General features: G+C 39.6%; 1 protein-coding gene, 2 long non-coding RNA genes and 2 pseudogenes across 4 annotated transcripts; 2 read left to right on the plus strand and 3 right to left on the minus strand.

Moving 5' to 3' along the window:
* Positions 1-6,417: 6,417 nt before the first annotated feature.
* On the minus strand, positions 6,418-45,305 carry ACTR2 (actin related protein 2). The gene is made up of 9 exons (XM_025932400.2): positions 45,134-45,305; positions 36,809-36,919; positions 31,307-31,522; positions 27,206-27,278; positions 23,317-23,453; positions 21,130-21,279; positions 17,149-17,294; positions 13,372-13,504; positions 6,418-9,116 (listed from the first exon to the last, which is right to left on the minus strand). The coding sequence occupies exons 1-9, from the start codon at positions 45,179-45,181 to the stop codon at positions 8,946-8,948; spliced, it is 1,185 nt and encodes a 394-aa protein (XP_025788185.1). The 5' UTR covers positions 45,182-45,305; the 3' UTR covers positions 6,418-8,945.
* A 40-nt stretch (positions 45,306-45,345) lies between these two features.
* Positions 45,346-46,732, plus strand: LOC147582472 (uncharacterized). The gene is made up of 2 exons (XR_015249162.1): positions 45,346-45,613; positions 46,463-46,732. It is a non-coding gene; the product is annotated as an uncharacterized LOC147582472 (long non-coding RNA).
* A 1,689-nt stretch (positions 46,733-48,421) lies between these two features.
* Positions 48,422-50,832, plus strand: LOC112869661 (store-operated calcium entry regulator STIMATE pseudogene; annotated as a pseudogene).
* A 4,640-nt stretch (positions 50,833-55,472) lies between these two features.
* LOC112869037 (uncharacterized) lies at positions 55,473-108,613 on the minus strand. Of its 2 annotated transcripts, none has more exons than XR_015249160.1 (5): positions 108,432-108,613; positions 107,863-108,011; positions 72,350-72,419; positions 61,423-61,759; positions 55,473-55,501 (listed from the first exon to the last, which is right to left on the minus strand). It is a non-coding gene; the product is annotated as an uncharacterized LOC112869037 (long non-coding RNA). The 2 variants fall into 2 exon arrangements; XR_015249161.1 differs by lacking the exon at positions 55,473-55,501 and adding an exon at positions 58,821-59,361 and having other exon boundaries at positions 61,474-61,759.
* On the minus strand, positions 96,321-96,478 carry LOC147582473 (thymosin beta-4-like; annotated as a pseudogene).
* Positions 108,614-140,874: the final 32,261 nt, after the last annotated feature.

Consider the following 140,874-nt stretch of genomic DNA (forward strand, 5'->3'; position numbering starts at 1 on the left):
GCCTCTACAATTTCCTAGCTCTGAGTCCTTGTGCTGGTTATTCTTCTTTTGGGGTAGGTTTTCTCATCTATGAAGTGCAGATAGCAATCCCTCCCTGAATGGCATGAGAGTACTTGACAAGCGCTGAGGGTACGGCCCCTGGTACTCAGGGAGTCCTGGGCAGTGAGCGTTACATCTCTCTGGTGGGTCATAATTGTTATGGCTTCTAGGTGACTCCTTTAATTCATGTTGGGCCTGATGACCCTTGTTGGCTCAGCTCACAGAAAGTCAAGGAAATGTAAAAGTTCAATCGACACTGGCTCAAGATGCATTCTTGTTCTCTGAAAGGCAGTAAACCCAGGCAGAAAAATGCTCTCCTTTTCCAAAAGGGGTTCGAAACAAAGGCCCTTTGAAACAGAGGAGACTGGCAACACTTTTGAGAGTAATAAAGGAAGCCGACTTTCTCAAGGCACACAACAGGAATGAGAGAGGAAGAGAAAGAGACGAACCAGGAGTCCAAGGGCCCCTGGTAGCTAAGTTCTAGACAGAAAGCATTGGTCTTCACTCTCTTAGAAAACAGTTAAGCAAAACCTTTGGGAAAACAGAACCAGGTTTTTAGCATTTAGGCTGCAACTGAATCCTGTACAAAACACCGTGGTTTCTGATTTATGTTTTTCCAGGTGCAAAGGAGCCCTTCTAAAACCATCACCTCCATTCCTGCAAGTGGGGCCCGGGACCTATTGTGCAATAGGTGCCCCAGCGTGGAGAGCCGCTGGCCTGGGTGCTGCCAGAAACACTAGAAGGGGAGGGTCCAAGGTGGGGGCGGGAACACCTGGGACACTCGGAATTGTCTCGTCCTAAATGAAAATAGTTTACGCCGACATTGTCACAGATCCAAGATATCTGGGGCAAATGGTTTCCTCGTTTCTCCTCCATAAATCAGGGTGGATATTCCTGGCAAGCTCTGTTCCCAGGGTGGGCAGCTGTGAGTCCAGAGAGGGGCGGATCTCCTCCTCCTCTCCTAACCTCGTCCCGCCTTTCGCCCCCATCTGCCTCACGGCTAATGACTTTAGCAGACGAGCTCCGAGCCTGAAGAAAACAGGACCTATTCTTTAAAGTAGTAAACTGTACTGACATTTAGTGGGAAGAGTCCCTCCTTCAGCCCCAGCTTCTGAATGAAATCAGCTAGTGGAGAGAGCTACCATTTGGTTTAGTTTGCTCAAAAGTCTTCCAGTCTCAGTGACTCAACGGTGGGGCTGGGGGCACCATAAATCCAAACCTCTTTAGACTCTTAAACATGGGAATTTCATTCCATAAATCTTTCCCCTCACGTATCTGTTCAAAAGACCCACAAATGCAACAAGACAAAGAAAACTTTCATTTAGAGTGTTCAAGGAAGTCTTTTGTGGTTTCAAAAGCACCTGAGAGATGATTTCTTGGGCTCACATCACAAATCTTAGTTTCTTAATTTTTTTTTTTTAAATTTTTTTTTTCAACGTTTATTTATTTTTGGGACAGAGAGAGACAGAGCATGAACGGGGGAGGGGCAGAGAGAGAGGGAGACACAGAATCGGAAACAGGCTCCAGGCTCCGAGCCATCCATCAGCCCAGAGCCCGACGCGGGGCTCGAACTCACGGACCGCGAGATCGTGACCTGGCTGAAGTCGGACGCTTAACCGACTGCGCCACCCTGGCGCCCCAAAATCTTAGTTTCTTTTGAATGGTATGAGGAGAAAAAAGGTTTAAGGCATAAATGGTGCTACATATATGAGATGGAAAAGAGAAAGATAATTTTCAGCCAACTCTTTTCTGAGATTGGCAGAATGAACCAAAACCAAACGTAACTTTGTCACACAATTAAAAAAAAATTTTTTTTTAATGTTTATTTATTTTTGAGAGAGTGTGATCAGGGGAGGGGCAGAGAGAGAGGACACAGAATCTGAAGCAGGTTCCAGGCTCCGAGCTGTCAGCGTAGCGCCCGACGCGGGACTCAAACTCACAAACTGTGAGAACATGACCTGAGCCAAAGTTGGACGCTTAGCCGACTGAGCCACCCAGGCGCCCCGTCACACAATTTTTAAAAGAACAGTAGTTTAAAGTCTCAGAAGATAGTTTTCCTAGCATCGCTTCCACCCGTTTAAGAAAAGCCAAGTAGTAAACACCGATACCTCCAAACATACCACATGAACAGCATTCTGCTTTAGAGGACCTTGTGATTTTTCAGCTTTTACGTGGGAAGAAATGTATTTATAGCAGTTATTAAAGGACCATTGATCATTACGAACAGTTAAGCACTTCCACTTTGGGACAAAAATTTCAGGTCAACATTTGGAACAAACGAGGCTTATAAACACTCTATATGCATTTTTAGCTAACTGTACGGTCAGAGGTGGTGCTCGAAAGGCTGGAGGCGATTTGTTGTGTGCTCTGGATTGAAACAGAAAACTTAAGAGAAGCTCTCATGGTGAAAACACTAAGAGATATGTAGGCTGGCAAAGAGCAAGAAAACGAACCCAGCATCAACTGCACACTCTCCAGCTGGAGAAAGCTCTGAAGCTTTCTTGTATGAGCTGTAGAAGAACTAGGTTCAGAAGAGAAAAGTAACTTTCTACTCACCCAGAGGATCTGTCAAACTCCTTCTGAGAGAGGGTTCCTACACGGAAAACTAACCACCTCCTTACCTGCAGCCGCTTATTTAATTTTCCTCGTGCATGCACTCACCTGCAGCTACTGAATTTTAATGTATAGGAGAGGCACGCCCCCCTCCCTCCTCCTCATTTAAATCTCTGGCTAAAATGATCCTTGCCCCGGGGAAATCATTCCTCTCCCGTAGTCTTCCAAAGAAGCCAGCCTGCCATCACCCTGACCTGAACACAGTGAAAATGATTCTGGACCTTGACCTCTAGAACTGTCAGACAATACATTTATGGTATTCTTTTAAACACGAAAACAATTTAAAAATAAATAAATAAAATTATCCTTGCCTAAAAGAGCAAACGCAGAGGTAAGCTTTTATTTCTCTCTCTAGCAGCTATCATTCTACGATAACAGAATGCCACAAACTTCCAAATTTTGGAACTGGGTTTCTACTTTCAAAAAAATCAAAACTTAACTCTGTGTATATAGGTGGGTCTCCAAGCTGCATCCAAAAGTTCGTTTGTACGTCAGTTGCAAGGAAGTTGCAACAGGTATTTTCTCCGCAGAAGTAAAGCTACATCGGGTAGGTGGGTTGCTTGGCCAGTCTACAAATCGTTTTCATCCGTCAAATGGCTGACTTGCAGCACTAGCCGTAGGAGCTTAAGTTCGGGGAGCTGGGAAGTGTGCAAGTCAGGGTGAGGGGAAAACCTCTCTCAAAGCAATGCTGAAGTAAGCAGTGTAGTCTGGTTATTTCACCGCCCCTAAAAGGTAATCAACCAGTTAACTTCACATTTCCTTGGAGTCGGCCTGTTTTCTCCAAGGCACTCCTGGGGCCAAACTTACAGACCTAACTTGCCTTAAATCACAAACAGATGGTAATCTTCACTAGGTGTCAATCTGAGTCACTGGACTTCCTTTTAATTCACACAAATGTGTGAATGGCTAATGGTGCTTTAGCCTTCCCAGAAGAATTTGCATTTTGAGGAAAGGCTCCTATCACCCACCAGGATGGAGGGGTGAGGTTTGTCTGGGGGAGGGGGAGGGGGAGGGGGAGGGGGAGGAAACCAGCACACTGGATTCCAGGGCCTGTTCCCATCTCACTTCTGAACCCATCTGCTGCTGGCTGTGCGAGGTGTCATGAGGAGAGCGAGGCAAGGGCGCGCAGGTGTGCGTCGGGGGCAAGGCCCATTCTCCGGGGCTGCCTGTACCGCAGGGGAGTGAGAGCTTTGATGGGGAGCAGAACCATCGGCGCAGCTGGAAAGCAGGCAGACCCTCTGCCCCAAATTCGGTAGGTCCAGAGTGAGGCCAGGAACCTTCGCATTTAAACACTTCATGAGATTGACTTCATATCAAGGAAGGCATATCAAGGGGGGCAAGTAATTCAATCATTTTTGAAATTCAGGTAATTATACTCTACCTACAGCACTTCCTATAGGATACTTAGTATGTTAAATTCCGCCTAAAGCTCTAAGTAAAAACAAAACAAGCAAAATGGCCCTTTAATTGATCGTCGAGGTCTTTTGAATTGTATCTAGTCATCAGAGTTTTAGGTTCCGAACCCACATTCCTTTCAACAGTTCTTAAAATTTAATGCCAGAAGCTTTAGATCTAAGGGAAAAAACAAACAAACCCCACACACATGGAGGTCACAATGAAGGTTTCAAATCAAGGGGTCAAATGTATGTCACCAACCTATTTTTGACATTTGAGCCTCAGTTAAGGCCCAAATTTCTTACTCTTCAAATACTAAGTTGCCACGAGATAGGAAAATCTAAGAGCAGTTAAGAGAAGTCTTCCTCGCTCAGGAAATCCTTAGATTTGGTTTCCTAAAGTAACACAGGCCTTGCAATTTCTTTGTGCGTATTTTAGGATATGCCTGAAAAAACCAAAAACCAAAAACCAAAAAAACCCTAACCCCTGCACACAACATCAAGGCAGTCAATGAACAAAAAGATCAAATTAATATTGTGGCAGGTCTTAACGTCAGTTTCCTTGCTTAAAATGTCAACCTTCATTTGATGTCAATACCTTTGTATTCAAATATTTATAATTACTTTCTTGGTGCACAGAACTCTGAATTCTTGAGAGTTAGGGCCCTCTTTTCCAAACCCACATTCAAGGAAGAGCAAAGAGGCTTGGGAGAGTATCCTTTCCACTAATCTTTAAAACAAAGCATCCACCAGGCAAAAGCTCAACTTGATGTCAATGGCCAGAGGCAGTGTTCTTGGGAGTCAACCTGGGGCTTAAAAACCACACTTTACTAACCTTGTGACTGCTTTTTCTGCATGTCCCAAATCCAAACCTTTTGGCTGATACATGTAAGCATAGTTACAGTACTAATGCTTCTACTTCAAGGAAAATTATTTGCAGTCCTTCCCAGTCTTTTTCCTCTAGTGGCTGGGGAGGAACTGAGGGTAGATATGAGACAGGACAGGAACTGTTCTCCTAAAGAATCATTTGGATTCCCCCTACCCAGTTAGAGATTTTACATCTAACACAACATGAGATGCTTATGACAGGCGCAAATAACACAAAAGAACACATTTTACACAACACAAAGTAAAATACTTCTAATAGGCCCAAAGCATTTTTTTTGTCACTGCCATGGTGCAGATGATTTAAACAAAAGTAACTATGGTTTAATAGCTTCTTTCTCCCTAACTTCAGATGTTATTTAAACAATGAAGAGCAAGATGCTTTAGGAGGTTTTTAAAATACTTAGTACAAAAATCGGTGGCATTTATACAACAGCTGCCTTATTTACAACCCCAACACGAGTTTTTCTATTCTATAGCTAAGGTTACTTACAATATAGTGGTTAAAGTCAGCAATTTGGCCTTTACAAGGTATTCAAGCTTTTAATAGGTCAACTTGAGCTGGAGGAAAAAAGTAAGCCTACAAATACTCCGGGTATTGTGGGCAGTTGGTCAATTAGTCCAAGATTAGATTACGTGTTAAATATTGAGCTAAAATAATTCCTTGAGCTTCTGGTTCACTGTCGTTGGGTGCCCTTACTAATGGTTCTAAAGTTAGTGCAGTTCCACACGTAATTATACAGTGGTCAAAGTTTATGGGCGAAGAAAAACAAACGAAGAGCATTAAAACACTCATTCTATCACCAAGGAGACCAAGGAGCAGTGCCCAGTAACTTCTTCCTCTGTAACACACGGGGACGGCTGTCACATTATTCTGGCAACTAAGAGCTTGGTAAGACACCAGAGGCAGACCTCAGGAAGTCCTGGGGGAACGTGGCCATGAAGGGAGCAGTGAAATCCACGCGTACAAGTTCATGAAGAAGGATAAACAAAAATTCTATCAGCTACTCCTCAGCCCCTATCCTCAAAGGCAAGTATGGAAGTAAAGGAAGGTGAGTTTTTAAAAAGTTCACCCTTTAGTTGTGTTAAAAATAATATGCCAAAAGTCTGCAAATGAGCTAAAAGGTCTTTGAAAAGGGTCAAGTGACATATATATCTGTCTAGCTTTCCTAATACTGTAAAAGCCACCTTAAGTCTTTCAGGAAACAAAACAGTTTGCTTGCGGAGGGAGGGGGGACCCTCTAATACAGCTGTACCTGTAATTTGCTCTTACTGCTAGTTTTTTCCTTTCCTTATTTAAAATCACACCAAAGATAAAGACGTTTTTTGGCCAAATAAAAACACAACATTGAACGGAACTTGGCCTAACAACTAGCATGGAATTGTCAATCCACCTTGCATTAGCAAAAATGAAAACATGAATAAAAATACGAAAATGAAACTAAAGAGAAAAATGTTAACAGGCAAAACCAAGATAAAATTCAAATTTACTTTCAAAAATCTGATTTTATTTTCTGAATCAAAAAGACGTGTATTCACGTTAAATGTAGAATGTTTAACTCTCCATTGATCTCGCAAAACACTTTCCAGATATTGTTAACGGTGCTCAGAACTGTGTAAAAGTCAACATCCAATACCATGTTTTAAAGAAAGAAGTTTAAATGTAGGACTTATTTCTAAGAAACCCTTCTCAAAGGTCAAGGCATTGGCAATTCTAATTTAAAAAGAAATTTTAATCATTATTGGAAATTTAAGTGACAATGGCTCTCAAGAGCTAAAAATCAGATCTCTTTTAAAACAGAAAATATGTTAGTTTGAGGGACTCCCACCTGACAACTCCAGTTAAACCTAGTATTTCAACTACCCCCCAAATAACTAAATACATTATTTTGCCTTGGAATAGGAAAATTAGAAAGTGGAATTTTAAAATTATACTATATATATAAATACACCATTTTAACTGTCCTGGTTGCTAGCAGAATACTGAAATTAAAACCAAATTCTACATTCAAGGGGCAAATGATAAATGCTCTCTCATTGTTGTAAGAGTCCATCCTTGTCCTTGTTGTTTTCTACCCCCATATATTAAAATCATGACCAAAGGCCAAGAGTTCATCCAATTTACCTGAAATGAACAGCTGGTAGGTACTGGTCCTACGTGTGTGTCCTTTAACAAGTCCAGGACTCAAAAGGCTAGGGGGAGTTAGAACATGATTTAGGAACACTTGAGAATTCCAAAATGACTGACACCCATGTCCCTAAAATCTAGTACACTTTATTCATAGGCTATTCACGTGTACTGAGGCATGTCCAGCATGCAGGTTAACTTCTTTTACTTGTTCAAAGTGAGGTAAAACAGACAAAAAATACTTAATATGAACAGAAGCTGCATTATTAAAACTAACCTTCTTTTGCTGCTTATTTCATGTAAACTGACTTTTAAGTTTTTTCACAAAAAAGGTCTTAAAGCCAATAATTTTTCCAAATGTAGTCACCTAAAAACTAAGCTTCCTCTTTCAAAGCCATTATTAGTAAAGAATATTTTGAAATGAAGGAAAACATTTTTCCCCCAGAATCTGCATTTTGTACTTAGCATGATAGAGTTTCTTATTACTTTATTTTTCAAATTTAGAAAGAATTCAAATCTGAGTACTATTTGATATTTTTTTCAGATACAAAGCAGTACCAACAGATTCATAAATATGATTTTCTGACACAGAAAAGTCTGCTACCACTTACAAAATACCAACAATTCTTCTTTCAGGCATAAGATGACTGAGACTTACTAGTTATGATTACTTTTTCAGCACGAATACAAATTTAAATCTTGATTTTTTTTTTTTTTTTTGCCAACAACATTTTAAGTAGTCAAATTATACTCCACTTCCAGATTGCAAATTAAAATAATAAAAAGACTAATGAAAATTACCCAACTGGCAACAAGTCCCATGTTTCAATGTTATTTTTAACCCCAAAATTGTAACCTACCGCCAGTAATTATTTATACGCGTCTACTTCTTCTTCTTAAATCAGCACTGGTCAGTTATGTAAAAGAGTAACTGTAAGAATGGCACTTGGCACTGGAGTACCTTAATGCTTCTGGTATAGAAAGAAGCATTCTTAAGCACTCTTCTAATCTGTACTTGGAATTTCCAAAAGCATTTTTAAATTGTCAATTGTCCACTGATAGATTCTAGGGAGTCTATTCCCAGCTAACATGGTTGATTTAAAAAATAAAAATTAAAAAAAAAAATCGCTAAGCCACATGGTAATGGAGTATTACACTTGCTCTTTACATCAAATGGAAACAGTTCCAGGCAGACCAAAAGTCGAAGAAAACCTGCCAAATCAAAGGACTGGAAATAAATTTCATCTTACATACCTCAGAGCAGAAAAGCTCAAAAATTCAAAAGTCCAAAGACCACCCCTTCCCCCCACGCAAAATCCCATCCCAAACACTTTAATTCTGAGCCTAACATTTCCCTACAATGTTAATTCCAGAAGCTTTAAGGTACTTAAACTGTGCAGTAACTGTTGAAAGCACCACACTACAGAGGAAATGCCATAAAGGGTTCAGCAGCTGCCCACCCATCCCTTACCACCCCCACCCCAATAATATGTAAAAGCTCCTGTTAAAGTTTTTTTCTTATGCTAATAAAGGCATACCACCTAGTGTGCTAAAGACTAAAACTAGCAGCATTAGAGCAGTAAAGTGAAAATAGGAAGCCGACAGGAATGATCTAAATGCCTACTTAGAAGAAACAAAGCAGCAGACGGGGGGACCCTTTGCCCTCTCGTTGTGTTTGTAGGGAAGTGGCTGAATTAAACAGATTTACCCACTTTAACAAAAATTTAACAAAGCTTCCCCCAAGACACCAGGATAAAACCTGACCTTTCCAGTCAAAGGGCACAGAGAGGACTCTTCCACGTCCTGGAGTTGAATGAGTTCAAAGATTGGCAAAAAGGAAAAAAGAAAGCATTAGGGGTGTGATGCGAGCAAGCTCTGGAGTGAGTTTATCGAACAGTCACACCAAGTTTCTCCAGCACACGGACACCCTTTTCTTGGTATTCTTGTCGGGTCATCCAGAAGTTGTCTTTGTCTTTCATGATATCTGCCAGAACTGCACCACCCAGGAACACCATGTGCTTTCTGCGCGGTGGATCTTCGATTCGGATCTTAAATTTCTAAAGGAGAAAGAGGGGATCACAGAGTGTCACTCGTGCATAATGCTTTCTGCTTCATGAAAATGACTGTTCATACATTCTCCTGTTGAATTCTCACAGCAGTCCTGGGAGGTAAGCAGGACGGTGCAATTTGGTGTCTGAGGTACAGAGATATTTTTTGTAATCTGCCAAAAGCTCACAACTAGGAGATCACACATCCATCCCAGAGTGCTTAGAGCAGTCCTGATTTACACTTGTTGCCGCATCACTATTAACAACGCCCTCTGTCACTCTCAGAAGTGTCTTGATTTGGACAACAAATTCCACGATCAGCCTACTGACAGAGCCCAAGTACCACAGTCCTGATTGTGGCAGGTTTTCCCATCAACTGGTGATGACCACATCAGCAAATCATTTAGCCAGATGTCAAGTCAAGAGTTTGGGTAAGAGGACTTCTATGGTTTCTTCAAGGTCTAACGCCTCTGATTGCAGTCCCATGTAAGAGTAAGACTGAAATTCTTTTCTTATAAGCAAAGCTCACTTTCTATTGCTTCAAATTGAAATGAAATGTTCTCAAAATAAACAAGACCAAGTATAGTCAAATAAACCTTGGGGATGCTGGAAAAAATCAAAACAGTAACCAAAATTAAAGATAAGTGGGAAAAGTTTTATCATCTTTAGCCACTATTGACTGCCTAATAAAAATACACCTCAATCTGTGTGATCAGTCCACGCTTCAAAGAGAAACCTTAAAGTGCCATGGTTTAATTTACTGTGCCACAAATCCTGCAAGACTCCAAGTAAACTATGTCACGTTAAGTTGTCTTCACGTCACATAAATGGAACTGTGAGATCTGATAGTATATGACACATAAAAACACCAGTTTACTTACATAAAAAAAAGGGGGGGGGCCTGGCTGTGTTCCAATAAAACTTTATTTATAAAAACAGCCAGAAGTGAAATTAGTCAGAGAAAGACAAATATCATACGACTTCACTCATACGAGGACTTTAAGATACAAAACAGCTGAACATAAGGGAAGGGAAGCAAAAATAATATAAAAACAGGGAGGGGGACAAAACATAAGAGACTCTTAAATATGGAGAACAAACAGAAGGTTACTGGAGGGGGTGTGGGAGGGGGGATGGGCTAAATGGGTAAGGGGTACTAAGGAATCTGCTCCTGAAATCACTGTTGCACTATATGCTAACTAACTTGGATGTAAACTAAAAAAATAATGGCCCCTCAAGACCCTGCTGCCCCTGCAGCTCTCTCAACTGGCTGCTGGTTTCCTCACATCACCACCTTCCTAACCTTGGAGGTTCTGATCAACTGTTGCTCTTCACTGCTGCACCTCTCTCCCTCCTCCCTACCACTCCAAAGTTGAAGCTCATTCTATCAGACCATTCCATCCACCACTCCTCCTTGCCAAGTCACCTACAGGACCCCCAGGTTTCTTCCTCTCATCCCTGCTCCTACTGTGCATGGGGGTACGCTCTCACCACCATTTCCTGGTGTTATCCTTAGTGACTTTGTCCTCTGCCTCTCAAAACACCGACTTGGGTGTTCAACTCTCTACTTTGTAGCTGCCTTCAAGGAACTGAACACAACAGGTGAGAAACTCAAAAGTGTTGGTTTGACTGCATCGCTTACCTTACTTGAGCCCCTCAGTGCAGCACGGCAAACCCATTACATGTCTCTTCTCTCTTCTCTCCAACACAACCATTTCACACCTCCTCCTCCATTTCATAAACCTCCGTCTCCTGTCTCCTCCCTCTGAGCCTGCGAACGCATCCTTTTACATCCTTCTTTCTTCCTCCCTCCCCCAACAATCTATTCACACCAGACTTAGTGATTCTTTTTTAAAAACAAAAAAACAACTTGAACTCACGAGCCTGAGATCAGACCTGAGCTATCAAGAGTCAGACACTTAACCAACTGAGTGAGCCACCCAGGCAAACCCAGGCTTTGTGATTCTTTAAAAACAAGTCAGATCCGGGGCACCTGGGTGGCTGAGTCGGTTAAGCATCGGACTTCAGCTCAGGTCATGATCTCGTGGTCTGCTGAGTTCAAGCCCCACATCAGGCTCTGTGCTGACAACTCAGAGCCTGGAACCTGCTTCAGATTCTGTGTCTTCCTCTCTCTCTGCCCCTCTCCTGCTTGCACTTTATCCCTCTCTCTCAAAAATAAATAACCATTAAAAACAAAACAAAAAAAAGAGGTCAGATCTTATCACTTCTCTGCTCAAAACCCTCCCAAGGCTTTCTATCTCATTAGGACTAAAGCTAAATAAATCCTTTACTGTGTCTGAAAAAGACCTACATCCTGACAACCCAGGGCTTTGGCACTTGGTATTCCTGCCTAGAAGATTCTTCCCGCAGATAGTCACGTGGCTCACCCGCTCACTCCATTCTCTGCTCAGAACTGATCTCATCAGAGTCTTTCCCTGACCACACAACATGAACGATCAAGCCATCTCCCCAATCACTACCACTTACTAGCCCCTGACCTCACTTTAGTTTTCTTCACAGTGCTTATTACTATTGAAGTATTATTCATAGAATAAAAGCAGTGATTTTGTTTCTATTTACCATGTTTTGATTGTTCTAGCACCTAAGACAAGTGTTTAACACCCAGAAGGATGTCAAGAAATTTTTGCTGAATAAGGAAATAATCACCTGAGGCTAATTTTAAATTGTATGTATAACTCAATAAAATCAGACAAATAAGCGGAGTACTTAGACAACATGGCTCCTTTTGAGTCTTTTAATTTGTTTAATGTATGTGAGTCCGTACTCAATTTAATTTCCACAATTCGAGTCACAGATGTGACATTAGTATCTCCAAAACACAAGTCCTCTGTACTATGTAATCTCATTATCTAACAGCCAATCAAAGTTGTTGGGACAAAGAGGAGAACTCAGAACTGAATGACTTCTGGCTGAATGCAGAGTATACGTACTGTACTTCACACACTCCAGTGTTTGTAGAAGAAAAATCAATCCCAAATAACCATCGACTATTACATACTAGTTTAAAAATCTCTCTCTATTCTACACATCAACAACTACCAATTTAAGTCTGTTTCAAGAGCCAGGATAGTTGGGGAGACAAAATATTTGACCCATGGTGTTTTACAATCTGATTAGGGAGATAAGACATGCAAGAAACAGCCAGAAAAATAGCCTAGAATCAGAAATGAGACAGTCCAAGGGTAGCACTGAAGGCTGGTTACATATCCAAAAAGGTAAAAAAAAAAACAAACTCAAAACCCCCAAAGAGGCATTTCTCTCTCCATAGTACAGCAGTCCCCTCTTATCTGCGGTTTTGTCTTCTGTGGTTTGCTACCCATGGTCTGGAAGCAGATGATCCTCTCTGACGTATCACTACATTCACAAGGCCTACGTAGAACACCTCGCTTGATCTCCTCACGCAGGCAATTTGTCATCTCACATCATCACAGAAGACTGAGTGTAGTACAAGAAGATATTTTGAGAGAGAGACCACATTCCTATAACTTTTATTCCAGTATATTGTTATAACTGTCCTATTTTATTATCGTCGTTTTTTACTGTGCCTAATTTAGAAAGTAAACTTTATCACAGGCATTCACGTATAGGAAAAAATCGTATACGTGGGATCCAGTACTATCTGCGGTTTTAGGCGTCCACTGGGGGCCTTCAAACGTATCCCCCGCAGAAAAGGGGGGACTCCTATAAGGCAGGTTCTTCCCGTGCATTTAGAATTTTTTTTTTTCAACGTTTATTTATTTTTGGGACAGAGAGAGACAGAGCATGAACGGGGGAGGAGCAGAGAGAGAGGGAGACACAGAATCGGAAACAGGCTCCAGGCTCCGAACCATCAGCCCAGAGCCCGACGCGGGGCTCGAACTCACGGACCGCGAGATCGTGACCTGGCTGAAGTCGGACGCTTAACCGACTGCGCCACCCAGGCGCCCCTCTTCCCGTGCATTTAGAGGCACCCTGACTCCAGGCTGTTACAGATGAATCAGAACATTTGGCCCTGGATCTCACTGCTTCCAGCCACTGACTCAGAGGTGACCAGGTAGGTGAGGTGACCAGGTAGCACAAGCATTCTGAAAGAGAGTTTACCTCGAACCATTTACTTCCTCTTATCTCTTCAAGGCTGCAAGTGACTGTATTAATAATTAGTTTAGGAAGACTTCATGCTCCCTCTGGTGGTTGTCAAGATTCACAAGCTACTTTACAGGGTTTTAAAAGTATGTTAACAGCTGGATTATTGATTGATACTTACAGAAAGTTTTTCCACATCTCCCTTTAAAACTCGTTCTAAGTAAAGCTGTTTAAGTTCTCGTTCCAACCGTGACGGCAGTCCAGGGTACATAGTAGAACCTCCAGAAAGCACAATGTGCTTATAGAATTCAGATCTAGAAGGACACAAAAGGTATTCATTTGGGGTTTCAGATGGGGAAAATAGTCTCTCAGAGCTCCTTTTTGTCTGTCAGCTTCAGGGGACTGCTGGGAGAATTAAATAAAATCCAACATGGAAATCACAGGGCTGAATGTTTGCTATTAATACTGTTATAACAAACCCTCTCTACATGTAAAATAATTATAATTTTAATGAGAATACTTCTAAAGCACTTGACACAGGTTCCTGCAAATGTAACCGAACCTTTTAATAACGACCATAGTTCACATTACAAACTTTCATATTCGGACTGTGTTATCACAGTGCTTCCCCGGAGCCACTGTGTGATGTGGTTGTTTACTATAATTAACCATTTTCTACTATGATTTCAGTTCTTGCTTTTCAACGTTTACATTTGCCTTTTGTAGTTTTCCCTTTTGTTCCTTTGCCTTGAGACTGTCCGCTGTTATTTTTGGTTAGACTGGTGTGTTTTGCTTCATATAGCAGTCCTCTCTTCCTTGAATATGCTGCTCTTATCATACCGATAATCAAATCTAAAATAACTGCTATGTACTAAAAGTGATTTAACCGAGTGAGGGTCTGAGGAACTCTCTTCATTGTAAAGTTAGTTCAGGAGCTGAGTCACATTTATTTTGGCCTCATTCAAACTGGCTTCTAGGTTCTCAGTGGAAGAAATTCTCAATTTGTTAACCCCAGCTTCTAGGAGAGCGGTATTTTTTATCTACCTGCAGAAGTATGCACGTGAACGTAGCCTATGCCAAGCAGTTGAGGTGACATGTACCCACTAGTGTTTACGTGAACACTTTCAAAATGCAGAACACACAACAGCTGAGTTGTGCCACTTCCTAATGCCAGCTCCGTCGAAAGGGTACCAAACCTGAGTCCAGGGTTTCAGGCATGCCAACGCCTGAATCGCCACTGAGAGGCATGCACTTTTAAATGCAATTTTACTATCAGTGATCATTAAATCAAGGGACAAAAGCGTCTACCTAATCCCTACTAAGGAAATTTACTCCCTACTCCAAGTCTAGATTTCTGATCGTCTTCCATCAAATTTATAGCTTGTTATAAGCCAACTGCGATTTTTATTAATTTCCTTTATTATCCTGCTCCTCAGCCATCCCACAAAAATTAGTTTGGTGGTTATTTAATGCAAAGTTAAAAAGACAAGTAAGCAAACACCTGCTTTACAAAATGCTTCTGAGTGAATTCCTCTATAACCCAGCTATATAGGAGGGCTTTCCAAATATGACTCAAATCAATTCTAGATGCAATGTAAGATATGAATTTAATAACTATGTAAAAACAAATTTCTGCATAGCCAAAAACACCATAAGCAAGAGACAAATGGAAAATTAGGAGAAGTATCTGCAATGGATCACAGAACTAGCTATAATAGCAAAAGAACTTTTAAAACATGAGGGGAAAATATTACAAAAATTCCATACACGAATAAGCAAAAGCCATGAACAATAACAACAGTCCTAAACAAAGAAAAACATGCTCAACTCCACTCTTAAGGAAAATACAAATTAAAACTACACTGAGGTATCATTTACACTCACCAGACTGGCATAAAAGTTAAAAAGTCACCACACTGTGAACAAGCTGTGGGGACACAGGTGCCCTCACCTGTTGCTGGTGGGAAGGAGAAAGGTACAGCCTGCACAGTGAGGAACTGAGCAGTAACAAAACTACATGCATTTATTTACCTTTTGGACCAACAACTCCCCCTCTAGAAATTTTTTCAGAATGTTCATGCCCAACAATACAAAAATAAAGAGTACACAAGGTTATTAATTGCAGCATTATTTGCACAAATACTGGAATCTACCTAAATAACCAAGATTCACGGAATAAATGGATATGTATACACTAGAAAAAGGAGGACGATCCCTAGGAAATGGTACAGGATTGTTTAGGACATACTAAGTGAAAGAAGGGCAAAAAAGCATTTTTACTATGCTCCCTTTTGTGTAAGAAAAAATGAACATAGAGGGGCGCCTGGGTGGCGCAGTCGGTTAAGCGTCCGACTTCAGCCAGGTCACGATCTCGCGGTCCGTGAGTTCGAGCCCCGCGTCGGGCTCTGGGCTGATGGCTCAGAGCCTGGAGCCTGTTTCCGATTCTGTGTCTCCCTCTCTCTCTGCCCCTCCCCCGTTCATGCTCTGTCTCTCTCTGTCCCAAAAATAAATAAACGTTGAAAAAAAAAAAAATTAAAAAAAAAAAAAAAGAAAAAATGAACATAGAAAGGATAAACCTGAAACTAATGAGACCATTTACCTATAAGAGGGAGGGGGACTAGGGTGGAGAACAAGGGGCAGGGAGAGTAATAATACTTCAAAGAATACTTTTTGTATAGTTTTGACTATATGGTAATGCTTCACCTACAAAATTAAAGAAAAGCCAGGAATATCCTGTGCCACAAAACACAATGTGCTCAAAAAGATAACAGCACATCAAAGGATGCAAGACCCTGTTTGAAGGGGCTCTGGCCAAATCAGGAACAATTTGAGCATTAAAATAAATAAAAATGGTAATGAATTATAATCCACTGTACAAAATCATGAGTCCACGCTGATAACAAATAAAACAAGGAAAAGTGCTTCCTTATGCTAGAATGTCAACTAATACATATAAAAGGAATGACAGAATTAGGAAATCACCTTTTTGCAACCACAACAAAAATGCATTTAGGCATTTTAGCATCAATAGATGCTAAAAAGGGTGGGGGGCAGAGTTTAATGAGGAACAGGAGATCAAGACAGTCTCAAAGTATTTTCCCACAAATTACTTAGAAACTAAGAGAGAAAAACTACAAAAACTAAACAGGAAACTTCATTAAGAGCTTAATACTAACATCACCAATAAGGAAACAACAGATCTCATATCTGGATGTGAAACCCTGAGAAGGACTCATCACTTAAGGAGTATTCTAGTCCCAAATGCATAACCTGAATCTATTCATGAGAAAAAATACAAACTCAAGTTGAGAAAAGTTTTCTAAAATAATTGGCCTGTACTCTAAAAAGATGTCAATGTCATGAAAGACTGAAGAACTGTGCCCAAGAGACATGACAACTACATACCCTGTGTGATCCTCAACTTGATAATCTCCTGGGGAAAAGAAAAACTATATAAAGGGCATTATTGGGACAGTAGATGAAAGTGACAAATGGATGGCACATGACAGTGTATCAGTTATCAATCTCCTGAGCTCAATAACTGCACTGTGGCTATAGAAGAGAATACCTCTGTTCTCAGGAAATAAAAAGAGAATATTAAGGAGTAGAGAGGACTTATACATTCAACATACTCTCAAATGGCTCAAGAAAAAAGAGAGAATGACAGAAAGAACATGCAGAATGTTAAACTTAGTAGAATGCAAAACTGAAAAAAGAGTATACATGAGTTATCTGTATTATTCCTGAAAGTTTTCCTTAAGTTTTAAATTATTAAAAAAAATTTTTAAGTGGTTTCTGAGACATAATGATATATATTCAACACCCAGTGCCACCCTCAAAAAATTATTTTGCCTTACCTGTTCAAAAACATGAGTGAGCTAATAGACAACTTGGTCATTTTAACTACACACATTCCATCTACTGATAAATAACTTGGAAGCCATCATTTATAATGTACCTGGTATCAATGTCAGCTGCCTGGATTGTGTTAAAAAGCAATTCAGCAACACCCACGCCCTCAACATTGATCAAGTGAGGCTGAAATAAAGCTTCTGGTGCTTCAAATCTCTCTCCCCCAACTTTGATAATGCGGCCATCTGGGAGCTAGAAACCAAGAATAACCAGGTATTAGTCAGCAAAACGTTATTAAAAAATTTCCCAGTGTTCTCTAGAACACTATTAAACACATCTGTTCTATAACCAAAATCATTACCAGCAACATATTATTCCCACAATAAATTCTTGAAAAAGGAAAAAGGTAAAATAAAATATATTCAGATAGCTGTTCTGCTTTTCAATGCAGAACATGCCATCACACCATGCTCCAACACAGCAGGAATTTCTTAGAACAACCACCAAGGCACGAGTGCATTACGTTCCTTTGCTGTGTGCAGCTAAGCATAAAAAGGAAATGTTCATAAACCACTGCGTTTGGATTACTGCTGGTGTCAATGCTGCTTCTCTATTGTAACACATCTGTGATTTTATGGATATTTTTACCAAGTGGCATAGACACATATAGTTAAAAATGTTAATTTCTCTCACCAAATAATTATACTGTGAAACGTTACTATTTTGCCATCAAAACACTTTAATATCATGTGTAAAACTTCTGTCAAATCATTTAATCCAAAAAATGTGTTTTTTTAGTTTATTTATTTTTGAGAGAGAGAGCATGGTTAAGGGGGGAGGGGCAGAGAGAGAGAGAGAGAGAGGGAGGGAGAGAGAGAATCCCAAGCAGGTTCCATGGGATCCCACGAACCATGAGACCACGGCCTAAGCCAAAACCAAGAGTTAAATGCTCAACTGACTGAGCCACCTAGTCACCCCTAGACTACTTTTATTAAGCAATTCTGTGTCCTATTTACTAGACCCTGTTAATAAATTTTATTTTATTTATTTGTTTGTTTGTTTATGAGGGAGAGAGAAGGAAAGAGAGTGCAGAGCCCGGAGTGGGGCTCAAGCTCATCTGACACGGGACTCAAGCTCACCAACAGTGAGATCATGACCTGAGCCGAAGTCAGATGCTTAAACGACCGAGCAGGCACCCTTAAAACATTTTTTTTTTTACATTTTATTTTTAAGTAATCTCTACACCTACATGGGGCTTGAACTCACAACCCTGAGATTAAGACTTGCATGCTCTACCTACTGAGCCAGTCAGGCTCCCCTCTAGCCCCCATTAAATTTTAAATAATGGATAAACATAATTTTAATTTAAGCAAATAAAATTTAAACAACAGATCTGACATCATTACAACATAACCTTGTATAGAAAACTCTTAAGTCACATCATGTTTAACTAAATGAGAAATGTTAAGTAAAAACTTTATTTTTTAAATTTTTATTTTTTAGTAAACTCTATGCCCAATGTGTGGCATGAACGCATGACCTCAACATTAGCAGACAGATTATTCCACTACTGAACCAGCCGGGTGCCCCCCCAAAACTCCCTCTCTTACTGTCTACTTATTTTTTTTAGAGAGAGAGACAGACAGACAGAGGCAGAGTGTGAGTGGGGGAAAGGCAGAGAGAGAGACACACACAGAATCTGAAGCAGGCTTCAGAGATCACGACCCGAGCTGAAGTCTGACGCTTAACCAACTGAGCCACCCAAGCATCCCAAAAACTCCCTCTCTTAAAACCACCTCACAACTCATTGGATTGACCTAAGTTTTAAGCATGCTTGTATATGCTGGCATTTGACCCATTTCTATAGGAGATACCAGAATTAGTTTTACATGAACATTTCTCACAGTATATTTATAATATAATACAGTAATTGTATTTAGATTCTAAAAATGACTTTTCAGTATGACAAAGTCCCACAAACCAAGCTTTTAAAACATTTACTCCATGTTTGCTATAACTGTTTACAGATATGTGCAAAAGCAATCACATTTTTCAAAACTTCCACAACTGTCTTTAAATAAATTGTATCAAGTTAAAAAAACAAAACAAAACCCAAAAACAAAAAAACCCTCAAGAATACTGATTCAAACATTTACTCTTAACAAAATAAAACCATCCGGTGAGTTTAGGAACCACATGAAATCACCTAAGATATTTGGAAAAACTTTACACAGCACACTTACTGGTAAAACCTCTGTAGCTCACATTTCCAGCCTCTCTGCCAGAGGGGCTTCTTCCTGTACTCTGGCTGCTGGCCAGCGTGGGGCCACCCAGCCTGGGAACTACCTACCTCTAGATACTGACTATTAAGACTGTAGGATTCTCCTCTTTTTGCACCAAATCTTATCCCATCCTTTCTCCCCCTTCACTTACTTATCAGTTTCACCAGTGTACTGGTTTTATTTGTTGTGCAAATGACAAATAAGTAAGAATTATGTATAACATGTTTGTTATAACAACATGAGTATGAACTGCACGGGTCCTCTGACACATGGATTTTTTTCGATAAATACAGTACAGGACTATAAATGTATTTTCTTTTCCTTATGATTTTAGTAACATTTTCTTTTCTCTAGCTTACTTTATCGTAAGAATACAGTATAAAATACCTGTAACATACAAAATAAGTGTTAATCGACTGTTTATGTTATTGGCAAGGTCAACAGCAGGCTATTAGTAAAGTTTTGAGGAAGTCGAAAGTTATACACACTGTATGGGGCGGGGGGGGGGGGTGTTGGTGCCCCAAGCCCCTGTGCTGTTCAAGAGTCAACTGTAGATGTTTTTGTAACCCACCTCAAATTCTTTGACAAAGGAGGGGAGAAATTAACAAAACATATGTATACTTCTAGTTCCCTCATCCTTTGTCTCAGGCCACTTTCTTCCTTCCCAACAAGTCAGGTAGATGAAAAATTATACATCTAGAGGAACTGTCAAAAAAGCTTCAGAAAAGAATCCCTAGGGCAAATCTTGAGATCATTAAGTTGCTTATCAATTATTTGGATCAGTATTGTTTAAAAATCAAACAATATAATTTATAAAATTAACAATTATTTTTAAAAGGACTATTTTTTACATATTTGTGATATGTAGAGCTTACATGAATCAAATATTTTATTTTTATTTATCTTTTTTATGAATCAAATAGTTTAAGAATACTGTCCTTGCTTTTATTGCCTATTACTTGCTTTTATTTTAGTAATAACTAGATCAAAGACAAGATATGAAAGTACTTTATACCCAGATGAATATAATAGACTTAGGAGAAAAACACATTTAAAATTCAGGTAGGACCAACTCCCGTGGTGTAACCTATAACTAGGTTCTAATTCTTATTAGTTACACTTTCAAGTTAACATGTGTTTTGAAGATCTCATTATGAAAACACAAAGTCAGGAAAACACTGCCACCTAGTGAATTATTAGAGCAATATTACAGGATGAGCACTTCCCAAAGCATGCTTCGCAGAACGTTTTGAGTCTCATGAAATGCTGGAATCCTGTAGTCTAATAAGGTTGAGAAACACGCAGTATGCTATATTCTCACAGGCACACACAAATTAGCACATAAAAGGCTCTGAAAAGTCCTTCAGTAAAGCGAAACACTCCCAAACTTACTGGACAATGTATACTCCACTGTAATTTTTGTGAAAATACTTAACATCTCAGGGAAATAACATTCTGTAAAGTGCATGTTGAAAATGCTATTCCAGATATTAGAATCTCAAAATAACATCTCTTATCAATTTATATCCTAAGGTAGAAAGGCTATTTATGATTCTTGCCTTATTTCATATTATATGGTATCCTAAAATAACTTAAATCAAAGATCTTATTGTGGAAAGACATTATAAGGTCACACACACACACATACACACACACACACACACACACACACACACACACACACACACACATATATAACAACTCAAAACAAAAATACTGATTCTAAGAAAATCTCTTTAAGCACACACCAACAGTCATGGTGTTCCATTTTAAAACCACACATTTTATACACTGGAAATACTTACTGTGTAAGATTCAACTAATACTGTGGTTTCTAAGGCCAGCTTCTGCTCTTGCTCAATATTATACCCAACATAACACAATTTTTCTTTAATCATGCGAACTGTTTCAAAGTCAGCAGAATGGTTGAAGGCGTATCCTCGCAAAAGAAGCAGCTGGTACAAAAAAACAGTAAATTGACAATCTGAATTGAGTTCAACTCTGGAAAAGTGATCACTGCCCACTAAATAGCTCACGTCAATAACAAATGCAATGGACAGTGGATCCTTAGGACTCACTGAATATTTCAGAAATGGGAAATATTACTTTCCATAAAAGGATATATATTTGTTTCACAAAGAGTAAAAGAATTATTAACAGTTCATGAATAATGGGTAAAAGAGCTAAAAAAAAAAAGCTAGTTTAAAAAAAAGACTATTGTTTGAGTACCAATGTTCAGACAGTTTTGTTAAATAATCAAGTCTTAAAGTTTTAAACATTTTTATTTTAGAGAGGGAGCAAGAACGAGAAGGGGAAAAGGGGAGAAGGGGAGAGGGAGAGGAAGAGGAAGAATCTTAAGCAGGCTCCACTCAGCGCAGAGCCTGACATGGGGCTCGACCCCACAACCCTGGGATGATGACCTGCGCAGAAATCGAGCTGGATGCTCAACCAACTGAGCCACCCAGGTACCCCAAAACTCTATGTATTAATACATATTATTTTAGTTCTGTACTCCCACAATCTGCCACTTGCTCAATCAATGCCATATTCATGAAATATCCCTAGGTCATAGAAAGTTTTATCCCTAACTTCTAGTATTATAACTGACACATATTAGATGGGCAGAGCATTTGCGAATCATATAAATGATAAGAATTCAAGTAGCTGACAGAAAAAACCCTATACCATAATATGTAGCAGAAACAAACTGGACTTTGCATATAAAAACTTTAAAAGTAAGTCCCATTAGCTAATCTTTGTGAGAAAACCCTTGGAAAGTCCTCAGACAGAATTCTGGCCTAGAATGAGAGTATAATTCTCATTTACTTAATCTCATTATTACTCTAAATGAGACAAAAAGAACCCAACGTCAAGGTAAACACTTAATACGACCCATTTTATCACACAGATATCACCCTAGAATAGTTTCTCAACAGCAGCACCAATGACATTGTGGACCTTACAATTCTTTGTTGGAGGGCTGCCCCACTCATTGTAGGATGTTTAGTAGCATTCCCACATAGCTGTTAACAACCATAACATGTCTCCAGACATTGCTAAGTGTCCCTGGGGGGCAGCATCAGCCTTGGCAGAGAGCCACTGACCTGGAGAGAATATTCTAAGTAACAGAATTCTGATATAGACAGTAGAGTAGACTTTTTTCTCCCAATATTAAAAATATATATATACATGCCTCCAAATAATTGCCTTATACACTTTCTCCAGCAATGTTTATAACTAATTATACCCAGAAGTAAACTTTAATATAGTAAACACTAAAAACTGGGTTAATTCCATGAAAACTACTAAATATTAAAGTCTGGTGCAACGGGGCCCTGTTTTTAAACAAATATCATTAATTTGCGATCACTGTATTTTCTGGGGAAGGACAAGAAAAGGCAACCCAATCAGGATTATGGCTTTAACATATACCTGTCAAAGAAAGGTTTTATGGCAGAAAAGCCTGCCTCTATTGTTCAAGGAGGTTTTTTTTTTTTTTTCCAACGTTTATTTATTTTTGGAACAGAGAGAGACAGAGCATGAACGGGGGAGGGGCAGAGAGAGAGGGAGACACAGAATCAGAAACAGGCTCCAGTCTCCGAGCCATCAGCCCAGAGCCTGACGCGGGGCTCGAACTCACGGACCGTGAGATCGTGACCTGGCTGAAGTCGGACGCTTAACCGACCGCGCCACCCAGGCGCCCCTGTTCAAGGAGGTTTTAAGGTCTCTTCTATCTTTGAAATACCTCACTGCCCAGTCCCTGGGAATAGCAAACATAATTATGTAATGATGTGTTCTATTCTCATTACTGTACCGGAGAGCGTGTGTGTAAATCTTACTTGGATTTTTATACGAATACTGGGGTAAATGTGTCACTCCTCCAGTGGTACAGAAGATCTGCTATGGTCCTGAGATGATATATTCAAATACTGCGTTAAGTCAGTAAACACAAACTACAAAAGCTAATTTCTACAATACCTTCTTTTGCTTACCTTGATAAGGTATCTGGTAATATCCCTCCCTGCAATATCTAGTCTCCTGGTAAGGTGAGGGAGAGAAAAGCCTTCATACACTGGACAAATGTGAGTCACACCATCTCCAGAGTCCACCACTACTCCAGTTAATAAACCTGTGTGAAAACCATGAAGTTTTAAATAAAAAGCCAGACCAGAAAAAATCAAAGCCAGCAAATTTCAAAAATTAGCAGAGAAGCCAAACTAGAAACTTCCCCAACCAGAATGGTCTAGAAGCCAGCATTTCTTTACTGTTTGCTATTCTGCAGCTTACTTCTAGTATCTGGACACTAAAGTGAGTATTCTCACACAGGTCTCTTGTGAGAGAGACTCTTAGTCTAACTATGTGCCATCCCAGGAGATGGGAAGAAACACTCTGAGACCAAGGAATGTCTCTTAAAGCTCAGTACGATTCTTCTTCTTTCCAATTTAATCTTCATCCCCAAATTCCCTTCAAGTGCAATTTTCTAAAGCATCATGGTAACTTTTATGAAAACCATTGTGAGAGATAAATACTACACAAGTTGATAGTGAAGCTTACTGAAAATAATGTACTTATTATTTTTGTCATATATTCAAAACTATGTTTTGGAAAAATTCCTATTGATAGGAATGACTACAAAAAGTTACCTTCGCACAAGGGTTAATGCAGGAAAAAAATACATAACTTTTTCTAATTCCTACTGATAAAATTTCCTATTGATAGGAATGACTACAAAAGTTACCTTCCTTAATGCAGGAAAAAAATACATAACTTTTTCTAATTCAAATTTTCTAGTAGTTAATAGTCTAATAATGTTTTTAACCAAAAAAAAATTTTTTTTAACTCTACAGAATATGCAATGTCTATAACTTTCTTAACCATCATGTTATCATTTTCACATCCCTGAAGAGGCTCTCTCCATTTTTTTTTTTTTTGAGAGTGAGAGAGAGCAAGCACACACATGCAGGCGCACAAATAAGCAGAGGGAGACAGAGAATCTTAAGCAGGCTCCATGCCCACGGTGGAGCCCGACACGGCTCAATCTCAGACCTGAGCCAATATTAAGAGTCAGTGGCTCAAATGACTGAGCCACCCAGGAACCTCTCCCTCTTCCTTTTTTTTTAAAAAAAAATTTTTTTTTTTACATTTATTTATTTTTGAGACAGAGAGAGATAGAGCATGAACGGGGGAGGGTCAGAGAGAGAGGGAGACACAGAATCTGAAACAGGCTCCAGGCTCCGAGCTGTCAGCACAGAGCCCAATGCAGGGCTCAAACTCACGGACCGCGAGATCATGACCTGAGCTGAAGTCGGCCACTCAACCAACTGAGCCACCCAGGCACCCCTCCCTCTTCCTTTTTTTAAAAAATGTCTATTTAATTATTTTGAGAGTGAGAGAGAGCTAGCAGGGAAGGGAGAGAGAGGGAAAGAGAGACAGAGAGAGAGAGAATCCCAAGCAGGCTCAATGCTGTCAGCGCAGATCTCGCAAACCATGAGATCACGACCTGAGTTGAAATCAAGAGTCAGATGCTTAACCAACTGAGCCGCCCAGGTGCCCAAACCCTCTTTCTTAATACAAACTTGAATGTACTATAATATTTCATCATAATGATTTGTCTTTGAATACATTTACTTAATCTACCTCCTTTGGAGGCTCATATAATGTCTCTCCTTGATTGATGGTGGACATAAATCTTCATAAAAAGGTTCATAAAAACCATTTAGTACCTTTTAATGCTGCATTCCTTTCAACAAGAAACTTCTCATTGAAAAAAAGAGGAATCCACATCATTAATTCAAAAATACTCCCAGTAATGTCAACTAAAGCAGGGATTTACATTATATTTTACAAACAGACCTTCTCATGCAACTTCTACTTATTTTCTCCCACTCCCACCAGGTTACACACTAGCCTTTCCCTGTATAATCTGACCCATTTTCAGTGCCCCCCTCTTTTTCACTGGATTACTCATTCCTTCCACTTCAATTCCTATGGATTAAGGTTCAATCTAGTTCATACCTTTTCATTTACACCTTTCCTGACAATTCTAACCTCCAGATCCCCTAATTCCCTTTATTCTCCTCAGTCCTGTGTGTCCGCCGTGTAGTCAAACATAGCTTCCTAACCCACCGTGTCACTTCTCTTGTTCAAAACCCTTCCACAGCGCTGAATGCTTCTTCCTACCTTTGCTTTTGTAACTGACAGCACTAGCAACCTTCAAGGAGAATTTTATTGGAGTTCTTTTGTTCATTACTAGACTATCATTTCTCAAACTAAGGAATCAACAGTTAAACAAAAATGGTTAAATATTAGGAATTAAGTGAGGGTATCTTCTCATTGGATGCAAATAAATTTATGAATATCGCTAGAAAAATCCATTAAGGTCAACTGTATTTATTCAAATATAGTTCAAACAAAAATTCATTTCAGCAGAACTGTCCCATCCTCACCCCCTAAATGAAACTATTATCACCAGTTTCGAAGCTTAGATTCAAAATTTTTAATATCTACTTTTTCCAAGGTATTTTCTAAAATAATTTCTAAAATTTATTTTTCTAAAAATGAAATAAAATTACCTGGATACAAATGCTCCTTGTAAAGTAGCAAGTAATTTTTAATTCCTTCCTCAAAGGAAAAATTATTCACAGCTGGACTGTAATCACCTTAAGATCAAGAAGACCGGGGTGCCTGGGCGGCTCAGTAGGTTGAGCATCCGACTTCGGCTTAGGTCATGATCTCACAGTCTGAGTTCGAGCCCCACGTCAGGCTCTGTGCTGACAGCTTGGAGCCTGAAGCCTGCTTCAGATTCTGTCTCCCTCTCTCTCTGCCCCTCCCCTGCTTGCACTCTGTCTCTCAAAAATAGATAAACGTTAAAAAAAAAAAAAGGTCAAGAAGACCACATCCAGCTTACTCACTGCTATATACTCTGCACTAAACAGAGTGCAAGGTACATTCCACTTGGTGAATGAACAAAGCTTCTTTAAAAATTTAATTCCCCTAAGTATTTTCTAAGAATCTCTATGTAGTACTAAAGATGGTTTAATAAGTCAAAACGTATTTTTACAAGGTGATTTTTACTAAATATATATAAAATAGGATGGCGCTCCATGATATTAAAAAGAGTTTTCTAAGTACTATGTCACATACACTGCTAACTATTAAGGCTGGAGACTTAGCTCAGGTGTCCCTTCCTTCAGAAACCTTCTCTGACATGCTGAATCAAAATGATCTGTTTCAATATCTTTGCCCCCATTAGATTCCATATTCTATGAGGGCATCTTTACATTTCAAGTACCTAAGAGACTGTGTGGCACCTATCTGACAGCCCCATAAGTTCTTCATAAGACCATCAGAACATCAGAATGTAAAGAGCTCTCCCCACATGGCCAATTTTTATTCTCAATAGAAAGGAAGGCGGTTACTATCGGCAGCACCAAGAAAGCATATAAGTTAGGAAGACACTGCCAAATGTCTACCTTCTCCTTTGTATTTCATCTACCATGTATAAGGCAGGCGTGATCTTTACTAACTTTTTTGGATCTCTGTATTTTTTTTCTTTAACTCTGCCAATCCTAAGGACAAATCCCATGCTCGTTTTCCACTGTACAAAAAGACGTTATTTCAATACAGTCTAAAAGAGGGAACCTCCTACTTCTTAAAAATTGAGAAGTTCTCTTCTTACCTTAGGTCTTTCATTGTTTAATGAAGAAAATAAAAATATATGTGAGATTTTATTTGACAAATTTTAGAAATTATGAAAATATTTGAATAAATCTATAATACTGTGCTTTTCTGGGATTCAAAACTTATTAGAAAATCAAATTCCTGTGACATAAAATGCACTTAATGTCTGAATTGTTGTTCTAAAAATTAAGTTTCACCTACCTTGAGCATACAAAGTCAAAACCGCCTGGATAGCTACATACACACCAGAAAACTGGTAAGTTTCAAACATTACCTGAAAATGCAAAAAGAAAGAAATACTGGTATTTAGAAGTTACATAATAAATATTTATGCTTTCTTGATTGTCACAGAGTGGATTAGTTGCCAAGACAGAATCAAGGGACCTATAAGAGTCCTCCGTTCTCCTCAGCTACCACAGAGCTCCAATGATGGTGAACAGATTTTGGATAAATACCGAGTTCTCAAGCATTTCTTAAGTGTTACAAAGCATTTTTTTTTTTCTTTAAATTTTGAGAGAGAAAGAAAGAGCGTGGGTGGGGGAGGGGCACAAAGAGAGGGACAGAGAGAGAACCCCTCGACGTCCACCCACATTGAGCCCCTTTCACACAGGGTTCGAGCCCACAAACGGCGAGATCATGCCCTGAGCTGAAATCAAGAGTCAGGCGCTTAATGGACTGAGCCACCCAGGTGCCCCAAAGCAAAGATTTTTGAGTGTTTTAGTCAATGGATAATTAGAGTGGAAGAAAGATTTCTGCATTTAAACAAGCCTTTCTTAATGATGTCCCTCAATGGAAATATCTTTTATTTTTAAAATTTTCATCTAGATTTTAGTTAGTTAACATACAGTGTAACACTGGTTTTAGGAGTAGAATTCAGTGATTCATCATGGAAATATCTTTTAATTCAAGGAAAAACTACAGAAATTGCTTAACTGCTGACCCTCCCTCAGATTCCTCTCCCCTAAGCTGAGCCAAGATTGTGGCTCTACCTTCAGCAGTTAAAAAAATGAAAAAAAGAAGAAAAAAGGAAGGTAGGAAAACAGTAGGGCAGAAAGACAAAACTGTACGCAGTAATTCCTGAAGGCTGGCAGATACAGAAACTGCCTAGCTGGTACTCCCACCTTCCCAGCTTGAGCCCTGGCTGTGGCACTGCTCTCAGCTGAGCTATGATGGGGGGAGGAGCTTCCTTGTGCCCTCTCTGGTCACAACCATGCTCATTCTCTGTAGTCCAGGTGGGCTGGGAACATGCTGCAGGACTTCTTCTGTCATCTACAGTGACCACTCCTTGACTGGCATGGCTGACTACCACTCTGAAAATCTAGATACTCAGAAACTTTACAAGTCACAATGAGACTTATAGAGGATTTAAACGTTGTAACTCTGAAACACATATTCATCAATTAAGCAACTAGATGTTCTAAACATTATTCTATTCCATCATCCTTTACTCCCCCTCCACAGAGAAGAAAATGGAAGCGTGAAGTTGTATTTGCATTTGTCATCTTGAAAGTCCGTTAGAATTTGTTCTTATCAGTAAGATGGTGAAAAAGTATTTCTAGTACTAAATCAACTTTCCGGATGAGATTAAAGTAGGGCATTATCAGTCACAGCCAAATTTGCACCCACAAGTAAAAAAGAATACTAAACTAAGGTGAGACCTTACATGAAGGTCTTACATGACAATCTTACATGACAATCCTTGTCATTCTTGCAGATTAAAAAAAAAACAAAAAACAAAACAAAACAAAAACCCCCAAAACTATGTGTCCTGATCAAATAGCTAGCTAGTGGAAGAGGCATCCAGGAATAACATCATCTCCCTGACTTTTCATCTGATTTGAACGAAAACTTGGTTTTAATTCTGACATTGTGTTGCTTTCCTAAAGAGGTTTCCGTGTTTAGGAACCTTTCAGTTTAATGCAAAAATGCCTCTACTCTGATTTTACAATGCACTGCTAAAAATAAATACCAATGACACATCACTACTTATACATCAAAAGTATTAGTAGTTATAAGCCATAAGGAAATGACATGGATTTCCTAACTAAAACCAGGATCTTAACATTTTAAAACACTTAATATGAAACTTAAATTTTTATCCAGAATTTAAAAATATTGTCTCACGACAATCTCATTTGAAATCCTTCCAAAATTTCCATCAACACCTAAACATGGTCATGGAGCAAAACAAAATATTTACAGTAAGTAGTGTCTGCAAAGCTCCTAAAACAGAAATAATTATTCCAAGTTTCTACCTCATATATAACAAAAAACAAAGACAGTTTTTACCTCATATATAAGCAAATATAATGAAAGACAATCTTGAAAAGTTACTTATCTGAACTATGAAGGATGCAGACTTCTTGCTCTCTGTGTCTGCTCCCTCAGAGCCCTTCAATCTGCTCTCACTAGCTTCCCTCTCCTTAGTCCTTATAGCCTTCTCACCAATGTTTGATCTCTCTTCCCTGGTGAATGGATTATCTATATCCTGATGACTCCCAAGTTTCTAGTCTAGCCTCAGACTTTTCTTCTGATCTTGATCTTTTTTACAGACTTCTCCTATCTGAAAGTAGAGTAATCCCATGAAACCTTTGGTGAAGCTGAAATGTTGTAAATCAAAGAAGCAATGACCATTAATTTATATGGAAATTAATTTATGAGTGCTCCCAGATGTCAAAAATAACTTCTTTTAGGCTCTTCTCATAGCTTAGGGCACATCTTGCTAATGGATGCACAAAATAAAACGAGATAAAGCACAGATGCTCACTGACACAGTTCAAAGCTAGGGCGCCTTGATGCTCAGATGCTGAGTGTGGTCCTGGGGAACCAGCATGGCAGCACCACTCTCCTGCTATGGGTGCACGCTGCCTCTCTAACAGCTTGCTGCAAAACCAATGCTGAATCCAATTTTTGCTTTTCCCTCTTTTTCATAGAAGTGAAAATCTTCAGACTTTGTTCAGTTAGCAAAAACAGGTACTAGCGTAGGTCTTTGGTAAAAGCAAAGTGGCATAACATGAACTTTTGAAAAGTGGGAGATACCTCTAATTATCTACCTGACGTTTCTGACTGGATGTCTAATGAGGGCCTACCATGTCCAAAACTGAACTCTCGATCCTTCCCCCCAAATCCTGTTTTACTTATTTCGTCTTCTCCTACCTTGGTTGATGGTACGTCATCCTCCAGGTGTCCAAGCCAAGACGTTTGAAGTCATCCCTGACTCTCCTCTCTATTACCCATATTTATTTAATGCATCAGAACGTGCTTTGGCCCTACCTTCAAAACAGATACATAATCTGGCCACTTGTCATTACTTCCACTGCTATTACCCTAATCCTAACCATCATTATCTTCTGCCTAGATAACTGAAAGCCTTCAAACTGGTCTCTCTTCCACTCTTGCCTCCTTATGGTCTACTCACAACCTAGCAGCCACAGAAACCTAAATCTGAGAATGTCCCTTCTGTGTAACAGCCCTTCATTTCACTTGGAGTAAAAGAATGATTCCCTTTAAGGGCCTGCAAGGCCCTGTATGATCTGGCTCCATTACTTCTCTGACCTCATCTCCTGTTGCCCTCCCATACTGGCTTCCTTGCTGACTCTCTAACATACCAGGCTTATTCCCATTTTAAGACCTTCACACTAGCTACTTCCTTTGCCTGGAATGCTTTCCCCTCACACATCCTGGCTGACTCCCTTACTCTTTGTTTTAATATCACCTTTTCAGGGAGGTCTACTCCCACATCCTATGAAAAATGTAATCTCCCACAGCTTCCCCACATTTAGCATCTATTATCTTCTAACAAACCATTCAATTAACTCACTTTTGGGTGGGGGTGTTGTCCCCTGCCAGAATATAAGTTCCATGGCAGCAGGGTTTTGTATACTGATATATTCTACTTAGAAATAATGACTAGTTAGGTGCTCAATAAATAGGATCTGAGGGGAAACAATTATTTTTATTCCCTTGATCCTTTATTTTTTAAAAGATTTTTTATAATGTTTATTTTTGAGAGAGAGAGAGAAACAGAGAGCAAGCGGGGGAGGGGCAGAGAGAGGAGACACAGAATCTGAAGTAGGCTCCAGGCTCTGAGCTGTAAGCACAGAGCCTGATGTGGGGCTTGAACTCACAAACCGTGAAATCATGACCTGAGCCTAAGTTGGACATTCATCCGACTGAGCCACCCAGGCAGGTTCCCCTATTCCCTTTATCCTTAACAACAATGGTAAGATAAAAGAAAGAGCATTTGCTTTAACATGACATCACAGAAACACATATGTACATATCCCACCTAAAAACACTTACCTCTACAATCTTCTCTCTGTTTTTTGTTGGGTTCATGGGAGGCTCTGTGAGTAAGATTTTACAATTTCTGGTATCTATGTTAAGTTTCTCGGGTCCAAATGTATAATCCCACAGGTGTTTCATGTCATCCCAATTTCTTACTATGCCATTTTCCATAGGGTAGTTAACTTCTAACATTGAGCGTAATTCACTTGCCTCATCACCAACCATGAGATCCTAGAAAATTATAATATCAAAGCTTTAGTCCAAAATTTTGCATAAAATATCTTCAGAAAACTACATTCCCATGATATTTTGGAAAACTTGGGAATAATTAATTTTAATCTTTCTGGCACTTTCAGATAAAGTTCTTCATTCCACAAGTTTAAAAAATCTTTTCTTTCAAGAACAATGCCTTGGAAAGTTTAATCATGAATAATAAATTTTTACGTACAACGTGGTTTAAATCAATAAATGGACCTTACCTTTAATACATATGTTTCCAAAAGAAGAGCATTAGCACAAATAAACCCCACATTTTCATATTTTGGAGGGTTTTGTATGAGGTTTCATCTGTTTCTTTTGCTCAAATGTTCAAAAAATAAGGCCTGTGATATGTGAAATAGCACATCAGGGAAAAAAAGACTTGTAGAAAAATGCTCAATGCATGCAGCACAGTTCTTCGTACTAAATATCGAAATGGTAAGGGTAAATGATACGTTTTAATGGACTATAAAGCATAATGAAAGAAGCTAAAATTAAATGATTCTTTATTATACTGTAATAATGCAGATATGCACCACATAACTTGCAAATTTCACAAATTTCTACCTGCATATACCTAAGTTAGAATTGAAATTGAGTTTCTATACATGCCTCACCAAGATCAATGAAAATTTGTAGAGCTACAAAAAAATTAAGACACAGGGAAACAATTTTTAAAAATCATCTCATGAGCAACATTTTCAATCTTAAAGTATAACACTGGAAAACTATGTGATCACACGTGAAGTGGAGTACTCACAAGTCTTGTCTCCAATGAGAGCACACTTAAGATGCACTTAAAATGACCCACATTTGAAAAGTCAAATTTTGTATGTATAATAGAGCTAATGATGTCCTAGAATTTAAGCTTATTTTAGAAATCAGCTAGTCAAGATATTAAATAATCCTGATTTCTACATATACTGATGAATTCAACAAAAACCAAAAATCAGAAATAGCTACTATTTGCTACAATACCTTAAGTTTAAAACATGAAGAAATGAAAAAAAAAACATTAAAATTAACATAAAATGTCTCAAAATGAAGTTTAAACATATAGGAGTTTAAAACTTTTGAAAATAATAATTAAAAACAGGTGAGGTCTCAAAAAAAGATTTCTGGAAAATCCACTGAAAGCAACAACAAAAAGGAAAAACAAAGTTAAAGCAGATGCTAGAAATGTTCACTAAAACTTCTCTGTTGCAACTAATTTCTTATAAAGTTAATTTACCATAACTCAAATTTACCGTAACTTAAATATTAACTGTTTAAAATCATCTGATAGGAAAACCCAAAACTAAAAATCTGTATCTGTGAATTCTAGTCAATGACACACATACGTTCAATTATTTAGGGAGAAGTACATGGATACTTCGAAATACATCAAAAAATGAGATAGACTGATGGAGAGATGAATAAATATGTGATAGGTCAGTAGAGTAAATATTAATGTCAGAATCTAGGTGATGGGTATATGGGTTTCACTATAGATTCTTTCAACTTTGCTATACATTCTAAATACTTGTTAATAAAATGTTAAGGGGGAAATCTATACCTACAAGAACATACATTACTATTGACCATTAACAAATATAATACACAATTTTCTTACTTTCCTCTAGAATGTATCTTTCTACGTGTTGCACAAAATTAATTAATTAATTAATTAGATGGCTTATATAATCATTATACATTCACAATTATAGTTCAACAAATTTAGAATAAGTCTGATCTGATTTCATCAGAATATTTACTTTTTTTCCCATGCAGGAATAGGGACTTACATATGTCTGACCCAACACTAACTCAAAATATCTACAAAATATCTCAAAATATCTATCTACTTCTAGAACATACATACTATAAAGAATTAACTGAAAGAAACATCTGGCATTGAATATTTTACCATCCCTCTGAACAAAGAGGAGGGACAGTTAAAATGGAAAACAGGTGTTAACCGATTAAATTAGTACACGTATTTGTGAGTAGTTCAAGCACCTAATTTAAAATTCATCTCTATCTAAAAATTTTAATTAAAAATATCCTAAAACATACAATCATCCCTAGAACATTTCAACTTCCAAAAACTGCAAGTGCCAAGAGCTTTGTAACTTGCCCTCATACCTCAGAACCTTAGATTTTTACCACCCATCTCATCACTGGACTTCAAGCCTAAACTATCACCTACTACCTGAAAGAATAAGAAGTCACAGTAACTGTCAGAGATGCTGTTTCAAAGGCATTTATATTTTATGAAAAGCAGGCAGTGTAGCTTATATTTGCCAAGAATTATTTTGAACAATGTCACCTCAAATTGGAAAACAGTGAACACACTTTAGAACCAAAGTCTCTGTCAAAGCTGCTCACAAATAGTATCAAAAACAGACAAACCTGAAAATACCTACTACTGAAGCACTTCAGGACTATCACAAAAAATACATATTAAAAGAGTGAATTGTCTGGGATGTGCCCATCTTGAGTTCAAAAGAAAAAGGAGCCACACAATGGTATTTATTTAGGGGGAAGATCTGTTGTTTATGGAAAAGTCTTACAAGACTTTCACATTTTTCTTATTTATTCTCAAGTAATGTTGTAAAATCTGCTCATCAATAAAAATGGTATAGGAAACAAGTCAATCTCTTTTCCTCCCCTTTTACTATCTATAGTTCATTTGCTTATTAAAATTTTGCCCAGTTTATTAAATACTATGCTATATGTGCTACCAAACTGGAATGCAAAAATATACAGACTATGATAGGCAATGTTCAATTTAACATTGATCAATAAAATAGATTTATCCAAATGTAACAACTTCATCCCAATTCTCTGGATCATACATATCCTAAATAAAGCTACTTGGTTTCTAATATTATGCACACCACATTCCATTTTAATTATAACATTCATCTACAAGAAACACAAGGAAAACAATTCAAAACTATGTTAGTAATTAGTTCTGGTTTGGTCCATTGTATGCAATCAGGAAAGTACAGGACTTAATTAGTTGCTACCCAGTTGAAGCAATGAAAAAGGTTAAAAATCAAAGTACTTAAAATTAAAATATGGAATCACCCCCCTCCCCAATACTACAGGGACACAAAACAACAACTACTGTCCCATCAAGCAAAAGTGGAAAACAAACAGAGAGCATGTGTGTAACCTCACTTACCATCTTTTTGTTATTCTACTTCAACAGGTCAAGAAAGGTGAAGAAAGAGAAGGTAGAAGTAAGAGTCAGAAAAGGCCTAAATAAAATCCTCACTGAAATTTTTAAACATAACAAGCAATAGAGACAAATTAGGTAGAGGTCAGATGCAGTACTATATTTTACGGAGTTAATAATTAGGGCCAAAGTAACATGGACAGTTATTACTCCTGAATGAAAATTAACTCATTAAACAATTTAAGTTTCCAGTTTTTAGTCTATCACCACATTTTAGCTAACAAAACACAAAAAGTATAAGTCAATCCACTAGGCACAGGAATTCCAAAAAGTCAAGTTTCTTTAATTCTTTACTGAATTTAAGAATCTTAAATAAGGAAAATAAATGATAACAGAAAAGGTCTAGCTGAGTAGGTAGAGGGTGAGTTTAGACTGCTTTTACCAAAAGTGCTAGTAGTCCGGTTAAATTTGACACAGATTTCTTTTACTATTTTCTACTGGAAGAACAAATTAACTTGAGAGACTTAAAAGACTGAGCAGATTGAACAGAACTGAGCCAACAGAACACAGAATGACAAACCATACAAGCAAATGCTACTGGGGAATTCCTCAGCAAAAATGTCGTAGAATATGGGCTAGTTTCATTTCTATCACTTGGCCTTAAAAAGCAAGAAAGTGGGAGTGAAAAGATATGTAATTATTTCTGCCATGTTAGAGAATAAAAATGGTTATACATGACGTATCTTTACACCTCAAAAATGTTATTATCCATAAAGTATATAAAAAAGACATTCTTTAAAAGCCTGATACTGAATAAAAAGTGTGACTTCCAACTTCATTAAAAGAAGTTTGTCCTTATCACTATTATCAGTTAAATTTTAACTCGTTCATTTAAGATTAAATGCAATCAGAATGAAAGGCACTCACAAAAAGAGAATAAGGTATCCCCTAAATTTCCCAAAAGACCTTGAAAAAAACCATTATCATGTTGAATGTTCCGAAAATAACAAAACAGGGGCCAGAATCATTCATTGTTTTAAGTCTTTAAGAATTTAACATAGAACCTAAGTTTCAGTTGTATTTTTATTCACTGTGTAACTCAACTCTGTAGTAACAAGGGCAGAGAGCTACCAAGTAGCTAATCTCTACTAGCTATTATCACCTTCCTAGATATCTCAAACAAATGTCCCAAAGAGGTACATCCTAATTCCTATTTCAAATGACTCATAATCTAACTGAAGTTTTGCCAGACTGTCCAGATAGGACCAACAATGCTACCTTGTTCACAATTCACTCAGTAAACAGGCCCCTAAATTCAACTGCATCGTTTATAATCAGATCCCTAGGCCACCTGAAGAATTTAAGTCAATTGGGTGACCAACGACCTTTTGATTGTTCTATTTCTTTTCTTTTTTTTTTTTTTTTTTTAATATCGTAACTCCCACTTGATTTCCAATCCCTTGAATACAGAGAAAAGTCTTATCATCCTTAATGTCCAGTCTCTCATGTTAAGTACAGTGAGTAGGCAAGGACAACTTTCCCTCCTCTCTCCTCATGGGAAGATAAATAATGCAAGGCCAAATAAAGACTTGCAGGGCTTCCTCCTGCACACTATGGAAGTCAGTTATTATATTAGTGAAAAAAGAAACCAGTAAAATTGATATCCTATGTTTTCCTGACTAGCTATATTCAAAAGTAGGAAGATCAGGCCATGAGAACATGAAAAGTCTTAGGTCCCAAATAGACACTAACATATAATGAAAAATATATGGAATTGAAAGACATAAAAATATCAGGCTGATTTCTTTTAAACATTATACGTAACAGAACTTTGAGTCACTAATATAATATTCACATCAATATAGAAATCTTATTAAGAGTTTACTCCATTCAGAGAGTAATGGCATCAGTCATACTTAAAGTCAGATGAAATTAATTTCAGTCTTTGTGCCTTTCTTCAAGCGTTGATATAAATTAAAAATACAAGAAATTCAGTCCTCCCTCTTTGCTTTTCATGGCATCATATGTTAAAACTACTTAATTCAAAGAACCCCTCACAAGTTTTGATCCTCATTTATCAATAAATCAAATATTACCTTGATTTCAATGTTTCCCACTTTGGTGGTTGATCTGATAATAGGTCTTCCAACCAAAGCTGGGAAGATGTGTTCTGGAAAGTTAGAGCCTGCATATCCACACTTCACAAACTGGAAGAGAACAGTAAAAGTGGGTTAGTGTCGAGGTATTTACTACGTCCATTTAAAAACAGCATCTGATGGGGCGCCTGGGTGGCACAGTCGGTTAAGCGTCCGACTTCAGCCCGGTCACGATCTCGCGGTCCGTGAGTTCGAGCCCCTCGTCGGGCTCTGGGCTGATGGCTCAGAGCCTGGAGCCTGTTTCCGATTCTGTGTCTCCCTCTCTCTCTGCCCCTCCCCCGTTCATGTTCTGTCTCTCTCTGTCCCAACAATAAATAAAAACGTTGAAAAAAAAATTAAAAAAAAAAAAAACAAAAAAACAGCATCTGAGGGGCTCCTGGATGGCTTAGTCACTTAAGCATCCAACTTTGGCTCAAGGTCATGATCTCACAGTTTGTGGGTTCGAGCCCCGCATCCGGGTTCTGTGCTGATGGCTTAGAGCCCAGAGTCGGCTTCAGATTCTGTGTCTCCTTCTTCTCTCTGCCCCTCCCCCACACTCTCTCAAAAATAAACAAAACATTAAAAAAATGTTTTTAAATAAAGAATAAAAATAAAAAAGCATTTGAAAAATACCACTTTACATTTATGCAATATTTTAAACTTTTGGTGCTTTCAAATTATCCAAAGTAGTCACCCAACCTATCATCCTCCTTTTATTTCCTTTATGGCAGTGACTACTTCCAGAGTTCATGTTTACTTGCCAGTTAACTGCTTAATTAGTGCTTAAATCTCCCAGTACAGAGAAAGTCTCAGGAAAGCAGGGAGCTTAACCTGAGCAGTTCATGGTGGAGCCCAATGACTCAAAGAGACCTCAGCACACAGTGGTCACACAAGTGGGAAATGGACAGATTCACTCAACAAATGCTAAGAATTTTTTTAAAAGAGAAACGTTAGAAACTGAACAGAACTAAAGCTTCAATTCTTTTTTTTTTTTTTTTTTTTTTTTGAGAGAGAGAATGTGAGGGGGGAGGGGACAGAGAGAGAAGGAGAGACAGAATCCTAAGCCGGCTGTAAACTGTCAGCACAAAGCCCAGTTCAGGGCTCAATCTCACAAACCACAAGACAAGGACCTGAGCTGAAATCAAGAGTCAGATGCTTAACTGACTAGCCACCAAGGTGCCCCCTAAAGCTTCAATTCTAAAGCAGGCTTTCATTCATCTCTGGCAATTCCCTTAAGCAAAATTTATCAAAATAGCGGGGGGAAGAAATGGCATCTGGACTAGCATCACGTTAACACAAACATTTATTAGGCATTTTTAAAAATGTTTTTATTTACTTTTGAGACAGAGCACAAGCAGGGGAGGGGCAGAGAGAGAGGGAGACAGAATCCGAAACAGGATCCAGGCTCTGAGCTGTCAGCACAGAGCCTGACACAGGGCTTGAACTCACGGACTGTGAGATCATGACCTGAGCTGAAGTCGGACGCTTAACCGACTGGGCCACCCAGCTGCCCCTATTAGGCATTTTTTTTTTACCATTTATATTTTCATATTTAGATGGTTAGTAATACCAGGTAACATAATTTTATATTCAGACAGTGTACTCCTTCAATGAGGGCATAACATTGACTCTGATAATGTTTAAGAAACTGATACACTAGGAAATTTAACAACTACAGTAAACTGAAAATAGAAACAAGGTTTTTTGTTGTTTCGTTTTTTATTTCAGAGAGAGTGAGTGCAAGCAAGGAGAGGGGCAGAGGAGGGGAGAGGGGGAGGGGGAGAGAGAGAGAGAGAGAGAGAGAGAGAGAGAGAGAGAGAGAGAGAGGAGCCTGATGCGGAGCTCAATCCCACGACCCTGGGATCATGACCTGAGACGAAATCCAGAGTCAGACGCTCAACTGACTGAGCCACCCAGGCGCCCCAAACCAAGGGTTTTTAATTCTTATACCAATAATATAGTCTGTTTAGTCTTACTTTTAAGAGCAGTCATTGCAAGGAAAATGCAATTAAAACTTCAGGGCAAGAGGAGGAAGCTACAGAACAGGATATGTAATCATAGTCTCTACTCTCTTCTTTAACAAGTCTCTATTCAATGTGCAAGGATGTTTGTGTCTATTGATGAATCCCAAGTGCCTAGAACAGTGTCTGGCATGTAGTTAAGTGCATACTATATAATTGATCAATAAAAACTAGAAGTTTTGTTGTTGTTTTGTGAGTATGATACTGCGATTATTTTTTTTAAATGCTTATTTATTTTGAGAGAGAGCAAGCAGGGGAGGGGTAGAGGTAGAGAGAGACAGAATCCCAAGCAGGCTCCATGCAGAGCCCAAAACAGGGCTCAATCGCATGAACCATGAGATCATGACCTGAACCAAAATCAAGAGTCGGATGCCTAGCTGACTAAGCCACCCAGGTGCCCCGTGTGATTATTTTAATACAGAGCATATGTTTCATATTGAGAAAAAGTGCATTGTTCATGGCTCCAGGCACCATACATTCTCCGAAAATTAAGGAGAAAAACAGTATCCGAATGTGACACATGACAGCAATAACAAAAAGGCTGACAGAAACTTTTAACCTACCCCTTGACAGAAAGCTACTATCTACAAGGAACAGTTTTATTTGATGGTGGTAAAAGTTAGCAACAATCTTAAACTTACCGACTTTTGACTAACTCCCCAAAATACAGAATTTTCTTATTTCAAAGATCTCTACAACCACCTTGGTGGAAATTTTGATGAACCACATTTAATTATAAATAGCTAAGAACATTCTGCCATCCAGAATTTCAAATGAATTGTAAGACTTTTATAAATAGAGCTTTTAAAATATGTTAAAGTCATGACTTATGCAGATTAATGCTATGAAAAAAATCTGTCTGAAATACCACCTGAATTCCTACCCTCGCAGTTCATATTTACATTCTAGAATCTACATAAAACATACTGTTCATATACATTTTCTTCCAAATCCTAGTCCTAGGACAAAACCTAGTCCTGGTCAGTTTACCTCTGAGCCACCAAGGCTGGGGAATTTTTCAGTTACAGATACCCATTTCTAAAACTACTTATTGGATTATCTTTCAAGGCAGTAGTACAATATGATGGCATAAGGAACAGATTACTTGTTTGCTCATACCTACTTCTCCACTTGAACAGTGGTTGACAGTGAAGAACTACAATATATTCTTACCCTAAAGGAGTGTTCAATGGAATTCAGTAGTGCTGATCCATTTTTACAAGATGTCTTTTCAAATATTTATCAGTGAGACCGAGGAGTTGGAAAGACAACTGCCACAGAGGAAATGAATAATATCTAATATTTTCAAGTACGTTCACATTAAGAGGAAAAAAATAAAACCTCTCACACTCTTCTAAATCCTAAACTCTTTTGTCCTTAAGTCAAAATTCAGCTCACTTGATATGAACTGAAATGATACGGAAGGACAGCGAATCTCTTGTCATTATTATTCCAACCATACCCAAATTTCTATATAAATAAAATCTGTCATGAGCATCAGCCCAGTATCAGCACTGGTCATAATTTACCTTATATTCCAAATATAGAAAGTAAATACTATGCAGATATTAAATTCTTATGTTTACCTCAAAGTAATGAACAAACAGATAAGGACACTGCATGGGCCAAAACTGTCCATTCACGTAGCTGAAAATGCTCACTTATTTATGTTTTTAAAGAAATTGCAGAATGACTGAAAAAAGAATCAACAAATTTGTAAGGGTCATCTTCAGCATATTAAACATAAACAAATGATTTAAGAGAGAAATCATTAAAAACTGGAGGTGGGAGGATGAGCCTGGCATAGGAAATAAATCAACTCCTGGTGCAGGGGGGAGGCAGTGAAGGTTGACATGCCTCCCCTCTCATTCTGAGCTACACATACTCAGGAACATGCAACATGGCAAATCCATAAATAATCACAATAGTCAATGTTTACTGATTATAAATGTTCAGATGGGTGGTTTATATCTTAAAATTCTTTTTTGAGCATATTTTAAGGGATAAAATAGTTGCCAAGTGACTAACATAAGAAGACCTCCCTGAAATTTGAGACCCTCTGAAACTATAAAACCAATTGTAAACCTACTTATTTGTGCTTTACAAAACAAAAGGAAATTTGGCTTTAATTCAAAGATATCAATCACTTATTAATGAAATTACTCATTCAGCTTAAGCAGTAGCTTATTGGAAACAGATGCTGCCATAGCAATCCGGCGAGAGCGCTCCTACAGGGTATTAGATACTTAGTCAAAACGACAATAGCTGCACTCTTTTGCATTATTTCAAATGCGAAAGCATTAATAGCTATAACAAGAATTTAATTAAAATAATCTATTTCTTAATAACACAAAGTGAACAGACAATCCAGCATTTCCCTTCTTGCAAAAAGTCAGTACTTAAAAAAAAATCTAATTCATGTAATAAAATGCAAAGAAAATAGTCTTTTCTAAACTACTCAATTAGTATCCTTTCAATCCTTGAAGTACCTCCCCTACTCTAATCATTTTAAGACTTGCACTTAGTTCTCCCATTGTGTGTTTAAGAAATAGATTTTACCATATATAGTTTCCTCTTCATAGCACTGTGGTTTGAACTGGCTCCCTTACTTGCCACTGAGTCATCAAATGGTAAGAACATGAACAGTATAATGTTCTTTCAAGCAAAAATTAAAAAAATCCATCTACATTTGCTCTAAAAGTACCTTTATCCCCTCAAATAATAAACTGGGATTTACAAAGCCTCACTTGGGCTCATTTAATTTGTATTTTTCCTTTATTAATTTAGTTTGATGGTGTTGACATAGTCATTAATTTAATTACCTAGTGACTATTCTGATCTTAAACCACCAAAATACTTATTCTATTCCAAAGCATTTTGCAGAGCGAAGCCAAATTTGTTTTTGGTTTGTTTACACTTCAAGTACTCCTAAGTTCAACATATAAATTAGCATAAATCTGATGAAGCAGGTCATAAACAACAACAAAGCTGAGAATTATAAACGAAAGTATAGTTATTCTAGCACTATAAGCTACTTCGCATCACTAGACCCTAAAAATTGTACCAGTCACACAGTAGCCACAGAAGTCTTCCTGGTCAGTGAGCTATCTCAGGGCTGATAAAATCACCCAACTTTGGTAACAATACACATCAGGGATCTGGGCCAACTCTTGAAAGACAGCTAAACCTAAGCAGATCTCCAGACTTTCACCTATCTGGCCATTTTCAGTAGCTCTATTTAGAGGGAGCTAACTCTGTGTTAGGTTTGAATGGTTATGAAGATGGAATGCATGAATTATTGGAATCAGATGAGTTTTCCTCCTCTGGGCTACCCTAACGAGGGAGACCCTGGTATAGGTGGGAGCTAGTGAGGAAGAAAGGCAGGACCAAATCTGGCACGTGATCGTAAGAACTCACCCACTCTTAGAGCATTCAAATTAGGGCCTGACAGAGGGGTTAAAAAAAATCATCAACTTCTCAAATAGCCTAAGTTTAAAACCTAAAATGTACAAGAGGCAAGTTGCTTTCGGAAAACAAGTACTCACATACGAATATCTTCTGTAATATTTAATTGTAGATAACTCACTATAGCTTCAGGTACCTAAACAAAATCAAGATGACTATCAAGTATAAGCAGTAAGAAATCTAGAATTTCTATATTTAGAATCCTCTGTGGGGCGCCTGGATGGCTCAGTCGGTTAAGCGTCCAACTCCAGCTCAGGTCATGATCTCACAGTCCGTGAGTTTGAGCCCCATGTCGGGCTCTATGCTGACAGCTGGGAGCTGGGAGCCTGCTTCGGATTCTCTGTCTCCCTCTCTCTCTGCCCTTCCCCAGCTCATGCTAGGTCTCTCTTCTCCTTCAAAAATAAATAAACATTAAAAAAAAAAATTTAGGATCCTCTAAATTTTCAGAAATATCACAGCATTCCTAGCTACATATCACACCAGAACTGTTTCTTCACTTGAAGACAATCATGTCTATAGAAAATCTGGAAAAAAAATTAAAATAACTAGAAATATAACACCAGTACATAAATTTTTGTTCAAATTAACTACATTTTTCCTTTATGTCATAGTAATTGATCTTTTAAGGCACAATTCTTAAATTATGGATTAGCCGTAAGACTAATCAATAACATACAATCAGCTTTCTATCAAAGGTAAACCAATAAAATAGTAACATAAATGAATTCATGGCTAACATTTCTATTCTAATTGAATATCAAAAAACTCATACACTACAAAACACAGGGTTGGTTACCCTTCAAAGAGGAGGAATCCATTGAAATACAACTGTCTCTGATTTCTAAAAAAAATTTTTTTAATGTTTATTCATTTTTGAGAGATGGAGACAGAGCACAATCAAAGGAGGGGCAGAAAGAGAAGGAGACACAGAATCTGAAGCAGTCGCCAGGCTCCAAGCTGTCAGCACAGAGCCTGACGCGGGGCTCGAACCCAGGGACTGTGAGATCATGACCTGAGCTGAAGTCGGATGCTCAACTGACTGAGCCACCCAGGCGCCCCATGATTTCTAAAGAGAATATCAGGCGTATTTACAAAACAAAATATTTTAAATTCAATCTTTGAAGCTTTAAATTTAGTTAGAGGTCAATTTGAGGCTACAGGGGGAATCAGGTTACTATATTTTTTAAAAGCACCTTCAACTGTAAAAGTAATACACACTTATCCCCAGTCTCACAGGTAACTACTACGAACATACCTTTCCCTCTAAAACTTTCATGTACAAGTTTGTGGTCTTACATAAACGTATTTAATAAAGAACACTCACACAAACGGGATCATTCTAAAACTTTTAAAAAACTTAACCAGTAAGTCTTAGACATGTTTCCATAGCAGTGGATCTTTTTTTTAAGCATGCCATTTTGTATGGATGTCTCATATGAGAACTCTTACTCTCGTGTTTTCAACTTAGTTCATATAAAACTAGTATAATCATTACTTGTAAAAGTCTGTAGCACAGTACGGGCAGTGTTACGTCAGTAAATATCAGCTCCTTTTTTCCTCTCAACAATCCAGTTTCTAAAATAATTTCAAGTAAAATCTTTTTTTTTTTTTTCAGGGTACACATAGTGATTTGACAACTCTTTATGTTATGCTACACTCACCACAAGTGTAGCTACCATCTATCACCATATAATGCTATCACAATACCAATGACTATAATCCCTATGCAGCACCTGTCATCCCTGTGATTTACTCATTCCATAAGTGGAAGCCTATTTTTTAAATTCACATGTCACATTCATGGAAAAGAGGAGGAAAGTTACAAAATACTGCAACTCCAAAATGGTTAGAAATCACGGTAATGTAGGGGGAAATGATCACTATCGATCTCATCCCGAATAAGTAACATTTCTGTCTTCTAATGTGCTGCCCTAAGTAAGTTTTCTTTTGGGTGGGGGGTTGAAAGTAACAACTTTCAAGTGATTTCTAAATCAGTGTTTTAGCCAGATTTTTATAATCACTTCCCTTTCAGAATCTAATCTAACATCTAATATGATCTGTGTTCTGCACCTAAGGAAAAAAATGAAGGCGGGGGGAATACCAAAACTAATCAACTTCCTCTAAAGTCCAAAATTAATACTTGGGCCTTGAAAGGTCCTAGATCTCCCAATATCAATGGAACATACTGTCTCTGTGGGGCTGCACCGGGGCCAAATTCCCAGTATGCAGAGCAAAAAGTAAATGATGCTCTGCTAAACTCCCCCCCCCTCCCCCGCCCCTCAAAAACTGCGAAAGGGCTGCGGCTCATTGCATGACAGTACTTCCCCCTTTTTTTTTTTCTTTAAACCCGTTTCCTGCCTCCCGTTCGGTATCTTCCACTATACAGGAAGAGGAAGGCCTCTTGGTTCTTTCTCCTTTCGACACAACCAGCGACCCTGGGGAATGGAACCCTCAAGGAACAAACCTACCCAGCCTTTTTACCCCTCCAGTCCTTTAGCCAAACTGTCCCCGCTCGGGCGCGGAGCCGGCCCCTGCCGGGCAGCAGACTGGATCCCCCGTCCAGCGTCGGCCTCGCCCGCCGCCCTGACCCCGAGCCGCAGGGGTGGCAGGCTCGGGGACACCAGGGCTGGACTCTGTCCGCTAGCTCCCCACGCCCGCAGAGGCCGGAAGAGCTGCCTCGCGCCCCTGGCCCCGGCGGCCGGAGGGCCCAGGGGTGCAACCCTGGGCGCCGAGGGCCGGCGCGCCACTAGCACATCCCCGCCCGGGCCTGTTGGCCACGGCTTCTCCGCCGGGCTCTTACCCCGGTGCCGTTGTCGCACACCACCACCTTCCTGCCCTGGCTGTCCATCGTCCGCCCGGAAGAGAGCCGCCGCCGCCGAACGACCTACAGCCCCTGCTGCCCGGCCCTTTCCTCTTCCTCCTCCTCTTTCACAGCCCCTCCTTCAGCCCAACTTTCTTCCCCCAACCGGAAGTCACTGCCCGGCCCCACCCGCCATTTAAGACACAGCCCGCACGGAAGCGGTGGAGGTGGGAGGGAGGGGGCCGAGACTGGCAGCAGTACGCTCCAATAAGAGATGGAGCCTGCAACTGAGGCCCCGCCTACAACTCTGGCTTCAGCTTCTGTTCCAGCTCAGGCGTACGGGTTACCGCCCACCCAGGTTCTTCCTCACCGTTTTTAGTTCCTGGATCTTCTCCCGGCCGTAATGGCGGCAGATCTGGCGGATGCGTCGGCCAAAGGCGTTGCAGGAGTTGAGGGGGGTCGCTTACCGGTCTGCAAAAGGTGCAGGCAGGAGAAAGACCCTGGATCTGTTGCGAGATGGCAGTGGAATGTAGCGAGGAGAGACAGCCGGGAGGGCGGAGGGCATGGGAAGTAAACCTGGACTTCCCCGCTGACGACCAATGAACATGGCTTGGTGTATCATAGCTTTTAGGCCTTTTTAATGAGCAGAGCGGGGATGGATACACACACATGAAATCATGCGTTTATATTCGATGTCTCCCAATTCCAGCCCAACCCCTTTTTACCCAATTTGCTCATAGTCAAGCGAGCAGGAGTGGGTGCCTACCTTTTCGGCGTCCTCACTCACCACCTCCCTTCCAACAGCACATTGCTTCACTCTTCTTCAGTGGATGTACTTTTTTTTTTTTTTTAATTTTTTTTTCAACATTTATTTATTTTTGGGGGGACAGAGAGAGACAAAGCATGAACAGGGGAGGGGCAGAGAAAGAGGGAGACACAGAATCGGAAACAGGCTCCAGGCTCCGAGCCATCAGCCCAGAGCCTGACGCGGGGCTCGAACTCACGGACCGCGAGATCGTGACCTGGCTGAAGTCGGACGCTTAACCGACTGCGCCACCCAGGCGCCCCCAGTGGATGTACTTTTTGAACCCAGAGTCTCGGCTTTGAAATCAGACAACCCGAGTTTCAGATATGGCCCTGCCACTCAAGAATTTTGTGATTTTGGACATCTTGCTTATGCATAGGAATACTAACCTCTACTTCCATGGGTGGTTGTGAGGATAAAATGCATAAAGTATCCATTCAGTGGTGGCTATTTGTTACTAATTAAATACCTTTAAATATATAGTTCTTTCTATTTATAATGCCTTTACCTTTTTCGTCAATCAGGAGACTTCTGCTCATGCTCTAAACCCAGTTGTCACATCTATGAAGACTTTGCTGGATAACCCTCAAGATGCTCTTTACTTCACTTTCTTCACTAGTTTACCGTGGGTATGTGAATAATATTTTTGTCCTTATCACACTCAACAGATATTGGATGAGTGATATTAAAATTTATCTAGAAAAAATGCCATCATTTTTGAGAGGTGAGAACTAGAATTGTGCCTTTCATATGGCTGTACATGTACAGGGACTAGAATAAAACCTGGATCATGAGCCCTTCAGTCCAGTATTATAATACTAGGCTGCCTCTCAATTTTCACTTTGTTCTGTTCTTAGACCAGTGGTTTCTACACTGTCATAAAGGCATAGGCGACTTTATTCTAATTTAATCTTACATGGAACCTCAACATATAAAATAGATTAAAATATGCCATAATTGTTGGAAGTTTGAGAAATTAGAACAGACAGGAGTCCTCGGAAATATGTCTTCCCCGCACCTGCTTCAGTAGTGGTTAAGGTACCTCAGCCTGCTAAACAGTGCATTCGTTCACAAACTACACATCTTCCTTTTGTGGCCCCAGTGCCTAACACTGTGCCATTTTCCTCCTGGAAGTATATTTATTTGGTCTGAGCAAATTGAACTCAAACATTTCTGTGTCCTTTTAATTTTCCTCTCTATGAAATTAAATTTCAAACTTTTATTTTTTACTTTTAAGGAAATTATAATTTTTGTTTTCTTACAATTATAGAAACAATACATGCAGATGATAGAAAGTATCAACAAATATCTATTCACTACACTAATGAAAATGCAGCAAACCCCTTGATTACGCAAATTCAGATTCAGTACTATTGGTAACTGGCTCCTGCCTTCTACACCAGGCACAACCTGGTCATTTCACTTTCCTCAAAATAATGTGATCATACATTTTAAGGCAATTATTTTGGTGGGGGGAGGGGAGGGAGACTTCATTTCTAGCCTTCTGTGGCGATTTTACATACATTATTCCACACAAAAATCTTACTAGGTAAATATCCCTATTTTACACATGAGAAATGGGGGCTTTAAAAAATTAAGGTCAGGGGCGCCTGGGTGGCGCAGTCGGTTAAGCATCCGACTTCAGCCAGGTCACGATCTCGCGGTCCGTGAGTTCGAGCCCCGCGTCGGGCTCCGGGCTGATGGCTCAGAGCCTGGAGCCTGTTTCCGATTCTGTGTCTCCCTCTCTCTCTGCCCCTCCCCCGTTCATGCTCTGTCTCTCTCTGTCCCAAAAATAAATAAACGTTGAAAAAAAAAAATTAAAAAAAAAAAAAAAATTAAGGTTAGCAAGGTGGTAGGATAGAAGCTTACATAACAGAAATCAATATATTTTCATGCGTCATTAGTGAACAATCTGAAAATGAAATTAAGAAAACAATTCCATTTCCACGAACATCAGAAAACTCCAAATAAATTAAATGCAAGGCCTATACACTGAACACTGAAACATTGTTGAGAGAAATCAAAGAAGATCTAGGTAAGTAAATATACCATGTTCGTGGGTTGAACATCCATTGTTAAGATGACAGTTCTCTCCAAATTAATCTATAAATTCGAATGTAATCTCTATCAAAATCCCAACAGACTTTATTTCATTTTAGAAATTGACAAGTTTGATCCTAAAATGTATACAGAAATGCAAAAGAATCAGAATAGCCAAAACGATTTTGAAAAAGAAAAGCAGGGGCGCCTGGGTGGCGCAGTCGGTTAAGCGTCCGATTTCAGCCAGGTCACGATCTCGCGGTCCTTGAGTTCGAGCCCCGCGTCAGGCTCTGGGCTGATGGCTTAGAGCCTGGAGCCTGTTTCCGATTCTGTGTCTCCCTCTCTCTCTGCCCCTCCCCCATTCATGCTCTGTCTCTCTCTGTCCCAAATAAATAAATAAACGTTGAGAAAAAAAATTAAAAAAAAAAAAAAAAGAAAAAGAAAAGCAAAAGTGGCAGACTTCCACTGATGTCAAAACTTATTATAAAGCTATGGTAATTAAGACAATGTGGTATTGGCACAAGGATGGACGTACAGATCAATGGTACAGAATAGCCCAGAAATAAAGTCTTACATTTATGGCCAATTGATTTCCAGCAAGCGTGCTAAAACAATTCAATGGCAAAGGGTAATCTTTATTTTTTTTTAACAAATAGTGCTGGGACAATTGGATATTCTTGTATGTGGAGGATAAAAGAAGAATTTTGACCCTTATTTCACACTATACACAAAAATTAATTCAAATGGATCATAGATTTAAATTTAGAAGAGCTAAAACTCTATACATTCTGGAAGAAAGGACAAGAAAAATCTTTTGATGTTGAGGTAAGCAAAGATTGCTTGGCTACAACACCAAAATCATGATTCATAAAAAAAAAAATGATAAACTGGACTTATCAGAAGTTTAAAACTTTTTATTGATGTATTAAGAAAAAGAAAAGAAAAAAAGCCACAGACTAGGAGAAAATATTTGCAAATCATATATCTAACAAAGGACTTATATCCAGAATAAATTAAGGACAACAATAGTAAGACATATTATCTAATTTTAAAGTGGGTGAAAGATTTGAATAGACATTTCACCCAAGAAGTTTTATGAATGGCTAACAAGCACATGGAAAGATGCTCAACATCATTAATCCTTGAGGAAATACAAATGAAAACCCTAATGAGAGTGGTGGCCTGCAGGCAGCAAGGCCACAGGTGGGCTGGCTTTGGTGCCCCTCTGCCAGGTAGTCAATGCAGGGCCTCCCCAGGAACAGCTGGGACTGCAGGGCAGGCGGCCCTGCTGGTTGGTGGGAGCTGCTAGGCGAAAGCCTTGCACTCCTGCGCAGTTTCAGCATCTTCCTGCAGGGCTGCTCTGGGCAGTGGCCTTCAGCACATTGAAGCTCAAACCAAAGAACTAAAGCATGAAAGAAGATACGATTTTTAGATACTTCCAAACAAGCCATAATTATGCTGTCCATCCACTTTGCAAACCTAGCAGGTCTCATTGAAGAGGATCCTTGTTCACTTCAGCTTCCTCTTGGGACATAACTGTGGGCATGCTGCTCACCTACATGGGCGTGCAAGTCCGTCTGCGTCTTGATAGAGTGGCAGCAGTGAGAGTCCCCGTTCTGATGAACGTGGAGAACTTCTGCAGTGCAGAGCCTAAGGCAGTGTGCTTTTTAACACCATGATCAAGACTTTTTAAAAGTCGGTTGTCTTCATCATCCTCTTCACACATCAGTGGGAAAAGGTGGCCCTATTGAGTCCCCTGAAAACTCAGACCTGAAACTGGCCATCATCATGCTGATCATCCCCTTCCTCGTCAATGCTTTGATGTTTTGGATAGTGAACAACTTCAGGAGAAAGGCGAGGACGAAAGCTAAACTAGAGGAAAGGGGAGCCAATCAGGACTCAAGGGAGGAGAGCAAGGTCCACTGCCGGAGGGCTGAGTCCCACGTACAAGGAGTCGGAGTCTGCGATCCTGATCTCAACGGATGACAAGATGGAGGTGCGCAACGTGGAGGGGCACCTGCGCAGACCAATGCCCTGAAGGCTGCCGAGAAAAAGGAGCACCGCTTACTGTTGCCAGTATGATATTCCCATGCTGAGGTCAGGTTTGGGGGCCCAGCCAGCTGCCTGGTGGGCCAGCAGTCACTCCACAGTGTCCTTCCCGTCTCTCTTACTCTTCCCTGCCTCTTCTACCTCCACTCCTCTTGCTATCTCTGCTCACTCCCAGAATACTATGGGAGGACCCACCAATACTGAGGGGAACGTGGTAGTTGGAGGCATTACAGTGAGGAAAATATGCAAGTGTAAAAAAAACCATATAATGAGATACCGTATCATACCCACACTGGAATATCTGTGATCAAAAAGACAGAAAATAACACATGTTGGATGTGGAGAAACTGGAGCCCTCCATTGCTGGGGGGAAGGTACAATGGTGCAGCCACTTTGGAAAACAATTTGGTAGTTTTTGAAAAAATTTAAATATAAAATTAGCACGCCCAGCGATTCCACTCCTAAGTATATGCCCAAGAGAAATGAAAACCTATTTCCACAGACTCGTACACAAATGTTCATAGCAGCATTACTTATAACAGGCAAAATGTTAAACAATTCTAATGTCCATCAATTTGTGAATGAGTAAACTATGTGGTATATGCATACAATACAATAGTATCGAGCAATAAAAAGAAAACAATACATACTATAAACATGGATGACCCTAACAAACATTATGCCAGATGCAAAAAACTACATATTGTATAATTCCATTTATATTAAATTTCTAGAAAAAGCAAACTTGTAGATAAAGGAAGTGGATCAGTGATGGCTGGGGCTGGGATCTAGGTTTGGCTGAGAACAGGCATGAGAGAACTTTATAGGGAAATGAAAATGTTCTAAAACTAGATTTTGGTGATGGTTGCACAACTATATACATTTACTAAAAATCATCACACTGTACATTTGAGATATGTAAAATATATTTTATAATTTCAACAAAGTTGTTTTAAAAAATTAAGTTACCTGCCCAAATTCACCTAACTATAATATATCCGAACTATGATTAATCACACGCCTGGCTGACTCCAAAGCCTGAATTTTGTTTACCCTTAGGATTTTTGGAAACTCCAGATCTGTCATGAACCTTAAGCCCCACTTGGCATCCCAGTTGGGGATGACTTTCCTGGAGTAATTCTAGCATTTCACTTGGACCTGATTTATCCTCTGTGCTTAGGTGGAAATGGATTGGTATATTTTTATGGTTATAGAGTAAAACAATGTTAAAATACACTTGTATTCTTAGATATGTATCATGCTTGAATTGAAAAGGAAAACAATGTCTTCTAGTATTGAAGTAAAATAATAAAAATAATAAACTCTTTTCTCTCCAGAATTTATAGATATGAATGATTTCCACAGTATAGTTTCCTCAAAAAATTAAAAATAGAATTATCATAGATCCAGTAATTCCACTACTAGGTATTTACTCAAAGAATATGAAAACATTAATTTGAAAAGATATATGCACCTCTATTATATTGCAGCATTATTTGCAATAGCCAGTTATGGAAGCAATCCAAGTGTCCATCAATAGATGAATGTGTAAAGAAGATGTGATATATACACAGACACACACACACACGCATACACACACATATGAATATTACTCAGCCATAAAAAAGAATGAAATCTTGCCATTTTCAACAACATGGATCTAGAGGGTATAATGCTAAGTGAAATAAGTCAGTCAAAGAAAGACAAATACCATATGACTTCAGTCACAGGTGGAATTTAGGAAGCAAAACAAATGAACAAATGAAAAAAAGACAAAAAACCAGACTCTTAACTATAGAAAACAAACTGATGGTTACCAAAGGGGAAATGAGTGGGGGAATGGGTGAAACTGGTGATGGGGATCAAGGAGTGCACTTGTCATAATGAGCACTGGGTGATGCATAGAATTGTTGGACCACTGTATTGTACGCCTGAAACTAATATAATACCATCTGTTAATTACACTGGAATTAAAAATTTTTTAATTTTTTTCAAAAGAATGGTTTCCTTAAAAATACTGTGATTTGTACCTGCAGTATCTAAATTAATGAGCAAAAAATCCCCTTAGGGATGTTTTGAGTAGAACTCTAATTCACTCCAAAGATGTTTACTCATTTTAGAAACTGGTAGTGTTACCACATATATTACAGCATATTCTGTACCTGAAGAACTCAGGAAGAGGACATCCATGTCATTTATTTAATTATTTAGTTTTAAAAGTCACTAAGTCAAAAGATTTGTATTTATCCCAGAAAAGTATTTCTCCATCTTGTCAATTATCTAACCTCTTCCAGGTCATTCCCATTTGTGTTGCTAAGAGAAACGTTTATGTTAGAAGTGTTAAGTCAAATTAGATGGAAGTAAGTTAATCCATTTGAAAGTGTTTCAGACATCACATTACTACTAAATTCTTCAGCATGCCTATAAAAAATAAATGCAATCTCTTACAAAACCATGGCATCATCGTATGTAGGAAAAATTAGCAATCCGTTAGATTCCATATCACCTAACACTCAGTCCATGTTCATATTTTCCCAGTTGTCCCTACAGTGTTTACAGCTGTTTTTCTTCTAAACCAAGATCCAATCAGGCTTCATACATTGTTTTTGTTGTTACGTCTCTTTAATCTCTTAATCTAGAAAAGTCTTCTCCCTTTTTTTTCTTCATGAAATTAACTTTCTGAAGAAGTCAGATCATTTGGCTATAGAAATGTCCCATGTTCTGGATTTGTCTGATTGTTTTCTCATGGTCGATTAAATTTTAAATGACATTTATACATAACTTTGTTATAGGCAAGGTGTGTTGTATGGATATTCTTTGCTTTGTATTGATATCAGAAACAAGTGAAAATCTTGCAATACTGTAAATAGTGCTATCGTCTTGATTTAGCCGAGGAGGAGCACAATTATTATGAATACGCATGCGTGCGCGCGCGCGCGCACACACACACACACACACACACACACACACACAAGTAGGGATCTGTGATCTGTGATTCCATATCTCTGTTGGGGAAGGGAATAAATAATATGAAAGTTAATAAACTAAATGCTTTACTATCCAATTTCCTTTGTTTGTTTGTTTGTTTGTTTGTTTTTAGTAAGCTGTCTGCCCAACGTGAGGCTTGAACTCATGACCCTCACATGTTCTACCAACTGAGCCAGCCAAGCACCCTTTTCCTGACTTCATTTAGCCTCTTACTTGCTTTTGGATGCTCTGTATAACATAAGTACATCTCAGTATTGGAGGAAAATAATTCTGGAGAATTTATGTGCTTTATGATTTAATAGCTTTAAGTTATTATTTTTTTTTAATTTTTTTTTCAACGTTTTTTTTTTTTTTATTTTTGGGACAGAGAGAGACAGAGCATGAACGGGGGAGGGGCAGAGAGAGAGGGAGACACAGAATCGGAAACGGGCTCCAGGCTCTGAGCCATCAGCCCAGAGCCTGACGCGGGGCTCGAACTCACGGACCGCGAGATCGTGACCTGGCTGAAGTCGGACGCTTAACCGACTGCGCCACCCAGGCGCCTCTAAGTTATTTTTTTAATAATCAATTTGATTACTATTTTTGGCTTTTAGCTTGGAGATTTTCAACACATATAGAAGTATAGTAAAATGAACCCTATAAGCCCATAAGCTAACTTCAGCAGTTATCAGCTTTCTGCTGTTCTTGTTTCATCTGTTTCCTTTCACACACAGTTTTGCTATTCTTGTTTGCTGGAGTATTTTAAAACAAATCTCAGGCATCACGTTTTGCCTCCTTTAAATACTTTGGTATGTTTTCTAACAGATAAAGGCTTGAAAAACATAATCACAATACCATTATTATAGCCAACCAAATTAATAAATTCTTATTATCTCCTAATATTCAGTCCATATTCAGCTTTTCTCAGTGATCTCCAAAATGTCCTCTTTCATTTGTTTTTTTTCAATCAAGATCTCAATAAGGCCTGCATATTGTATTCGGTTGATATGTCTCTTAAGACTGTTTTAGTTCATGACACTTTCCTCTCTTTTCTTATACCATATTTTGGGTGAAGAAATTGGATCATTTGTCCTCTGAAATGTCCTCATTCTGGATTTGGCTGATTGTATCCATGCAATGTTGTTTTTCTTGTTCCTCAAGCCTCCATATTTTCTATAAACTGGTAGATCTAGGAGACTGATTAGATCTAGGTTCAACTATTTTGGTGAAAGTATTTCATGGGCAATGATATGTACTTCCTATCACATCACATTTGAAGAAACACAATGTGTGGATGTCCCGCAGTTAGTGATGTTAACATTATTCAGCAGATTTTGGTTTTATTCAACGATCTATTACAGAGTTCCCCAGGAGTTTGTCACTTAATGGTTTAAGCAGTCATCAATGATTGTTGCCTGTTTGGACCAGAAAACAATCAAGTATAGTTTGCCTGACCCACAATTTCTCATTTCCAAGTCTATTAGGTTTTGACCTAATTAGCCACTGCAGGTGCTTTCCAAGAGAAGAATTATAGTTTTAAAACTAGGTTCATTAAATTATTTTTAAAATAAAAAAACAAATCTCATAGGCACTTAGTGTGTATAAGCTATAGTTTTAGTTGGCATTTTAGTTGTGATATTCCTCATTAAAAAGGTTAATATTCCCTGCCCACATCTCACCATATACAGAAATTAACTTGAAATGGATCAACGATGTAAATTTAAGAGATAAAACCATGAAACTCTTTTAAAAACATAGGGAATATAAATCTTCACAACCTTGGATTAGGCAATGGTTTCTTAGATGTGATACAAAAGCACAAGCAACAAAAGAAGAAATAGATAAATTGGACTTCACCAAAACTGAAAACATTTGTGCTACAAAAGATACCATCAAGTGAATAAAAAGGCAACTCACAGAATGGGAGAAAATACTTGCAAATTATACAGCTGATAAGGGACTTGTATCTAGCATATATAAAGAACTTCTAAAATTCAATAATAAAAAATAACTAACCCAATTTTAAAAAAGGAAAAGGAGAGGGCACCTGAGTGGCTCAGTTGGTTGGGCACCTGACTCTTGATTTTGGCTCAGGTCATGATCCTAGGGTCATTGGGTCAAGCCCCACAGTGGGCTCCATGCTTAGCTTGGAGCCTGCTTGGGATTCTCTCTGTCTCTCCCTCTGCCCCTCTCCCCTGCTCACGTTCTCTCTCTTTCTCTAGGATAATTTTTAAAAAACAGGAAAAGGATTTGAATAGACATTTATGCAAAGAAGATATATAGAATGGCCAATAAACTCATGAAAAGAAGCTTAGCATGATTAGCATCAAAGAAACCATAAGGTAAATGCAAATCAAAACCACAATGAGGTTTCACTTCATACTCACCAGGATAGTTGTAATCAAAGTGGCAGATAATAACAAGCGTTGACAAGGATGTGGAGAAATTGGAAGCCTTATCCATTGCTGGTGGGAATGTTAAGTGGTATTGCTGCTTTACAAAGCAGGCTGGAAGATCCTCAAAAGGATAAACACAGTTAACATATGACTTAGCAATTCCACTTCTAGGTATATATCAGGAAAATGAAAACATATGCCCATACAAAAACTTGTACATAAATGTTCATACCAGTATTGTTCATAATAGCCAAAAAAAGTAAACAGCCCAAATGGCCATCAACCAATGAGTATACAGACAAAATATAGGGTGTCCAAATATGCATAATGGAATATTATTCATCCATAGAGAGGAGGGTAGTATGCTACACAGATGAACCTTGAAAACATGATGCTAAGTGAAAAAAGCCAGTTACAGTTCCATTTGTAATTTATGATTCCATTTATATGAAATACTCAGAATGGGCAAATCTGTAGAGACAGAAGGTAGATTATGGTTGTCTAGGACCAGGTTGGTAGGTTGTGGGGAAGGAACAGAGAAATGAGTGACTGCTAATCAGTATGCAATTTCTTTTTAGGATAATGAAATGTTCTAAAATTGCTTGTGGTAATGGTTGCACAACTCTACTGTAGTATTCACTTATTTTTTTCTAGTTTTATTGAGGTGTAATTGACATATAGTGTTGTGTATATTTTAAATAAGTGAATTTCTCCACGAAGCCTGTTTTTTAACCTTTCAGGATAAAAGCTAAAGTACTCCCCTCAGGGCCAAATTGCTCTACTATTAAGGGTGGACTAGAACTTGAATTACTGATTCTATCAGTACTCCCTCCAACCCAAAAGCTATTCTTCCTACCAAACACTCTAATGCTATGACTTAACAGCACTCTAGGTCCTAAATGCTGAGTCTTGCTTCACCAAATAAAGCTGAGATGTCTGGCATAAATAAATTGAATGGATGAATGTCAGTGTTCTTTCTAAGTTAGTTGGGGGAATGTTCTAACATATTAGGACTATAAGACTGACAAGCATGGCCACAGGGGACTTTTTAAAAGTAGAGGTTAGGGGCTAAGAATCCAGCATCATAAAGACTTGGATTTATTTAAAAAAAATTTTTTTCAATGTTTATTTATTTTTGGGACAGAGAGAGAGAGAGCATGAACGGGGGAGGGGCAGAGAGAGAGGGAGACACAGAATCAGAAACAGGCTCCAGGCTCTGAGCCATCAGCCCAGACTCTGACGCGGGGCTCGAACTCACGGACCGCGAGATCGTGATCTGGCTGAAGTCGGACGCTTAACCGACTGCGCCACCCAGGCGCCCCAAAGACTTGGATTTAAAACTTGGCTCCCCTCCTTTCAGACTCTCTGAGCAAATTGCTCAATCTCTTAAATACATTATCTTATCTGGTCCTTATATCAGGTATTGGTAGTCCCATTTTTTACAAATGAGGAAATTAAAGCTTAGCAAATTTATGTAACTAGTCAAGTTCAATTTCTGTACGTGGCAAAATGTTCATACTTTTGTCTGCCCACCTCCAAAGCTATGCCTCCTAATCACTTACAAACCACAATGGCAGCTTATTAATTTATGATGGGAGACGTATCTATTGACCAAGAGGTTTGAATCATCTCTTCAAGGTTAATTTTCCAGTTTCAAACACTTAGGAAATTTAATTAGTAACCAGAATTTTGATAGGTAAGTGTGGACTCTGAACAGAAATAATTGAGGAACTATTCTATGCAGGGAAAGTCTAGACACTTCCATCTGCTTTCCTAAAACCAGTAGGGCTCTGACTTAACCAGGTGTCGTTATTCACTCAACAGCTATGTTTAGAAGATGTACCATAAGCCAGGTCCCATTCTAGGACCTGGGCATAGTCTTGGCCTTCATGAAGCTTACATTTAGTTGGGAGAGACACACCATTAAAGAAATGAACTTAAAAACATGATGAATTCAGATAACCAAAGGGCTATAAGGAAAATAATAGAGAGTGACTTGGGATGGGGGACCCCACTCTGAGAAGATAGCACATAACCTGAGCCTTTGTATCCGTTAGGATTAGATTCAGCAGTAAGTGACAGAAAACATAGAATAAAAGTGACCTTTGGGGTGGCTGGGTAGTTTGGTCAGTTGAGCATTTGACTCTTGATTTTGGCTCAGGTCATAATCTCATGGTTCATGGATTCTAACTCCTTGTCAGGCTCTGTGCTGACAATGCAGAGCCTGCTTGGGGATTCTCTCTCTTCCTCTCTCTCTGCCCCTACTCCACTTGTGCACACGCAAAAGTGACTTTAAAAAAACCCTGATGTTTATTTCACTGCTATGTAAATGAAGTCTGTAGGTGAGAATTCTAGGGTTGAATGACATTTTTTTTTAAATTTTTTTTTCAACGTTTATTTATTTTTGGGACAGAGAGAGACAGAGCATGAACGGGGGAGGGGCAGAGAGAGAGGGACACACAGAATCGGAAACAGGCTCCAGGCTCTGAGCCATCAGCCCAGAGCCTGACGCGGGGCTCGAACTCACGGACCGCGAGATCGTGACCTGGCTGAAGTCGGACGCTTAACCAACTGCGCCACCCAGGCGCCCCGAATGACATTTTTTTTTAATGTTTATTTATTTTTGAGACAGAGCATGAGCAGGGGAGGGGCAGAGAGAGAGGGAGACACAGAATGGGAAGCAGGCTCCAGGCTCTGAGCTGTCAGCACAGAGCCTGACGCGGGGCTCGAACTCACAGACTGTGAGATGGTGACCTGAGCTGAAGTCGGACGCTTAACCGACTGAGCCACCCAGGCGCCCCAGGGTTCAATGACATTTTACAGCAACAAGGATCTAGTCTCCTATGTCTTGTTGCACCCCTTCCCCCATCCTCAGTCATGGTATCTGATGGTTGGTTGTGCTCTAGCTATCATTTCCACATGCCAGCCAGCAGAAAAGAGGAAGGGCGGGGAGGGGTATGGAAATGGTGAAGAAGGGCAAGCATCTTCCTTTTAAGAACCCTCCCTGAAAGTTGCATATGCTATTTCCAGTTCCATCTCACTGGCTAGACTTGGCTAGCCACATCTAGCTGTTAGAGAGGCTGGAAAATGGAGTCTTTGTTCTAGACAGCCATGTGCCAAGCTAAAAATTAGAGGTTCTCTTTCCAAGGAAGAGATGTTGGGGAATGAAGAGTGATCTTTGCCTTAAATGATGAGAAGGACCAGTTATGTAAATATCTGGGGGAAAGATCTTTACAGGTGAAGGAAACTGCATGTACAAAGACCCAGAGGCCAAAAAAAGAATGAGTAAATGAACGAAAGAAAGAGAGAAAGAAATGAGGTTGGTAGGTTGATTTCAAGAAACAGAAGTCTATATATCACAGTGAAGAGATTCGATTTTATTTCAGTCACAGTGGCACACTTTTGGAAGGTGTTGAGTACTGGCAGGTTTTGTTTTAAAACTGAATTTGGAGAAATGGTGAGGATATCAGTTAAGCATAAGACATTTTCTCCACTCTCTCACTAATTTCACCAAAATGAGATAAAATTTTTGTTTGCTTGTTTGTTTGTTTTTTAGGAATAAAGCCTACAGGGCAAGAAATGTGGAAAAGAGATAAAAGAAGGATGTCAGCAAATATTTGTAAGCTGGAGAGCAGAAGGAGGAATGACAGTTATAAACAAACCTCAGGAAGCTTAAAATTTAATGCCTGAGGTTGGGATGCAGGGAAAAGCAAGCTTCTTCTTTTATTTTAAATTTTTTTTTTAACGTTTATTATTTTTGGGACAGAGAGAGACAGAGCATGAACGGGGGAGGGGCAGAGAGAGAGGGAGACACAGAATCGGAAACAGGCTCCAGGCTCCGAGCCATCAGCCCAGAGCCTGACGCGGGGCTCGAACTCAGGAGCGCGAGATCGTGACCTGGCTGAAGTCGGACGCTTAACTGACTGCGCCACCCAGGCGCCCCAAAGCAAGCTTCTTCTTGAAGCAGAAACCTGAAAAGGAATTGATTAAACGTCGGTTAAAAATTAGTTGGACTCCTAAATATCCCCCTTTAGCCCTTTCAGCCAGATGACACCCTGCCCTGCCCCCCCACACCACCCCTTCTGTCATGGAATGGATTGGATGTTCTCTAGAGTGAGTTAAAGCCAAAGGGACTCTGGACTCAGGGACACACACAGCTGGGAACTACAGGGAAATTAATGGGAAATCTATATCCAAAACAGCAAGACACACAGCCTCCTTCCTACTGAACTGCTAACAAACTAGTAATCAGTTTTCATATAGATGCGGACAGCTGGGGATCGTCTAACAAAAATAGTCAAACCTCTACTAGATCACACTACAGTAATACCCACTGGTCAGCAAGCCTCAGTACCCAACACACAGCAGCCGGTCAGTTTTTCAGTGTTCCTATTTTAAATATCATTGGACAGCCTAAGATGTCAAACACTTGAGGAAAATCTCTGATACCTAAGACAAAAACCAAAACATGACAATGTAGGTAGAAGAGAACTTCTAAAAATCAATATCATTAATGTCTTTGCATCCTGAGAGGGATTAGAAAATTTTAAACAGGATAGGAGAAAAATTCAAAAGAAAGGTTGGAACATAAAGGTCAAGAAACTTTCCAGAAAGTTGAGTGAAAAGGCAGTAAAACAGAAAAATTAAATTGGAGGCTCAGGCTAGAACGTTTACTATCAGAATAATGGAATTTACAGAAAGAAAGAACAGAAAACAGAAGGAAAGAAAGAATTTGAGAAATAAGACAAGATTAATTCTAAGAACTGAGAAACAATTTTCTAGACAACATCCCATTTCTCAGAAAGTTACTAAAGGATGTACTCCTGGAAAATGGGGGCAGTTATTCAAGAAATATGAAATCAGGAGAATTAGGAGACCAGGGATTCAAAACAGAAGAAATATAAGAATTCCATGATTGGTGGTAGAACATAAATCCCAAGGAATCTGTTGTGCATCACTCTAGAGTCTGAATCAGGACAGGGTATTTCAGGAGGGAAATCTCTCTCTCCATCTCTCTGTCTCTCTCTCTCTCTCTCTCTCTCTCTCACACACACACACACACACACACACACACACACACTAGATCATCTGATATATTTTAAGACTTTGGGAGCTATAAATATGTACTTTTAGTGGAGAGTTTGGTGATAAACTAGTGATTATTTCTTAAACAGAGGGAAAACCAGACAATGATTAAATCCAGGGGAAAAAAATCTAAATTGTAATACAAAAGGAATGTCATTATGTATTCTACATGGCTCAGTATGGGTGTAACTCCCAAATAATGATCTAATCAAATATTATGATGTGTTGCTGCTAGGAGGATGGGGGAGCGTGTGTATGTTGGGAAGGAATTGTAATGGAGTTAAATGATCGTTAATAGTAGATGGTTAAGGGGTGATGTTTAAACTGGAAAAGATCAAGAAATAGCTGAAGAAGCATGCTCAGAAATAAGGAGTTAAGTATCCAAAGAAACAACTAAAAGAGTTAAAAGTAGTTGCTTTGGGGAAGCAGAAACTGAGAGTTGAGAGGGTAGGGCTGGGACCAGATGTTCATTATTATAAGCTTTGTAAAACTGACTTTTTTTTCCCCTAAAACTTTCCCAGACTATTTAATCAGGTTACTTACAATGTCCACATTCCTGAGAATACCCCATTGTAGTGACATTGTTTATTTCCAAATTTTTCTGCATTCAACTTAAAAGGTGTTTCTTCCCAAGAAACTGAACTTTTCTGTCAAGTGCGTTTGATGGAATAGGAGAAATGGCTTCATAAAATGGATTCATTGCAAACTTTCTGTATAAATCATAAAAACTAGTAAAGAAGTTCTTTTTTTTCTTAATGTTTATTTTAGTTGAGAGAGAGAGAGAGAGAGAGAGAGAGAGAGAGAGAACAGGGGAGGGGCAGAGAAAGAGAGAGACAGAATCCAAAGCAGGCTCCAGGCTCTGAGCTGTCAGCATGGAGCCTGACGCGGGGCTCGAACTCACGAACTGTGAGATCATGACCTGAGCCGAAGTTGGACACTCAACCAACCTGAGCCACCCAGGTGCCCCAGTAAAGAAGTTCTTTATTCCATCGTCACACCTTGTTTCATGAAGCATAATACATCTCATATGCTGCAGTAACAAATGCTGAAACAAGCCACTCATTGAACTTGTCCACGGTTTTCAAGTACATGTTGTCTGACAGCCACATATTCTCATCTATGTGGTTGAGAGCAGTATGAGCTAGAAACTGGTTCAGATGATGATGATGATCTTTGGATTCTGCTTTCCCAGCTGGCAAAAATTCCATCTCAAACACTGGATGATCATGGTGGCCAACAGTTACAAAGTAGAAGCTTCCAGACATTGTCTTCAATATATAGCTCCTGCAGAGAGACACCGACAATGGAGACAGCCAGTCAGTTACCCCTGCAGACCCTCACTCAGCAGCTGCTGTCAGAACTCCCTGAAAAGCATTTGACTTTTTAACCTGTGTGTGTGTGTGTGTGTGTGTGTGTGTGTGTGTAGATGTAGGTGGAATACACAGTACTAAATAATGGCTGATTTTTATTTTTATTTTTTTGCTTTTTGGCTTTATTTTTATCAAAGCTTCTTTACCCTCTGCAACATAAATTGCAATATCATAGTGGAGATACTGTATTTTGCTTAAATTAAATTTTAACCCTGGATTTGAGAGCTTTCTTAGACTTCTACGTACAATATGGAAGACACCCTAGCATAATCTCATCAGCACCACTTTACAAACTTTTGCAACTTGATTATATACGTTGTTACCTCAACTTAGCTACTTAGTGTTGATTCTTACAGGTTTCTATTTCCAAGTATAATTTTTTTTGTCCTTGAGGTTTGCTGACCTACAGGTACACAAGGACTCTTTTATTGCATAAATTTTGTTACAAGTTGTATTTAAGATCCATACTGTATGGGGCACCTGGGCGGCTCAGTTGATTGAGCAGCCAACTCCTGGTTTTGGCTCGGGTCATGGTCTTCTGGTTCACAAGACTGAGCCCTGTGTCAGGCTCTGTACTGACAGTGTGGAGCCTGCTTGGGGTTCTCTCTCTCTCCTCTCTCTCTGCCCCTCCCCCGCCTGGATGTGCCCTCTCTTTCTCAAAATAAATAAGTAAACTTACAAAAAGATCTATACTATAAGAAAATGTATAACATTTGTTATAACATTATATAACATTTTATAACATATTATAACATGTATATAAAACTAAATGCACATCCAATATAACATATATAATACAACTTGTGTCTCTAGGGTGTGTTACAAAATGACAAATAATTTTAGTGAAGATTATTAGAGGTTTTAGACAAAAGTTTTAATTTAAGAATCATTTGAATTATCTAGATAAAATGCATACAATTTGATTGAATTCAGAATTTATATACGTTTAACCTATGTAAGATACTCAACTACTTCGACACTGTGATTAAAATCTGATGGAATAGCTTGCTATGGAAAAGAAACACGAAGCTTGCAGGGGCAGTGATAAATTTAAATCTCTAATGAAAGATTAAAAAGGGATCTGTTGAATGCCCAAATCTCCCAACAGCAGCATGAGGAACAGCTTTTGTCACAAGCTGTTCCAGGCCTTGAAGCTTAACAAGCAAGTCTCAAATAAAAATATGTGAGTTTATAGAAACGAAATGGAACCTAATAAGACTAAGCACAGGCCCTGCCTCTTCCATTGGCCTGGAGGCTTATGATCTGTTTCTTCTACTTCTTGAGATTACTTATCTGTGTTATGGTCTTTGTGAGTCTAGCTGAGATCTTCACCCACATCTCCCTGGTGAAGCTGTAAGCTCTCTTCCACGATGACTCACCTCCAGACCTGGCTTTCAGATAAGGTGTAGACAGCAGGAGGACAGAGCAGGGACTTAACTCTCTGATGCCACTGTGAAAGCAACATAACAATCCTAGCAATCTAGTCTAGTGGTTTCCAACTTTTTCAGCAGGAAGATCCCTTTGAATACACTTTGCTGCTTAATTTTGGCTCTTGCTCTAAAGTGTTGCCGGGCAGAGCACACACTCTCTCTGCTCAGTTTAAGCAGGTGACTATTTGACATGTGCCCCAATAACTGTTGTGGCACACCCTGAAACAATCAGTATCACTATTATGAAATAACAGTATCACTGTTCTTTTGCAGAATATTGAAAATAGCCCTCAGCTACCTGTGACTACCTTCAGATTTGTTACAACCCCATTATTATTATTTTTTTAATTTAAAAAAATTTTTTTACATTTATTCATTTTTAGAGCAGAGAGAGACAGAGCACGAACTGGGGAGGAGGAGAGAGAGACACACAGAATCTGAAGCAGGCTTGAGTCTCTGAGCTGTCAGCATAGAGTCCGACACGGGCTGAAACCCACAAACCGTGAGATCAAGACCTGTGCTGAAGTTTGATGCTTAACTGACTGAGCCATCCAGGTGCCCCACAACCCCCTTATTTTAAAGATGAGTAAGCTGAGGCACACAGAGTTAAATGACGGAATAATGAATATAGTTATATCATGGAATATAGAATCGAGCGGGAAGCATTCTGAACCATGAATTAGAAGGCCTGACTTCTAGTCTTCTTTAGGAAGACTTAGCTTTATGACCCGGGTCAGACTTTTTATGTTTTTAGGTTTATTTATTTTGAGACAGAGAGAAAGAAAGAGGAGCAGAGAGAGAGGGAGAGAGAGAATCTCAAATAGGATCCACACTGCCAGCGCAGAGCCTGACGTGGGGCTTGAACTCACAAACTGTGAGATCGTGACCTGAGCCGAAATCAAGGGTCGGACGCTCAACTGACTGAGCCACCCTAGGTGCCCCCACTCTGATTTTTGCATTGGCGATGTTCTAAGTAGGATGAGCATTACTTGCTCCTCATATACCTGTTCCTTCCTCAGTCTCCTTCCCTTGTTTTCCTTTTCCCCTTGATTAGCAGAATAAGATTCTCCCTGTTTACCCCATGACCTGTATTAACATTTCTAGAAATGTGATCACTTCTTCATATTTGTTCAGGTAAATGTAGACATCGACACATTACACTTGAATGGAGCTCCCTATAGATTATAAATGTAATACACCGGTGCCTGAGAAAAGGTTGTCTTCGGTGCCATCATCTCTGGTGGCACAGAAACCTAAGTAGGCTCAAGTAGACTAACTCATACTGGAGACCTGTCCCATAATTTTGGGAACATGGCACTCTCGCGTAACACCTAGTGCAGAGAACTCGAACTTCCTTTTGAATATCTGCATGGTTTAATCTTGGAACGTGAAGTTGCCACAGAAACAGACCTGCTCGAACCTGTTTGGGCGTTCTTAAGGATGAATGATTGCTCTTTACTCTGGTTAAGAGGAAAGACTTTCCATTGTCGATTTGGTCTGACAATCACATTAATGTAGAAAAAGGCTTTGTGAAGCATCATAGACAGTTTTGTAAATTTTGAAGACCTCAAGGAGAAGAGTTTACTAGGGATTTGCTGCTATCAACTTTGTACAACGGAAAGGTACAATCTATTACTCATTCAGGAAGAATGGAATGAGATCACTCAGCATGTGATAGCATAACATTACTCCTGAAAATGAACACTAGTCCACTTATTGGAAGTGAAGAGGAGTCGAAGGTCTAAATAAAGCTCTAAAGAAAATCATAAAGTCTCATTCTTAGTAGGAACAGTAGCTTACTGTTTACTGAGCAACTTGTTTCTGCCACACACTATATAATAGGCCTTTTATAATTTTATTTTTTTTAAGTGTATTTATTTATTTTTGAGAGAGAGATTGGCAGAGAGAGGGAGACAGAGAATCCCAAGGGGGCTCTGCACTGTCGGTGCAGAGCCTGACACGGACTTGAAGCCATCAACTGTGAGATCATGACCCAAGCTGTTATCAAAACTTGGATGCTCAACTGATGGAGCCACCCAGGCACCTCATACACCAAGCCCTTTTTTTTTTAATTAAAAAAAATTTTTTTTCAACGTTTTTTATTTATTTTTGGGACAGAGAGAGACAGAGCATGAACGGGGGAGGGGCAGAGAGAGAGGGAGACACAGAATCGGAAACAGGCTCCAGGCTCCGAGCCATCAGCCCAGAGCCCGACGCGGGGCTCGAACTCACGGACCACGAGATCATGACCTGAGCCGAAGTCGGCCGCCCAACCGACTGAGCCACCCAGGTGCCCCAAATTAAAAATTTTTAAAGATCTTAAAAGTAGTGATATCTGAATAAAGTTGTGGATTATATCAATGTCACTTTCCTGTTTTTAATATTGAACTACATTTATGCAATGTATTATCATTGGCAAAAAAATGGATCATGGGTACATGAGCCCTTTCTATATCATTTTTTACAACTTCTTGTTAATCTATGATTATTTAAAATTTAAAAAGTTCAAAACATATCCATTGCATACACTTACGTTCCTGTATAAAATATCTAGTATTGACTTTTGTGTGGGTTTTTTTTTCATAAATACTATCATCGTGAAGTATCCTTCTGCAAACATGATTTCTCACTCAACATTCTGTTTTGAGATCCATTCAAAATTTGTATATAGACACCTAGGTGTTGTAACTACCGCATAGGATTATAATATATTAATATGTCACATTTTCTTCATCCCTCCCCAATTTATGAACATTTAGATTTTTTCAATGTTTTCTTATTACAAAGCCTGCCGTGATGAATATTCTTGTATGTGACCTGTTGTACACATGGGTAAGTTTTTCTACTGTTGTATTTCCTGTTCTTAGAGGCAATAAGGATACTAGCTATCAATGTTTATTGAGCACTGGCTATCATATTGTTATGATTGGTGAGGGACTGGGGAAGTTAACTAACTTACCAAAAGTCACACAGCCAGTAAGTGGCAGAGTCAGAATTCAAACCCATCCTGTCCAATTCTGAACCATCGTCTTTTGTTTTGTTTTGTTTGTTTGTTTGTTTGTTTTGAGAGAGATAGAGAGTACACACACAGGTGAGCAGAGGAGGGGCAGAGAGAGGAGACAGAAAATCCCAAGCAGGCTTCACGCTGTCAGCGCAGAGCCTGACATGGGGCTCAGTGCCACCAACCGTGGGATCATGACCTGAGCCGAAATCAAGAGTCTGAGGCTCAACCAACTGAGCCACCCAAGCGCCCCTGAAACCCATGTTCTCAACCACTGTGATGTGCTGCTGCCTGCATTAGTGTTCAGTGTTCAGAATTTTCTGGATATCTTCCCTGACTGTTACTGTTAATCAAGGTGTCCTCAATCTGTACTTTGCAGTTTGATCTTTCAACCTAAAATGGTGTCTTTTTATTTATTCTGGTTAATTAAATCATCTTGACTTGAGGCCATAATTTCAGCATGTTGAGATAGATACTTATTTCAAACACAAGGGTTTTTAGAGCACTTCCTGTAAAGTATTCCTGCCAAAAATGTTGAACTTGAATCTAATCAGGCTTCTAGTATTAACTTCCATTTAGAGCAAATAAAAGGAACAGAGAGATAATTAAGTGATACCATAGGGAAGCAACTGATATATGCATAATGTAGAATATTCTATAGGACAATGAACATGTTTTTTGTGACAAATCAATACCATGAAAAAAGTGTACATGTATTTGTGTGTGGATGGGGTGGACAGACTTCTCTAAATTAAAAGGAATTTAGGAGACATGACAACCAATTATATTGAGATCTTATTTGTACTTGAATTTAAATAAACCACCTTTTTAAAAAAATTATTTATCCTGAGAGAGAGAGAGAGAGAGAGAGAGAGAGAGAGAGTGCACGCACAAGCAGGAGAGAGGCAGGGAGAGAGGGAGAGATTGAGAATCCCAAGCAGACTCCAATGAGGGCCGAACCTGAACCCACCAACCCAGGCACCCCTAAATAAACCAGCTTTTTTAAATACTTATTTTTGAGAGAAAGAGACAGAGTGCAAGCAGGGAAGGGCAGAGAAAGGGGGAGACACAGAATCCGAAGCAGGCTCCAGGCTCTCAGCTGTCAGCACAGAGCCCCACTCGGGACCTTGAACTCACAAGCCATGAGATCATGACCTGAGCTGAAGTCCGACACTTAACCAACTGAGCCACCCAGGAGCTCCTGAACAAGCTTTTAAAAAAGTCACTTTTCAGGGGCACCTGGGTGGCTCAGTTGGTTGAGCATCCAACTATGGCTCAGGTCATGATCTCACGGTTCATGGGTTTGAACACCACATCGGACTCACTGCTGTTAGCCTGTCAGCAGAGCCCATTTCAGATCCTCTGTCCCCCTCTCTGCCCTTCCCTCTGCTTGTGCTCTCCCAAAAATAAATAAATATTATTTAAAAAGACATTATTGAGATGAGCAAGGAATTAGGATTTTCTGTTACTAGATGATGTAAAAGGACACTAAGGGATTATTGTTAATTTTGATAAGTGCTTTAAAAGAATTGTGGTTATGTGAAAAGATGTCCACTTTAAAAAAGAGATTGGGGGTATTTGGGTGGCTCAGTGGGTTAAGCACCCAACTCTTGATTTCGGCTCAGGTTGTGATCTCACAATTCCTGAGATCGAGACCTCCATTGGGCTCCGAGCTCACAGCACAGAGCCTGCTTGTGATTCTCTCTCTCTCTTCCTCTCTCTTTGCCCCTTCGTTACTTTCTCTGCCCCTCCCCTGCATGTGCACTCTCTCCCAAATAAATAAATAAATAAACATTTTTTTTAAAGATTTTTTTTTTGAGAGAGAGTGCAAGCAAGTGGGGGAGGGGCAGAGAGAGAGAGGGAGAGAGAAAGAATCCCAAGTAGGCTCTGAGCTGTCAGTGCGGAGCCTGAGGTGGGGCTCAAACTCACCAACTGTGAGATCTGAGCTGAAACCAAGAATCAGAAGAATAACCGACTGAGCCACCCAGGTGCCCCCCAAAAGAAAGATTCTTACCAAAGTATTTGCAGGTGGAATTATATGATGTCTGGAATTTTCTGTAAATACTCGGGGGGTGGGGTGGGTGAGGGGGGAGGTAGATACAGCAAATGGGCAAAATCACTTGACAATCACTTGACAATCACTGAATCCAGAAGATAAACACATGAGAGTTCATTACTGTTTTTTACTATTTTGCCAAAGTTTATAATAAATTTTAAAGTGTTTTTAATTATAAAGTATTAGAAAACATGGCAGGTGAGGATAAAGCTTTGAAAATAAGAGAGGGGCACCTGGGTGGCTCTGTAGGTTAACTGTCCAACTCCTGATTTCAGCCGTGGGTTTGAGCCCCACATCCAGCTCTGTGCTGACAGTGAGGATTCTCTCTCTCCCCCTCCCTCTGCCCCTCCCCTGCTTGCAAGCTTTCTCTTTCCCAAAATAAATAAAGTTAAAAAAAAAAAAAAAAGGTAAGAGAAAAAATACAGCCCATAACCCACTACTCGGAGACACTGTTAAAATTTAGATGCATTTTCTTCTACTACTTTTCTATGCATCTTTTGATTAAACTTTCATAGTGAAGATAAAAATCTTGATATAATTTTGTGTCCTTTTCCCCTTTACCTATGTAAGCATTTTATTTTTATTTTTTTTTCAACGTTTTTTATTTATTTTTGGGACAGAGAGAGACAGAGCATGAACGGTTGAAGGGCAGAGAGAGAGGGAGACACAGAATCGGAAACAGGCTCCAGGCTCCGAGCCATCAGCCCAGAGCCTGATGCGGGGCTCGAACTCACGGACCGCGAGATCGTGACCGGCTGAAGTCGGACGCTTAACCGACTGCGCCACCCAGGCGCCCCAATTTTTAATATTATCGTGAATTTTCTTAAGCATCATATGTAATGATGACATAATAGTTCGTTGAATAGTTATAGCCAGGCCGCATTTGATAATCTCTCCTCTGTGCTTACATGTCATTCTATTAAGATTTCTAATAAAGCATTTATTCTGTGTCACATTTTTTGTGTGGGGGGAGGTGCAGTCTCGTCCTATGTACTAAAACTAACACCGTGCTGCAAAATTTTAACTAATGTAAAAGAATTAATATTTTCCATAACTGAGTATATACATGATCATGATGGTGTCTGCCATGACCTGGAGCAAAGAAGGTGATACGAGATAGCACAAAGCAGCATACAATTTGCATTGAGATAATTGCCTTATAATGTGACAAAAAGCAGGCACCAAAGCAAGACTGTTTGTAGCCTAGAACATTAATAAATTAGCTTGGGGAGAATAAGATTGTCAGAGAAAAATAAAAAACCAATTCGATGAATTAATTATTAGCGTGCTATTTTATTTGTATGTAAGAGTGAAACGCCGACAGATGAGATTTATAGAATAAGGAAAACGGGAAAGAGATGAAAAAGAAAAACACTGGGAACAAAGAACTTTGTTTTCCTTAGGTAAGTGCTGCCTCAAGGTGTTAGCAACGGTTTGGGTTATGGTTTCCCTAGAAAGGTTAGCTGTGAAACATTCATAACGAGCTGTCTTTGTGTGATGTTTGCCTCTGCCCTCTGTTAGCATCTTTTGTTCGTCTTAATTAGGCCAGGAACCCACATCAAAATTTCTCCAGCGCTTACAAGTCAGAAAAGTAAACAGTTCTATTCAAATTACAGAATGGTAGACTACCCAGCTTACAATGGTCCGGATTTAGGATTTTTCTACTTGACCATGGTGCGAAAGCAACATGCATTTAGCAGAACTGTACTCGGAATTTAGAGTTTTGACCTTTTCCCAGACTAGCAACGCATGTAAGGCACTCTGGTAACGCAGGGCAGCTGCGGTGAGTGCAGGTCTTAGCCATGCGACCCCGAGAGAAAATGACCCATAGCACTTACACCCACTCTGTACCCATACCGTGATTTTGTTTTTCACTTTCAGGACAGTATCAAATAAATTACATAAGATATTCAACACTCTAGTATAAAATAGGCTTTGGGTTAGACGATTTTGTCCAGCTGTAGGCGAATGTAGGTGTTCTCAGCATGTTTAAGGTAGCCTATGCTAAGCTACCATGTTCAGTTGATTAGGCATATTCAATCTATTTTCAACTTACGATGGGTTTATTGGGATGTCCAGGAAGATCTATAGTTGCCTTGTAACTGAAAGGTGTAGGAGTAGACTTCAGGCAGAGTGTGATCAGGGACCCAAATAATGACATCAGGACTCAATTTCTCTTAATCTCTTGGTTACATTTGAATTGTGTTGGCTTTATTTCAGGCAGGCTTTTACCTTGAGGTGGTAAGATGATGTCAGCAGGGGCGCCTGGGTGACTCAGTCAAGTATTCACTCTTGATTTTGGCTCAGGTCATGATCTCGCGGTTTGTGAGTTCGAGCCCAGAGTTAGGCTCTGTGCTGACAGTGAAGAGTCTGCTTGGGATTCTGTCTCTCCCTCTCTCTTCCACTCCCCTACACTCTCTCCTCTATCTCTCTCTCAAAATAAATTAACTTAAAAAGAAAGGGGGATGGCAGCAGTTCTCCATCCTATAACATTCTGGGTTCAAAGTTAGTTGAAAAGAAGTTTCTCTCCATGTTAGGTAAATTTGGTCAAATGACCTGCCCTGAACCAATCACTGTAATCAGGGGAATGGAATTCCAATTCTTGGCTGGTCTTGGCCACAGATTGAGGGAAGGTACCTATTGCCACACATAGACTAAGAAGAGGAAGAATCCCTAAGAAGAAGTCAGATTGTGGTTACCGAAGGAAGGGGAAATGGATGTGTGCCGGACAAGCAAAGTGCCGTAGCAGGCCACCATAGTGCAACAATGATATGTATCAGTTAGGATTTTTTCAGATACAAGTAACAACAACAACAAGAAATCTAATTCTAATTGCCTTTCACAAAATAAGAAAGTAATTTCTCAACTCCTGTTCAAAAATGTGCCCAGGATTTGTTTTAATCAGATATGGTAAGACATGCAGTCATAGAAATGATCATCACGTAGGAAGAAGTTTATACTCATAGACCCCTAAAAACAGGAGACATGGTATGCCACACAGGGCCAGGTGAGGAAGCCCTAGGGCTGGTCATGAGGGAGAGAGGTGTGAGAAGGAAGAGCATGGTCCAGAGCCTTTATTAGGGTTTTTGTGAGAAGAGAGGGGTAAAGCAAGAGTGGATACAATGAGTTAGCTTAAGATTGAATAGTTTGAGGGGCGACTGGGTGGCTCAGTCGTTTAAGCATCCAGCTCTTGGTTTCAGCTCAAGTCACGATCTCTTGGCTTGTGAGTTTGAGTGTCACGTTGGGCTCCATGCTGGCAGCACAGAGCCTCCTTGAGATTCTCTCCCTCTTTCTCTGCCTTCCCCCACCCCTGCTCATTCTCTCTCTTTCCCTCTCTCTCTTTCTTAAAATATTTTTTTTTTTTAAAGACTGAATAGTTTGATTAATTTCAGTAGGCTCTGGACTATAGGGATGATCTCTAGTTGTCTGTACCTAGCCTTGGGGGTGAATTAGCTAGTCCCAGAAGGGGTAGTCTCTCCAGGATCAAAGCCCCAAGTGCCAGAACATCCAAAACACTGGAAATACGAAAGTACATCAACATAGCTCCCGTAACTGAAAAGTCCAGGGAAATAAATTTTCTGGTGTAGCTAGACATGACACACACAGTATTATCTCTGCATCAAGCTCAGGCTCCACCTGGTGGCTCCTGGCAGTCCCAGACTCCACTGCTCCCTCTTCCGGCCACACTCCACAGAGCCTAAATGACCTCAGGAGCTCCTCTCTGCATCCTCTCTGCTTCAAATCCAGAAGGAGAGAAAGCGCTTCTTTCCTCCCACAGCCAAACACAACTCCTGGTTCTTATTCTTCTTGGCCAGACATGGGCCAATCACTGCAGCCAAAAGGATGGGAATTGCTTACCGACTTAGGGAGCACCCCTAGCATTGCAACCAAATGGCTTGAGAGGGGGCTGTTTGGGTGTTCTGGCATGCTATGTTGCCAGCAGAATGGAAAACCAAGAAACCAGCTGTCCACACTACATAATGGATGTCAGACATGTTTATCCTGGGTAGCTCTTACCTTGTAATTACTGCTGACTTGTTTCGTGTAACCTTGACCCTTCCAATCCAGTCACAAGTGCCATCAAGAACTGTAGTATTAAAAAAAATTTTCTTTATTACATTTAATTTTTGAGAGACAGAGTGAGACAAGGTGAGAATGGGGGAGGGGCAGAGAGAGAGGGAGACACAGAACCCGAAGCAGGCTCCAGGCTCTGAGCTGTCAGCACAGAGCCCAACATGGGGCTCGAACCCACGAACTGTAAGATCATGACCTGAGCCGAAGTCGGACGCCTAACCGACTGAGCCACCCAGGCGCCCCAAGAATTGTAGTATTTTGATTTCCAGAGAAAATGGTGGAGTAGGAGGACCCTACACTCACCTTGTCTCATGGATACAACTAGATTAACACCCACATCAGTGTAAACAACCCGGGAAATAACCCAAAGACTAGCAGAAGGACTCTTCATAGCTAAATGCAGAGAAAAGGCCACATGGAAGAGGGTAGGAAAGGCAGAGATGCAGTTGGGAGCCAAATGGACCCATGGGACTATCTGTGGGAGGAAGGGATACTGAGGGTGTGGAGAGGGGAGAGAAACATACCTTCCCCCCAGGAACCCTAGGCACAGGGAACCTGCATGGGAAGATGAATCCCCATCACATCTGGCTTGGGAAACCAGAGACACTGAATTTCATGAGTTCTTAAAAAAATTGTTTAATGTTTATTTATTTTTGAGAGAGAGAGACAGAGCATGAGTGAAGGTGGGACAGAGAGAGATGGAAACAGAATCCAAAGCAGACTCCAGGCTCTGAGCTGTCAGCACAGAGCCCGATTTGGGGCTCAAACTCAAAAGCCATGAGATCATGACCTGAGCCAAAGCTGGACAGTTAGCCAACTGAGCCATCCAGGCGTCCCTAAAAAAATATGAATTTTGTGAGTTCTTAAAATCAGCAGGGCTTAACACTTTGAACTTAAAAAAGCAGCAGGCTTTGCTTTGGGAGAGCCAGGAAGGCAATAGGAAACTGAGTCCCTGCCTCTAAAGAGATAGTACAACAAATAGCCCTGTGGAGATACAGCATAGAAACAGAAGTTTGAAAATTTTCTTAGGTATATGGGAGGGATATTTCTTTACTAATCTCAGAGCATGTGCTGGAGGGGCAGGGATCTTTGGGAGACTTCTCCAGGAACAAAGGAGTTAGCAGGCACCATCCCCACCCCCACCCTTCCAAGCCTGGATGCATGGACTAGTTCCTGCTGGAACTAGGACAGTGCTAACACTTGCTACCTCACTTTGCTAAAAGCACACACTGGCCTATGTTTTTCTGCAGACATGCCCCCTCCACCCAGGCCTTGGCTCCAGATGCCCTCCCATGGCAGACCTTGGTAAACCTGGCTAATACCGAGGACCCCACCCCAGCACATTTCTGTGCATATGCCCCCTTTAATCTGGCCTTCCTTGGTCCTGGCAGCAGCAGGTCCTGTCCATAGCAAACAGGCATAAACCTTGCTAACACCAATACTGTGCTCTGAATTCTGCTGCAGACCTACCCTCTCCAGTTTCCCCCACGCTGGAGCTATCCAAAGCGGTTCCACAAGTGTGGCAGTGTAGAAGCAGCCCTGACAGGGACAAGCACCACTGCAAAGTGACTCCTACCCCAGGGAGAGGGGAAGATACCCATACATACCAGTCCAACTGTAGCCCCAGATGTGGGCTGGGGGCAGACGCTGGGTCTGACTGCAGGCCCCACACACCAGTGAAACTTTCTCAGGGGACAACACAGGGAAAGAGCCCCACAGTTTGGTGTCACCCCATCTCTGGCAAACACCTAATCTGATTCAACTCAAGCCCAAGAAGGCCCCCGACTGGCCCCACTAACAACACAGGGACCAAACCCTGCCCACAACAGGCAAAGAAAGACATTGCTGATGACTGGACTGAAGATAAAAGTGGCTCAATCACAATAGCAGGGTGCACACAACACACATATGAAACACCCCTAAAATGCCAGGTTTGGGTGAATGAGGGACTTTGCACTGCAGGGCACTATAGGACTTCCTATTCATAAGGCCACTACTTTCAAGAGCAGGAGACATAGCTGACTTTCCTAACACATAGAAACAGACACGGAGAGTTAGACAAAATGAGGAGAGAGAGGAATATGTTCCAAATGAAAGAACAGAACAGAATCACAAGAGAGCTAAACGAAATGGAGATAATTAATATGCCTGATAGAGAACTTAAGGTAATGATCATAAAGATACTCACTGGACTTGAGAAGAATGGAGGACCTCAATGAGACCCTTAACAAAGAGATAGAAAATATAAAAAAGAACCAATCAGAGATGAAGAACTCAATAACTGAAATTAAGAATACACTATTGGGGGGCACCTGGATGGCTCAGTTGGTTAAGAGTCTGACTCTTGATTTCAGTTCAGATCATGATCTCACCATCATGAACTCAAGCCATACATCAGGCTCTGCACTCGGTGTGGAGCCTGCTTAAAATTCTCATTCTCTCTCTCTCTCTCTCTCTCTCTCTCTGCTCCTCCCCTCCTCTCCTCTCTCTTGTGTGTACACACATGCTCTCTGTCTCTTAGAAAAGAGAAAAAATACACTAGATGGAATAAATAGTAGACTAGAGGAAGCAGAAGAATGGACCAGTGACCTGGTGGAGAGAGTGAGTAATCAAAGGAATCAAAATGAACAGTAGAGAGAAAAAAATAATAATGAAAAATGCAAATAGAGTTAGGCAACTCATTAACACTGTCAAGCATAATAACATTCGCAATTTAGGAATCCCAGAAAGAGAAGAGAAAAGAAAAGGCAGAAAATTTATGTGAAGATATAATAGCTTAAAACTTCCCAAATCTGGAGAAGGAAACAGATATCCAGATCTGGTAGGCACAGAGATCCCCCAACAAAATCAACCCAAGGAGACCCACACCAAGACATGTAATAATTAAAATAGCAAAAATTAGTAATAAAGAGAATTCTAAAAGCAGCAAAAGGAAATAGTTACATAGAAAGTGAGCCCCATAAAGCTATCAGCTAATTTTTAGCAGAAACTTTGCAGGTCAGAGGGGAGTGGCATGATGTATTCAAAGTGCTGAAAGGAAAAAAACAAACAAACAAACAAACAAACCCTGCAACGAAGAATACTCTATCCAGCAAGACTATTATTCAGAATAGAAGGAGAGATAAAGAGTTTCTCAGACAAACAAAAGGTAAAGGAATTCATGACCACTAAACCAACCCTACATGAAATGTTAAAGAGGACTATTCGAGTGGAAAGGAAAGACCATAAGCAGGAATAAGAAAAGTCGGAAGTACAAAAACAGAAAAATAAAGTGTATCAATAAAAATCAGTCAAGGTATTCACAGAATGAAAGGATGTAAAGTATGACACTATATACCTAAAACATGGTGTGGGGGAGGGGTAAAGAATGGGTTCAAACTTAAGCGACCATCAATTTAACAGAGTGCTATATGCATAAGATGTTATATTTAAATCTAATGGTAACCACCAACCAAAAACTAGTAAAAAAAAAATATGCACAAAATAAGGAGAAAGTAATCTAAGTGTATCACTAAAAAAAGCCAGCAAACTGTGAGAAGAGAGCAAGAGAAGAAAGAGAAAAACTATAAGAACAACTGTAAAATAAGTAACAAAAGGGCAATAAGTACATACCTACCAAGAATTGCTTTGAATGTAAAGGGACTAAATGCTCCAGATGAAGACACAGTGTGACAGAATGGATAAAAAAACAAGACACATCTATATGCTGCCTACAAGAGACTTATTTCAGACCTGAAGACACATGCAGATTGAAAGTAAGGGGATGTGGGGCACCTGGGTGGCTCAGTCGGTTGGGCGTCTGGCTCTTGGTCTCTGCTCATGTCATGATCTCATGGTTCATGAGTTCAAACCCCAAGTTAGGCTATGCACTGGTGGCATGGAGCCTGCTTGAGATTCTGTCCCTCTGCCCTTCCCCCACTCATGCTTGCACACGATCTCTCTCTCTCTCTCAACAAATAAATAAACATTAAAAAAAAAAGAAAACAAGGGATGGAAAAGCATGCAAATGGAAGTGAAAAGAAAGCTGGGGTAGCAATATATACATTGAATAAAATAGACTTCAAAACAAAGACTATACCAAGAGACAAAGAAGGGAATAATTCAAAAAAAGGATATAACAATTATAAACATTTATGCACCCAACATGGAAGTACCCAAACACATAAAGCAACTAATGTCAAACATAAAGGAAATAATTGAAAGTAATACAATAATAGTAGGGGACTTTAACACCCCACTTACATCAATAGATAGATAATCCAAATGGAATATCAACAAGGAAACAGTGGCTTTAAATGACACATGCAACCAGATGGATGTAACATATATTCAGAGTATTCCATCTTAAAACAGCAGAATACACATTGTTTTCAAGTGCACTTGGAACATTCTCCAGAATAGATCACATATTAGGTCACAAAACAATCTCAACAAATTTTTAAAAAATGAAATAATGCCATGCATCTTTTCCAACTATAATGCTATAAAACTAAAAGTCCACCACAAGGAAAAAATCCAGAAAGAACACAAATACATGGAGGTTAAATAACATGCTAGTGGGGCACCTGGGTGGCTCAGTTGGTTAAGAGTCAGACTCTGCCTCAGGTCATGATCCTATGGTTCATGAGTTCGAGTCCTGTGTGCTGACAGCTTGGATCCTGGAGCTTGCTGTGGATTCTGTGTCTCCCTCTCTCTCCTTCTCTCTGCCCTTCCCCCACTCATGCTCTGTTTCTCTCAAGAATAAAACATTAAAAATTTTGAAAAAAAATAACATGCTACTAAACAATGAATGGGTCAACCAAAAAATCAAAGAGAAAATTTAAAAATACATGAAGACAAATAAAAATGAAAACACAATGATCCAAAAACTTGGGGATGTAACAAAAGCTGCTCTAACAGGGAAGCTTATAACAATACAGACCTACCTCAAGAATCAAGAAAAATCTCAAATAAACAACCTAACTTTACATCTAAAGGAGCTGGAAAAAGAAAAACAAACAAAACCCCAAATCAGTAGAAGGAAGGAAATAATAAAGACTTAGAGTAGAAATAAGACAGAAGTTAAAAAAAAAAAACAATAGAACAGATCAATAAAATCAGGAGCTGGTTCTTCAGAAAGATCAACAAAATTGATAAACATTTAGCTAGACTCATTAAAAAAAAAAGAGGACTCAAATAAACAAAGTCAGAAATGAAAGAGGAGAAATAACACCCAATGCCACAGAAATACAAAGGATTATGACAGAATACTATGAAAAATTATATGCCAACAAATTGGACAAACTAGAAGAAATGAAACTGGAAGAAATGTTTCCTAGAAACATATAACCTCTCAAAACTGAATCAGAAAGAAACAGAAAATTTGAACAGACTGATTACTATCAATTAAATTGAATCAGCAATAAAAAAACAAAACAACAACAAAAAAACCTCCCAACAAACAAAAGTCCAGGGCCAGAATGCTTTACAGGTAACTTCTTTTTTTTAATTTGTTAAAGTTTGTTTGTTTGTTTGTTTATTATTATGATGATGATGATTATTTTCTTTTGAGAGGGCACAAGTAAGTGAGGGGCAGAGAGAGAGAAAGTGAAGGAGGGAGAGAGACAGAAGCAGGGCTCACCTGAAGTAGGTCTTGAGCTCACCTGAAGTAGGACTCATACTCACCCGAAGTGGGGCTGGAGCTCACCCAATGTGGGGCTCAAACTCACAAACCGTGAGATCATGACCTGAGCCAAAATCAGATGCTTAACCGATTGAGCCACCCAGGTGCCCCTTCACAGGTGAATTCTATCAAACACTTAAAGAAGAAATACCTGGGGCACCTGGGTGACTCAGTCAGTTAAGCATTCAACTCTTGATTTCAGCTCAGGTCATGATCTCATGGTTTGTGAGTTTGAGCCCCACATCAGGCTCTGCACTGTCAGTGCAGAGCCTGCTTGGGATTCTCTCTCCCTCTCTCTCTCTCTCTGCCCCTCCTCAGAGCTTGCTCTCTCTCTCTCTCTCAAAATAAACTAAACATTAAATAAATTTAAAGAAGCGGGGTGCCTGGGTGGCTCAGTTAAACGTCCAACTTCAGCTCAGGTCACAATCTCATGTTTGTGAGTTCGAGCCCCACGTCCAGCTCTGTGCTGACAGCTCAGAGCCCGGAGCCTGCTTGAGATTCTGTAACTCCCTCTCTCTGCCCCTCCCCTGCTCTCATTCTATCTCTCTCTCTCTCTCAAAAATAAATAAACATTAAAAAATTTTTTAATTTAAAGAAGAATACCTATTTTTCTCAAACTATTTCAAAATATAGAAGAGGAAGGAAAGTTTCCAAATTCATTCTATGAGGCAGCATTACCCTGATATTGACACCAGATAAAGACACTACAAAAGAATAGAACTACAGGCCAATAGCTCTAATGAACACAGATGTAAAAATCCTCAACAAAATATTAGCAAATTGAATCCAGCAATATATTTAAAAAATCATTCACCACTATCAAGTGTATTTATTCCTAGGATGCAAGGTGGTTCAATGTTCACAAATCAGTTAATGAGATATATCACATCAATGAGAGCAAGGATAAAAACGACATGATCATTTCAACAGCTGCAGAAAAAGCATTTGACAAAGTACATCATTCATGATAAAGAAAAAAACCCTCAACAGAGCAGATTTAGAGGAAACATACCTCAACATAATAAAGGCCATATATGAAAAATCCACAGCTAACATCTTACTCAATGGTGAGAAACTGAGAGCTTTTCCCCTAATATCAGGGACAAGACAAGGATTGCCACTTTCACCACCTTTATTCAACATAGTACTAGAAGTCCTAGCCACAGCAATCAGACAAGAAAGAAAGAAAGAAAGAAAGAAAGAAAGAAAGAAAGAAAGAGCATCCAAATTGGTAAGGAAGAAGTAAAACTTTCACTATTTGCAGACACTATATATATATATATATATATATATATATATATATATATACACACACACACACACACACACACACACATATATATATATATATATATATATATATATATATACACACACATATATATGGTAAAAACCTGATGACTCCACCAAAGAACTATTAGAACTGATAAGTGAATTCAATAAGGTTGCAGGATACAAAATCAATATACAGAAATCTGTTGCATTTCTATACACTAATAATGAACTAGCAGAAAGAGAAATTAAGAGAACAATCCTATTTATAATTGCACCAAAAATAATAAAACACCTAGGGAATAAACTTAACCAAAAAGGTGAAAGACCTGTACTCTGAAAACATAAAACACTGATGACAGTAATTGAAGATACACAAACAAATGGAAAGATATTACATGCTCATGGATTGGGAGAACAAATATTGTTAAAATGTCCATTTTATCCAAAGTAATCTACAGATTTAATGCAATCCTGATCAAAATCCCAAGAGCATTTTTCACATAACTAGAAGAAATAATCCTAAAATTTGTATGGAACCACAAAAGACCCCAAATAGCCAAAGCAATCTTGAAAAAGAAGAACAAAACTAGAGACGTCACAATCCCAGATTTCAAGACATACGTCAAAGCTGTAGTATTCATAACACTATGGTTCTGACACACAAAAAAAACAGACACATAGATCAATAGAACAGAATAGAGAGCCCCAAAATAAATCCACAATTATATGGTCAATTAAGCTTCAACAAAGCATGAAAGAATATACAGTGGGAAAAACACAGTCTCTTCAACAAACGATGTTGGGAAAACTGGGCAACTGCATGCAAAAGATTGAAACTGGACCACTTTATTTCATCATACACAAAAACTCAAAATGGATTAAGGACCTAAATGTGAGACCTGGAACTATAAAAACCTAGAAGAGAGCACAGGCAGTAATTTCTCTGACATTGGCCATAAGCAACATTTTTCTAGATATGTCTCCTGACACAAGGGAAACAAATGTAAAAGGAAACTATTGGGACCAAATAAAAATAAGAAGCTTCTGCACAGCAAAGGAAACAACCAACAAAACTAAAAGGCAGCCTACAGAATGGGAGAAGATATTTGCAAATGACATATCCAATAAAGGGTTAGTATCTAAAATATATAAAGCACTTATACAGCTCAACACACACATGCGCGCGCGTGCACACACACACACACAATGAATTACTGAGCCATAAAAAAGAAGGAAATCTTGCCATTTGCAATAATATGGATGGATCTAGAGAGTAAAATGCTAAGTGAAATAAGTCAGTCAAAGAAAGACAAATACCATATGATTTCACTCATAGGGGGGAATTTAAGAAACAAAACAAATGTAGGGGTGCCTGCTGGCTCAGTTGGTAGAACATGTGACTCTTGATATTGTGGTTGTGATCTTGAGCCCCACGTGGAGTGTAGAGATTACTTAAAAATAAAGATACTACTTAAAAAACTAAAGAGATCACTTAAGAAAAAAAGAAATGGGCAAGAAAAAAAACCCAAATGAACAAAGAAAAAAAGAGGGGTGCATGGATGGCTGAATCAGTAGAACATGCAACTCTTGATTTTGCTGTCATGAGTTCAAGCTACATGTTGGGCATGGAGCCTACTTTAAATAAATAAATAAATAAATAAATAAATAAATAAATAAATAAAATGAAAGTAGGATTATTTAAAAAATAATAAGAAAAAATCGGGGCGCCTGGGTGGCGCAGTCGGTTAAGCGTCCGACTTCAGCCAGGTCACGATCTCGCGCTCCGTGAGTTCGAGCCCCGCGTCAGGCTCTGGGCTGATGGCTTGGAGCCTGGAGCCTGTTTCCGATTCTGTGTCTCCCTCTCTCTCTGCCCCTCCCCCGTTCATGCTCTGTCTCTCTCTGTCCCAAAAATAATAAACGTTAAAAAAAAAAAATAATAAGAAAAGGAACAAATAAAAAAATCCAAAAAACCCAGACTCTTAACTCTAGAGAACAAACTGATGGTTATCAGAGGAGAGGTCAGTGGAGGGATGAGTGAAATAGATGATGTGGATTAAGAGTATACTTATCGTGATGAGCACTGAGTAATGTATAGAATTATTGAATCACTGTATTGTACACCCGAAACTGCTATACCACTGTATGTTAATTATACTGGAATTAAAATTTTAAAAGATAATTGAAAACAAAATCCAATACAGTATAATCTTATTACAAACCATTTTTAAGCCCATTACAAACTGGCAGCTAGGGATAAGGATAAAATTATTTGAACCCCTGTATTACTAAACCCACACAATAAAAAGATACTTCATACAAAAACAGAATAGAACTCTAGTGGGTTTTGTTTATTATTTGGCGGGGGAGACAAAGGGGGAGAGAGAGAGAGAGAGGGAGAGGGAGAGAATCTTATGCAGGTTCCTCGCTCAATGCAGAACCCAATACAGCTCAAAGCAGAGCCATACGTGATGCTGGGAAAGAAATCAAGAGTCCAACACTCAACAGACTGAGCCAGCCAGATGCCCAGAACTGTAGTATTTTAAAAAGTCTCACAGATACCAAAAAATTAAGAACCTCTGTCATATAGTTAAAGTTGATATATTAATTGACGGAGTTGGATCCTCAGCATCCCTTCCCCACACCTTATATTACTATTGACATGTGTCCAGTCTTTCTATGTTTCATGTTTAAGATTTCTCAAATCATGATTAGCAGTTTTTTGATCATGTTTGCAAAGTCTTTTATTCCAATTCAGTGCCATTTCTCTTGACATTTGATTTCTGTCATCATTGGCTTCAATTTCATCTTTAACATAGTTATTCTACCAACATCCATCCACATCTTGCAAATAATGTACCAGCTATAAGACTCCAGGGACATATGGATGGATCATAATCTCCAGGTCCCATGGAGGGCTCTGAGGGGTCTAATTCAATCGGGGTAATTCTTCCTCCTTTGTAGTAGTCATTGATTTAGATAATCTAAATAGAAGCCAGTTGCATGGGATTGGCTGGCCACTGGAATTGGGTCAGGATTGGCCCAATGAGGGAAAAAACTTTGTTTGAAGATTTAAAAATTCTATTTTTGGGGGCACCTGGCTGGCTTACATAGTAGAGTGTGCCACTCGATCTTGGGATTGTGGGTTGGAGTCCCATGTTGAGTGTAGACGTTATTTAAAAATAAAATCTTAAAAAATTATTTTTCTTTTTTTTTTTTTGGATTGTGTTATAGCGCAACTTTCATTGAATTTACAGTGTAGTTTAGAAATGAGATATAGATATGAAAATTTAAGTAATTTCTCCTGACATCCCCTCTGAAGGATTCTTGTCCTCTCAACTGCTTGCCCTGCTTCTATGTAAATTTAAATGGTGGTTATGCAGGAAACCTCCAACGTCTATAGGACATTGTAATTTCTTCTTGATTCCAATACGAATACTATGAACAATACATTGATATTTCCATCTTCAGGAGTTTATATAGCACTGTGTGTGTGTGTGTGTGTGCGCGCGCACGTGTGTGTAGATATATCTTTGTCAGTCATTTTAGTATTGTGGAACTAAGAAAGATGATGATTTATTTTCATTAGTAAGGTTGGAGATGTTTACTCTGCAGACTGAGCTTTTGGAAACAGTGAAGAATGCGTGTGACGATTTAGCTGCTAAACATGCTCTTTAAAGTGTTTTTAGAAACATTTTATAAATGTTTTATAACAATGTTGCAGTAAGCATCCTTGGTAGTTAAATCTTTGTATACATAATTATTTCCTTAGGATGTAAATTCCCAGAAGCAGAATTGCCTCATAGCTACATCTTTCAGGCCTTTGCTCCTGGCTAAGAACACCTTAGCTTTCTAACGTGTTTTCCTGCCTCTGGTTTCTCTCTCCCTCCATTCTGTCTTTTGTGGATAAGTTTATTTTCCAAAAACATTGTGCTCATTATTTTATTTCCCTGCTGAAAAACCTCCCTGTCCCCTTGCTGGGGACTGGTTCTTTATTCTGATATTTGAGGACTTTAACAACCTGACTCTGCCCCAGATTTCTAGTCTTTTCAGCCGCCACTCCCGTGTATGAATATCTTTCATTTTAACTAAATTCATCTATCTACTCCCTATCTCCCATTATGTTTTGCAATTTCCTATCTTTGCACTTTTGTTCATGCTGTTCCCACCCCGTATAACAAAACCCCAAATCGAATAATAAAGGAAATGTTAGGAAGAGGAATGAGTCATTCAGTTTGTCAAAACCTTCTATAGACTTTTCCTCCACCAGTTTTTCTCCACTTCACCCAAACTGTTGAGTGTCCCGCTTTCGGTGCTAAAAATACCCAAGTGTATGTGCGGCACCTCAATCCCTTCCCTTTCACCCTCTCACCTTCGCCACAGCTGAGAGCTATTGACCTGCTGCCTGTGCTGCAGCCTCTTCCTCTCTCCCATCAGTGGTCAGGCTCAACCTCCTTCTCAAAGCTGCTTTCTCTTTTGTCCACCACCACATCCACCTGATTCATTGTCACTGTGTTCTTCACCTGCAGCCCCCTGGCTTCTCCTCTTTGCTGGCCATTTCTGGCCTTCTCTGGGTCTGCTGTCCACCACTCTCTCTCTCTTTCTGCTCTGCTTTTCTTCTTTTATTATGATTCCTGTCTCTCAGGTCAATGCCTCTTAGTTCCAGAGAGAAGACTCTCACAGTGCTGACAGCATGCCTTTCTGTCATTTTCAATAACTGTCTTCTCCAATCCCATGAAGCAGAACATGCTTTTCCATCCTTCTAGGCTCTTTTTGTCATGTCTCCATCCCTTCCTTATGGATCCTACAGCCGTTCCCAATGTTCAGATGCTCTTGCCTCAAAGTAACAGAGAACGAAACCTCAGTGAAAGAGTTCTCATCCACAGGAATTGGGAAGATGAAATATAATAACTACAAAAGTTTTAACGAGAGAAAAAACTTTCTTTGCCTCATAGGGTTTTTTTCAGTCTCAGTTTTGGTTTCTGGAGCACAATATAAAGGAAAATCTGCATAAATTCTAGAGTGTTATTAGGCCCGGGGGAATGACCTAAATAAGCTTAAAATAAAAAGACTTCCATAAAGTACAGCCAAAGTGTGAACAACTCTGAAAGTGTGGCAATTGCTAATGATAAAGGGAGAGTTTAGAAAGAAAAGGCCATAATTTGGGTAGAGAATTTAGACCTAATCAAAGGAGACAAATACATAATTCTCAGACAGCACAGACCATCAGTTTTTAAAAAATAATTTCCTTAACTTCATTTGACTGACTGGGGTTCTTATTCCCATTAAGAAACCAATTTAAAGATAAACACTGTGGGGGAAAATTAGACTTTTTGAATACCATAATAGATTTTTTGAGGGTAGATTCAAATGAGAACTATTATATTCCTTTTACCTGGAACCATTTTTCATATTATATCAATGTATAATAATTTTTTTTTATAATTTTTTTTCAACGTTTTTATTTATTTTTGGGACAGAGAGAGACAGAGCATGAACAGGGGAGGGGCAGAGAGAGAGGGAGACACAGAATCGGAAACAGGCTCCAGGCTCTGAGCCATCAGCCCAGAGCCTGACGCGGGGCTCGAACTCACAGACCGCAAGATCGTGACCTGGCTGAAGTCGGACGCTTAACCGACTGCGCCACCCAGGCGCCCCAATGTATAATAATTTAAATGTATATATGTATAATAAAATAACTCCCTTCAGTTGTTTCCATGTCTTTTGTTCACGAAGTTGTATTTGATGTGAACTAGACTTTGAAATCAATATAGTATAAGACAAAGACATAACAATGTGATTTGGTGAGTGAAGGAAAAAGGGGAGGAGAGAAAATGATCAAGTGGAAAAATGTCATAATCAATATTTTTGATATCTCATTGTTCAAAAATCTTAGACAAATAATTTTTCAAATCTTCTCATAGCCTTTTGAGTAAGGTTATGTGAAAGCACCATTTTCTTTATTATTTTGAATTATCATATCATCAACATCCTTTTGGAAATTTATATGGAAAATTTGCTTTAAAAAAATAGTTCTGGGGCACCTGGGTGGCTCAGTTGGTTGAGCATCTGGCTCTTTTCTTTTTTTAAGTTTATTTGTTATTGAGAGAAAGAGAGAGGCAGAGCATGATCCTGGGAGGGGCAGAGAGAGGAGGAGACACAGAATCCCAAGCAGGCTCCAGGCTCTGAGCTGTCAGCAGAGAGCCTGATGCAGGGCTGGAACTGACAAACCGGAAGATCATGACCTGAATTGAAGTCAGACGCTTAACAGGCTGTGCCACCCAGCGGTCCCAAGCATCTGACTTTTGATTTCTGCTCAGGTTACGATCTCGCGGTTTGTGCGATGGAGCCCCAGTATTCTGTCCGCAGTCCCTGGGGGAGAGCCTCTGCCATATAAGTAAAAGCTGCACAGAGAAAAGGACTCTTCAGTTTCTTGGCTAGCCTCATCAGGAATATAGCCTCTGAAGTCCGAGATAGAGGACAGGAGAGATACTGGTAGCACCTCCCGCCAAGATACTGTATTCCTTGACTGGAAACTAAAGCGAAAGAAAGCCCCTGCCTTCTTGGCCAAATCTGCCTAAAGTGGAACTTCCACAAAGCTGAGCTGGAGAAGGGGAGAGAAGAAGCAGGTTGTGGCTCAAACACTACAGATTCTTGCTGTCAGTACTGCAATTTAGTAGATTCCCTTGAATAACTATTTCTTTATTTGCTGTATAACCGTAGCACAATTTTCAGAGACTTTAAGTGGGTGTTTTTGTAATCTTCTTCAGCTACAGTTATTTTGCTGGGGAACAGATTCGTGTAGTACCTCAAGCTGCTATTCTGGAACTAGAGTCCCTTGAGTTTTAGTTTTTGCAAGTAATCTTAGAATGGTTACAGTAACAAGTCAATTGGAGAAAGCAGTTCTTATTTTTTAATTTTTTTTGATGTTTATTTATTTTTGAGAGAGAGACACAGAGCGCGAGCAGGAGAGAGGGGCAGAGAGAGAGGGAGACAGAGAACTCCAAGAAGGGCCCAGTCTCCAGGCTGTCAGCACAGACCCTGATGCGGGGCTGGAACTCACAAAGTGTGAGATCATGAGCTGAGCCGAAGTCGGACGCTTAACCCACGAAGACACCCAGGCGCCCCACTGGAATAACTTTTATTTTATTTTATTTTATTTTTAATTTTTTAACGTTTATTTATTTTTGAGACAGAGAGAGACAGAGCATGAACGGGGGAGGGTCAGAGAGAGGGAGACACAGAATCTGAAACAAGCTCCAGGCTCTGAGCTGTCAGCACAGAGCCCGACGCGGGGCTCGAACTTACAGACCATGAGATCATGACCTGAGCTGAAGTCGGCCACTTAACCGACTGAGCCACCCAGGCACCCCTGGAATAACTTTTAGAAAAAAATCACAACTACGTGATTTTTTTAGATTTTTGGTATATCTGTTAAGAATTGTGCACGGGGGCACCTGGGTGGCTCAGTTGATTAAGGGTCTGATTATTGATCTCATTTCAGGTCTTATCTCAGGGGCTTGATCTCAAGGTTATGAGTTCAGACCCCACGATGGGTTCTGCACTGGGCATGGAGCCTACTTAAAAAAAAGCGGGGGGGGGGGGCATCCGGATGGCTCAGTCAGTTAAGCATCCAACTTTGGCTCAGGTCATGATCTCACAGTTCATGAGTTTGAGCCCCACATTGGGCTCTGTGCTGATGGCCCAGAGCCTGCTTCAGATTCTGTGTCTCCCTCTCTCTCCACCCCTCTCCCACTTGCACTCTGTCTCTATCTCTCAAAAACAAATAAGAAGATTAAAAAAAACTTTTTAATTAAAAAAAAGAACCTTGTACAAATTGAAATGTCTTTACTGATCCTCAGAACAACCAATAAAAACTCAGATTATGAAAGAAAAAAATAAACATAAAGGCAGTGATGATTATAAAACACAATGAAAATCTAAGTTAAGGCTTTATATTTGTTTTAACACCCATGTTCAGGGGCACCTGATTGGCTCAGTCGGTTAAGTGTCTGACTTCGGCTCAGGTCATGATCTCATGGTTTGTGGGTTCAAGCCCCACGTGGGGTTCTGTGCTGACAGCTCAGAGCCTGGAACCTGCTTCAGATTCTGTGTCTCCCTCTCTCTCTGCCCCTTCTCAGCTTACACTCTGTCTCTCTTTCGCTTTCTCAAAAATAAATAAATGTTAAAAAAAAATTAAAACCCATGTTCATACATAATTATGTCCAAATCAAACTTTCATCTACTAGTTGAGTTGAGTTCATCTCCTTAGGATATATGTTATTTATATCCTGTATCAACAATTCCTTTGTATTAGACTGTATGGATTAGTAGCAACCACAATCATATCACTTTAATGAATTATTAGTTCCTTTCTTAAGTTTTGGTCTCTATTTGGATGGTTTAGCCTTTAACAGTACAAGCATGTGCAAAAGAAGAGACAGAGCATGTCTTTGTAAACACAGCAAACCTACAAACTGTACTAATTCTTATCTTCTTAAAAGCTGGCCAACAGGGGCGCCTGGGTGGTGCAGTCGGTTAAGCGTCCGACTTCAGCCAGGTCACGATCTCGCGGTCCAGGAGTTCGAGCCCCGCGTCGGGCTCTGGGCTGATGGCTCAGAGCCTGGAGCCTGTTTCCGATTCTGTGTCTCCCTCTCTCTCTGCCCCTCCCCCGTTCATGCTCTGTCTCTCTCTGTCCCAAAAATAAATAAACGTTGAAAAAAAAAATTAAAAAAAAAAAAAAAAAGCTGGCCAACAATAATTCAGGACATCCTCAGTACAGAAAACACCAAAAACATACTTGAACACTCCCCCTTTTTAAAACATAGAACATGTTAAGGTAGAAATGGCAGGATCTGTTGATGGATAGACTATGGGCTGTGAGAAGACATGAGGATAACTTGATGGCTCTGGGCTGAAGCCACTGGGGGGATGGTGTTGCCATTAAATAAAGTAGGCAGTTCTGCAGGGAGAGCAAGCTTTAGGATGTGGGGGTTAATCAGGGATATTTTAGTAATGAAAATGTTTGGGCTAGTGTCTTAATCACAACTTCACCCTTTTATGTAATTTGAATCTTCTCTCAGCTCTGGCGTGCTTTAGGCTGGAAAGGCAACAGTGGAACAGGGCATGGTCAGCTTCTGTACTTCTTTTCCAACTTTGGTTCTCCTCCTCTTTCTTGGCTCTCACTCATCTCTTCTTTCAGGATAGGAAGGGACAGAAAGATCTCACCGAGAGTCACCTCATGGAGGTGCCCACTGAGGAAGGCAGATCTCTTCCTCTCATGGGCCTCCTCCTTGAGTCCATCAGAGATTCCTGTGCTGGGCTCTTTGATGACTGCTCCCTGGACCCTGGCAATGCCCCTCCTCTGACTGCCATTCTTGACTGTTCTCTTTCGTCTTTCATGCCACCTCTTTGTTGGGAACTGATGATCTCTCCAGGACAGAATCCAAGACAGACCTAGGACCTGCATTCGGTCCATAAGGACCACCAATGCCTTGCCCTGCCCTCAGAGGGAGTGCGGTCCCCATTGAGTGTAGCGCGCTCTACTCTGCCACCACTTACTGCTTTAGCCTGGAGAATTTTTTCAGAACTAGGTTTGGCACTTGCTTCTCTGCCACACAAACTCCAAGAGAAACGCGTCAAATTCTCCAAGGGGTTCCCTTAAAGGCCCCTCCAATAGTTGGCTAACATGGGAGGAGGACATACACATTAGATTACAAAGCAAAACAAAAACCTAACAATACCAAGTGTTACGAAAAAAATTGTGGAACAACTGGAATTATCATATACCGGTGGTAGGAATGCCTCTTTGGAAAACCTTTGACATCATCTACTTAACATGACCTGGCAACCCTAAATCTAGTTAGATATCTACTATATATATATATATATATATATATATATATATATATATATATCTACTATATATATCTACATATATATATCTACTATATATATCTACATATATATATCTACTATATATATATATATATACGATCAATAGAAGACATATAGAGTAATGGTCATAAACTTGAAACAACCCAATGCCCATCAGCAAGAGAATAAATATTAATAGTAGTGTATTTTCTAAATGGAATTTTTTGAAAAAGGAATGAGCTACTGCTTTATGCAATATGGGTAAATTTCACAGATGTACATTAAGTCCAGGAAAAGAAGCAAAGTACAAAGGAGTACACCCTCTTTGCGTCCATCTATATGATGTTCGATAACAAACAAAACTAATCTATGTTGTTAGAAGTCAGGATAGTATAGTAAGTAGTGACTAGGGGTGGGCAAGAGAGAGGTTTCTGGGGTAGTTGAATATTCTATATTTAATATGAGTGATGGCTGCATTTGTAATGTGATAGTTCCATACAGGTCTTTAAAAAATTAGTCTAGCTGTATAGTTACAATTTGTGCATTTTATAACGTTTGTTACACTTCACTAAGAAAGAAAGTGAAAACAAAATTTATGGAGAAAGTCATGTTCTCACAACTATTAATGCATTGCATTTTCATTATTTGATAACAGGGGCCTGGACTTATCTAGAAGGAGTGTTTTAATTGTGAGGACATTCTGAGTCCAATACCCCTGGAAAAGACATTTCGCAAAGTGAAAATGTTATGTCTAAGTAAAAATAGCCGTCTTCCTTTGCTGCCTGTGGCTGCCGTTTTTGCTAAGTTTCTGAGGGTTCCACTCAGCCAGCAGTGCAGCTTCCAGAACTTCTTCCTAGAATTTACCAGCAGGGGTCAGCCCTGTACAAAACCCAGAGGCTGGAGCTTTCTGAGAGTTGGAGCTTTCTTACCAGTTCAGTCAACCTGTCCTGGCCTTTTACTTCTCTGACTTCACATCTCTAGCTACGCTTTACTCTGTCACCAGTACCCACTCCCATGATCATGACATGGACCAGAAACTTCACTGCCTTCTTCCCTCCTTCAAACACACTGCTCTATCCTTCCACTTTTGCAAGTAACCACCAGCAACGCTCCTTTCTTGTCATCGAACCCACCATTCTCTCTCCATCCTGCTGTCCCCCCCTCTCTTCACTGACCCCTTATTCAGCCCTGACAACATGGCTCATCAACACAATTACTTTGGCAAACACCTTCAACTCTTTGACCACGCCAGACCCCAGCTCTTAACTCATTAGTGATTTCTCATCGCCCTTAGGATGAAATACAAAACCCACTCCCGTGCCCACAAGGCTTTGCATGACTAGTCCTGTGCTAGTGCGTCTTCTACCTTGACTCCTACATCACATGGCTCACCCCACACTTTCAGTTCTTCCCGACACCAGTACGAAAGTCATTTCTTCCAAGTCCATCCTCTTATTCTCCTTCCTGATGAGGTGTTTATTTCTTTCAAGACACAATGTAAAATTATACCCATCTTTGTGTACTTGTGTGCTTAATGTTTGTCTTTGACATGAGACTGTGCACTCAACAAAGGCAGTGGCCATATCTGGTTTGCTCGTTTTTCATACAAACACCAAGCACTTGACCCCACAAAGACAGGAGACAGATGTGGTACCCTCTGTTGTTATAAAAAAAAATATATATATATATATATATATATATATATATATATATATATATATATGTATGTATATATATATACAGCACTTTGTATAATATTTGTGACTTCAGAGAACTTTCACTCCATTATCATAATAATTGCATAAGATAGGTTACATTAGTAAGATAAGTATTAGAATTCCTATTTGATAGATGAAGAAAATGAGACACAAAGAGAATTGACTAAAATGTCAGAGGAAGGACTAAAACCAAAATCTCCAATTTACCCATCTGTGTATCTTAACTAGTTTTCTTTTAATCAAACTTGCAGTGAGGAAGATAACTTAATAGTTAAACACTCAGGCTCCAGGGATAGGCTGCTAAGGTTCTAAACCCTGATCCAACACTCAACTTGCTGTGTGACTTTGGGCAAATCACTTAACTTCCCTGAGCTTCAGTTTCTCCATCTCTAAAGTGGAAATAATAATATCTATCTGAGGAGGTTGTAGTGATGCCTTAATACACACACACACACACACACACACACACACATATGTATATATACATATATATATTTATGGTGCTAAGCATGGTGCATGAGAAGCACTCAAAGTTAGTCATTATATGTAGAAGTCTTTTGAGAATAGTGATTATATTTCCTTTTTTCTAGTAACTCTAACAGCACAGGGCCTTTCAAGGTGATGTTTAACACAAATGCTGGACACGACCTTCTGGCAACATTGGGATTTTTGTTTTCTTGAATTTATTCTTATCTGTGAATACTGTTGCCTTTGAGGAATGAAAAAAAAAGTGTAATATGTACCCTTGGTGTGACCACTCCCATGTGTATACCCTTTAAGACCTGATAATTAGGAGCAGACTTCTAGACGCCTGTTTTCTCTTAGTTCACTCATTGTAGAGTCCATTTTCCTGTCCCTCTTTGGAAGAGTGTAATTGATATAACTTGCATCCTCAAACTCCCTTTATTCTGGGATGGCTACATATACGATAGCCATGGCAGTGATTGTGACTTGACCTAATAAGGCATCGAGTTAATAGAGTAATCTACCCCCACAGGACAGGATAGAAAATTATAGAGTAGCATGCAAAGGAGGCAGGTTAGTTCTCTTTATGGTGCAAGTCTAAAGAAGTTTATTAGAATGGAAAAATCACATGCCCTTTGAAAAATTGCTTTATGCAGGATAAAGTGATAGTTTAAAATAAGCCTACAAAAGAGAAGTAAAGGTCATGACATTTTATCTCATTTGGATGGCCCTTTTAAAAATATGTCATGCTGTAATATTTTTGTCTCCTGCAGTTACTACTATAAACATATAGGATTAATGGCCCCTAATGAAAGTTGTGAAACATATGAGTGAAAATTTCTTTTATTTTTTTAATGTTTATTTATTTTGAGAAAAAAAAAAGAGAGAGTGGGGGAGGGGGAGGGGCAGAGTGAGAGAGGGAGAGAGAATCCCAAGCAGGCTCTGTGCTGTCACAGCAAAGCCTGATGGAGCACTTGAACCCATGAACCTCGAACCCATGAACCTTGAACCCATTAACCTCGAACCCATGAACCATGAGATCATGATCTGAGCCTAAATCAAGAGTCAGAAGCTCAACTGACTGAGCTGCCCAGGCGCTCCCACATGAGTGCAAATTTAAATGAGGTTTCCCTAGAAATTTAACATAAATGACTAATGGGTTGCAATCTGTTAGAGAAGACTAAAATGTTTTGTTTAATTATGTATGGTGATGCCTCTTCCTGTCTTTGTCATCATTTATGCACATTTTTACATAACTACCTGAGATATGAATCTGTAAGAATTTGTTTAAAATACAGTAAAAGCATTTTTACCTATCCTGTGTCTTTTATAGAATTCAGTAAACTATTAACAGCATAGGACAGAATAGTCTCCATCTTAATGTTTAATGATCTTTTTAGTTTTTATTGAAACTAAATTAATCAGCTTTATTAGGTTCTCTTTTACCTACAGTCCATTTTTTTTTAGAAATGATGAATTGGTTCTCCAGCATTCTCCAAAGATGGCCAATGACATTTTTTAAATGAATAGTTTGAACTTACTATTTATCCATATTTCATGGGTTTGAATTAATTACAGCTATTATTTCTTATTGCTGCTCAAATTGTTTCATCTTGGGCCAGTAGGAATGTCTTGAAGTTTGCTTCTGAATCATTTTGACACGATTCTATTAATCTTTGATAACTTCTTTGCTTTCTGGTAGGATCTCAGGTCTCAATGTGTATATATTCTACTTCAGACTTGGAATTAGCCATTTATTCAAGAAGTTTTGTTCCTTTTAGTAGGAAACTGCATTTAGAAACTACAATCTAATTGCTCAAGGTGTTTGCTACTGAGTTAGTCATTATCTGTAGGCTTTTCCAGAAAGCTACTTTAAACAAAAATTCTAATTGTTTCATTTGAGGAATGTATCTCATTCTATTATCTCACTTTAAAATGTCTTGCTTTCCCCAAGTTCTTTGTGACTCTTCTTACGGTCTTAAACACTCATTTTTGTACCTGGGTTTTTGGAAAGTACCCTTTCCTCCCTTGAATAAAACGTTTTGATTGTTGGAAATCAACAGAATTTGAGCATATATGATTTCTTTAAGCAGTCTATATGGCGTAATTCTAAGGGAGTGGACATTGGAATCAGATTGCCTGGCTTTAAATCCATAATGTGGGAAATTAACTTGATGCAATGGTGATTTCCAAGCATTCTACCAGGCAAGCTATCCTAGAGTAGGTCATGGTGCAGAAAGGTTCACAGATTAAAAAAAAAAAAAAATCAGTTTGTTGAATCACCTTAAAGCATACAGCTAAAAAATGAGAGGTAAGAGATGAGATAGACTGAGACATTTATGAATGGGTCTGAGCCACATGGAGGACCACACTACCTGAATTCTATGTTATACAATGTCCAGATGGATATTCTCTCTCTCCCTTTCTGCCACATTAGTCTTCCAGGCTGATTGTACGATTATAAAGACCAAGTAAAGATTGAACAAGGTGCTTGGCAGGAAGGTGACTGAAACAGACACACTCTTAATTTGGGGGGAGAGGCACAAATACTTTCAGCCCAAAGCTATAGCTTGCCAATTAGGCTGCTAAGCAGCAGTGGATTTTATTTGCATCTCTTGGATTGAGCACATGTGGAGCCAGAGTGGGACTGAAATGGGTGTCACTAATGGGTACGTGATTTTGGAGATAAAGTTAAGATATGATAAAGATATTGTGGTTATGTTTAGAAAAAAAATTTAAAGAGATATGAGTTTGAAACAAAGCAGGAAAACTTGACAGTATTATTTTAGCTCTTCGGGTTGGTAGAGGAGTTGCCTTATTTTTCTGCTTCTTCGTTCTAAATCCACACAAACAAGTCAGAAGATGGTTTACCGGGTGTGCTCTTCAAAACTAGCTCCTTGGAATCTTTCTAGTGCTGAGGGAGGTTAGGGGACGATAGAGAGTAGGAGGCAGGGGTACAGAGTTGTGGGAGAAACCACCACATTCACCATTACCAATGACTTAATGGTTTCATGGGAAAATATGCTTTCAAAGTAGTTGTTGAGCCACCTTAACTGGATCCCTAATTACATGACAAGTTTACGGCAATGAGGACAAGCTTATCAAAGCTATTACTATGATTATCAATAACTTCTACCCACTTTACAAAGGCTTATTTTTAATAAGCATTGATTCTTTTGAAATTCCCAATGTATCCAGGCAAGATACCTCATGTTAATGAGGCTGTTAGTAGGAAAATTAAAATGTGAAACCTCTGAAAATGTACAAATTTGTGAATAAGAGAAACTTAAAACTTTTAAAAAATTTCATTAGACAATTTGTAAGATATAATTTTAAAACATTAAAAAATATTCACAAGGCTACCGCTGTAATACAATTATTCTAAATTTTTTGTGTGTCGCTTTTTACTTACATAAATAATTCTTAAAGAATTATCATAATGGAGCACCTGGGTAGCTCAGTCGGTTGAGCATCCAGGTCTTGATTTTGACTCAGGTTGTGATCTCACAGTTAATGATTGAGCCCTGTTTTGGGCTCTGCACTGACAGCATGGAGTCTGCTTGGGATTCTCTCTCTCTCTCTCTCTCTCTCTCAGCCCCTCCCCTGCTCAAGTTCTCTTTCTCTCAAGAGAAATAAACCCTAAAAAAAGAACTTTCATAATATTTTTTCGATTTCATGTTCTGCTTTTTCATGTTTCCAAGTCTTTCTGATTATAATTTTAATTTCTTATATTTCATTCTGTTGATACACCATAATTTACTGAACTACTCTAATATTGTGTACTTAGGTTATTCTCACTTTTAAAAATATACCATACTCAGTGTTGGAAGGAAGGCTGTATTAATATTTATTTTTGCTCTGCTTTAATATTTTCTTTGGGATAAATTGTTAGAAGTGAAATTACAATAAGATAGCATGAGCTTCCACTTTTGCTTTATGTGGTCTTACTGTTTCCACAGGGTTTTATTATGTGTATCCCTGACCTGATATATAAATTAGGTAACAATTCCTGGTCTATTTCAAAATGCCTATCTAGACTCTTTCAAAAACACTGTTTAGAAGTGCCTGGCTGGCTCAGTCGGTAGAGCATGCAACTCTTGATCTCAGGGTTGTAAGTTCCAGTCCCACCTTGGGTGTAGAGATTACTTAAAAATAAGATTTAAAAGGGGCGCCTGGGTGGCGCAGTCGGTTAAGCGTCTGACTTCAGCCAGGTCACGATCTCACGGTCCGTGAGTTCGAGCCCCGCGTCAGGCTCTGGGCTGATGGCTCGGAGCCTGGAGCCTGTTTCCGATTCTGTGTCTCCCTCTCTCTCTGCCCCTCCCCCGTTCATGCTCTGTCTCTGTCTGTCCCATAAATAAACAAAAACGTTGAAAAAAAAATTAAAAAAAAAATAAAAAAATAAAATTTAAAACAAACAAACAAAAAACACTGTTCATATTTACAAATCCAAAAACTGACCCTTGAAAAGCAGACTATAACAGTAATAAAGAATAAGAATTCTTCTCATTTGCCTAAAGTGTTAACATTACAAATGTAATTAACTGATGTATTGATTTTGTTTTGGGGTTTTACAATTTTATTTGCATATTTAAAAGGTGTTCGTTCTAATAATTAAAATCATTTGAACAAAAAAATGCCACTCCGATTAAACTGCATTTTATAGCCTGCAGGACACCTTGGACCAGCTTGGTTTTTACTCTAGATTTCATTGTTGTCCCATCCAGCTTCTTCCTTCAGCACAATACAAGTTCTTTTCTCCCAGCCAGTCAGATGGGAGAAGCAGGCCCGGCCTTGGTTCTTTGATATGAAAAGGGGACAACCGTTTAAACTTGATCCACGCCCTTTGCATCTTACAAAGTTAAACAGTTAAAAGAAGTAAAATAAGAAGGCAATGCTTATGGAATGTACAGCACACGCCTCATTACAATTCGCCTGCTGGCTTCTCCTAGTCAGCCGTTTCTTTTGAAGGCAGTGGAGTTTTCTCTTGCATTTCTGTCGTCTTCAATTTCGACTTATTGAATGTCTCAATCTCAGCCATATCAGGTTTATCAGGCAGGGTTGCATAGGAAATGGAGTGAGGTGCACGATGGAGTCAAGTCCCATCTGGGCAGTGGCTGCCACTGCGTCTTAACTGATGTATTAATTGTAAATTTTCTTCTTTCTTTGACAGAATAATGTACATTATCCCAATTATCCCAATTTTGTGAAATGTATCCTTTCTTTAGAAAATACATCAATTATCAAATGATTCATTTTAACAGCTCACCTTTAGCCTCCAGAGCTGGCTTTATGTTGTAAGGGTGTTGGAATTCCTTCCCTCCAACTAACCAGGTTTTTTTTTTTTTTTAAGTTTATTTATTTTGAGAGAGAGAGAGAAAGAGAAAGAGAGCATGAGCAGGGGAGGAGCAGAGAGAGAGGGAGAGAGAATCCCAAGCAGGCTCCGTGCTGTCAGTGCAGAGCCCCACTCGGGGCTTGAACTCACAAACAGTGACATCATGACCTGAGGCAAAATCAAGAGTCAGAGGCTTAACAGACTAAGCCATCCAAGTGCCCCACGTAACTGGGTTTTTAAATCCTAACTAATTTAAACTTTTTTTTTTTTTGGATGTTTATTTATTTATTAAAAAAATTTTTTTTTAACATTTACTTATTTTTGAGACAGGAAGAGACAGAGCATGAACAGGGGAGGGTCAGAGAGAGGGAGACACAGAATCTGAAACAGGCTCCAGGCTCTGAGCCATCAGCCCAGAGCCCGACACGGGGCTCGAACTCACGGACCGCGCGAGATCATGACCTGAGTCAAAGCCGGCCACTTAACCGATTGAGCCACCCAGGCGCCCCAATGTTTATTTATTTTTGAGAGAGAGAGAGAGAGAGAGAGAGTGAAGACGAGAGGGGGAGGGGCAGAGATAAAGGACGACACAGAATCTAAGCAGGCTCCAGGCTCCGAGCTGTTAGCCCAGAGTCTGGAATCACTGCGAGATCATGACCTGAGCCAAAGTCAGAGGCTTAAACGACTGAGCCACCTAGGCACCTCTTAATCCTAACTGATTTCAAGCACCCCTTTTGGGGTTATGTAAATAAGGTTCATTATATACAAAAAACTTTTATACTACCTTTTAAAAATAATTTTTAAAAAATTTTTATTTATTTCTGAGAAATAGAGGCAGAGCACGGTCAGGGAAGGGGCAGAGAGAGAGAGGGAGACCAGAATCTGAAGCAGACTCCAGGCTCTGAGCTGTCAGCACAGAGCCCGATGCGGGGCTCGAACTCACAAAGTGTGAGATCATGACCTGAGCCGAAGTCAGACGTTTAACTGATTGAGCCCCCCAGGTGCCCCTATACTACTTTTTAATTTTACATAATAAAATGCACAGATATGAAGTGCATATTTTAACCCACATAAACCATACCCCAAAAACCCCAGAAAGTAACTCCTTCTAGTTAGTGCTTTCTCCCCTAGCCTCCTGAAACAATCACCCTTCTGATTTCATTCTGGTAACTTTGTTTTTCTAGAACTTTATATAAATGGAATCATTCAGTAGGTTTGTTTGCCTCTTTAGTTCAGCATTAAAAAAAAATTCACTCATATTGTTGCATGTTATCAGAAGTCTATTCCTTGTGCTGAGTAGTATTTCACTTTATGAATATATTATACTTTATCTGTTTTCCTGTGAATAGACATTTAGGTTGTTTCCAATGTCCTACTACTGTGAGTAAAGCTGCAATGAACATTCATGTACAACTCATTTTGTAGACATGTGTTTTTATTTCTTTTGAGCAAATTCCTAGAGGTAGAATAGTTGGGTCATGGGGTAGGAATATGTTTAACTTTATGAGAAAATGATCAACTCTGACAAATAAATAAGAAAAAGAAAACTGTATAGAAGAATCAGGGAAAGACTTGAACAGATTTTATAAAGAAAGAAATCCAAATGGCCAATAAATATGTGAAAAGATGTTCTGTTTCATCAGTTATCAAGGGAAAGCAATTTAAAATTACAATGTGATCCTCTATAAAATTCGAGTGTGATATATTATACATTTACCAGAGAGACTGAGTTAAAAAGATGGAAAATACCAAGTATTAGTGAGCACATGGAAAGAAAGAATTCTTTTATACTACCAGTGTTGAGTGATAAAAATCAGACATACAAAGGGGCATTCTGTATGATTTTATTTCTATAAAGTACAAAAAACCAGTCAACATTAATCTATGGGTTTGAAATCAGCATAGAAGTTATCCCTCTGTGGGAGAGAAGGTAGTGACTAAACGGAAACATGATGAAGCTTTGAGAATAGTAATGTACTGTTTCTGGATCCGGGTGCTGATGACATAGCTGTGCTGTGTTTAGTTCATGAAAATTTGCTGAGCTCTGAACGCATGATACATGCATTTTTCACTATGTATATGTTTCAAAAAAAGTTTTAAAAAATACTACAATGTAATATAACCACATACCCACCAGAACAGCTAAAATTAAAAAGATATAAAATAGGGGCGCCTGGGTGGCTCAGTCAGTTGAGCGTCTAACTTCGGCTCAGGTCATGATCTTGCAGTTTGTGGGTCCTAGCCCTGCATCTGACTCTGCACTGACAAGCGTGGAGCCTGCCTCCCTAGGAGGGAGAGAATAAGTAAATACAATAAATAAACTTTAAAAAAGTACTTAGGGGCGCCTGGGTGGCTCAGTTGGTTGAGCATCCCGCAGTTCGTGAGTTCGAGCCCCGCATCGGGCTCTGTGCCGACAGCTCAGAGCCTGGAGCCCGCTTCAGATCCTGTGTCTCCCTCTCTCTGCCCGTTCCCTGCTCATTCTCTGTCTCTCTCTGTCTCTCAAAAATGAATAAACGTTAGGGGGGGAAGAAGAAAAAAAAAAGAATAAACGTTAAAAAAAAGTGCTTAAAATTTAAAAAAGATATAAAATACTAAGTACTGGTGAAGATCTGCAGCAACAAGAATGCTCACACAATCCCTTTGGAGAACTGTTTGGCGGTATCTACTAATGTGAAAAATATGTAAGCATATGTGTATATGTCATTTTGTGAATATTACCCAGGAATTCCATTCCTAGGTATACATATTCTATATGCATTCAATATGTAAACAACGGTTTAAGAGTGTTCATAGCAAAAGTATCCATAATAACCAAAAGCTGGAAACTGCCCAAATACCCATCAACGGTGGAATGGATACGTAAATTGTGGTATACACACATGGCAGGAGCTATGTATCAATGAGAATCAACAAACAACAGCTGTGTGCAACACGTAGATGAACTTCACAAACCTAAAGTTGAGAACCCAGGTATCAAAACGTATTAGTCCATTTATATAAAGTTTATTTTTTTTTAATTTCTTTTTTAACGTTTATTTTATTTTTGAGACAGGGAGAGACAGAGCATGAACAGGGGAGGGTCAGAAAGAGGGAGACACAGAATCGGAAGCAGGCTCCAGGCTCCGAGCCGTCAGCACAGAGCCCGACGCGGGGCTCGAACTCACGGACCGCGAGATCGTGACCTAAGCTGAAGTTGGCCGCTTAACCGACTGAGCCACCCAGGCGCCCCTGTATAAAGTTTAAAAAGAGGCAAAACTAATCTGATATCAGAAGGGAGGAAATGACTAACTTAGGGAGTGTTGTGACTGGTACCAGTGACAACAGGGTTCTTGGGGTTGTGATAATGTTCCATTTTATGGTCTATGAGCATTACATCAAAATGAGAACTTCCTAGAAACTCATCAACTGAACACCAATGATGTGTGTGTGTGTGTGCGCGTGTGTGTGTGTGCAAGTGCTGTGAACTTTTCTGTATGTTATATGTCAATGAAAATTTACTTTAAAAATTCCCAAGGAAGGAGAGGGTCCAAGATGGCTGTGTAGGGAAATCCTGAGCTCACCTTCTCTGTTCAACATCCCAAAGTTACAACTACATTTTGAATAATTCTTTCCTAAAAAGACCTGAAGACTAGCAGAATAGCTCTTCCACTACCTCTTCCACAGGAAAGGAAGGAAGGAAGGAAGGAAGGAAGGAAGGAAGGAAGGAAGGAAGGAAAAGAGAGAGAGAGAGGAAGGAAGGAAGGAAGGAAGGAGCAAGCCATGTCAAAACAAGTAGGAGGGACAGAAAAGTGGTCTTGTCAGGACCCCCACCCCTCATGTAAACTACCCACAAGAGGAAGGCATAGAACAAATGCATGGCTCCTCTCTGAGGAGTGAGGGGTTTGAGCCCTACTTCAAGCACCCTAGCCTGTCAGACCTGGATCTGAAAAAGTGAGCCCCCAAATGACTGGCTTTCAAACCACAGAGTAATATCTGAGAAAGCAGGAAGGCTGTAGGAAATGGGAGACTCCACTCTTGAAGGGCTCACACACAGACTCAGTTGCTACAAGTCCCAGTGTGAAAGCGGTAGCTTGACAAGTGCCTGGGCCATGTGTGAGGAGACTCACTGACTGGAAGAGCAGAGGTCTGTTGGAGATCTCTCTAAAGACAGAGGTGCTAGCAGGAACTTTTTTTTTTTTTTTTTTTTAACTCTCTTTCTCCTTGCTAGCCCAGTGCTGGGAGATGCCATTTGGGGCACTCTCAATCCTCCTCGATAACATGGTTCACCGCATCCCAGTGTTCTCCTGAGGCCCCACCTTGCCAGACTTGGCCCAGAGCTTGTCCACTGAGGCCCTCTGCCCCGCGAAAGCCAATGGACAGGCACACCATAGCCAGGTGCTCCTACACTGCTGCCCTGCCCCACCAGACCCAGAAGTTGCATGCACTTCGTACAGAGGACACCCTTGAACATCTGGCACTGATTGCCAGAGGGGCTGGGACTGAAACAACTGGAGAGACAGAGCTTAGCAGCCTACCACCCCCAGAGCACTGCACAGACATCTGACTGAAACACACCTGCTAGTGTGTGTTTCACCTTCCAGGGACCATGCCTTCAAGACTGGAAGAGACAGCTGCTTTGTCTAATACATAGAAACAAACATAGAAAGCCAGGAAACTGAGGGGACAGAGGAATATGTTCCAAATGAAAGAACGAGACAAAATCTCAGAAACATACATTAATGAAACAGATAAGTAATCTACTTGACAAGGAGTTCAAAGTAATGGTAATAAAGATGTTCACTGAACTCAGGAGAAGGATGGATGAACACAGTGAGATCTTTAACAAAGAAGTAGAAGATTACAAACAAAAAGAAAGTTACAAACAAAAGTTCCAGAACTGAAGAATACAATAACCAAACAAAAATTGCAGTAGAGGGGCACCTGGGTGGCTCAGTTGGTTAAGCGTCCAACTTTGGCTCAGGTCATGATCTCATGCTTCATGAGTTTGAGCCCCACATCGGGCTCTGTGCTGACAGCTCAGAGCCTGGAACCTGATTTGGATTCTGTGTCTCCCTCTCTCTCTGCCCCTGCCCTGCTCGTGCTCTGTCTCTGTCTCTCTAAAATAAATTAAAAAAAAAAAATTTTTTTTAAATGCATTAGAGGATTTCAACAGCAGACTGGATAAAGCAGAAGGACAGATCAGCAAGCTGGAAGACAAATCAAAGGAAATCGCCCAGACAGAGTAACAGAAAGTATAAGAATTTATATTTATTTATTCATTTATTTATTTTAATGTTTGTTTATATTTGAGAGAGAGAGAGACAGACAGAGTGCAAGTGGGGAAGGGGCAGAGAGAGAGGAAGACACAGAATCCAAAGCAGGCTCCAGGCTCTGAGCTCTCAGCACAGAGCCCGTCATAAGGCTCGAACTCACAAGCCGTGAGATCATGACCTAAGCCGAAGCCGGACACTTAACCGACTGAGCCACCCAAATGCCCCATAAGTAAAAAATTTGTTTAAAGTGGAGATAGCTTAAGGAACCTGTGGGACAACATCAAGTGAAATAATATTCACATTATAGAGATTCCATACAGAGAAGAGTGAGAGAGAAAGGGTCAGAAAATTTATTTGAGGAAATAATGGCTGAAAACTTCCCTAAGCAGGTCCAGGAATCCCAGAGTGTCTAAAAAAAAAAAAAAAAAAAAAAAAATGAACCTAGAGAGATCTACACCAAGACACATTATAATTAAAATGGCCAAACTTAAAGGAAATAACCTAAAAGCAGCAAGAAAAAACAACTTTATAGATATAAGGGAAACCCCATATGGCTATTAGATTTCTCAGCACAAACTTTGCAGGCCAAAAGAGAGTGGCATAACATATTCAAAATGCTGAAAGGAAAAAACTTCCAACTGAGAATTCTCCACTAGCAAGGTTATCATTCAGAATCGAAGGAGAGATTAGGAGTTTTCCATATAAGCAAGAACTGAAGGAGTTCACCACTAAAATGGCCTGAGAGGAAATGTTCAAGGAAATTCTTTGAGCTGAAAAGAACTAGCACTAATTAACAACAACAGCAACAACAAACCACCTAAATATCTAAAGGTAAATATATAGTAAAGGTAGAGAATCAGTCACTTATAAAGCAAGTATGAAGGTTACAAGAAAAAAACTGGTAAAATTAACTAAAACTACAATAATTAGTTAAGAGATGCATAAAGTGAAAAGATGTTAAATGTGACATCAAACACATAAAACATGGTAGGGGGAGTAAGTACATAGAATTTTGGAATGTGGTCAGATTTAAGTTGCTGTCAAAAAAAAATACACGGTTATATACATAGGATAAGATATGTGAACCTCACAGTAACCACAAAACAAAAACTAAAGCTAAAGCAAAATGGAAATACACAATAGAAAATGAGAAAGGAATCTAAACAAAACACTAAAGAAAGTCATCAAACCACAAGGGAAGAAATAAAGAGGAGGAACAGGCGAACTATAATAAAAGCCAGGAAACAACAAAGTGTCAAGAAGTACACACCTATCGATAATTACTTTAAATGTAAATGAACTAAACTCTCTGATCAAAAGTAATCGATAATTACTTTAAATGTAAATGAACTAGGGGCGCCTGGGTGGCGCAGTCGGTTAAGCGTCTGACTTCAGCCAGGTCACGATCTCACGGTCCGTGAGTTCGAGCCCCGCATCAGGCTCTGGGCTGATGGCTCAGAGCCTGGAGCCTGTTTCCGATTCTGTGTCTCCCTCTCTCTCTGCCCCTCCCCCGTTCATGCTCTGTCTCTCTCTGTCCCAAAAATAAATAAAAAACGTTGAAAAAAAATTAAAAAAAAATAAATGTAAATGAACTAAACTCTCTGATCAAAAGGCTGAGTGGATTAGTAAAAGAAGACACATCTACATAGTGCCTATAAGAGACTGACTTCAGAAGCGAGGACACAAACAGACTGAAAGTGAAGGGATGGAGAAAGATATTCCATGCAAATGGAAATGAAAAAAAAAAACATAACAGGAATGGCTGAGTCAGTTAAGCATCCAACGCTTGATGTCAGCAAGGTCATAATCTCATGGTTCATGAGTTTGAGACTCACATCGGGCTCCAGGCTTACAGTGTGGAGCCTGCTTGGGATTCTCTCTCTTTCCTTCTCTCTCTGCCCCTTTCCCACTCATGCTCTTTCTCAAAATAAAGAAACTTTAAATAAAGAAAAATAAAATGACTAAAATATTTAAAAAGAAAGACTACAATAAAAGACAAAGAGGGAAATTAAATAATGATAAAGGGGTCAATCTGGCAAAAAAGATATAAGATTTATAAATATATATACACCCAAAATAGGAGCACCAAAACATATAAAGCACATATTAATGGACCTAAAAGGAGAAATTGACAATGATACAATAATAGTAGGGGACTTAAACACCCCCACTTACATCAATGAATAGATTAATAAGGAAAGATCAACCTTGAACAACACATTAGACCAAATGCACTTAATAGACATATATGGAACATTCCATCCAAATGCAGCAATTTACACATTTTCCTCAAGTACAAATGGAATATTCTCTATGATAGACCACATGTTAGATGACAAAACAAGTCTCAACAAATTGAAGAAGACTGAAATTTTATAAAGTGTCTTTTCCAAACACAATGGTATGAAACTAAAAATAAGTTACAAGAAGAGCGCTAGAAAAACCACAAAAATATGGAGATTAAACAACATGCTACTGAACAAGTGGGCCACTGAAGAAATCAAAGAAGAAATAAAAATATAGAGAGAGACAAAAAAAACCCAGATATACCAAAATCTGTGGGATGCAGCAGAAGTGGTTCTAAGAGGGAAGTTCATAGCAACATAGGCCTAAATTAAGAAAAAAGGAAAATCTCAAATAAACAATCTAACTTCTTATACCTTAAGGAACTAGAAAAGACAAACAAAGCCCAAATTTAGTAGAAGGAAAGAAATAAAAAGCAAAAATAAATAAAGTAGATACTAAAAACAAAACAAAACAAAAAACAGATCAATGAAACTAAAAGCTAGTTCTTTAAAAATATAAACGAAATTGACAAACCTTTAGCTGGACTAAGAAAAAAAGAGGGCTCAAACAAAATCAGAAATTATAGAGGAAAAGCTACAACTGATACCACAGAAAGACAAAGGAATATCATAATTATATGCCAACAAACTGAGCAACCTAGAAGAAATGGATAAATTCCTGGAAACATACAGTATTCCAAAACTAAATCATGAAGAAATAGAAAATCTGAAAAGATTTGATTACTAGTAAGAGTAAGTAAGTGAGGGGTATTAAAGGGCTCAGTAATAAAAATCTCCCAACAACCAAAAGTCTTGGTTCACTGGTGAATTCTACCCAACATTCAAAGCCTTAATACACATCATTTTCAAATTCTTCCAAAAACTGAAGAGAAGGAAATGCTTCCAAAGTCATTTTATGAGGTCAGCATTACCCTGATAGCAAAACCAGACAAGGACACCACACACACACAAAAGAGAAGTACAGGCTAATATCCTTAATGAACAGATGCAAAAATACTCAAAAATAACAGTAAACTGAATTCAACAACACATTTAGAGAAGCATATATTGTGATCAAGTGGGATTTATTCCAGGGATTTTAAGGGTGGTTCAACATCTGCAAATCAATCAATATAATATACTACATTAACAAAATGAAGGATTAAAATCATATGATCATCTCAATAGATACAGAAGGAGCACTTTGACAAAATTCAACATCCATTTACAATAACCGCCCCCCCCCAAGTTGCTATAGAGAAAACATACCTCAACATAATAAAGGCTGTGTGTGACAAACCCACCGCTAACAATGTACTCAATGGTGAAAAGCTGAAAGCTTTTCCTCTAAGATCAGGAATAAGACAACAATCCCAGTCTCGTCACTTTTATTCAACACAATACTGGAAGATGTAGTCACAGAAATTAGGCAAGGAGAAGAAATAAAGGCATCTATATTGGAAAGAAATAAGTAAAGCTGTTATTATTTGCAGAAGACATGATACTTAATACAATAAAACCCTAAAGACTCCATTTATTAGAACTAATAAATGAATTCAGTAAAGTTGCAGGAGAAAAAATCAACTTACAGAAATCAGTAGCATTTCTATACACTTATAATGATAAATTATCAGAAAGAGAAATTAAGAAAACAATCCCACTTACAACCATATCAAAAAGAATAAAATACCTAGTAATAAATTTAACCAAGGAGGTAAAAGACCTATACACTGAAAATTATGAGATACTGATGAAGGAAACTGAAGATGACACAAATAATTGGAAAGATATTCTGTGCTCATGGATTGGAAGAATATTGTTAAAATGTCCATACTACAATTCAATGTGGTTCCTATAAAAATTCCAATGGCATTTTTCACAGAAGTTGAACAAATAATTCTAAAATTTGTAGGAAACCACAAAAGATCTAAATACCCAAAGCAATCTGGAGAAAGAACAAAGCTGGAGGTATCCTGCTCTCTGACTTCAAGCTATATTACAAAGCTATAGTAATCAAAACAGTATGGTAGTGGCATAAAAACTGATACACAGATCAATGGAACAGAATTGAGAGCCCAGAAATAAACCCACACATATACAGACAATTAATTTACAATAAAGAAGCCAAAAATACACAATGGAAAGAAGATGTTCTCTTCAATAAATGGTGCTGGGAAAACTGGACATTCACATACAAAAAAATGAAACTAGACCATTATCTTACACTATATACAAAAATGAACTCAAAATGGATTAAAGAATGTAAGATTTGAAAACATAAAATTCCTAAAAGAAAACATATATGGTGAGCCCCTTGACATCAGTCTTACTGATATTGTTATGGATCTGACCCTAAAGGTGAAAGGGGAAAAAAAAAGCAAAAATAAAAAAAAAGCCCAACAACCCAATTTAAAAATGGGCAGAAGATCTAAAGAGACATTTTTCCAAAGAAGACATCAGATGGCCAAGTTGTTCAGAAGTTGTTCAGAATCACTAAATTTAGGGAAATACAAATCAAAACCATAATATCACCTCACACTGGTTAGATTGGCTATCATCAAAACGACAAGAAATAGGGGCACCTGGGTGGCTCAGTTGGCTAAGTGTCCGACTTCGGCTCAGGTCATGATCTGGCAGTTTGTGAGTTTGAACCCCACATGTGGCTCTCTGCTGTCAGCACAGAGTCCTCTTGGGATCCTCTGTCCCCCCTCTCTCTGCCCCTCTCCTGCTCACTCTCTCTCAAAAATAAACATTTAAATAAATAAAATAAAATAAAATAAAATAAAATAAAATAAAATACAAAAGGCATTTAGGGGTGCCTCAGTGGTTCAGTCAGCATCCAACTCTTAACCTCGGTTCAGGTCATGATCTTCCAGTTCACGAGATTGAGCCCCATATTGGGCTCTGCACTAACAGCACAGAGCCTGCTTGGGACTCTCTCCCTCTCTCTCTCCCTGTCTCTCTCTCTCTCTCTCTGCCCACACTCTCTAAACAAACAAACAAACAAACAAACAAACATTCTTTTAAAAGGCACTTATATTTTCTGATTGTAAAAGTGCAACAGGCAAATTATAGACATTTGGGGGAAACACACAATGAAAGTACATTCCATCACTTGCAGAAAATATTTCCTTGCTATCATCTTTATAGACACAAAATACACATAACCGGGGACCATGTTGTACATGGTTGCTTTCTGAAATATATTAAGCACATTTTCCCACATCAGTAAATAATCTTCAAAACCATGAAAAAAAAGGCCCTCAGATCGGAGATCCAATTTGACTTAAACCTTACCCAAATGCTATTTTGTCTCTTTGGATCACTCTTCTTTTGTCTTTCAGGGTTATCAGAAAAATCATAGTGCCATCAAAAAGGGAAGGTATCTATTGCTCCTTGCAGCAATGTGAACATAATACATACAAGAGCTCTAGATAGTCTAGTGACACAACATTAAGCTTTGTCATCAGTGTGCAAAAGCTGACTAGTTTTCAAAAATAGAATAAAATGCAGTTTTGCAGTGTCATGTGGCTTTTACCCCAGTTAGAGAAATCATTAACTCAGACACTCTGCAGTACAGGGGGTTTGACTAACCTTGCCAACTTAGCCAGGCAGCAAAAGAGGAGCCTGTGGCAGCCATCTTCTCTGAAGGAACAAAGCAAAGAGAAATAATCTGGTGCAGAGTTCCAGGCACGACGTGCTCCGGTCCAGCTGTTGGTTCTCTGACTAAACATGGCTTCCCTCTGATCATTAAGGGGAAAAAACATCTTCAAGAAAGGATTTTAAGTGACTGTAAAGAAAAGCCCAACCAAACTATCTCTTTTCCCTCCTCAAGTGGGAAACTTTGGGGGTGGGGGGGGGGGTCAGTAGGCTGTTGACTTATCTACTACAAAATGTCGAAAAATGAGCTAAGGAAAGTTTAAATGTTTTATCTGTTCCCAAAATGAACTTTCCCTGCTCATGGCCGGCAGCAATTTCTGGGTCCATGGGCACCTTCTTTGGCAGCTGCAAAGAATAATGCGGCTCCCTTCGTGATGCGAGCTTACTCGGCCAGCAGGGGGCGAGCGGAAACAGTCCCCTCCCCCACCTCCCGGCCCGAGGACTTCAATGAAGTCCTATATCTAGTGCGCACATCCCGTTTGTGGCCGCCTGGATTCACCTACCCGAAGGGGACCAGGGTGAAACTGCCTCAGATACTTAGCGCAGCTCTCCACAGCTTCATAAATTAAGCATAAACTCCATGATTCTTCAAGATTGGCTCCAGATGACTGTTTCAGTCAAAGTGGATGGTTTATGTTGGTTCTTGTTGGGCAAGTGCAAAGGCAGACCCAGTATATTGCAAGAGTCTGGGTAGTGGGGACAGTGACAGTTTAGTTTAGCAACCACACTTTCTCCATCCAACTTCGCTGTTAAAAAGTCTATTGCTTTTGAGGGAGGACCCCATGCGAAGAAGCAAAGAAAGCCAGCGTTGGCCAAGAAATATAAAACCCCTCAAATGGCTTTCTCTGGTATTTAAATTTAGGCAATTATTTGCAGCTCTTCTCAGCACTCATCCCTGGGTCTTGTTATCACCTGGAAAGAAACTAGAATGCTTTCAGAACTGCCACACTTTTCAACTACCATCAGATAAAAGTCATAGTTTAAAAATCCTCATCTGATTTCATTTCACCAAATGGTTAATATTTTTCTACTTCCTGTTAACAAAATATCAAATGCTAGGCTAGCTGCTGGACTAATCATATTTAGTGGTATAAACATTTCTTTTTCATCAGCTATATAGGAAATGTTTGAAGACAAAAGTGGCTCCCCTATAGCTTCCCGACCTGCATAGGAAACTCCAAGTGTAAGCCAGGGTATTTGTACGTGTCCCATGCTGTGTCTGGGATATGGTGCTTTGCAAACAAATCTAAATTAGAATAAAATAAAATAATAAAACATTAGAAGAAAATATGAGAGAATATTTGTATAACCTTGGGGGTGTGGCAGTCTTCTTAAGCAAGATGAGAAACCCAGAAAAAGTAAAGGAAAACAACAGAGGGGTGCCTGGGTGGCTCAATCAGTTAAGTGTCCGACTTCGGCTTAGGTCATGATCTCACGGTCCGTGAGTTCGAGCCCCAAGTTGGGCTCTGTGGTGTCAGTTCTGAGCCTAGAGCCTGCTTTGGGTTCTGTGTTTCCCTCTCTTCTCTGCCCCCTCCCCCATTCATGCTCTGTCTCTCAAAAAATGAATAAACATTAAAAAAAAAAAAAAAAAGGGAAAACAATAGACATGTTCAACTACATAAAAATTAATACTTTTTTTGCAAGGCAAAAGAAACCATAACCAAAATGAAAAGGCGAAGAAAAATGTTTGCAATAAAAATGATGGAAAATGGTAAATATCTTAATAAACTAAGCCTTTAACAAATTAATAAATAAGAGACAACACAATAAAAATGAGCCAGTGTTATGAAAAGGCAATTCATAAAAGAGGAAATAGGTGAAAGTGCTCAGTTTCATTGAAAGTCATGAAAATGCAGGAATATAAATAGATGCATGAAAAGTATAAAAATACCCAACTTATGAGGGACTATCTTAGGGCCCAGGGACCTAAGGGAGGTTAACAAGCTTGGGATTGGAAGTCAAAATGGCTTTCAACTGTTGTTTTTTTTTTTTTTCAACGTTTTTTTTTTTATTTTTTTATTTTTTTATTTTTGGGACAGAGAGAGACAGAGCATGAACGGGGGAGGGGCAGAGAGAGAGGGAGGCACAGAATCGGAAACAGGCTCCAGGCTCCGAGCCATCAGCCCAGAGCCTGACGCGGGGCTTGAACTCACGGACCGCGAGATCGTGACCTGGCTGAAGTCGGACGCTTAACCGACTGCGCCACCCAGGCGCCCCACAACTGTTTTTTTTTTTAATGTTTATTTATATTTGAGACAGAGAGAGACAGAGCATGAGCAGGGGAGGGGCAGAGAGAGGGGGAGACACAGAATCCGAAGCAGGCTCCAGGCTCTGAGCTGTCAGCACAGAGCCTGACACAGGGCTGGAACTCACAAACCGTAAGATCATGACCTGAGCGCAAGTCAGACGCTTAACCGAATGAGCCACCCAGGTGCCCCAACATGGCTTTCAACTTTAACTGTAATGCTGTATTTCTTCTCCTAAAATATATTAGGATTTATGGGGAATGTGGCAAAATGATAACCATTAACCAACCTGAGTTGTGTCTTTTGGTTAAAATGTAAGTGCATTTCTGTTGAGTATGTGCCCAAGAGTAGAATTATAAGGTCATAGGCTACACGTCGGTCTAGAAATGTTCTCTTTCTTAATCTGGGTGTTGGCTATAGGGGTGTGCTCAAGTTTATGAAAATTCACTGAGATATACACTTATGATATGTGCATTTCAATAAAAAATTAAACAATAACAAAAAGTATAAGGCAACAACACTTCACAGCCACCAGCGTGGCTAAAATAAAACAGTAGAAAATACCAAGTTCTGACAGGGATGTATAGCAACTGGGTTGCTCATGTATTACAAGTGGAAATATACCTCTATACAATCCCTTTGCAAAAGTGACATATTCTACAAACAGTGAAAATATGTGTACTCCATGATCGGACAATTCCAGTCATAGGTAGACCTACTTAGCAGAAATTTGTCTATATGGTTACCAAAAGACAAGGGTTAAGACTTATGAGATGCCACTTTTTCAATATATTTTTAACGTTATTTGCGAGAACTTTGGCATTTAAAAACTGTATATATTTAAGATGTGCAACTTGATGTTTTGATATATTGTGATACCATTCTTAAACCATCGGATGGGAGGGGAGAAATTACAGAACATCAAAGACATGAACTTCGGACAAATTTATATATATTATTAACTTGGTGGGATATCCCTGAGAAGTTAAGTGAAGAAAGCAAGTTGTATATAAACTGACCTCATTTTTGTAAGGATAAGATCAAAGACAAAACCCTTTTTATTTGCATGTATGCTTGTAAGAGCAAGAGACTATGAGTAAGTTAATCAAATCAAAATTTTAATATAGAAGGGAAAGATTAAATGGGGAATGAGGAGACAGGTGATTAGCTTTTTCTTTAGTTATGTCTGTATTGCCTGACTTGCTAAACCTAGAATTTTTTTAAGTTTATTCATTTATTGGAGCGTGTGGGTGGCTCAGTCAGTTGAGCGTCTGCCTTCAGTTCAGTCATGATCTTGCGGTTTGTGGGTTTGAGCCCCGTGTTGGGCTCTGTGCTGACAGCTCAGAGCCTGGAGCCTGCCTCGGAGTCTATGTCTCCCCCTCTCTCTGCCACGCCCCTGCTCACGTTCTGTCTCTTTCTGTCTTTCAATAATAAATAAACATTAAAAAATTTTTTTAAAAAGTTTACTCATTTATTCTTGAGAGAGAGTTGACATAGCAGGGGAGGGGCAGGGAGAGAGGGAGACAGAGAATCCCAAGCAATCTGTGCTAACGGCACAGAGCCCAATACAGGGGCAACCCACAAACCATGAGATCATGACCTTAACCAAAATCAAGAGTCAGACACTTAACCAACTGGGCCACCTAGGTGCCCCAAGAATTGTTTTGAAGTAATTATTTTTGAGATAATTCACATACAATAAAATTTGCCCTTTTAAAGTACATAATTCAGTAATTTTTAGTATGTTCAGAAAGTTGCACAAGCATTGCCACTACCTAAGAACATTTTAATCATTTCCCTCCCTACTCTTGTAAAAAACAGGTACCCATGAGTAGTCGTTCCCCATTCCTCCTGCCTCCCAGCCTCTGGCAACCACTAATCTACTTTCTGTCTCTAAGGATTGCTTATTATGCACATTTCATTTAAGTGGAATCATGTAATATGCATGTGACTTTTTGTGTCTGGCTTCTTTCCTTGGCATGTCTCTGAGATTCAACCATGTTATAGCATGTATCAATGGTTCATTCCTTTTTATGGCTGAATAATATTCCATTGCATGGATATAGGACGTTTTAATTATCTGTTCATCAGGTATTGAATGGATACTCCAGAATAATCTTATTTTAAGGTTGTCTGAATAGCAAACTTAATTCCATCTGCAACCTTTTACCTTCTAAAGCTAATATAGTCACAAGTTCTGGGGACTAGGATGTGGACATCTTTTCTCTGGGGTTGGGGGGCGGGGATTATTCTGTCTACCAAATTCCTCATCACAAACTTTGGATCAGAACACAAAAAATTTTTTGAGAGAGAGAGGGGGCACAAGTGAGTGAGGGGGTGGAGAAAGAGAGAATCCCAGGAGGGACAGAGGGAGAGAAAGAAATGGGGCTCACCCAAAGTGGGGCTCAAGCTCACCTCATGTGGGACTTGAACTCACGAACGACGAGATCGTAACCTGAGCTGAAGTGAGATGCTTCACCACTGAGCATCTGGGTTCAATCATTGAACCAGCATAAACTGCAGGCATTGTGCTAGGGGTCAGGAACATGGCTCTGAACAAGGCACAGAACCCCTAATGCAAGCAACCTCCCTGCCAGGTCCTCCCCTGGTTGGGTGCTGCCACTCAGGGAAAGGGTGGGGCTGAGAAGCCCATGCCCCCTCTCCTCCAGACCCCCACTAACAGCACCCCTGCCCAGTCCTCTTCAGTTTTCAGTGTCTCCTTGACCCTCCACCTTCATCACACAAAGCGTGGCTTCTCCTCTTCTCCCATCTCCCCTCCCCCAACTACTAGCATAATCCTCAAGCCGTAATAATCCCAAACAGTCCACTTCCCAGGTTGGATTTTTCAAGTAACGACGTCAGGGCGAGGCAGGAGTGATATGTGGGCCTGGAGGAAGCAAGGATACGCGGGGTACAGTGGGAAGGAGGAGCAAGAACCCTCCAGTTCCTGTCTTCTCCAAAGTGCAGTGTGTCAGGTGGTTAGAATCCCGGTGTCTGAAGGTCCCTGTTGCCTGGGTTCGAGCCCAGATTTTCCCCTTGCCACTGGAGCCATCTTGGATGCTGCTCTTTAACCTCTCAGTTCCCGTTTCCCCATCCCTACCACAGAAGAATAGTCATTTGTAAGGTTTTATTTCCTAAGGTTGTCTTCATCCTATGGATAGAGCACACAGAGCAGCACCTCAAACACAACAAATGCTCTGTGTGTTAGCTAAAAGCATGGTTTGGGGAGCCCTGTGCCACCATGACACCAAGGCAGGCCTGCCCGCTTCTGTCTGTTCTCCTCTGCAGCCCGTGCGTGTACCTCTCAGGCAAAACTCAACATACGCCATATCCCAGGACTAACAGCAACTCCTAGGGACAACAGCCTAAATTCATTTTAAGTAGAAAAAGAAGGTTTGGGGGCACCTGGGTAGCCCAGTCCATTAAGCGTCTGACTCTTGATTTCACCTCAGGTCATGATCTCACGGTTCGTGAGTTCAAGCCCCACATCAGGCTCTGTGCTGACAGTGTGGAGCCTGCTTGGGATTCTCGGCCTCCCTCACTCTCTGCCCCTCCCCCCACCCCTCTCTTTGTTTCTCTCTCAAAAATAAATAAACATTAAAAAAAGAGAGAGAGAGAGAGAGTAAAAAGAAAGTTTGTGTCCAAGAGACAAATCTGCAAAGGTTTCCGTGACCCCCTGGCAGATAACCTCCAAGATTATCATGCCCAGTGATTTTCTTCCTCTTCTCCCAACTTCCTGCTTCTAGATTTGGCCCAGGGGCCTACTTCTGCCTGACAAAGCCCATTTCAGTGCCTTTCCAACAAGAAACATCCTTTGGCAACCCTCCTAGAATGTGCAAGCAGCTCATTTTAAAATAGAATCCCTTTTTTTCTTTGGTTCTTCTACATTTAGTATACAGCGTACTAAGTGGAAAATAGTCATCGGAGTGCTTCCTCCCATTTTCTGCTCTTCTCTCTGCTCTACTCTTTTCTTCTGGGTCTCCCTTTCCTTCCCCTTTTATCTTCTCTGTTCTCTGTTTCCTCGAATTTCTCTTTATGGCTGCTGTTGTCCTGGACTTGGCATTGTTCTAAACCAGACAGACTCAGGTCTAGGAAATAGTTTTTCTTTTCTGAATTCAGTGCTTGGCTTAAAAGGGAGAGTGGAGAGTTTCTTGGGTGAAGACTCAAAGCTGGAGAGAGAAGCAACGGAGTCCAGAGAAGAGACATCCTGAGCTGATGAGCTTATTTCCGGAGCAGTCGTTCTCCAGCTTCCCGAGAGTGGTCAGACTTACTTTCTCTTAGACTCAGAATCAAATGCGTGTTGAACCCAAGCATTCCCTGGTCTTCAATCCAGTGTCTTTTATCTCTGGGTTTCAGGCTGTAGATGACATCAACTATTTTTATTGTTTATTGTTAAGTGCCTTTCTACTCTTGAATTGATGTCTGATTTATTTTGTTGGTTGTTACTTCCTGAGTCGTGAAGGGAGAGGTTCCAGCGTTCAGGAAGCCCAAGAATGGATGAGATTTGCCTGAACGCTTAGCAACCTCTCTCTAAAACTGAAGTTTTTCAGAGCTATGCCCAAGGCTCAGGTCCTGGGACAGAGTTTGCTCTTAACCTACAGATACCCTATTTATCTCAGCTGTTATTAGACTATGAACAATATTTCAAGGAAAAGAAAATATTTTAGTGTTTAACCACAGTTTATTTAGTGTAGGTAGATGTGAATAGCACCTTTAAAAAACAAAGGGTTAGAGACACCTGGTTGGCTCATTCGGTTAAGCGTCTGACTTCAGCCCAGGTCATGATCTCACGGTTTGTGAGTTCGAGCCCCACATCGGGCTCTGTGCTACAGCTCAGATCCTGGAGTCTACTTCGGATCTGTGTCTCCTTCTCTCTCTGCCCTTCCCCTGCTTGCACTCTGTCTGTCTCTCTCTCTCAAAAATAAATAAAACATTAAAAAAATTATAAAAAAACAAAGCATTAGCTGTGTAATCAGAACAAAAAATCAAGTTGTCATTCAACTTCTTTTTTTTCTAAATTAATCTCTGAATTTGATTGATTAGTTTGTTTTAGTTCTGCAAACTGATTTTTTTTTTTTAACCAATTCAGGCAGCAATGTTGAGAAGAAGAAGTAATTTTCCTTTTACTATTCTGAGCTCTTGGCTGGGACCTCTATAATAAATGATAGATTAATGTAATGAAAGAAAAGCAAACAGAAGTTGATTAACATGCATACCTCAGTATACATGGGAGATACCAGGAAAAAATGAGTAACTCCCTGCAGTGGCTTAGAATTCAGGATTAAATATGATCTTAATAGCGAAAGGGGAGGAAGAATGTAGATCTCTTAGGAGAGAGTAAATGATTTTCAGGAAAAATGAATGGGCCCCTAGAAGAACAGATGAGAGGTATGATAGTGTGTGACAAAGTCTGTCTGGGTGTGGTGTGGATTTCTAGTCTCCTCTCCAGTGATGAAAGTGATAAAAGTCAAACTTCCCGGGACGATGAAAATCCCGGGAAGGGGATTTTTGACAATTGAGTTCCTTTTGGAGGATCAGTCTTTGGGCAGATGAGGGGAGTCCAGAGAAAGCCTTTCCCTGCATTATTTAAAAAAAAAAAATAAGTTTTTCCATCACCTTCAGCTCAAAATAATCAAAATACTAAAGTGGCATATTTTGGAGGGGCATATTCTGCTACCTTTCAATCCTTTATGGAGTCTATGACCCAGGGCTTAGTAGGTTGCTCATTTAAAAACAATCCAAAGGAGTTATTGGATTCCTTTCATAATTAGTAGAAGGAAATTGTCAGTTTCACAAGTGAAAAGGAGAAACCTGAAGTTATAATACAATAGCTTTTGTATCTGCCTCTTTACATTTTGGTAAATGTAAGCAATCAGAAGAGAATGTCTGCCAGCAGTAGACTACTCTCTTGGTTTTTGTTTTTGTTTTTTGGGGGATTTTTTTGGCTTTTTAAGGATTTTTCTTTTTTTCTTTTTTCTATTCTCTTCTTTAATTTATTTTTATTTTTAAATTAATTAATTATTTAATTTTTCAATTTACATCCAGGTTAGTTAGCATATAGTACAACAATGATTTCAAGAGTAGATTCCTTACTTCCCCTTACCCATTTAGCCCATCCCCCACTCCAACAACCCCTCCAGCAACCCTCTGTTTGTTCTCCATATTTAAGAGTCTCTTATGTTTTGTCCCCCCTCCCTGTTTTTATATTATTTTTGCTTCCCTTCCCATATGTTCATCTGTTTTGTATCTTAAATTTCTCATATGAGTAAAGTCATATGATATTTGTTTTTCTATGACTAATTTCCCTTAGCATAATACCCTCTAGTTCCATCCATGTAGTTGCAAATGGAAAGATTTCATTCTTTTTTGATTGCCAAGTAATACTCCATTGTGTGTGTGTATATATATATATATATATATATATATATATATATATACCACCTTTTCTTTATCCATTCATCCATCGATGGACATTTGGGATCTTTCCATGCTTTGGCTATTGTTGATAGTGCTGCTATAAACATGGGGGTGCATGTATCCCTTTGAAACAGCACACCTGTATCCCTCGGATAAATACCTTAGTAGTGCAATTGCTGGGTCATAAGGTAGTTCTATTTTTAATTTTTGAGGAACCTCCATACTGTTTTCCAGAGTGGCCGCACCAGTTTGCATTGCCACCAGCAGTGCAAAAGAGATCCTCTTTCTCCGCATCCTCGCCAACATCTGTTGTTGCCTGAGTTGTTAATGTTAGCCATTCTGACAGCTGTGAGGTGGTATCTCATTGTGTTTTTGATTTGTATTTCCCTGATGATGAATAATGTTGAGCAGTTTCTCATGTGTCAGTTGGCCATCTGGATATCTTTTTGGGCGAAGTGTCTATTCATGTCTTTTGCCCATTTCTTCCCTGGATTATTTGTTTTTTGGGTGTTGAGTTTGATAAGTTTTTTGTAGATTTTGGATACTAACCCTTTATCTGATATGTCATTTGCAAATATATTCTCCCATTGAGTCGGTTGCCTTTTAGTTTTGCTGATTGTTTCCTTCGCTGTGCAGTAGCTTTTTTATTTTGATAAGGTCCCAATAGTTCATTTTTTGCTTTTGTTTCTCTTACCTCTGGAGACATGTTGAGTAAGAAGTTGCTGTGGCCAGCCGTAGTAATTTCTTACTTGACACATCCCCAAAGGCAAGGGAATTAAAAGCAAAAATGAACTACTGGGACCTTATGAAGATAAAAAGCTTCTGCACTGCAAAGGAAACAGCCAATGAAACTAAAAGGCAACCAACGGAATGGGAAAAGATATTTGCAAATGACGTATCGGACAAAGGGCTAGTATCCAAAATCTATAAAGAGCTCACCAAACTCCACACCCGAAAAACAAATAACCCAGTGAAGAAATGGGCAGAAAATATGAATAGACACTTCTCTAAAGAAGACATCCAGATGGCCAACAGGCACATGAAAAGATGCTCAACGTTGCTCCTCATCAGGGAAATACAAATCAAAACCACACTCAGATATCACCTCACACCAGTCAGAGTGGCCAAAATGAACAAATCAGGAGACTATAGATGCTGGAGAGGATGTGGAGAAACGGGAACCCTCTTGCACCGTTGGTGGGAATGCAAATTGGTGCAGCCACTCTGGAAAACAGTGTAGAGGTTCCTCAAAAAATTAAAAATATACCTACCCTATGACCCAGCAATAGCACTGCTAGGAATTTACCCAAGGGATACAGGAGTACTGATGCATAGGGGCACTTGTACCCCAATGTTTTTAGCAGCACTCTCAACAATAGCCAAATTATGAAAAGAGCCTAAATGTCCATCAACTGATGAATGGATAAAGAAATTGTGGTTTATATACACAATGGAGTACTACGTGGTAATGAGAAAGAATGAAATATGGCCCTTTGTAGCAACATGGATGGAACTGGAGAGTGTGATGCTAAGTGAAATAAGCCATACAAAGAAAGACAGATACCATATGGTTTCACTCTTATATGGATCCTGAGAAACTTAACAGAAACCCATGGGGGAGGGGAAGAAAAAAAAAAAAAGGAGGTTAGAGTGGAGAGAGAGCCAAAGCATAAGAGACTCTTAAAAACTGAAAACAAACTGAGGGTTGATGGGGGGTGGGAGGGAGGGGAGAGTGGGTGATGGGTATTGAGGAGGGCACCTTTTAGGATGAGCACTGGGTGTTGTATGGAAACCAATTTGAAAATAAACTTCATATATTGAAAAAAAAATGTTGCTGCGGCCAAGGTCAGAGAGGTTTTTGCCTGCTTTCTCCTCAAGGATTTTGATGGCTTCCTGTCTTACATTTAGGTCTTTCATCCATTTTGAGTTTATTTTTTTTGTATGGTGTAACAAAGTGTATATGGTTCATTTTTCTGCATGTTGCTGTCCAGTTTTCCCAGCATCATTTGCTGAAGAGACTGTCTTTATTCCATTGGATATTCTTTCCTGCTTTGTCAAAGATTAGTTGGCCATACATTTGTGGGTCCATTTCTGGGTTTTCTATTCTGTTCCATTGATCTGAGTGTCTGTTTTTGTGCCAAGGATTTTTATTTTTTGTAATGTTTATTTATTTTGAGAGAGGGAGAGAGAGAGAAAGAGAGGGAGAGAGAGGGCGAGGGGCAGAGAGAGAGGGAGACAGAAGATCTCAAGCAGACTCCATGCTGACAGCAGAGTGCTGCAGGGCTCAAACCCACAAACCCCTGACCTGAGCTAAGGTCAGACACTTAACTGACTAAACCACCCAGGCACCCCCCTCTTGGTTTTGTCTCCCTCAGTGATTGTTCCTTCTAGGTTCTTCCTCTTCTCCTAGAACTCTTACCCTTGGTATGCCCCAAGGCTTCTTCCTTGGTTCCTTCACTATCTGTATTCACTCCCCTGTTATCTTATTCAGTCTTGTGACTTAATATTCCTGTCAGGAATGCAGGAATGTTCAGAAGTGAAGCAACCAGATGCCTCCAACTCTCAAATGGCTTGTTTAAACAAACAAAATAAAAGCAGATCTAAATAGAAAAATATAGATTTAAAATGGAAAGATGTTAATACTTATTGAAGGGAGGTAGAAGGTATATGTACTAGATATATGTTCATTTCTGTACATGTTAGAAGAATAGAAATAAGTAAATTAGTATCTATACTCACTCTCAAACTATGTCTCCTGCCCAGACCTCTCTACTGAACTCTAGACTCACATATCTAGTTGCCCTCTGGCTTCTCCATTTGGATGTCAAAGTAATATATCCACCCTGAACTGATCTGCCCTCCTCCCTGAAAGCCTGCTCCATCAGCAGCTTCCACACCTCAGTTGATGACAACTCCATTTTTTTGTGGTTGTTCAGGCCAAAAACCTTGGAGATATACTGACTCTTGTCTTTCTCTCCCAGACCACATCCCGTCCATCAGGAAATCCTGTTGGTTCTGTCTGCAGAGCATGCCCAGAAAGTGGTCATTTTCACCACCACCACTCTGTCTCCTGGTCTAAACCACTCCCAGCCCACCCTTGGACCATTGCAGTAGACTCCCACTTGATCTCCCTGTTTCTGCTGGGTCCTCTTCAGTCTGTTGTCAACTATGAAGCCAGAGAGACTCTTTTTTTTTTTTTTTTTTACATTTAAATTTAAAATTTTTATTTAATTCATTTTTTAAATTTGCATCCAAGTTAGTTAGCATATAGTGCAACAATGATTTCAGGAGTAGATTCCTTAATGCCCCTTACCCATTTGGCCCATCCTCCCTCCCACAATCCCTCCAGCAACCCTGTTTGTTCTCCGTATTTAAGAGTCTCTTATGTTTTTGTCCCCCTCCCTGTTTTTATATTATTTTTGCTTCCCTTCCCTTATGTTCATCTGTTTTGTATCTTAAAGTCCTCATATGAGTGAAGTCATATGATATTTGTCTTTCTGTGACTGACTCATTTCGTTTAACATAATACCCTCCAGTTCCATCCACGTAGTTGCAAATGGCAAGATCTCATTCTGTTTGATTGCCAAGTAATACTCCATTGTATATATATACCACCTCTTCTTTATCCATTCATCCATCGATGGACGTTTGGGCTCTTTCCATACTTTGGCTATTGCTGATAGTGCTGCTATAAACATTGGGGTGCATGTGCCCCTTCGAAACAGCGTCCCTTTATCCCTTCGATAATACCTAGCAGTGCAACTGCTGGGTTGTAGGGTAGTTCTATTTTTAATTTTTTGAGGAACCTCCATACTGTTTTCCAGAGTGGCCGCACCAGTTTGCATTCCCACCAGCAGTGCAAAAGAGATCCTCTTTCCAGAGAGACTCTTTTAAAATGATTTCAAATTGTGTTCCTTCTCTACTCAAAAGCAGAGTCTCACCCAGAGTAAACAAGGAAGTAGTGGAAGCTGAAATTCTTCAACAGCCTCAGGCCCTCTGTAGTTTCCTTCTACTTCCCTCCTGCCCCACCCTGCTCCGGTCCCTCTGGCCTCCTTGCTGTTTCTGGAATAAGCCAAGATCCTCCTGCCTTCTTGGGACTCTATACTGGCTCTTACCTCTTCCTGGAAGTCTCCTTCCCCAAATTTTTGCTCCTTTTCCAAGTCTTTGCTTATAGTTACTTCTTAACAAAGGCTGCTCTTGTAATTGAAGCCTGTTCCTACACACATGTTAGATCCATCCAACTTTGCTCTTATTCCCGGTAGCTCTCACTACCTTTTACACAACCTAATTTACTTAAATACTATATTTATCATCTGTCTCTCCCACTTCGACATCAGCTCAGTGAGGAGAAGGGTGGTTTGCTTGTTGTCAAATGCCCTGTGCCTAAAACACCATCTGGCCCAATATGGGGCCTGGCATGCAGTAAATATTTGCAGAATGAATGAATTGAGTGAATAGTCACACTCTGCATTGCTTGAGCAAAGAACCTAAAATGTGGCTTTATCAGGCCATACATTAAACTTAAGTCAAAACTCTTTTAAATCCAGAATCCCGAGCTCCACTTTCACTCCAGCTTGGTCTTTATTTTCTGACTATGGTGGCACAAACCTGTCTGAATGGCCTCTTCTATGAATGATTTCATTGATCTTTTTATTCTGTATGTAGCAATTCTTGGAATAACTATCAATTCAGCTGTTTCATTGATTTCACTTAGTACTTCCTCAAACTGAAATGACATTACTCAGTATGTGAGCATGAGTGTGAATTGCAGTCAGAGTAGGAATAACCCCCACTTTGAACTGGCAGAATTTCAGCAAGTGCCCCATGGGATAGGAAGATGCACCTTTGCTATCCATTCTCCTTAAAACTACCCCCCCGCCCCCCCCCCCCGCCCCCCCTGCAACATTCCGCATTCAGTAACGAGCTGGGTTCTTTCTAAGTGTTCTTAGTCCCTTGGGCCAGTGTAAAAAAATTCTTTTTGATAACATAATAGATTTCTCCCAACCTTTCTTGGCTGATTCCTTAATATAGCAGAAGCAGAGTTATCATTATATTCCCAGGGAGAGCTATTTATATAATGCAACACCCTTCTTTCCTACAGTAATTCTGCTACTAAAAAGAGTCTACTCTAGAAGGTTGCCCCGTTTTTTTGTTGTTGTTGTTTTGTTTTGTTTTTTAGCTTGACCATATTCATAGACTTATTAAGTGCCTTTCTTGGTTTCTCAAACTGAATCTCATAGTTTTAAATGCATAAAGTGGTGCTTGGGTGGCTCCGCCAGTTAAGCGTCTGACTCTTGATTTCGGTGTGGGTCGTGATCTCACACTGGTGATATTGAGCCCTGCTCCTCGCTGAGGGTGCGGCCTGCTTTGGATTCTTTCTCTCCCTCTCTCTCTGCCCTTCCCCCACTCACATGAGCTTTCTCTGTCTCCAAATGTATAAATAAACTTTAAAATATATTTAAATGAATGAAAACCCAGTGGTTATGGAATGGAGTAAGTTCATCTTATCCTTTATAGTCCATCTCTCCCCTTTCTATTAGGACACAACATTTGTTGAATTCAGAGGAAAACACAACTCAAATAAAGCACTAAGTGGAAATGAATTGTATAGAAGCAAGTTGAACAGGGGTTTAGAAAAAGGTCTGATCACTGAAAGGGAGGATAATAAAGTGAATGTGGCAAACTGTGTTTTGGAGACACTATCATTTTCTGCCTGGGCACTTGCTCACATACTGCTAGGGACTTGCGGGCACACAGCAGGCCATTTGTAACTACTCTTTTGGACAATCAGAGATTATGTCTTCTGATATAATACAAGGAAGTACCAACATCACCTATGGCATCCTAGCCAAAAATGTTTAATTGGAACATGTTAGGGCACCTGGGTGGCTTGGTCGGTTAAGCGTCCGACTTCGGCTCAGGTCATGATCTCACGGTCCGTGGGTTCGAGCCCCGTGTCGGGCTCTGTGCTGACCGCTCAGAGCCTGGAGCCTGTTTCAGATTCTGTGTCTCCCTCTCTCTCTGCCCCTCCCCTGTTCATGCTCTGTCTCAAAAATAAATAAACGTTAAAAAAAAAAATAATTGGAACATGTTAAGTATTTCGATCTAATTTACAGTTCACAGGAAATAGAGGAGATAGAGAGAGGATTAAGCTAATATACATAAGCAAGCAATCAGGCAAACCGAGAAAGTGGGACAACCGGCCAAGTCTCTGCACTAAGTCAGTGTCATGCCTCAACACGACTGGGGTAGATTGAAAGAGATTTAAAGGCCCAAATAACCAGATGCAATGGAAATCTTGGGCTGAGTCTTCTTGAATAAACCAAATGATAAAGACAGTTTGGGGCCTGCGAGTTAATTAAGATAAAATTTACTAAAATGGACAGAGAACATGTGCAACATAATCTAATTTTGGTTAATAATTACGAAGTTAGGATTTAGAATGTGCATTAAATGTGATGCCCTCTGGTTTTTATTTTTGCTTATTTGCATTTCAGGTTTTCCACTGCATATATACAACATCTGTAATAATAAGAGGTCATTTAAAACATGTTGGAAAGTACTTTTTTACTTCAATAGCCTAGACTGGCTCTATCTCACCTTGCTATGATTCCTTACGGTTTATTCACTATATAAAAAAATATTACCACACGGAAAGTCAATTGTTCAATTGGTTTAATTGCAAGAGGATTCAAGTTCATATATCACATTCCTAAGCTATTTATTCATTGATATTAAGGAATGTTGCACCAAATGATGTTTAATAGTGTGCAGACAGCTAATGCACAGCAATTGTTTGTACTTCACTCTGTATTCTGGTGGCTTTGTCCATTGTTATGTATTTTGCAGCCAATAAACACCTCTTGGTAATTATATGTAGGAAAAGTTCAGTTAGAAGATTTGATTTCTCATTTCTGTAAGCACTACAGTTTGGAGACAAAGTTATGTGTTTCTGTCCTCATTTTCATTACATTCTGGGTACAAGCAGACGACCTAGTTACTGTTTCCTGATATAAAGTAATTACATGTGGGCATTGGTGCTCCTATTTCTACTTCTAATATTCTACAGATCAAAAATGGCAGCAGATTTGGAACTAGCGTACTTGAATACCGGTCCCAGTTCAGTAACTAACCAGCTTCGTTTTTCACATATTTGAAGTGAAAAGGCAAGGCTAGATGAAACCTAGGGTCCCTCCTAGCTTCAAAATTCCATAATCCTAAGATATTGCTTTCTTATATTTTTTCCAGAATGAGATGCTCCATGCCAAAACAAGCAAACAAACAATAAAACCCCTCATATATTGTCAGGCTTTAGCCAGTAGCCATTTGTATGAATGCCATCCCCTAATACGTACATGATGATTTCTTAAAGACAGTGAAACTAGAAGTTATTGTCATTTTTTATATTTCCAGAGCAAATTAAAGTAGTAGTTTGCCTCTAGGTCTACTAATGATCCAGCGGATTCCAATATATATTCCAATATATCCAATGGGTAATAGATGCTCTGTTATCCATCATAAGGAAATACAAGTTCATAATTCAGGTTAGATGTTAACAAACCTAGGATACCTGTCTTTTATTTTCATGGGCTGTGGGGTCAGGCTATCCCAGGTTTAAATGACAGTTTTGACACTTTCTTTTTATTTTCCAAACCTTCCTTTGAGCTCGTCATTTTCATTTTTTAATTTTTAATTTCCAGGACCATTCTCTGGTTGTTTTCTTTTTTCCCAGTAGCATCCTGTTCTTGTATCATGATTACTGATTGCCTTCTCCCTGCATCATCCCTGTTTCCTACAAGTTTCTTTTTTCTGTTTGTGTGTCCTGCTCCACGTTTTGGTGTTACAAGCTTCCTTCTGATGTCTGTTAGTCCTCAGGCGTCTGTTTTTATTTGATTGGGTTGTCTTATGTCTGTTAATCCTTGGGTGTCTGCTTTTATTTGATTGGGTTGTCTTTTGTTGTTGCTTTGTAATTGTATTTTAAATTATTCTGGAACACTGGACCCTTATCAGATATATGATTTGCAAATATTTTCTCCCATTCTGTAGATTGTCTTTTCACTTTCTTGGTAGTGTTCTTTAATACACCAAGGTTTAAAATTTTGACAAAGTCCAATTTAGCTCTTTTTTTTTAGCTTATGATTTTGGTGTTATAGCTAAGAAATGACTGCCTAATCCAAGATCATGCAGATTTTCCTGTTTTCTCCTAAGAATTGTATGCTGTTAGCAGTTATATTTAGGTCTTTGATCTATTTTGAGCTATTTTTTTTTACAGCTTTATCTTATTTTTACAAAGAAAGAGAGTGAGCAGGGGAGGGGCAGAGGGAGAGAGAAAGAAAATATTTTTTTTCTTTGTGTTTTAAATTAATTTTTTTAATATATGAAATTTATTGTCAAATTGGTTTCCATACAACACCCAGTGCTCATCCGAAAAGATGCCCTCTTCACCCACCCTCAGGCTCCATGCTCACGGCTGAGCCTGATGTAGGGCTCAATCACAGGACCCTGGGATCATGACCTGAGCTGAAATCAAGAGGTGGATGCTCAACCAACTGAGCCACCCAGGTGCCCTGAGCTAATTTTTGTATATGGTGTGAGGTGGGGTCTAATTTATTTCTTTTGCATGTGCATATCCAGTTGTCTCAGCATCATTTGTTTAAGAGATTATTCTTTCCCCCATTGAACATGGTCTTTGCACCATTGTTGAAAATTAGTTGACCATCAATGTATGAACTTAAATTTCTCTTCCATTGATCGATGTCTCTTTGTATGCAAATACACACTGTCTTGATTATTGTAGATTTGCAGAAAGTTTTAGAATCAGGAAGTGTGAATCTTCTACTCTGGCTAAAATTTTCAGTACAATATTGAATAGAATCAGTGAAAGTGTGTGTTCTTGTCTTGTTCCCAATATTACACAACTCTTATTTGAAAGAGAGCATGGGGAGATTGAAAGTCTAATTCGAAGCTTTTGACGCTTTGGGTGCACATGTGGACCTTACTGACTGAAATTTCCTGTGGCTGATTTGGCTGCACCGACTAGTTGGGAGAACTTTGATGTCATTACCTTTATGTTCCTCTGTTCTCCTCAGTTCCTTGACTCCTGCTTTCCAGTTTCCAAAATTGTGTTGCTGTGGTCTCTTCTCTCTTTCTTCCTGTGCTTTTTAAAGTATCCCTTTATAGGGGTGCCCGGGTGGCTCAGTTGGTTAAGTGTCCAACTCTTGATTTTGGCTCAGGTCGTGATGTCACAGTCGTGAGATCGAGCCCCATGTTGGGCTCCACGCTGGGCACGGAGTCTGCTTAAGATTCTCTCTCCCTCTACCTTTGCCCTCCCCCCATCAAAAAAAACCCTAATAATAAACAAATAAATAAACACATCTTTTTACATTATATTACTGTTTTACTGGGCAAAAAGTACTTACTATCTTTCCTTGAAACCATTGGGCTGAAATCAATGGTTTTTGTGCTGGTTCTTATTTGTCATTTCTCACTGAAGCACTCAAACTTAATTCAGCCCCATGAATAAAATATGCTTTTCATTTCTCAGTAGGTTTTCAGAATTACTAGTGGATTGAACCTTCTCTTTAGGCCTTTTAATGACCCTGAGACACCACTGATATGACCTACTGGCGCTGGTAAGTATTGTGATGGACTGTCCCTTTGGAGCACCAGAGTTATCCAGGAATGTTGAAGGAGTTAGTCACCAGCTAATAGGAGGCATCAGTGTGGTTTCCATCCTTACTCACTATTTTTGTGCCCTTTTGGCTTATCTGTATCACCAAACAAACTTTAATTACAGAAACTACCTGTGAATTGGCCTTGTATCACATCAGGAAAATGTCTAGTAATTTAGTTCATTAGAAAGCTGTGGCACCAGGAAATCAACAGAAGTCCTTCAACAGAGCCATATTCAGATACTTGTACCTGCTTAGGTCTGGGAATCATTGGTTTCACTGGTATTAGTGCACAGGCTCTGAACCCTGAGTACACATGTCAATTATCTACAGAACTTAAGAAGAAGAAGGAGAAGGAGGAAAAAAAAGGAGACTAAGGGGAAGAGAAAGGGAAAGAAGAAAGCTTGTACTAATTAGTTCAGAATATCTGGGGATGGAGTACAGACAGTGGCATTTTTTAAAGCTCCCCTGGTGATTCTCAAGTGCAGCAGGGTCAGAAGCCCTGACTTAAGGGGACTACTGCAGGAAAGTGCTTGGCAGAAGCTTCTGGAGCTTCTCCAAAGCTTGTTAGGGTAGTTCCTCTTGTAGGTAGGGACAAGCCAGAGAGGAACCCAGGCCACCTCACTTCAACTCTGAAAGTCTAGAAATGAATTTTAATAAGTCATTAATAAACATTAATACATTAAAACATTAATAAAAAATATATTTTTTTAATTAAAAAAAGTTTAAAAATTTTTTTAAATCTTTTTACTTATTTTTGGGACAGAGAGAGACAGAGCATGAGCAGGGGAGGGGCAGAGAGAGAGGGAGACACAGAATCCGAAGCAAGCCCCAGGTTCTGAGCTGTCAGCACAGAGCCCGAGGCGGGGCTCAAACTCACAAGCCATGAGATCATGACCTGAGCCACAGTCGGATAAAAATCTCATAGAGCTCAATAAATAGCAGCTCTTCTATTGCTTGGAAAACAAAAATAAAGTAAGAGCTTAAAAATGGTACTACCGAGGTAAAAGATGCTACTGAAAGGCTGTGCCGGGCATAACGCAATATGGTTAGACCTGTGCCTGGCAGGGAGCCGCACGGATGGCGTTGGCGTAACCGTGCTTTGTGAACATTAATGTTTCTACAGATCACCTAGGGATGGAGTTAGGATGCAGATTCTGATTCAGTGGACTTGGGGTAGACCTGAGGGTCTGCTTTTCTAACAAGATCTAGGTGATGCTGATGTTGCCAACCCAGAAATTACACTTTAAAGAGCAAAGTAGAAGATATGCCAGCCATGGTGTCTGCTGACACTGACCTTCTTCGTCCGTAGTCCCCCTGCCTGCACCTGTGGTGGGCCTCTGACCCAAGGAGTCACCCACAAGCTGGGTTTCGAAATATAAGATGGAGTGTAAGGGGGCCATGGTCATTGCTGGGTCATTCAGACTAGAAGTTTCCACCAAAGCACAGGCCAGGCTCCAGAGGTAATGCCTGTAGCTCCCAAGGGGCCAGGTAGTCTCTATAGTTCTATAGCCTTTTTTATCTAAAACACCCCATCCCCTTCCTTTCACATAGTCTGGATATATTCATCCATCATTCATTCCGCCAATATGTATCCAGCACCTGCTTGACTAGGCATGGTTCTGGCCCCCAAAGAGACAGCAGAGAGCAAAATAAGGTCCCTTTTCTCAGAGCGTTAGCATTCTGGGGGAAGACTTCATGCAACCAAATAGGTGAGCTAAATGGAAGAGGGCTCCTACCAAAGAGGCTCCAGGGTCACTCTGCCATGTTCTGTTAAATACTTGGAATGTGTTTAACTAAGATAGGGGAACGCATTATGGAAGAGAACGTGAGCCAAAAACGCAAACACTTTTCAGAGGGATCGACAGAGTAATATGTGATGCAGTCATAATTGTCAATGTTGCAAGTACATATGTATTCAGGTTACAAAGAAAGTAGGAGGTGTATGGAGGCACTCTTTCATTTTTTAGAATTGTACTTTAGAGGGCAAGTGCCTCTAAAATAAATGTCTTTATTTTTTATTTTTTTATTTTCTTCGAAGTAGAGTTGAAACACAATGTTACATGAGTTTCAGGTGTGCAGCATAGTGATTAGCTATGCTCATAACACGTCTATACATCATGCTGTGCTCACCGCGAGTGTAGCTACTGTCTGTCACCATCCAGGGCTGTAATAATACCATTGACTATATTCCCTATGCTGTACCTTTCATCCCCACGTAAAGGGCATTTTGTCTTTAAACAAACTTATCTTAAAATGATTTGGGATAGGCTATTGGCTCCCACTTTTGTGTGGAGCATTTTGTAAGTACTCTAGAAGGATAGATACAAAAGAAAAACAATGTGTGAACCCAGAAATACTAGAACTCTCTTTCGGTAGCGTTTAATAGCAAAATGACAAAGCTGTGCATACACAAAACCTGCGGCATTCTTAACAGTGTTTTGTAAAGTAACAGTTAATGCATAAAATGGAGCAATGAGCAGCATTCAGAGTTCTGATGCTCCAACCTGTCCTCGTCTTCTATAGTAGGAAGCAGTGAAGCACAGTGGTTAAGGACACAGGATTTAGAGTCAAACATACTTGGGTTCTGATCCCATCTCTGCCTCTTGAGAGTCATGTGGCCCAGGAAAGTTACTTACACTCTCTGACTTTCAGTTTCTTTATCTGTAAAATGGGAATAATAACACCACCCTCGGGGCGCCTGGGTGTCTCAGTCCATTAAGTGTCAGGCTTCAGCTCAGGTCACGATCTCACAGTTTGTGAGTTGGGGCCCCATGTTGGGCTCTCTGCTGTTGGCACAGAGCCTGCTTTGGATCCTCTGTTCCCCTTTCTCTGCCTCTCCCCCCGCTCTCAAAAATAAATGCATTTAAAAAAATAATGCCACTCTCACAGGATTTGTTATAGGGACTAAATAAAAATAATTTATACGTGATTCAGTATCCATTGACTTTTATGAATCACTGTGCTCCAAAAAAAGATGGTCCCATCTTTCCCCCACAGTGATTTTGGGGTTTTGCAAACAAAAGGGTGCTTTTTGCACCTTTTGCATTTTGCAAACAAAAGGGTGCTTCAATAGTGCCTGTCATGACATCTTCCTTCATTGTCTTCTCCCAAGTCGGATCCCCTTGTCCACTACTGCTGTCTGCAGCCTCCTCGTGAGACGCCCCCCTGATTCCCACCCCGAGCTATGGTCTCTGCGTTCTCCCAACACTTCCAGTCCTCAGAGCCCAAGAACAGTGCTGGGGCAACTAGACATGGGAGGAAGGGGCCTCCTCCTCTTCCTTCCTTGGTTTTGACAGGTGTCTCAAAGTCTTTTTTGAAGACCGCCATCAACTTCTAACTATCTCCATCACCTCGGCCTTTCCCCCTCCGCAGACCTCCTCTCCACGTTCTCTGTTACAAAATACAAGTTCCTTACACATGAGTGCACACATGCTAGCTAATACTGACCTGGACGTAGGATCAGTGGTGGAAGTAGGGTGTCTACACTGGCAATAACCAAACCATAAATGCGCTGTTTTGTACATAAGTGTTTGGATACCGATTGCACATCCCACATTTATAACTCTCTTTTACGACTTTTAGCTCGATTGAGTAGTATACGGTATTTTGTACATGATGTAACCTAGTAGAGATAGACCCTCAAGATCCTCTCTTACTGACAAATCAATTCCACAGACACAGTGTCAAGTATTTATCAATAGGATTTTGTGCAATGAAAAAAAATGAGGGGTCGCTCGCACCTTGCTTTGTCAGTGGATGGGAGAAAAAAATGTTAACTCTCAACTCTTAACTAGCTGAATAGTTTTTTATTTGTTTGTTTGTTTATCTGAATAGTTTTTGAGGCTAATGAACTGAGTCCAAGGTTGAGACTCTGAGAAAAAAAAAAAAATACAAGGTGAGTTCTTTCTTTTGATTTGTCCAAACTAGTTCCGTGAGTTCCCATCGGATTGGCTAGTCTCAGCAACTGGATTTCAGGAATGACTGAAATGGTTGGCGTGGCCACAAATGCAGCCCAGCTAGACATCTGGAAACGCATTTGACCAGATTTCAAAGAACAAGGGGGGTGTCTGTGGATATTACATTGATGTCATGCCCTTTACCCCAGAGAAGAGGATTTTTGTGAAAGAGGTATTATGGTTGCATATTTTTATGTACGTAGAGTATTTTTTTAAGTTTACTTATTTGTTTTGAGAGGGGGAGAGGCAGAGAGAGAGAGAGAGAGAGAGAGAGAGAATCCAAGCATGCTCCACACTAACAGTGTGGAGTCCCATGAGGGCTCAAACCCAGGAACCATGAGATCGTGACCTGAGCTGAAATCAAGAGTCAGAAGATTAACTGACCGAGATACTCAGGCACTCCTAGAGTATTTTTATATTGCTGAATATTATGATTTGATTCTTATTGTGGCAAAATACAAATATAAAATTTACCCTTTTTATAATTTTTGTTTACATTTATTTATTTTTGAGAGACAGAGAAACAGAGCACACGTGGGGAGGGGCAGAGAGAGAAGGAGACAGAATCCGAAGCAGGCTCTAGGCTCTGAGCTGTCAGCACAGAGCCCAACGCGGGGCTCGGACTCACAAAGCATGAGATCATGACCCGAGCCAAAGTTGGACACTTAACTGAGCCACCCAGGTGCCCCTACCCTTGTTATAACTTTAAGTGCAGTTTAGTGATGCTAAGTATATTGTTGGGCAAACCATCACCGTTATCACTCTCTGGAACTTTTTTACCATCCCAAACAGAAACTCTATACCCATTAAAGCAAAACTCCCAATTCCCCAGAAATCACCATTCTATTTCATGTCTCTCTCCATTTCACTATTCCAGGTTCCTCGTATGAGGAGAATGGCACAATATTTGTTTTTTGCAACTGGCTTATATCACTCGGCATAATGTCCTAGGTTCATACGTGTTGTGGCATGTGTCAAAATTTCTTTCCTTTGAAGGTTGAATAATATTCCATTGTATGTAGACACCATATTTTATTTGCTGTTGATGGGCATTTAGGTTGATCCCACCTTTGGCTATTGCGAATACAGCACATAACTCTCGCGGCTATGAGCATTGATGTCGGGCAAGCTGAAAGGTATGCCTCTTACTCACAGAGCACTTTTCGGTTACCTCAAAGCACTTTGAAAATAACTTGCATGAGAAAATTAAAAAGAACTTAAGTAAATTCCCCCAGAAAATGTAGAGTTATTGCATCTGAGAAGAAAATGAGGGGAAATAGGTTATAAATCTAAAGCAAATATAAGAAATTATTGGAAATGTTAGAAAAATATCAAATGTCATTCTATGTTTCATAATGGATAGAAGAATGCAGACCTGTTGTTAGGTCTATGAACCACACAGTTCAGAGATAGGTGGCTCCTCTTGGTTGCCTAGTTTGATCATTCCATTTGCATTCTCATTTCAGTCAGAGAATGGGCACGGGGACTTTTTTTTTTTTTAAATCAAATTACAGAGTTCCCATGTTGAAAGGATCTTGTATTTTCTGTTTAATATAAATCCCAGTTCTTGGTTGCAACTTTTGACCTTCAGGTATAAAATGAACTGAGTTTGAAAATATGTTTAGAACAAACATACTAACGCGGCGTTTTCAATTGGAGGACTGCCTGAGACATTTAGCAATGTCTGAAGACAGTTTGGGTTGCCACAACTAGGAGGCTGCTACTGGCATCCAAGAGGTAGAGGCCAAGATGCTGCTAGATAGCCTAAATCGCACACAATAGCCCCCACGGGAAAGAGTTATGTGGTCCGTGATACCAAATGTCAATAGTGCCACTGTTGAGAAAGCCAGCACTAAACAAAGTGTCTTGAACAATTCTAATCAACTAGGACAAAATCAATATTTGAAAACAGTTGATCACAATGAGGCTATATTTCCAGTCCTCATAAAGAATATTGACTATGGGGCTCTGATAATTGTTTCACTCTCTCTTCCTCTTCGTCTACCTTTTCTTCCTTCCCGCCTGTCTTTCCTCCTTTCCTTCTTCCTTCCTTTTTGTAGTGATATGAAAGAAACTTTTCTATCACTGTCTTTACTTATTTTGGAACTTCAGTATTATTATAAGTGGTTACAGATATGATGGGGGGTTCAGATTGGAAGTCAGATAGCCTAAACGCAGTCCTACTACCTTGAAATAGAAAATATTGACTTTATGACCCTAGGCATAGTTTTCCTAACCATCTATTTCCTCCTCTCACACATAGGCTGGACACTTTTCCCCGTGGGCTCTGCTCCAGCTGTACTGGGAGTTCCCTGCTGGTCACTTCTGATTGGTTCATGCCCCATTTGGACTGGTTGGTGCCCAAGCCAACTATTTTTATTATCACCACACAAAGTGGATATAACAACTACACTGCCCATCCAAAGAGGCTTGGAAGGATCTTGCCCGGTAACTAAAAATACTTTCAAAGAATAACAACCATGTGAATGTAAAGTCCTAAGGAATAAAAAGGATATAAAAATACCAAGGATGATAAACCATAGATCGACATGTGCATGTCCCCATCTGGGGGTTCAGGGTGAGGTTATTTTTAATTTGTTTTGCTTTTTAAGCTAAGTCTTTCTTTCCGCTACCATTTAATTTGGAGAAAACAAAGGCCATTATGGCCTTGAATTTTATCTCAGAGTAGTTCAAATCCTTTTTTCATCACAGGAGAGCAAATTATGACAGCAAAGAAAAAAATCTTCTAAATAATTGGGTCATCATGGCATGGATCCATGTGAGCTCTTCTGGGACAAGATTTAATCACTTCATAAATTGCGTATGTTGATTGTGCTATAAATAATAATCCTGTGTGCCTCATTAAGCCCCAAACGCATGTCCTTGAGTGAAACTCATTCTTTTCTTGCCAGCCTGACTAGATGCATTGTCTTTGGAGTTGTCTTGGAAAACAGGTGCACCTGGCTCAGTTAGGCAGGTGCGAGATGTCTCAAGAGCAGTGAAATTTTATGCTCAACAATTTTGACAACCCAGGCTCTAGATTAACTCGCAGGGCTTCTCTCTCTCTCTTTTTTTAATTAACCGGTGGATCAATTAATACACATTGCCAAATAGGAAAAAGAGCTTGACTTCTGAGACTTCAACTGTCATATTCTATATTTAAGACTTGAGCTTTACAAAATGCAAGCCTGTGCTAATTTCTTCCATAAAAGCCATTTAAAATACGCTTGCTTGGGATGAACCAGCTTCCTTGAAAAATAAACCATAGAAGTTGAATGGATTTATTTTAAAATTAAAGAATGTAATAAGGAACTCCTGCCTTTCTCTGGTGTTTCATTTATAAGAGACTTATTTATTGTGAAATTGGGCAATATGAGATTTACCTTCCTAAGACAGCCTCATAGGGCAGTGCTATTCAAGGTGTGACCCATTGACTGGGACCGGAGGCAAACTGTTAATTAACTTTGTCCATCCATGAAAACACAAGCACAGAAATCAAGAGTAGGCATCTAGGAAGTTTTATGGCAATCTAAGCATAATTATTTTTCTAGTACTTTGTTTTCATTTAGCAAAAGTGTCAGTTCATTTTGGATTGGAAATGAAAACCCCTGGTCCTTCACCACAGTTTGAGAAGTGCTGTCGTAGGAAATTCTTTCAGTACTATACTATCTTCTCCAAGGATGGCTGTCTTCATTAATTTTTCTTAGGCAACAGAATAATACTATTCTATCCTTCTTAGCTGCTCTGCTTCAAGTATGAGGACACATGATAGCCAATGTCTTAACCTGCAAACATCAGTCCTTTGGTGGAGAATCAATTTCCATTCCTTGTGCCCTTCTAGTCTTCTGAATCCTTTCCCAACAGACTCATGTCCTCCCGGTCTTATGCAACAGCAAAAGTGTCCCCTTGTAAGATGTTTGTGATGCTCTGGTTGGGTTCCTGTGTTTCGAGGGGTGCTAAGGAAAATCTCTCTGGTGCCTCCACATCCCTCCCTCCGAGTCCAGAAGGAGTTTGTGTTATTATAATTACTGCATTAGAGACAGAGTTAGGTCAGGTGGTAATAGGATACGCAGTGACCCTCCTTCTTCATAGTCGGCCCTCGACTGTGAAGGAAGTGGAGCTGACTTACGTGCACCCCCAGCCTCTTTATTTTATTGCCCCATCAGCCCTTCCCCACACTGGCAAGCACGCTTGGGAACCTCTCAAGCCTCCAGACCTCCTCTGTTGGGCAATATAGCACTGATTTAAACCTGTTAGGTTTAGAGTCCATTTTGTATACCTGTATCTCCTTTTTGGAGCGGTATGTGTGTATTGGGGAGCAGGGGGACCAGACAAACAATTTTTTTATTAAAAACTTTCAAGTCCAGAATTAACAAGTGCTAACTTTATCCTCTTTTGAATTTAATTTTGGCATTTAATCGTTTGTATTTAAAGAACTATCATATTAAGTCCTCCCCAGTCTCAGTTTGCTTCCCTCTCTTCCCTGATGTATTTACTATCATGAGGTTGGCAGGTACACTTCCTGTCTCTGTTTTTATACTTTTACCATTTTATTTCTTTTAATAAACTCTTTTTAAAAATTTTTTTTCAACGTTTATTTATTTTTTTGGGGACAGAGAGAGACAGAGCATGAACAGGGGAGGGGCAGAGAGAGAGGGAGACACAGAATCGGAAACAGGCTCCAGGCTCTGAGCCATCAGCCCAGAGCCTGATGCGGGGCTCGAACTCCCGGACCACGAGATCGTGACCTGGCTGAAGTCAGACGCTTAACCGACTGCGCCACCCAGGCGCCCCTCTTTTAATAAACTCTTATATAACACCATACAGTTATCTACTGCTGCATTACAAATCACCCTAAAAATTACTGGCTCAAAGTAACATCAACAATTGTATTATCGTCTCTCATGGTTCTGTGGGTTGCCTGGGCTCAGCGAGGTGTATCTCTCATAAGGTTGCAGTCAGATGGCTGCTGGGGCTGGAGTCTCTTGGCTTCCTCACTCACCGGCCTAGAGGCTAATGCTGGCTGCTGGCTAAGACCTCATCTGGGGCTGTCAGCTGGAACACCTGCATGTGGCCTCTTCATGCAGCTTGGGCTTCTTTCCAGCATGGTGGATGGATTCTGGGAGGGACTGTTCTGATCCACCTTCAGAAGTCACATGGTGTTATGTCAGCAATAGTCATAGCCCACGGAGATCCAAAAAGAGGGAACATAGACTCCCTCTACTTCTTGATGGGAGAATTGTGAATGTCACATTGTAGGAAGATCATTTAGGATGCAAAACATTGTTCTGGCCATCTTGGAAAATACAACCTGCCACAAGCACTTATTATGTGCCAGGTACTATTATTCTAAGTGTTTTTCAAATAGTGTACATCCATAATCAAGATGTGATACTATCTTATATGTTTTTAATCTTTTTATAAATGGTAGCATCATTTTGTGACATTTTTCATTGGGCTTTATAGTTTTGAGCTCTACCTAGCTGATACATGAGGGCTAATTAATTTTTTTTAATCACTGGTTTGTGTTGCATTATAGGAATATGTCACAATTTGTCCATTCCCTATGTCCACATATCTGCATTCTTAAGTTTAACTCACATAGTACATATTACTTTGTGACACCCCTTAAAAAACTACACTAAATGGCCAATACTTTCCTATTCCACCATATACTTTCCCAATGCAAAAATTTTAGTGGCCTCATTCTACTCATCCATCATGTCAATGGAACATAATCTTTAAACACTTTGAGTCGAACCTTTAGGTTTTTTGTAACTTTTTTCACTATTATAAAGAAACCACCACAACCATTCATATGTGTATCTGTATACATCTTTTATTATTTCCTTAGAAAAATTCCTTACAAGGGGAAGGAGCAAATGAAAGTATATAAATGATTTTGAGGCTTTCAATACATATTGCCAGGGCGCCTGGGTAGCTCAGTCGGTGAAGAGTCCGACTTCAGCTCAGGTCATGATCTCACGGTTTGTGGGTTCGAGACCTGTGTCGGGCTCTGTGCTGACAGTTCAGAGCCTGGAGCCTGCTTTGGGTTCTATGTCTCCTTCTCTCTCTGCCCCTCCCCCAATCACACTCTGTCTCTCTCAAAAATAAACATTAAAAAAAATAATAAAAAAATACATATTGCCAATATTGGATCCACTTTTATTTATTTTTACATTATAATAAATACCAGAAACACTTAGGTATTCCCCACCCAACTTAAGAAGTAAAACAAGACCAATAGTTGAATAGTTGAATTATTCTGTTCACTCTTTCCATTTAATCCCCTCTCTCTTTCTAGAGGGCCTCACCATGCCAAATTTCGTATGTACTATTCTCATGTATTTTTATGTTCATATAAATAAAATCAAACTACATATATAGAGATGTTTTCCATGTATTTATGTATTTATATTAGTGAAATCATACTACATGTGTCATTCTGCAACTTTGATCGATATTATATTTGTGAGATTTATCTGTATTGATACACATAACTCTAGTTCATTCATTCACTGCTATGTAGTATTCCACTGAATGGATATACCCTTTAATTTATTTACCCAACAGTGGTTTGCCACACTGAGTACTGTTAGATTTGCTGGTCTGATGGGTGTGAAGTGGCATCTCATCGGGGGTATCACATTTTATTTTATTTTATTTTATTTTATTTTATTTTATTTTATTGTATTTTATTTTATTGTATTTTATTTTATTGTATTTTATTTTATTGTATTTTATTTTATTGTATTTTATTTTATTGTATTTTATTTTATTTTATTTTATTTTATTTTATTTTATTTTATTCTAAAATTTATTTATTTAAGTAAGCTCTACAACCAATGTGGGGCTCAAACTCATGACCCCAAGATCAAGAGTCACATGCTCTTCCAAGTGAGCCAGCCAGGTGCCCCAGGGTTATCACATTTTTAAAAAGCCTCTGGAGGGGCGCCTGGGTGGCGCAGTCGGTTAAGCGTCCGACTTCAGCCAGGTCACGATCTCGCGGTCCGTGAGTTTGAGCCCCGCGTTGGGCTCTGGGCTGATGGCTCAGAGCCTGGAGCCTGTTTCCGATTCTGTGTCTCCCTCTCTCTCTGCCCCTCCCCCGTTCATGCTCTGTCTCTCTCTGTCCCAAAAATAAATAAACGTTGAAAAAAAAAAATAAAAATAAAAAGCCTCTGGAACGGGAACCCTCTTGCACCGTTGGTGGGAATGCAAATTGGTGCAGCCACTCTGGAAAACAGTGTGGAGTTTCCTCAGAAAATTAAAAATAGACCTACCCTATGACCCAGCAATAGCACTGCTAGGAATTTACCCAAGGGATACAGGAGTACTGATGCATAGGGGCACTTGTACCCCAATGTTTTCAGCAGCACTCTCAACAATAGCCAAATTATGGAAAGAGCCTAAATGTCCATCAACTGATGAATGGATAAAGAGATTGTGGTTTATATACACAATGGAGTACTATGTGGCAATGAGAAAGAATGAAATATGGCCCTTTGTAGCAACGTGGATAGAACTAGAGAGTGTTATGCTAAGTGAAATAAGTCATACAGAGAAAGACAGATACCATGTGTTTTCACTCTTATGTGGATCCTGAGAAACTTAACAGAAACCCATGGTTTCTGTTGGTTAAGTGTCTGACTCTTGATTTTGTCTCGGGTCATGATCTTAGAGGTTGTGGGTTTGAGCACTGACAGTGCAGAGCCTGCTTGGGATTCTCACTTCCTCCCTCTCTGCCCCTCCCCCCACCTCTCTCAAATATAAATAAGTAAACTTAAAAAAATGTTTAAAAAGCCTCTGAAAATTGGTCTTAAATCCAGTGAGAAGTGCCCAGGCTGGTGAAAGTTATGCAAACATATCACATTAAGAAATAACAGAAGAAAACGAAGCTGGTTGGCCAGAAAAAATAGGAAGACCAGTAAGGGTTATATTGATAGTCCTCAAATATAGGAAAAGCAAATTATGTTGGCGGGGGGGGGGGGGGGGGGGGGGGACTTGATTCATTGTCACTCCAGAGAACAGATGTACTTAGTGATCAACTACATCAAGCAGAAGTGAATGGCCAGGTTTCAGGAACACAGCAGAACACTGGCAACCTTGGTGGGGGAGGGTCAAGGATCGGCTTTGAGAGTCCTAGAGAGTGATCCTCCTAGAGATGTTTGCAAGCTGTTGGTGAAAGTGCTGGTTCTTTGGGAGCAGAATTCTTAGCTTTTTCTCTCAAAAAAAAGCTAGGTATGACCTAGGTATGATCTAGATACGACAGGCTGGACTAAGATCTTCCCTGGGGCTTATCTAACCTGCTTTAGGGTTTTGTTTTACTAGTGGGAGATGATGAGTCCTTATTGATGGGGATATTAGAGGGGATGGAGGGGGTAGAGGACAGACTGTGGAAAAAGATTAAGAACTGGTGAGTTCAGTTCAGAGGTGGGAGTGGTTTGAATGAAAGAAGAGAGATATCTAATGGGAACTTCTGGCTGTTAGAGGCTTAGCCTGCCCATGAAAATATCAGTAAATGGCACTTTGGGAATAATTTTTTAGGTATATGTGTAAGGAAGTAAGTTATTTGCCTGGTCTCAAGATGGAGCAAAGGACCAGAGTAAGGTGTGCCCAGTAGGCACTTTCAGGTTGCACATGCATGTACACAATAAAAATGTTTGCATTTGGCCTCCAAGCATCCTTAAGTACCCAGTCACAATTAGATGATACTGGTTCTTCCAGAAATGACTTCATTTTGAAAGACCTTTGGAAAGTAAGCAATGCAAAACCCCGTAGGTGCCTCATTAATCTTGGAATTTCAATCATTGGCTAGGATAGATAGATGGATGATTAATGTTGGGGAACTTCCTGGTTCCTCTCAGATTGTACCACTATAGAAAACAGCCTAGAATCATAGAAATTGGGAGGCTAAACTTCTGCATTGCAAAGATTCGAAACAGAAACACAGAACCCCCTTTTTCGTGAATAGGGACTAGAATTAGTGACTGACTTCTAATAAATGGAGTATCAGGAAAAAGTAATAACCTTATGATGGAGAAATCTGGCAGGCACCACCTTAACCAACCAATCAAATTGACATCACTGGTAATAAGTTATGTTGATATCATGTGCCCCCTGATAAGATAAGCAGGGCGCATCATTTCTTTACTACTTTTTCCCAAAAATCTATAACCACAATATAATCATGAGAAAACATCAGACACCCCAAAATGGAGAGAAATTCTACAAAGTACTTCACCACTACTGTCCAAAAGTGTCAAGTTCATGAAAAAACAGGAAGAGACTAAGAAGCTGTCAAGATTGTGGAAAACATGATGAGTAAATGCAATGTGACATCCTGAATTAGATCCTGGAACAGAAAATGGATGCTAGTGGAAAAACTGGTAAAATCCAAATAAAAGCTGTAGGTTAGTATTGTACCAATGTTAATTTCTGAGTTTTGATAAATGTGCCATGATTATGTACAACGTTAACGTTAGGGAAAGGTATATGGGAACTCTCTGTACTCTCTTTGGATTTTCTATAAATTTGAAATGACTTCAAAGTGAAAGTTAAAAAATACAATTTCAGTGAAAAAAGTACTAAAGCACAGAGAAGTTAACTGATGTTCAAGATCACACAACAGATAAGTTGTTTACCTGAAATTAGACTGCAGATCTCTAGACCCAGACCTAGAATTGTTTATCCTAAAAGGAATCCCCATGGGGCGACCCTAACCCTGGGGTCCATCATTCTCCTATTCATCTTGGTGGATATATTTATGAATTAAATTTCTCTGGACTTTCTGAGCAGGACCTAGATAAGATTCTTACAACCACCGTCTTTTCTGCAACACTGCAAACCCATTCTTCCATTGTGAGAAGGAACCATTTCAAACTTTCCACTTCTCAGGCTTCCAGCCCAATCACCTTCTTCCTTACTCCCTCATATAGCCAGTCTACTTCACAGCAAGAGCAGAAGCCATCAGAGGACTTTCAGAAGTTCCTGTGACTAAACCTACAAACCCACCTGCTTCCACACTTACCTACCTGTCTCCATCCCTTACCATTTCACCCCAAGAGGTTTCCCCAGACTGTCTCCAACTGTACCCTGGATTTTTCCAACTGCTACTGCCTCAGGGGCCTCTACCGATCTGTTTCTCCTGTCTCTCTAACTTCATCCTGTCTACTGACATCTTTAGACATCTTTTCTTAGCTTCACTCTAAAAACCATATTTCCTCAATACTATACCCACTTAGATATTTAGCTTGTCCTTCACAGCCAAACTTCCTGAGAAAGTAATCTAACTCATTTCTTGCTTCATCTCCCCCTGCACTATTCTTTCCCCATTTGATTTCTCTGAGCATTTAACACCATGAACCACAGCATTCTTTTTTTTTAGTTCACCCATGTAAACTGTGCAATTCAATGGCTTTTAGTATGTGAACAATTAGTTGTAAAACATTTTCATCACCTCACAAAGAGACCTTGTGCCCTTTAGCTGTCATTCTCCTTTCTCATCCTCCCTTAGGAACCCTAGGCAACCATTAATATATCTTCTGTCTCTATGGATTTGCTTATTCTGGACTTTTGTATGAATAAACTGACTTAATATGTGGACTTTTGTGATTGGCTTCCTTCACTTAGCATAACGTTTTCAAGGTTCATCCA

The sequence above is a fragment of the Puma concolor genome, chromosome A3, assembly GCF_028749965.1.
Source record: "Puma concolor isolate L17-30 chromosome A3, mPumCon1.1.hap2, whole genome shotgun sequence".
In the NCBI taxonomy this organism is placed as follows: domain Eukaryota; kingdom Metazoa; phylum Chordata; class Mammalia; order Carnivora; family Felidae; genus Puma; species Puma concolor.

Bases quoted from the DNA above. Each gene is read 5' to 3' on its own strand.
- ACTR2 (XM_025932400.2), bottom strand. From the start codon at position 45,181: ATGGACAGCCAGGGCAGGAAGGTGGTGGTGTGCGACAACGGCACCGGG. The intron at 31,523-36,808 runs GTAATATTTGAT...ATAATTTTCTAG, and splicing joins TGGGAAACATTGAAATCAAG to GATCTCATGGTTGGTGATGA. The intron at 27,279-31,306 runs GTAAGTGTTTTT...TTGCATTTTCAG, and splicing joins ACAGAGAGAAGATTGTAGAG to GTAATGTTTGAAACTTACCA.